This window comes from Choloepus didactylus, chromosome 23 (genome assembly GCF_015220235.1).
Source record: "Choloepus didactylus isolate mChoDid1 chromosome 23, mChoDid1.pri, whole genome shotgun sequence".
Taxonomy (NCBI): Eukaryota; Metazoa; Chordata; class Mammalia; order Pilosa; family Megalonychidae; genus Choloepus; species Choloepus didactylus.
The window spans coordinates 6,699,998-6,842,655 of record NC_051329.1 but is presented as its reverse complement, the minus strand read 5'-3'; the positions used below and the strand labels follow the sequence as shown (position 1 = coordinate 6,842,655).

Below are 142,658 nucleotides of genomic sequence, written 5' to 3'. Positions count from 1 at the left end.
GAGGGTATGGGGTTTTATTTTGGAGTGATGGAAATGTTTGAAACTAGATAGAGGTGGTGGTTGCACAGCATTGCGAATGTAGTAGACGCCACTTTAAAATGGTTGAAGTTATGCCATGTGAATTTCACTTTAATAATTTTTTTTAATAACAGCAACTTTTTAAAAATATTAAGCGAGCCCAACTAAACTCACGAGTGGGCCACCTCTGGGTTAGCCTGATGGCAGAGGTTCTGCCGGGCCTCAGCCCCGGAAGGCGCCCAGCCTGGCGCGTATCTTTGCCCAAACGAGGGACGACTGTGATGCACCAACCCAAGAGGAAAACAAGGGAAGCCCCTCGAGGTGACACTGGACCACACCGAGGGATCCCCAGTGAGTGAGGGCTAATCGGGCTGCCCAGAACTCCCACCCCCAGCCCCTGCAGACTGGCTGGAAGTTGGGTTTGGGGACCCTCCCTCGGGGCCTGACATCATCCCACCCAGCGTGGCTCCCACGCCCTGCCCCAACCCACTCTTTCCTGAAGGAGGGAACCTGGAAAGGCACTGCAGATTCCTCTGCGATTATGTGCTGTTTGGGGTGAGGCATGGCACATTCCAGACCAAGGGTAGTTAGCAGGCGGGAGCCCTGGCCTCTGGAGGGAGGAGGGAGGGGAAGAGCCTGTAGGGGTTTGGGCGAGTCTGGGTCTGGCTCTGGTCCTCATCCTTCCTCTCGTCTCCTCCTCCTGCTCTCGCCCCTCGCCTGTCCAGCTCGCCGAGGGGTATCCCGGAGGTGCAGTTTGTCAGCGGGAAATTCTTCTGGCTAAAGCTCAAGGTCAAACTGTTTTGCACGGTGCTGTGTCTGTCCCTGGGTTTACGTGAACAAGACAACAAAGGCTCCTTTGCAATGGGAGGTGAGGCCACTTTGAGGCAGAGCTTAAGGTGACCCTGGGTGTCGACAAACACCCCCTCCCACAGTGTCTGAGAAGCGCCCAGTCCCCCCCTGCTTATGGCTCCCCAGCAGAAGACAAGCTGACCCTCACTGCCACTGCCACTCTCCACTGTCATTCTACCCGGTTTGCCTAAACTTTGGCCTAAGGCAAGTTTGCGGTGTTTGCAGAACATTCCCGTCCAAGAAGCGCAAAGGAAAGAAGGTTGCGAGTGCTCCTTAGGAGGACGGAGCGGAGTGGAAAGGGAGTTGAGGTCATGAAGTCAATGAGAAGCGGGGAGACGTGGGGGCATTGCTCCTGGATGTCACTTTGGGCTCACCGACAGCGAACTTTCCCATAACAAGAAACTCCGGGAGGCCCCAGGCCTTAGTGCCAGAGACATGGACTCGCAGTGACGGGGTCTGCAGACCCCACAGGGGCCACTGAGTGAGGACACCGGGTGCTGGGCGCCTAGCCTGGGCCGGACCCAGACAACGGAGACAGAAGGCACAACTCCTCCCTGTGCTTCCAAGACATGCGCAAAGGACACCTCCTCCAGGAAGACCTCAGGATTGGGAGTGCCCACCCACACGCCCAGGGACACTCGCTCTTTCTGCACACTCTGCTGGTTTTCTCTGCCAGCCCCTGTGACTTTCTTTGACTGAAGGAGTGGGGGAAGTTGACCCTCCCTGGGAGCTCAAGAGTAGCAGATGGGAGTTGGTGGAGAAATACCCAGTTTGCCCGTCCCTTGGCTGGGACAGCAGTGGCCGGCTTACTAAACACACCTTGTGCTGTCTTCCTCCCTGTCTCATCCCCCCTCTCCCTCCCACAGAAATTTCTTGCAGTCTCACCCTTCTTTCAGGGTCTGCTCCCAGGGCACCCAACCAAAGCACCCCACTCAACCACACGGTAGCTATCAGTAGATGTTTCATTTCCCCACTAGACCCCGAGTTTCGTGACGGCAGCACACATGTCTGATTCATCAAGTGTCCCCAGGGACACAGAGCTGGGCAAACATTCGGTGCTCAATAAATGCACACCAGAAGGAGGATCTGAGGAGGGACAGTGAATCTGCCTTCTGCACTCACACTCCTAACCCCTCACAGCCTGTGGAAACTGCAAAGACAACCAGGAAGGAAAAATATTAATATGTTCAACCCTAATCAAATCTGGATAATTTCACTAGAAACCTTTCCATAATTTCATCAGCATTAAAGGATTACAATAGCAACAAATTAAACCAACAGGCATGAATTTAGGTGCTCAAGAGGAAAATGTAGCTTGATTTAGAAACGGATGTTACAGTTTATTAACCAATCTAAATTAATTCGATTTTGAGCCACTGTTAAATATACATTAGGATATATCACCCAATAGCATAACTGGCAAGGGAAGAGAGGAGAGGAAGGAAAGCAAGTGAGGCAGACCTGAGCTCAGTGCCCACACACAAAATGCTGTTAATTCTGCAGTATCAAGGCTGGGTGTTCAGAAGTAGAGAGGAGAGTGCCAGTCAAGACCCCTAGCAGCAATAATTACAAACTCAATTCAAGCTGGCTGAAGCCAGAGCGGGGTTTATCACTCAGTATCTGGAATGTCCAGGGTGACAGCTTCAGGTACAGCTGGATCCAGGTGTTCAAGGTCATTGGGATTTGGTCTCCATCTCTTAGTCTGTTTTCTTCTGTGCAGATTTCACTCTCAAGCAGGGTCTTCCAAACAGGATGACCACCAGCAGCTCCAGATTTTCATTCCAGTGGCTTAGGCACCTTGCAGAAGACAGCCCCTCATTACCACTGGCCCTTCCCCAAATCCCAGGCAAAGCTCTCTTTGGCTGGGCACAGGTGATGAACCATCCTGATGCGGCCATATGGCCACGGCCCCTATGCCCAGCCTTGAGCTGAAGAGGAGGGGACGATGGTCAGCTTCACTTGAAGCACATGGACTGAGAGTTTGGGGGGGGGGTGCCCCCAGAACCTGGGGAGCTGTCACAAGTAAAGGGAGATTGGATGCTATTCACACAGAGCAGGAGTTGTTGACCTCCAGAGTCCAGGCCTGGAGGGACAAAGCCCCAAGAGGCAAAGGGACGTACCTATATCACACAGTCAGACTGGGCCATTCCCCTCCAGCCGGGACTTTTCCATGCACCCCACCTCCCACTAGCTTATTTGCTATGGTTGGCTGAACAATGCTCCCCACCCCCACCCCCAAATGCCCAGGACCTGTGACTGGGTGACCTTCCATGGCAAAGGGACTTTGCAGATGTGAGTTCAGGACCTTGAGACGGGGAGACTGTCCTAGGTTATCTGGGTGGTCCCCAGTTAATCACAAGGGATTTCATAAGTGAAAGAAGGAGACAGGAAGTCAGAGAGGAGAGAAGGTGCTACACGGCTGGCTCTGAAGATGAGTGAAAGGGCCACAGGTCAAGCCCTGCAGGAGGCCGCTAGCAGCTGGAAAAGGCAAGAAACGCATCCTCACCTAGAGCCACCCGAGGAGACCAGCTCTCCCAACACCTTGATTTTGGCCCACAAAGACCCATTTCAGACTTCTGACCTCCTGAACTGTACAATAATAAATGTGTCTTGTTTTAAACCACTAAGTGCACAGGGCAACACGTCATGGCATAGGGGAACCCACAAAGGTGAAAGAGAAAAAAATGTTTTTAGCTTGCAACAATTTCAGATCTATTATGCTACAAGGTGCAAAATTTGCTTGAATGGGTACCCTAAAAGGGAAGGTGCCACCCAGACTGTTTTCCTCCCAGCCCAGGCTCCTCTGGCCCCCAGGGTGCCTTGGAAGTGGCCTCTGGGCCCTCCTTCCGCGGGGGCGAGACAGACAGACAACCACAGCTGCTGCATTCTGATCCCCGCAGCGCCCCTGCCCAGCCGGTGGCTGAGCACAGAAGGGTGCAAAGGCAGGTCCTGTCCTGGCAAGATGCAGGGCCCCTCGGAAGGGCGACTTGGGCTCAAGGATGCCCCCTCGGCAAGAACAAAATGTTCTTAGAATTGGGCCGCAGCCCCTTCCTTGGGCGGCACTGCGGCCTGAGGGCTCTCCCGGCCTCCGGTCCCTTCCCTTCTCCCCCCGTTCAAGCTTTGGCATCACTTTGGCTTCTTGGAGGACCCAACACACTCAGCACCACTGTGGGAACCAGACAAAGGAGCCCCATCTGGGTGGAGGCATTACAAAGCTCGGATGCCTCTTCCAGCATAAGCCATGCTCGGGGTGAAACTGTGTCCCCTAAAAAGAGATGTTGAAGTGCCCGTTCCCAGCAGCTGGGAATGTGGCCTTATCTGGAAACAGGGTCCTCGCAGATGGGATCAGCTGAATTAAGATGCAGGCATGCTGGAGTGGGGCAGTCCCTTAGAAGGGCCACCGCCAGAGGCCAGGGGAGAGGCAGGGAACAGATCCTCTCCTGCCTGTTTCACATGGAGCGTGACCTGCCGACACCTCGATTTCGTACATCTGGCCTCCAGAACCGTGAAAGCAACACATTTCTGTTATTTTAAGCCATCTAGTTTGTGGTACTTTGTTTCAGCAGCTCCACAGAACTACGAAAGCAGCCAGGCAAGCAGGCTGAGCATGGGCTGGGATATCCCCTACTACCTCTCCGGCGGGTGCCTTTGTGCAGTGCACAACCTGTGCACTGGGCATGGCAGGGCTGCTGCAGAGCCCTCGGCTGCGGGGGTGTTGGAGGGAATGCCAGAGTTAAGCAGGCCGGGAAGTTTCCACGTGGCTTCTCAGGGGACCAAGAAAGGCCCAGGATCTCTATGAGGTCATCCACGGGCACCACAATATCCCAGCACAGACCACTGCGTTTGTCCTCATTGGATTTCCTAGAACTGTGAATGAGTAGGTGGCCTCATCCCTTACAAATGTGGATTTTCGCTTCTCTTGAAAACTCAGCTGACCTGGTCACACAGGGCCTGTGTCCCCCACATGGTGGCACTTCACGGTGGCCGCTCTCTGGCTAAACCCTGACCATTGACACTGGCCTCAGCCCCTCCCCTACCAGGCACCAGTGTTGGCCCCGCCCTGTCCCTGCCCTCCCACCAGCTCGCTCTGTGACCTTGGCCCAGCCCCTGGCCCTCTCTGAGCTCCGTCCTCCTGTTCTTGTTACCAGGGGGGAGGGACAGACCGCTCTCATCTTCAAGGGCCCTCCAGGCTTTTAGGCTCTGACAGCGCTTAGGGAAGATGGAAAGGGAGATAAAGAGAAAATGGTTCTGCTTAATTGCCTCATTAAGCCCTCCTTGTTGGAAAGCCAGAATTGGAGCAAGCTTCCTCTGCATTATTGCTTGCCTGCACCCTGCCCAGATTTCCGCAGCTGAATGCGCAGGGTGGGGGGAAGGATGGAGCCTGGGTGGCGGAGATGGAGGGAGGGGCTGGAGAAGGCTCCTCGGGAAGGGGCAAGACTCATGCACAGCGAGGTCACGTCCATGTTGTAGCTTCCTAAGTCAGGGTTTAATGTGGTCTCGTGAAGCAGAAACTCCTAAACTGCAGTTTAGAGAGGGATTTTTCTCTCTCTCAGGCAATACCGATGGTGACAAATGCTCCCGCAGTGCTTGTCAGGTGCCCGGGACTCTTCTAGCATGTTCCATCCATGAACTCATATGAACCCCAGGAGGGAGGTAATGCCACCACCCCCATTTTACAGATGGGGAAACTGAGGCACAGAAAGGCTAACCAGCTACCACAGTACGTTAGCACTTAGCCGGAAATGTCAGAGTTAGGATTTGAACCCAGGCCGTTTGGCTGCACCTGAAGGTGCACGCGTGCAATTGAAAAGGACCAGGTGCAGGACGCGGCCACAGCCTTCACACAGTCACACGGGCATGTGCAGGAGCCGCCACACTAAGAGCAATTGACAGCATCCCCAATCACCGGTAAGGAGTGCCAAGAGTGGAGGCACCCTGAGCTCAGCCCCAATTGAGCCTCTGCGGGGAGCAGGGGCTTCTCAGCCTGCAGGGCCCTCTGGGGCACTGCCGCCGCCTTGCTGGGCCTGGCACAGCCTTTGTGCCTTCCTCGGGGCGGCGGGCCTCACACTCTGCTCCCCTGATCACAGGGTACTTGCGGTGGCCCGGCCATGTGGTGGTTTTGGTTTGGTTTTTTAACAGCTTTATTGAGATATAATTCACATACCATACGATTCACCCAAAGTATACAATTCAATGCCTTTTGGTATATTCACAGATCCGTGCAACCATCACTGCTGTCAATTTTAGGACATTTAAATCACCCCTAAAAGAAAACCTGTACCCTTTAGCTGTCACTCCCTCACCCCCACTACCCACCCCCCAGCCCTCAGCAACAACTGATGGACTTTCTGTCTCTATAGAACCACCTATTCCGGATTTCCTTGGGGATGGGATCATGTTGGATGTGCGTTTTGTGTCTGGCTTCTTTCATTCAGCATGATGTCTTCAAGGTTCCCCAAGTAGTCGCAGGTATCAGAGCTTCGTTCCTTTTCACGGCGGAGTAATATTCCTCCAACCGGGTAGAGCACGTTTGGTTTATCCATTCACCGCTGACGCGCATCTGGGTTGTCTCCACCTTTTGGCTCATGTGCATAATTCTGCTATGACCATTTGTGTGCATGTTTTTGCGTGAGTTCAGGTTTTCAGTCCTCTTGGGGACACACCTAGGAGTGGAATCTCTGGGTTAAATGGTAGCTCTGTGTTTACAGTCAGAGGAACTGTCAGACTGTCTTCCAGAGCAGCCGCACCACTTCACATTCCCACCAGCAGCGCACGAGGCTTCCGATTTCCGCATGTCCTCGCCAACACTTACTATACCTGATGTCTTGTTTATACCCATCCTAGAGGGTGTGAAGTGGCGTCTCATTGTGGTTTTGACTTGCATGGACACGTGGTTTCAAATTCTTAACTGTCCTGTCGTGCTCAGCACTGGTGCCGGACACTTTCTGTTTGCCCCCCACACCTCTTCCCGCCAGGCTCTGTGTGCCAGGAGGCTGGCCCCGCAAACTGCCTCTCCCTGGCACCCTCTGCCTTCTGCTTCTGGCTGGCTTCAGCCAGTGGGAGGCACCGGCAGGACCGGAGGGTGGGAGGAGAGAGCAATCATTCATTCCTCCAGCTCCTTCGCACCTCAGTTCCAGCCACGGCTCTTCATTCTGTGGTTACAGCTTCCGCGGAGACCCCTCCTCTGTGGCTGCGTCTCTCACCGGGCCCTGGTAAGGCTGTTCCCGCCCTCTGCCCTTCCACCCTGGGGGTGGGCTCTGCTCCTGTGCTGCCAGCCCCTGGAAGAGCACCCCCACCCTGCTCCACCTCCGTGGAGAGTGCCTTTGTTAAACACTTCACCAGAACCAGCCGGGGGAAATTCTGCTTCCTGCTGGCCTGGAATGACCCAGACTCTATTTTACAGAGGAGGAAACTGAAGCACAGAAAGATTAATTGCCCAAAGTCATACAACTAGTAAATCATTTGGAACAAAAGCTGTCTGATTCCAGAATCCAGACACTCTAAATTGGGGTTGCCAAAGAACGGCCCTCAGGCCAAATCCAGCCCACTGCCTGTTTTTGTAATAAAGTTTTATTGGCACACAGCCACATCCATTCATTTACATACTCACCATGGCTGCTTTTGTGCTACCATGGTAAAAGTAAATTTGAGCAGTGGTTAGACAGACACTGTGACCTGCAAATCCAAATATATTTACTATCAGGCCTTTTACAAAAAGAGTTTTAGCTGAGCTCATGGCTGCCAAGAATAAAGACATTTCCCAGTCTCTCTTGTAGCGAGATGTAGCCAAGACACTCAGTACCAGCCACTGAGATATAAGTGGAAGTGATGTGTGCAATGTCTGGGAAGCATCGTTAAGGGGAGAATGCAGAGTCATCCCCTGTTCTTTCTCCTTCCTGCTGGCTGGAATTCAGATGTGATAGCTGGAGATGGAGCAGCCATTTTGGGTCATGATATGAAAGCCACAACCCTCTCTCTGGATTTTGTTTTCCTGTGAGAAGTAGACTCCTACCTTGTTTAAATCCCCAATTATTTTGGGTCTTCTGTTACGGCTAAACATTTTCCTAACTCATAATGGCAGCAGAGTGTCTGAGCAGTCATAGGTTTCCAAGGGATGTGGGGTTGCCTCCTAGTGACCTTGTTTTGGTTGTGAGGATTTTTGGGGGGTATTACCAAAGCCTTCACATTGATCACAGAGGTGGTGCTTGTATATTCTGAATGCCTGTGTGTACAATCAACGTGGCTTAAATCCTTCTAACATTTGAAGTGTTCCCCTCCTTAGGAAAAAAACACTTCAGATAGCAAACAGATTCCAGCAATTATTACATCATCACTGTTCCAAACCCACTTTCTCAATGTCTTTTAATTTAGAAACCATTTCAAACATACAAAGGGTGCAAATAGCAATATAGCAGATTGCATAAATATAAACAGCCAGATGAGACAGATATTAACATTTTGCAGCTTCAGCCTGGCTATTTGAATAGGTGGTTCATCAGTGGCCTATCCGCAGGCCACCAAAAGTCCTTCCGAAGCTGATGGAAAATCCAGTTTGAGAGCTAGTGGCCAGGAACCAGCAACCCCGGGAGACATTCCTGCCCCTTGTCCCTGCCCCACAGGCCTCACTGCCTGAAGCGAACCGTGTCTTATTAAATCCATAGATCACTCACGCCTGACTGGGGAGACCCTGGCCTCCAGAGCACGGCCACACCTACCTCGCCTGGTGCTCGGCCAGGGCTTACTGCATGGAAGGGCCACCCAGAAGGAAGACGAATGGGAATTAAAGGGCTGGCTTGGGTGGGGTGGAGAAGGGCACTTCTCAGGGTGGCTGGAGAGTGAGCAGAGGTGTCAGAGACACGCGTGTCTGCAGCTTTAACTGCCCACCCTCTTTGCCAAAATAACCCGTGTGCAAACATAAACTACTGGATCCCCAGCCAGTGCTGACCAAACCTCCTTTTCAAGGGCTTGGTGACAGGGACCCTGCACACTGAAATAATTATGGCTTTTGCATGTGAAGAGGGGTCGGGGGGAAGGAGCAAATCTTATTTATTTATAGTAAATAGCAGGAGCTGAGTTGGATAAAGAGGAAAGTCTGGTGTCTTGCAGAGACGAAAGGCGGCCACCCCTGTTGGGGTGTGGCGGCTCCCCTGTGAGCCCTGGTTTACCTCCCGACCTGAGAACAAGTCTCTGCAGAGCACGGGGGGAGGAAGGCGTGTGGCCCCTTTTGACCGAGCTGGTGGATGGGAGTCATCGTGTCCTAATAGTAAAGTGTGGGCAGGGTAAAGGTTACCAAGAAGTCCCAAACGCTGACCTCTGACCCACAGCTGCAGCCCTGGAGAGGAGGCAGTGGGCGGAGGGGCTTGTGAACATTGAGCACCGGCTGTATGCCAAAGCACTGCTGGGTGCTGTATTTGGATGCCTTTCATGGACCTCTGGTTGCATGCGCAAACATTCAACAAATACTTATTGGACACCCACTATGTGCTGCGTCACAACCAACCTCAGCATCTCAGTGGTGTAAAACAGTGAGGATTAATTTAGCTGATGCGTCTATGGGTTGGCTGGGGACGGGCTGGTCTGGGCTGGCCTGCCTGGTGGATGCTGCTGCCCTCTGCTGGACTTGGAGCGTCACTGCAGGTCAGCAGGGCCAGGCGGGGGAAGTGGGAACAGCTTCTGAGCGGGGCTCAGTTCCGGGGGTCTTGCCCTCCCTCTGGGACCAGCAGCCCAGCTCAGCTTATTCTTCTCGGGGTGATGGCAGAGGAGCAAACGGGCAGGCAGAGGCGAGCAAGGGCTCTCAAAGCCTTAGCTCAGGACTGGCACATGGTCACTCACGCCTCACGCTATTGGTTAACTCAAATGTCAGGGCAGGGAAGTGGAGTCTGCCTCTGTAACAGAAGGAACAGAACAGAGCAAAGAAAAAAGGAAGGGTACGGAAATCACGAGAGAGAGAAGAGGGGAGAGAGATGTGAAAGGCCACAAGCACATGGATGTCAACGTGAAGAGCGCTCTGAACAGCTGGTGCTCGTGCTGCACACCTGCAGTGGGGGCTCCGAGCTGGCCTCGGGGTGCAGAAGGGCGTCCCCAGAGGGACGATGTTGGAGGTGAAACGTGAAAGATGTGCGTTAACACTCATGTGACCAGTGGAGGGCAGGGAGTTCTGGGCAGAGGCTTGGCAGGTGCAAAGGCCCTGAACAGATAGGTGTGCAGAGATGAGGGGGGCTGGATGCTGGGAGCAGGGGTGGGGGCGCTGGTGTACACCAGACCTGTGAGCATCAGCCCCCCATCATCACAGCTGCTGGGCCTGTGGGCTCAGGCATCAGAGCCCTTCAGCTTGACGGGCCTGGGAGAAGGTCTGAGACGTCAAACCGAGAAGCTATCGCCCCCACAATAGAAAAGTCCAGCAGATTCCAAACGAGTAGGTGCTGACTTGATAGTGAAAGAACCTAACATCTTGTCAACAAGTCCACTGCAATCCAAAGCAACCCTTGGATGTTTCTGCTTTTACAAAACAATGACGGCGGACTTCTGCTTCCACCAGACAGAGTAGATGTGCACTTCCCTTTTCCCCTGCTAAGTGCAGTGGGAAAACCTCCCCATGAAGGTTTAGCCTCTACCACGTGTAGACACTGCCCGAATGCTCTACAGAGGTCCATCCTGTGAGTCCTCAGACCAACCCCACGAGACCACCACAGCCACCCCCATTCTGCAGTCAAAGACACCAAGGCTTGGAGAGGTCGGGCAACAGGCCCAGCGTCACCCAGGTCTGTCACCGTTGTGGAGGCAGGATTTGAGCCCAGGGTTGTCTCGGCCTGAGCCTATGCCCTGAACCCCTCTGCAGCACCCAGCCCCCTGCTCCTTCAACCCCAGCCCTGGCTGCCTTCTCCTGACCCCATCATTAGATCTGGCATTGGGCTGACGTGTTGCTGTGACCCCAAGGACTCCACAGTGCCTGGCATGCAGCAGGTGCATAACTCACATATGAATGGTGCATTCAGCAAACATTTAATGAGCACCCACTAAGTGCCAGGCACTGTCCTAGGTACTAGGGGCACAGCGCTGAGCAAGACAGAATCCCTGCCCCCAGGGAGCTTGCACTTAAGCAGCAGGGGAGGCACACAACAACATACATTATCTGTATACCACGTCGGATACTGACCATTGCTCCGGACACACAATAAAGCCGAGAAGGTCAGGGAATAGCAGCGGGCACAGTGCTGAGTGGAGCGGGAAGGCAGGCTCCGCTGAGAAGGGGTCGCTTCCCCAGGAGAGGACAGGGAATGAGCCGGGCAGTATCCGGGCACACGGAGCAGCTGGGGCAAAGGTCTGCAGATGGAATGTGCCAGGCCAGTCAGGACCAGCAAGGAGGCCGACGTGGAGGGAGCGAAGGGGTCGACGGTGGGAGAGGAGCACAGGGAAGGAGCTGGGGCCAGAGCAGAGGGGCCTTCGAGGCCACAGTAAGGACTCTGGCTTTTGCTCCGAGTGAAGTGGGAGCCGTGGGGGGCTTGTGAGCAAAGGAGGGGTGTGAGCTGACTTGGGTTCTAACAGGCTCCACCTGGCTGCTGTGGGGGAAGAGAGGGGCCGGGGCGGAGGCCGGGGGACTGGGGAGGGGGCCACTGCAGCAGTCCAGGGGGGCGATGATGCAGGCTGGAACCCGGGCGGGGGCAGCGGAGACGGAGACTAGAAACAACATGGTCCCCTAATGAACTGCCTATGGGGCATGATGGTTGCGCAGGAGCCAGGGATAACCCCCAAGGTTTTAGGCCAGCGACCAGATGAAATTGCCATTCTCGGATTTGGGGGGACAGCGGGAGGAGAGGGTCGGAGGCCGGTTTGAAACACGGTCCGTTTGAGGGCCTGGAAGCCGTCCGTAGCCCAGCCAGGTCTTTCTCCAAGGACACGGCAGCAGAAAATGTACTGCACGGTCTGGGTTAAGCTTCTGAAAATCTTCACTCCTCGGGTTGGCTCTCCTCTGGGGAGAAAACAAACCAACCGGATCTTTCTCTGCTGCCTCTCCTGAGCCAGGCGAGCCTCCAACTGGGTCGGCCTCCAGCCGCAGGGAAACTGGCGCCATAAATCACCCGGTGATGATCCGGGGGCTTGCCGAGGACGCGCTGTCTGGTGTGGGGCTCAGACAATAGAGGCATTCGGGTGAGCTCATGTGGCGGCAGGCACATTAGATTTGCCATAAATTATCACAAGGTAACAGGAAGTCTCAGTGATCTCAGCAGAGCCGCAGAAGGAACAGGGAGGTGTCAGGGGCCCCCAGAGCCCCACACGCTCTGAAGCACCGCCCCACTGGGCGCGTGTGTGTGTCTGTGTCCCACAGAAGACGACAGAGCAGACATGGCATGAATGAGAACTGTGACCATTTCCTTGAGGACATCAGATGATGTCCTCGGCTACCTGCTTCGGAGATGTATGTGCTAGAGCAAATTACCCAACCTCTCTGGGCCTTGGTGTTTTCATCTGAGAAATGGGGAATGCAACTGTGTCTACCCCACAGCACACTGGGTGAGGAAGGGGGGCGGGTACTGGAGATGCTCCCTAAAGCCCCTGCTCGCTTTCCGGGTCTCTGCCCCAGTGCACAGTAGCACTGCACTCCCCCACCCCGTGGATTTCAGTGTGGTCACGTGGCTTGCTTCGGCCAATGATACGCAAGTGGGAGTGCTGTGTGCAGCTTTACCAGCTGGAGATTCACTTCAGCCACTTCACTCCAAATGCTGACAGCTCCGTTTGTGAGGAAGAGAACCCCCTGTGCTGGCTCACCATGGACAAGAAATAAACTTTTCTTTTAGTTAGGCTGGGATTTGGGGATCATTTGTTACTGCAGCAGAACGTAACTTCTCCTGACTGATACAGGATTAAATGAGTTAACAATACAATGCCCTCAGAATGCTGTCCGGTTCACAGTAAGCGCCAGAGAAGTCTTACTTTTGTTGTTGCTTGAACGATCCCTAAGAGTAAAAAAGCCCTGCGGCACATCGCTGTGGCAGACAAACTCTGAGGTGGCCCCGGGACCCACCTCCCAGTGCACAGGCCCTTGGGTGACCCCCTCCCGTCAGGCATGGGCGGGAACCTGTGACATGCTTCTGTCCAATAGCAAAAGGGACAAGATGTCACTCACATCACATAAGACTGTAATGTCTGTCCTGCTGGGAGATTCTCTCCTTTGCTGGCTTTGATAAAGCAAGTGAACCTGTTGGGAAGGCCACGTGGCTGAGACTCGAGGTGGCTGGTGTGCAAAGCACAGCACAATAGTTTCTCATTCACTCTGACAAGGACCCTGTGAAGTAGGGGCCATAAACGTCTCTTTGCAGATCAGGAAATGGGGGCACTTAGAGGTTAAGAAACTTGTGCAATGCCACAGAGCACAGGAGTGACAGGGAAAACAAATGGTGTCCTCTTGCAGAAAGCCACTCTTCTACAGACATGTAGGCCCCATTCTAGAGGGACTGGGAGGCATGGGAAAACCAGCCGATACGTTCAAAAGCTCTATAAGTAAAACCCCACAGTCCCTTGGAACAAAAAGAGCAAAGGGTCCATCCCACCTGCCTGCCCTGATGGCTGAGCAGGGGCTGCCCAGGGTGCCACGATGAAGCTTACGGGCTCTGCAGAAAAACACACAGAGCTCGATTATTGATGTCTGGCCCTGACACAGGAAGAAGGTGTGGTGGCAGCTTGCTGTGCGTTTGCTCATCTGCCCTGCCTGGCTGGGGAGTGGGCTGAAGGGTCTCAGTCTGCAAAGGCTGGTTGCCAAAGGGTGATGGGAAAGAGGCGGCATAGCAGTGTCTGGTTAGTCCTGCAGATTCTGAAGCCAGGCAGTCCTAGGTTCAAATCCCAGCTCTTCCACTGCCTACCCAGGTGATCTTGAGCAAGCAGCACACCTCTCCATGCCTCAGGAAAACGAGGATGTTATTGCATGTTATAGTAGACAAGGGAAGGCAGGAAAAAAAAAAGACCCAAGAGGAAAATCCAGATCTGGCAAGAGGCCCAGATCCAGCTGGATCTAGTCGAGGCTGGCCCCTCCAGTTTGCCGCAGGCCCCACCACTGCCACAGAACATTCCCTGCAGCCGCTTCACTCACTTCCTGACCTGCCTGGCCCCTGCAGGCCCTGGAGCTGGTACCATGTAGGTGAAATCACGAAGAACCTGTCAGGTGGGCACCCTAAGGACCTGTCACAGCAAGAGAAAAGGCGACACAGGGCTGTTGAGGCAGCAGTGACCCTGTCCCGGGTCTGCATTTAAGAACTTGCCCCTCCCAACAGCCCAAGAAGTGAGCCCGATCGTTATTCCCAACTTACACGTGGAAACTGCGGCCCAGAGAGGCTAGGTTACTCAGGAAAGGTCACACAGCAAATGCTTACCGTGCACTTACTACAGTGAGCATTTTCTCATCAAATCCTCACAATCCAGCCATGTTGCAGAGGGCTGTCAAAATGTTCACTTTATAGAGGAGAACAAAGCAACCCAGTCGAGGGCCCACCACTGAGGGAGCGGATGCAGGCTTTGAAGCATGCACCAACCTTGAGGAACAGGGGGCAGTTGGGCCTGCGTCTCGGTGCACCCTCCTATTCCATTTGAGGAGCTGGGGAGATCCCTGGGAAGAAGACAGAAGAGGCTCCCCTGCGGCACCTGACACCAGGCCAGAGGTGGGGGGGGTGTGGTCACAGGGACCCAGGTGTGTGACGGCCCCGCCCTTTCCAGGCTCATTGCGGCACAGTCCACCCTGGCTCTGTGCAGAGATAATGCTGACCCCAAAGACCAAAGAAGGTGGTTTAGTGCTCTCCACATCTGCCACTTGCTCAGCATTCTTGCTGAATTAAAAAAAAAAAAAAAAAAAAAAAAATCCCTGAGAATGCCAGAACCAGAGCTACAGCTTGCTTAAAATGAAAATAAAACAAACAAAACAAAAAACAGATAACGTCAGGAATCTTTCTTGCAAGCCAGTGCAAATCAAACGGGCTTAAGCAAAAAAAGGGGGGATTTACTGGCTCAAGTAGCTAAAATTCCAGGAATACGTTCATCTTCAGGCATAGCTGGGTCCCAGGATTTAGCTAACACATCAGGCCTGGGTTTCTCTCTCCCCCTCTGGCCTCACCTCTCCTCCATGTTAGCTTCATCCACAGATGCCACATGGTGGCAAAATGGCTGCCAGGAGTGATATGCCCCATCTCCCAGGTCCAGGTCCAGGTCCAGGTCCAGCAGGAGAGATGCCTCTCTGGGGCCCCGCAGGATCAGGCCTGCCTGGCTATCGTGAGCCAACCACAGAGGACAGGGGAACACAGTCTGCTGACTGCGTAGGCCAATCGCTGTGCCTGGTGTCGGGGGTACCACTTTTGGACAGAGAGTGGAGGAGGGCTGCATCCCCCGGTGACAATCAGGGCTGTGGCCCGAAGAAGGGGGGTGGATGCTGTGAAGGCGAGCAGTGTTCACTATACCAACAAACCATCAGAACCCCCATGTGCCAGGATCTCGTGTGTGCCTCCTCCCCCACTACACCCCAACGCCAGATCACTCTCCTCCTTCCACCTGCAGAGGAGAGTGAGGTCAGCTCTCAGTGTGGCCCTCACTCTCCCGTCCTCCTGGGTTTCTGGAGCTGCCCCTTCCCTCCTCACTCCAGCCCAGGGGTGGGAGCAGCTGCTTCTTCTCCAGCTCCAGTTCCGCCACCGCTGCCCACACCTTGTAAACAGCCCCTTTGTTAACCCCTCCTGGAATTCTCTGTACTTGACTGTGCCTCCATTTCCCCAGAGTGACCCGTGGCTGCTCCCACCACCCTCCAGCCCCGCCCCTTCCCTGCCAGGGGCACCCCCTGCCCTTCAGCAAGGCTTAAAAGCCAGTGAGCACCCATCTTCCTCCAGGCGTGGCCCACTTCTGATTACTCTGAGATTCCCGTTCGGAGGCATTTGCTGAGGAAGACATCCTCATTTAAATCAATGTCGCATTGATTCATTTTTCTTGTGGGAGAACAAGGACACAGGCTAATTTCTTTCCAGTGGGTCTGAACTTCAGATGGCCCCGGGGGCCTCGGGTCCAGAAATGACGCAAGCCATTTCCGCCGAGAACAGGGGGCCGGTTCAGCCACCCGGCCAGGGCGGGCAGGGGCAGAGGCGCTTGGCAAGCCCGATCTGGGGAAGAGCCACCCGGGGGCGGAGATGATGGACAAGGCCCAAGTTCCTCTTTCCAACACAGGAACTGAGTCATGCTGCCCGTGCCCTCCCAACGACAGCGGTTCCTCCTGCAGGCTGCAAACGCCGTGGTTTAGGCAAGTCAAGGTCGGCCCCTGGTGCAGGGAGACACTGGTTTGGAGTGTCCAGGCCCAGCCAGGGTCTAGGTGCTGAGGACAAAGAGGCGAGCCTGTCCTCCCCCAGCTGTCCTTCCAGAACGGCGCTGCCCAGGGGGCCTGCAACAAGCCACACGTGGAACGTCAAATTTCCTCGTGGCTGTGTTAAAAAAAAAAAAAAAGAAAGGAAACAAATTAATTTTAATAATATATTTCATTTAAACCAATCGATCCAAAATGTAATCAACATAAAAAATTACCAATGAGCCACTTACATTCTTTTTTTTCATTCTAAGACGTTGAAATCCATTGTGTATTTTAGACTCACAGCCCATCTCGATTCAGAGGCTGTATTTTCATCGGAAATACTTGATCCGTATTTAGAGCTCATAAAATGTACAGTTGAAAGGTAGATTCACCTACTCAAGCCGTTCCACAGACTTCGAAGTGTTCCAGTATCCGAACTGAGTACTAAAAACTCATGTTCCTTTAATATTCACCTCCACGTTGTGAAAACTGCTTCCGTTTTTAAGTTCAAATTTAAAATAGAGTGAAATTTAAAATCCAGTCCCCTGGTCTCACCAGCCATATTTCAATTGCTGGAGGCTGCGTGGGGCTGGCAGCTCCTGCCCTGGGCAGTGCAGTTCATAGACTTACGGAATCATGCAGTGGGTGCTCTTTTCTTTGGCTGGCTTCTTTCATTTGGCACGATTATTTTGAGATTCACCCTTGCTGTTGTGCATATCAACAGTTCATTCCTTTTGACTGCTGAGCAGAAGCAGCTCATTGTGTGGCTGTCCCACCATTTCTTCATGCATTCACCTGTTGCTGGACAGTTGCGTTTTTCCAGTTCGGGGCCATTACAAAGAAAGCTGCTCTGTACATTTATGTGCATGTTTTGGTGTGGTTACATGCTCTCATTTCTCATGGGTAAATACTGAGGAGCAGGATGCAGGGTCATCTGGTGGGGTACTGATTCGCATCTTAAACTCTCAAACTGTGTTGCAAAGTGGCTGCACCACTTGACATCCCCACCAGCAACGTATGGGGGTTCAGCACCTCCGTATCCTCCCCACACCTGGTGCTGTCAGCCTTTTTCCTTTGAGTTATTCCTGCAGGTGGACAGTGCAGCTCGTTGGGATTGTGGGCTATCAGATCCCTGTGGTCCGGAATGTTCATTCATGCATTCAACAAATATTTGCTGAATACCCATAAAGCCCCAACTCTGCACGAGGCACAGCCAGGAGCAAAAACTATAACAGGTGCTGCTCTTGCAAACATTTGGCTTTGTGTGTAAGGCTGACATTTATCAACCGGTGAATGAGAGGGGAAGGCAAGTGACGCCAGGGGACTGTCATGCATGGAAGCATGATCTGGTCTTTGTGGGAAGAATCAAGGCAGGCTTCTTTGAGGAAGTGACATTTGAGGTGAGCTCCACTTAATGGTGAGAACTACTGAGGTCAGGGGGGAGGAGGCAGGTGCAAAGGACTTCAAATAAGTTGGAATGCTTTGGGTTGCAAGTAACAGCTATGCAGAAATTTAATTATCTGATGTCTGTCATACTAAGTCTGGAGAGGGGCAGTTTGAGGGTGATTCTAGCTCTACACTATAATAAAAAACCTAGGAGTGGCTCAGCTTTCTGCTCTGGCATCCTCAGTGGGTCAGTCATGCTTCGCCTCATAGTCATAAGGCAGCTGCTGTGGCTCCAGGCAACATACCCTCACGTACCAGTGAACCCAGCAGGAAGGAAGGGTGAGACAGCAAAAGGAGCTTTCTTCTCATGTGCTTCTCTTTTAATATGGGGAAAATCTGCTCCCAGCAGAGTTCCCCTAACACTTCATTGGCTAGAGCTGGGTCTCATGCCCACCCCAAACCAACAAAAACAGAATTTCCTAATATCTACCATGATTAATACTCTGGGACAGGGCAACTCACCCCCTCCCCCAGTAAAAGCTAGGTTCTGTTAGGAAGAAGCAGAGGGAATGGTTGCCGGCCAGGTGAGCTCCAGAACCCACCTGGCTGTCCACTGATGACTGTGGGACCGAGATGGTGGCCCCTTCAGAAGGTCTGGGTGGCTGGTCTGCAAGAATTTGCTTGAGGTGACGTGGCAAAAGCGCAGGGGCTGTCCAGGTGGCCTCATCTCAAACACCAAGACTTAGATCTCTACTGTCCCTCCAGGCCCCAGGAGAGCCCAGTGGGGGCCGCAGCTGGGAGCAGAGGGCGAGTTCTATGAGAGCTTCCCCAGAGGCTTTCTGAGTGAGGGTCCCAGGCCTGCCCTGCCCACCCCCACTGGGTCACGTGGACTGCAGGGGAAGCTGGAGGCTGGCGGCGGCTCAAATCCTCCTTGGCACAGGCTGGGCCACTGCCCCAGGGAGCCTCTGGCCTTCACTCAATTCTCTCTCTCTCTCTCTTGCAAAACTCTTTGTTTTTTCACTTCCCTGTGGGAAACATCTCAGCAATTCCAGAAGGCAGCTCTGCAGAGAAAGGTCAGCTTGGAGCAGGAATAATTGAATGTTGGCCCCATCCCCACCCCACCCCGTTCTCCGCTCCTGGGGGTGGGGGGCACAGATGGGCTGGCGATAGAGCGGCCTGTGGGAGAGTGGATGAAGTGTGTACTGGTGAGTGTGCGTCAGGTGCGGGCAAGGACAGCGCGCGAGAGGTAGCGGGTGAGAGGCCCATGTTGTGTAATGACCCTCGTTCAATGGGCCAAGACCGACTAAGGACCAGTGCTGCACCTGAGAGTCGCTGAGTTCCAAGAACACAGCGGGGAACACGCTCCCTGCACCGGGGCTCACCTCCTCCTGGGAAGAGACAGACAATATATAAGAAAGCAGATGGAGTAATTCTAGATACCCACAATGCTACGATGAAAATCAAGCCCGGGCATGGGTCTGATTCCTTTACCCAAGAGATCAGAGAAAGCCTGAGTAGCTGATACTTGGGCTGAAAACGGGATGACAAGTTGCCGTCTAGGCAAAGATCTTAGGGAAGATGGCTCCAGGTAGAAGGAACAGTGAGTGCAAAGGTCCTGAGGTGGGAACAAACCAGGCAGAGTCAAGGAACAGAAAGAAAAGCCCCACACATGGGGGAGTGGGCCGAGTGTGCCCCCACCAAGGGTGTGTGTGAACACCAGAGGCGTTCCTGCATGTGCTCAGCTATCTGTAAGTGTGGCCCTACAGCTCACATAGGAAGAGAATTTGGTTACAGAATTCTGACTTTATCTGAAGGGCAAGGGAGAGCCATGGCAGGGTCTGGAGCAGGGAGAGGGGCATGACCAGGTTTTCATTTGAGAAGCACCCCACTGGCTACTGTGTGGAGAATGGATTTTTCTGGGAAGCCCAGAGGCAGGGACAGCAGTTGAGAGTTTGTCTTTAGCTCTGGGGGCTGGAAGAAGTATAAGAACCCCATGGTTTGGTGGCGGTGGGGGTGGGGGAGTGGGCAGCAATGTGTGCAGCTGAAGAGCTCCATATCTCAGCCTCCCCTGCAGACAGACGGTTAATGAGTCACAAGCAAACACTGCTAGGCAGGGCTCCTTGGAAAGCATTCTTTTTAAAAAATAGGTTTTATTGAGATCTAATTTAACTGCAGTATTCAGTAACATTCCCATTGACTGAAATTTTCAGGAATTTTACACCTTGGAAATTGGTGAACACTACATACATATCAGGGTTTCCCCATGCCCCCAAATCAGTTTAAAAGCCTGCAGTTGACACATTCTACCCTTTATAATGAACACTGCATGAGTGTCAACAAATACACAGTCGTATACCAACCACAATCAAGGTAGAGAACAGTTCCATTGCCCCAAAAAAATGCTCCGTGCCCCTCTGCGTTCAACCCCTCCCCCTCCCCCACTGACTTCTTTCCTGTCCCTCAAGTTTACCTTTTACAGAATGTCATATGTATGAAAACCTATAGCACAGCCTTTTCAGTCTGGCTTCTTCCAATTAGCAAAATGCATTTGAAATTTATCCAGGCTGTTGCATGTATTACTAACCAATTCCTATTTAGTGCTGTACAGATATACCACAGTTTATTTATCCATTCACCTATTGAAGAATATTTGGATTCTTTCACCCTGGGGAAGCTTTTAAAGGAGCCAGTCTCAGCTGGAAGATGCCCTTCTGCTCTTACACCTTTCCCCTCCTTCTTGCCTGCATGAAGATATGATGGCTGGAGCTATAGCAGCCATATTGCAACCTAGAGACAAACTCACAAGCCACACTAAGGATGGGAGCGCAAAATGATAGGAGAGGCCTGAGTCCCTGAAAATGGCAGCCTTCAACTGCCTACCTGCCTCCAGACTCCTTAAAGCAACAGAAAAGTAACTGCTCTTTTATTCAATCAACTCTTAAATGAGCTTTCTATTACAACCAAATCTTATCCTAACTGATACACTGAACAGAGTCTGAATTTCTTTCCTGTCTCTCTCCCTACAGACTCCCCCAGAAGGAGAAGAGAAGGGTGTTGGGTGGGTGGGGGGCTATAACCTGCACTGGGGGGACAAGGCAATTATATGAGACAGATACAAGGGTCAGAGTACACAAGACCCTCCAAGCTAAGTGCCCTTTCCTCCTCCCTCACTCTGAGCTGGAAATCACTCAATGCCCCGACAAAGCAAAACCACTGAGAAAACAAACTGCAGAGGCTGCCCCACCCCGAGCAGGTCCACCGTGCCGGGATCTCGGGGCTGGGCTGGACGGTAAACGAGGGGTGTTGCACACGAGTCCCTGAGTGAGTCACTTGAGGGAGCCAATCGGAGTGACTGCTAGGACCTGTGCAGGAGGGTCCCGAACAAAACAATCCATCTTTCCACTAGACTTGAACCACAGGACATGTGAGTTAAAATAACACACATCTATTGTCTAACAGCTCTGGAGGTCAGGAGTCCAACAGGAGTCTCCCTGGGCTGGGTCCCTTCCTGGAGGCTCTAGGGGAGGACCCATTTCCTGGCTCTTTGCAGCTTCTGGAAGCTGCCACATTCCTCGGCTCTGGCCCATTCCAGAGATGACATCACTCCAACCCCCACTTCCATTGCCACGTCCTCTGACTCTGCTCTCAGGCCTCCCTCTTTCACCTATAAGGACCCCTATGATCACATTGCCCCAGAGAACCTCCCCATCTCAAGATCCTTCATTTACTCACATCTGCAAAGTCCCTTTGGCCATGGAACCTAACATAGCCACAGATTCCCCGGGATCAGGACACGGACATTTTGGGGACGGGGGCATTCTGCCCACCACACCAATTAAACCATGGATGAAAACTAAATCCCAGCAAACGTTTGGAGTCCCTGGATCAAACTGCACCTGAAGCTATGCATTCAACTTGCCAATTACATGATGATCGTAAAATTTCCTTTTTTTGCCTGTGCTAGTTTGAGGGTTTCTTGTTTGTTTGTTTATTTTACCACTTACAAAGAGCCTGGCCAATACAACTCCTAACCCACAAGAACTTCACAGTGAGCAATCACCAGCTTGCCTGTCTCTCTCAGATGGGGCTGAAATTCTTTGAAGGTTGGGACAACCATTTAACATGGTATCATCAGCATCTAGCATGGTATCTGGCACATAGGAGGCGCTGAGCAAATGTTTGCTGATTGACTAACAATTTGCTGGTTGAATAATTGAACAAGCACCCTCCCACCTACCTTCCTCCTCAGCCATCACTAGAACAAGAGAGCGGAGAAAAGCCTCAGCAGAATTTTCCAGGGGCGAATTGCAGGACCATCATTTCCCCTCTGGGGATGGCAGCTTCCTCAGAGTAACGCCCCAAGAGCGACCCTGCCCAAAAGTGCAGAGAAGGCCTGACCTTCGTGGCCAGCAGCTCCGCCGTCCTGAGCCAGCACTTTCAGATTAACCCAGGATGGCAGCTGCAGCCTCCACTGACAAATTTATCTGAGCCATTTCTTTGCTCCTAAATGAGAGTCGCTGCAGGCCCCTCTGCTCACCCAGTAAGGCAGACTCTTCATTTTCTACAGCCGTGGGGGTCGGGCCAGTCAAGGAGAGGAGCTGGTAGAAGAAAAATCACCCGGGGAAATCTATGTGCCTGAGTCTTGGTCCCCAGGCCTGAGCTATCATTTTCATCAAGGTCCCTGCAATTTTTGTTCTGACAACACATCTGAGAAATGGGATCTGAGAGAAGATTCCCTCTTCCTCTTCTGCACCCTACCCTCCCGGACATGCCAGCCAATTCCTTTCCTTGAACAGTTGTATTTATCCTCTGTGAACCCCAAAGGGCAGCTCAGCCTTTGCCAGATCTGTCCTGTGCTCTGCATTTAGCTCTTTGTGCATTCAGGTGCAATAATAACACAGGCATTTGCACATGCTGTTCCTTCTACCTGGAACACTGTTCCCCACACTATCTTAACTTTGCCTGGCTACTCTCTCCCCCTGATGATCAAATCCTGGGCAGAAATGTCACTTTCCATTCATTTATTCAAGTAGTGTTAATTAAAATAATTAATGACACTCATCTGGCACTTAGGAAGTACCAGGCGCCGCCCTTTCGTAACAGAGTTTACCTAATCTTTGCCAAAAGCCTGGGAGGTGGGGAAACAGAGGCAGAGCTCTTAAGTGGCAGAACAAGGAACTGGCTCCAGACAGAGCTGTCCATAAAGGTCAGGTGCCGCCCTTTCGTAACAGAGTTTACCTAATCTTTGCCAAAAGCCTGGGAGGTGGGGAAACAGAGGCAGAGCTCTTAAGTGGCAGAACAAGGAACTGGCTCCAGACAGCTGTCCATAAAGGTCAGGTGCTTAACCACCAAGCTGCACCGAGCTAGGCGCTGGGAACAGACATCCCTGCCCTCCCAGGGTGCACAGTCCTCAGGGAAGCCCCCCCGGACTCTGGGACTTTAGCCAAGTCACCCGTGCTCCATGAGGATGGGGGCTTCTTGTCCACTTCCGACCCCCAAGTTGGCCCAGAGTGCAACGCATCATTGAATGGAAACATAAATGTGTAAATAAATGAATGTGCAGCCCAGCCCTGTGACCTTGGGCATGGAACATTTTTGTGCCTCAGTTTCCTATTTGTGAATCGGTGACAGTAATGGTCCCTACCTCGGCAAGGGAACATCTGAGCCTCTTCTCCAGAGGGGGCTCCAACAAGGAAGGTAAGAGCTGGGTGGGGAGACTCAAAACATGACCAGTGATTGAGGTCATGCAGCCCCAAAAGGGCCCAGGCCGGAGAGGTGGTTAGCAGTACTTAACCACCTCGGGGGCCCAGGCACCGCCCGTCCCAAGGAAACTGACATAAACACCGGGACAGAGGTCTTGCTGTGGAACCAGGTGAGCGTAGACCCTGGGCACCCCTCTGCCAGCTGGGCTCTGAGGGCCTCTGACAAGCCCACACCTGCCACTGGGGGCAGCTGGGGTGACCTCGCAGGAGCAAAAAGGACACCCAGCCCAGGTGAGTCACCAGGACCATGTGCAGATGACAGGGAAGGGAGCCAAACTGGCAGGAAACAGCAGGGGAGCACCCTCTACTCTCCCTCAGGCCGGGCGGTTAGGGGAGGCTGATGGGTTATTTGTAAGTCCGGGCCAAGGGGACACTGCAAGCCCAGGGTTGCCCGGGGAGCTGGGCTCGTGAAGAACTTCAGCACCCATGTCTCTGTCTCTGCTCGACAAGGGGAACAAGAACACAGGGCCACCCCTGGCTGCTCCCCTAATGCTAAAGCAGCCAGATCTGGATCCCAGCAAATTACAGCCGGGTGTTCTCAAGCAGGCCACGGAGCCCTGTGCTTCCTCTGGCTGAGGAAGCATCTGCCTTTGGGGGCAGAACCACATCTCAAGCTGGCCCCAGTGGCAACCAGCTTCTGCTCACACACCTCCAGGGACGGTTTGTTTACTCCCTCTCTTTAGTAAAGTGGCTCAGGGTCTTAGACGGGGCTTGCCCATGCAGGGGCCCCCAGCTGGCTGCCTGCCCCTCCCTCCAGCTCTGCTCACACAAGCCAGCATCCCTGCAGCTGCTGACATCAGCCCCAAATTGCCAGGAGACCCATACACTCCCCACCCCTGAGTGCATAGCTCTCCTTCTCCAGGGAGCACATCATCAAATAAATAAATGTGTAACTACATCTTGTGGTAAGTGCCAAGGAGAGACACGACAGGCAAAGGAGACGGAGGCCACTTTTCTGTATTTTGACACACATGCATGACTAGGATTTCTAGGATTTTTCCTGTGTTTGGGGGAACAAGGGTTTTGTTCTAGGAAAGCAAGAATGGAAGGAGGGAGGGAGGGAAGGTGATCAAGGGAGAGAGATGGAGAGAGGGAGAGAGAGGGAAGGAGGGAGGGGAAAACAAGAAAAGGAAAGAGAGGGGGAAGGAAGGAAGGAAGGAGGAAGGGAAGGAGGGAGGGAGGGAGGAAGGATGGAGGGAGGAAAAAAGAGAGAGAAAGAGAAAAAAAGACAGGAAGAAAGGAATAAAGAGAGAGAAGACATTAATTCCCCATAACTATGACCTAATCCAGGGTCCTCAAACCAAGGCTAAATCCAGCCTTCAGCCTGCCCTTGTACAGCCTGCGAGCTCAGAATGGTTTTTGCGTCGTTAAAGGACTGTTAAAAAAAACAAAGAAAACACAAAAGAGCCCTCACGTCCCACAGGCCCCACAACAGCTCAAGTATTTATTATTTTGCCGGTTACAAAGCACATGAGCTGCCTCTGGCTCCCACCAGCTTTTTTAGCTCAGCAGCCCCTTCCCTGTACGGGCCAGCTGTGAAATGCAGAAAGGACAGACCCAACAGCCGAGAATTTTCCATTTCTGCCCCCGAGGCCAGGCTCTCTCTGTCATAAATCTTTAAAAGCAGAGGCCCAGAAGGTTAAGTGATTTCTGCTCCAGCTCAGTGAGCCGAGGTCAGGGGCAGGCGAGAGAATGGATGTCCTCCCACTCCAAAGAGGAAGGAGTCATTGGGCAACCTCTCCAGTTATCCATTTCTCACCAGCTTTTTAGAAAGCCAGGGAATTAATTTTCCCTGTACCATGTGTGACACAGTGGGATTTCTGTTTTATGAAATGAGGGGAGAGGAAAGGCCTATTTATCAGTCAGGGCTCTTGGTTGCAAGTTATAAAAATCCCAATTCAAAGTGGCTGGAGCTACAGGGAGAGTGCACTGGCTCTTGTTACTGAAAAGTCTAGGAGTTGTGTTACCTTCAGACATGGCTGGATCCAGGGGCTCCAAATGGCAGCCTTTCTTCTGGGTTAATTTCATTCTCAGGCAGGCTCTTGGCTCTTGAGGCAATGGCCCCGGCAGCGTCAAGCCTACTCCCCATCTGCCTGCCAACCCCGGCAGAAACAGGTTCTCCTCCAGGGTTTCAAGAAACTGGCAGAGCTGAATCTCATTGAACGCCACCTGGAGCACGTGCCCCTGAACGGACCATGTGGTCAGGGCCTGGGATTATCTGATTGGCCAGCCTTGGTCATGTGCTCCTCCAGGAGTGAGTGGGAGGGGTCAGCCCCACCTGAGCTGCGTGTGCTGAACGGAAAGGAGAGAAGGCCCCAAACAAGTCCCAGGTGCTGCTGTCAAACGCCACAGCTGTCCCCTGTAAGCTCCTTTTCTAAGTCTTGCTACCACCCATTTTACAGAGGAGTAAACGGAGGATACTGGAGGTGAAATTCCCAACTCAATCAATCCGTGATGGAGGCAGCATTCCAATCCTGACTTGGGTCTGATTCATCATCCTGCGTCCCACACTGACCATCAGCTGTCTCTAATCCCACACTCCTAAAGTCGGAGGACCCTGCACACAGTCAGTGTGCAATAAACATCTATCAAATTGAATTGTTGTTAAGTGTCTGCTCCCCCGGGACCATCTGTTGCGTGAGGGCAGAAACTACGTCTGCCTTGTTCACCGTGGCATCCCCGGCCCCTGGCGCACAGTAGGTGCTCCACAGATACTTGGCAAAGGCATGAATGTAGTCATAGCCCAAGGTAGGTGCTCTGCAAATATATGATAAACAAACATGTATCCCTGTAGATGCTCCACAAATAGTTGGCAAATGAATGAACATATCCTTTGTGCCTACACATAGTAGGTGCTCAAGAAAAATTTGGTGAATAAAAATGAATGAATAAATCTCAGTGGCAGTCAAGCTGCCTGGCTTTTCAAACATTTCCAGATCATTACAAGATGACTGATTGAGAGATCGTAGACAGATGATGGATGGATGGATGGACGGACGGATGGATGGATGGACGGACGGACAGATGGAAGGAGACAGAGAGAAACAGAGAGATAAATAACAACCCTTTCCCAGAATTTGGAGCGCTCAGAAGAGGAAGTATAGTTCTTGGGGAATGTCCAAGACAGTGAGAGCTTCCAGGCTACTTGGAGACCAAACCCCAGGTTTACAAGGAGGCGCTGGGTCAGTGTGAGCCAGGAGCGGGTGGCGCTCGGGGCCTGGCAGCAGGGGCAGGAGGAAGTCAGGCCACCCGGACCCGGCCGCCCCGCTGTGCCAGGGACACTGTGCTCCGCCTGCCCCTGACCTTGCCTCCATCCCACGATAGAGCAGCCATTGTAAGTGGGTAATTGGGTTCCGGCGCATCCCCTTCCCGGCTGGGGGTGGAAGCAGAGGGAAACACAATCTGTTTTCTATTTGTCATGGCTGCCAAGAACGCCACTCCCTCCCCCACCCCCACCTCCGGCCCCGCTGTGCCACAGCCGCTGTGACATTCCTCGGCCTGGGCGAGTTTAAATGAGCACTGCCTGCCCAAGCAGGCTAACCCAGGAGAAACGACATCACAAAAATCTAAAAGCAACCTAGCGGGCCTCCTGGCTCCTGCAGGAGCCATAAATACAGCCCTAACTGGAGTCTCTCGGCCCAAAGGAAGGGTTCTCATCCTGGCTCCTTTTTGCTGTGTGACCTTGGGGCAGTCACTCAACCTCTCTGTGCCTCGGTTTTCCCATATGTAAAATAGGACGCTGTGCTGGTTTGGATGACTTATGGCCCCCAAAACGCCATGTCCTTTAATGCAATCTTGTGGGGGCCAATGTATTAGTGTTGATTAGGTTGGAATCTTTGGATTAGGCTGTTTCCATGGAGATGTGACCCATCCAACTATGGGTAGTAACTTTGATTAGATTATTTCCACGAAGGTGTGGCCCCACCCATTCAGCGTGGGTCTTTATTAGTTCACTGGAGCCCTATAAAAGCTCACAAACAGAAGGACCTCAGAGCAGCTAAGAGTGACATTTTGGAGAGCAGCTGAAGCTGAGACATTTTGGGGACAGCAGTTGAAAGTAGACTTTTGCCAGTCCCGAGTTTGCCTGGGAGAAACTAAGAGAACACCCCCAGATGCCCAGACAGGAATGTCCTGGGAGAAAGCCATTTTGAAACCAGAACTCCAGAGCAGACACCAGCCACGTGCCTTCCCAGCTGACAGGTTTTCCAGATGCCATTGGCCATCCTCCAGTGAAGGTACCCAATTGTTGATGCCTTACCTTGGACACATTATGGCCTTAAGATCATAACTTTGTAACCAAACAAACCCCTTTTATAAAAGCCAATCCATTTCGGTATTTTGCAAAACGGACGGCAGCATTAGCAAACCGGAACAGACGGCCATGCCCCCAGGGTGACTATAAGGGGTTAGGTTTCCCTTTGGCTGAGCATGCAGTAACTGCTCAACAAACTGTAGCACCTACTCCTAATTTCTGGAGCTGGGGGGAAAACTGGACATTTCCAGGAGCCTGAGGGGGAGGCATGGCCAACGGGCAGCAGAGACCAGGGCTTATTTGTGGGGGCCAGCGGGAGCCCCATACCACTTTCAATGACTAAACCTGGACGCGCAGGAATGGCCAGCGTTAGCTCTGTAACAGCCTCATGCACGAAGCTGCATGCAGCGTCATCTTGGGACTCGCCGTGTTTCTTTTATATGTTCATGTATTCGTTCACATCTCTTTAAATTAATTAATTGTTTAATAACATAATGGTCACTTGTGAAGCGACTCCTCAACGTGAGAAGAAGAAGCTGGCTTGTGAGGTTCCCGCTTGGCCCCCCGCCTCCTCCCTCGACTCGGCAGCCCTATTTTGACTGCAGCAAGGGTGAGGCCAGACTCTGGCCTGCTAAGCTGTTTTGGGGTGAGTGTGCCTGGGGGTGACCGAGCCAGGGGTTCTCTGGCCTGTGTGTGCTCAGAATGCCCGAGAGGGCTCAGGACAGCTTGGGAGGCTGCCCCCCCCAGGGCGTCTAGACTGGGGTCTGGGAAAATGCTTTTCTCCCTAGTTCCCCAAGGCTGCTGCTGCTGCTGGCGGAGGCCCCACTTTGAGAACCGCGGCTCTAAACAGTGTATTATTCAGTGGTATTTGATTTCAAACTTCATAACAAAGTGTCATGTTCTGTGCGGTTTTCTGTGACTAGATTTGTTTCACTCTATACCAGTGATTCTCAACCAGAGGTGATTTTGATCCCCAGTCTCTTCGCTTATAAAATGGAGCTATCAGTGTAGCAGGTGTAAATCTCAGGCCACAATCCCAGGCCTACAAGAAATTACATATTTTTATTTTTTTCCGATTAATTTAGAGCTGTTATCAAGCTTGCACCCCACCGGGATGAAGGAAAATTCAGCCTCAGTCTCGAGACTGGGCTCCTCCATGCTGGGCCAGATCAAACACCCAAGTCCCAGGCGTCCCCCTGGTCAGCGGTTCCCCTGGGGGCCCTCGAGGTGCTGGGGATCCAGACACTGTGGCTCCTCCTGGTGGGAAATTGTCCGGCGTCTATGCCGGGTATGCGAGTTGGGGGTGCGAGCTCCTTGTCTGCGCTGGATCCTCTTTGCTTGGGGCACCCCTTCCTGGTGCCGGACGTCGCTTCTGGATCCAGTCCTTCCCCAGGCCAGGCCACAGAACGGGGTCTCCAGGCCTGCCCCCACCACCACCTCCACCTCCCGGTATGTGAAAATCTCGCTCCTTCTCTTGCTCCCCCTCCAGAACCAATAACAAATTCTCACTGAGTTCAGGCACAGCCAATGTGTAGATGCCCCTAAAATATACGTGGCTCTTGTACCACAGTAGTAGCGTTTAAGCTGGGCACGTGGTTGCGGACTTGGGGGTGCCATTTCCCACCTCCCTTACTCCAGCGCAGAGGGAGTGGAATTGGTTTCTGCAGCTTCCACATCACCCGCCTAACAGGAAACTTACTGCCTTCTCCCTTCTTTCTTTCCTCCTTTCTAAGAGCTGGAATGGAGACCCGGTTTGACCCTGCCTCAACCATGCAGTGAAGGCCCATATCCCAGGGGTGATGGAGCAATAGGATGGGGGACCCTGAGTCCCCAAACAACTGCAGAGCAGAGCCAGGGCCTCCCTTGGCACACACACCTACTAAGCACCCTCACGCTCGAAAAAAACAAACGTCTATCTTATTTTCACCACATGCTTTGGGGCTTCCTCATTACAGCAGCTGTAACAACGACATCCTGACTAATACAGCAGGTTTTCACAACAGGCACACACATAGAGGGACTATCTTCCAGAAGCTTCTACATTTTGCCTGACAAAAACAAAAATCAAGAAAATATGAAGGGTTGGATACTGTCTCGGAATTGGTGGGAGGGAAAAGTATAGGGTGAATAAACACAAGCTGCTATCTCTGCAAAGAACCCTGTCACCCTAATGTGTACCTTGGGGGGTCGTTCGAAGGACCAAGGGGTTGGTGCATGGAATGCATGGTAAACGGCAAACAATCCTATTGTGGGGGTGGGGCACTGAGCACTGTCAAGGGCAAGCACTGTGGGTGAGCCCGGAAAGGCACAGGGTCCTGCCTTGGCTGTTTTTCAGGGGGTGTGACATTGGGCAAGCCGTTTCACAATTGCAACAAGCAATTAGTGAGCACTTACTCTGTGCCCAGCGTGGCTCTAGATACTAGAGATGCAGTGGGGGGTAGAAGATACCTGGTCCCCACCCTCTCTGAGCAGATCTGGCTCTCTGGAGTGGGGCCAGCCTAGGGCTTCTTTGAATACCAGGCTCACCAGCTTTAATGCTCAGCAGCCGGCCTGGAGGCTCACAGCAGATGGAGAGACGTGGCAAAGGCGGAGGGGAGGATGGTGGATCTGGCAGGGAAATCCAGAATGGATTAGAATCAGATGATTAGCATCCCCAGGAGAGAGGAGGAAAAAACCCTGACTCCCACGATGGCTCAGCAGAATTGCTCTCTCTGATAAATAAGAATACTTCAAGCTTTCCTGCTAACAATTACATGGCAGCCTTTCTCTTTTCTACCCTCCCCCCACCCCTACCCCCCACATGGCCGTGTGACATGCCTGGACCAGTGAAATGTGAGCAGCAGTGATGTAAGTTGCTTCTGGAGAGAAGCTTTAAGAACCAGCACATGATTTGCCCTACACCAGATGATTCCCCATGTAGCAGATCCCCTCAGCAGGGATCTGAGAGGAAGGAGACGTGGAGCAGAAGCCCCAGCTGAGCCACTGTGGGCATGCAGCAGAGTGAGAAACGAACTTGGATTCTTTCAGACCACTGAGATTTGGGGGCTGTTTGTTACTGCAACATAACTGAGCCTACTCTGACTGATCCATCTCCATTTCACAGATGAAGACACAAAGTCTCAGAGAGGTCACCTAGGTTTCCCAAAGTCAAACAAGGAGTAGAGGAACAGACAAGACTCCAACCCAGGCCTGTCCATTGCCACGACCTTCCCAGAGGTGGGGCATCTTCCATTCCGAGCAAACCCAGCCAAGCCCCCCACCGCTAACCCCTTCAATTAAAGCCAATTTCAAGGTCTCCTGGTTTCTAAATGAACAGCCCTGATCATGTTCGTTATAGGCCCTGTCTGCTCTGGCTGCTCATTTTTATCAGAAGCCGCCAACAAGATAAATGGCCCTGTAACTTACTGTTTCGCTGCAAAGCACCTCATGGCGAGTGGCAGCACAGATGCCAGGAATAAATCACATCTGATCTCCGAGAGCCAGGCAGAGCTCCCCCTAGGAGCATCAGGGGTGGGGAGAGGCCGGGGGCAGCCGTGGGCCCTGGGGGACTTCACGGAGCTTCCGGGGGGGGGGGGGGTGTCTTCTTTACGGTTCCAGTGGCCTGGAGTGATCACTGGTGGTTTTGTCTGCCCAGCATCTGTTTCCCCTTCTTAGCTTTCAGCAGCACCCCATTTTTCCTTGGGAAAACCATCTCCCTCCACTCTCCATGGCAAAAGACACATGATCTGGCCAATCCGGGCCCCCATCCAATCACAACAGCAAGGGCTTTGGGGTGGGGACGTGATCCTCACCAGGCCAACGGGACCCAATTCTGTGACTTCTGTTGAAAGGACCCTTAGAAGAAGGGTTCTCTTTTAACTGGGGTGGCTCGCAGAAGGAATGTTGCATTCTTTGTGCTAGCTCTTGCTTCTAGCACAATTATAGGCACATAGTAGGTGCGCAATAAAAATTTTCTGGATGACTGCATAGGCTAGCTGGAGTCAAGAGGTGGGATCGCATCTTGGCTCAACAGCATTATTCTGTAACTTCAGATTAATTCTGAATATTCTGTAAGTTCACCTCTTTGGGCCTCAGTTTTTGCATCTATAGAATGGGGTTAGTAATAGCCATTGTCACTAGCTGACTGTATCAGTTAGTTGCTGCTACCAACATGCTGTGTAACAAGGCAGCCCCCAAACTCAGTGGCTGAAAACATCTATCACTATTATTGTTTACGCATCTGACAGTTGGCTGGGGGAGCGCTGAGTCCACCTGGCCTGGCTGGTCAGCTGCGTCCCAGGCAGGTCCATGGGTCCGGCTCTGCCCATTGAGGTCCCGTCCTCCTAGGACCAGCAGGCTGAGCCAGGGCCCACTTTCCCCACGCAGTGCAGAGGCAGAAAGTACGAGGCCTCTTAAGGCCTAGGGTGGGAACTGGCACAGAATCTCCGCCTCCTCATCCTATTGGCCAAAGTCAGTCACAAGGTCAGGAGGGGGGGAAATGCATTCCACCCCTTGGGGGAGAAGCCACAGGGCAGAGGGCAGATGGCATGGATGCAGGGAGGGCTGAAAAGTTGAGGCAGCTGGCGCCCGCTCCCACACAGACTCAACTGTCTCTGTCTGTGTGTTTGTTTAGTGTCTGGAATGCCCCTGAGCGCAGGGATCTGTATCTGTTCTGGTCACTGCTGTTATCCCCAGCACTAGGACAGGCCGGGACAGAAGAGACACTCATCAAACATTTGTGAACCCACTGAGCAGCTGCCCCCAACCTCCCTACATGGCCAGGCACGAACCACGCCTTGGGAGTTACAAAAGCCCCCAAGAGTCATGGCTCTCCGCCCCAACCCTGGTCCTTGAATCTCCAGAACGAGTGATGCCCCTCCTCTGTCCCCTAGAAAACAGTGAGCCAGGGCTCTGACCTGGGGGCGGGGATGACCTCCTGACCTTGGCCATGCTGGGGCCAGGTGGCCCTGCAGAGACCCCATCACGGCTGCTCTCCCATCCTCTGGGACCGGGGAGTGGCAGGGTTGACCCTGCGGCTTCAGTGTGAAGGAAGTGGCCTGGGGGCCCTGGGGGGAGGGACAGCCTGCCCCGGCCATGCAGTTGCAAAGCCCACTGCCTCCCAGCCCTGTCTGCATGGTTTCTCCGGGTGGCGCCCCTCCCAGCTCTTGAAAACACAGTCACAGAGCTCCTCCACCCCTGTACCCCTCCCTCTCTCCCCTTCCCTGGGGGGCTGACCCTGTGCACCCCACATCCATCTCAACCGAGTCCCTCCCTGCAGTGCAGGAAGCCGCCGGGCCTGCCCCCGCACCCAGCACCACAGCACAAAAGCCTTCCCGCCACCAGCCCAGCCCGAGAGAACCGAGTGTTCCTCTATTATGCAATTCATTTCTCTCCTACTGTGGTGGCCGGAATTGCTATCTGTGCAGGAGGAGGGCAGAGCAGGCTGTGCAGGGCCGGGGGGATGGGCCCTGAGTTGGGAGCAGGGCATCCATCCACGGAGGGATGCACGCCTGGGGCCAGCTAGACGCTCCTCCAGAGGGGCTCTGCGAACCCCGTGTAACACATGCCTATTATTTATACGACCCTTTCCCAGTGCCAGGCACTGTTCTACGCACCTTCCTCATTTGGTACTCAGACTTTAGGAATAGAGGCTCTTGTTATTCCCATTTTACAGAGGAGGAAACTGAGGCTCAGAGCGAGTGACTCGACTCAGAATACGCAATTACAAATCAGCAGAGTTGGGATTCAAACCAAGTGGTGTGACCCCCAGAGCTTGCCCAGTGAACTGCTGCTCTGCCCAAGTGTGGTTAAGTGTTTATGTTCCAAAGGGTCTCCCTGCTAGGCTGAAAACCACACCAACGTTGTAGTCGTCGCCATCATCATCATCAGAGGAACAGACATGTTACATTGCACTTTGTGGGTGGCAGGTGTGCTGCTGTCAGAACTGGACGTTTGTTGGTTCATTCAAACTCTCTGCCAGATGGCCCACCCCGTCGCCATGCCCTCTGCCCTGTGACTTTGCAATTCCTCTTACTAAGAAGGTGACATTTTTTTTCCCCACCCCTAGAATCTGAACTGGCTCTGTGACTGACTTTAGTCAATAAAACGTGCAGAAATAACAATGTGCCAGTTTGCAGCCTGGGTCCTGAGAGGCCTTGAGGGTTTCTGCTTGCCCTCTCACACCTGTGCCATCACCACAGGTCACGCCGCCCACCGGCTGGAGGACAGAGTGGGAGCAGACAGAGCTGGCCCTCCAGTCCCGGCCGGGCCTTCCCAGACCAGCCAGCAGCCAGCCGTCCCGACGCGTGAGGGGGCTTCACTGAGACGGGGGAACCACCCCACCACGCCCAACCTAACTCGCTGACCTTCAGCCTCATGAAAAAATAAAGGCTCAGAGGTTTATGTGTTTCGGTTTAACAGCTTTATTGACATGTAAGTCACATATCAGACAATTCAGCCATTTGAAGTGTACAATCCAACGGCCTATTGTTTTAGGTCACAGCTATTTGGGACGAATTGTTACGCAGCATTATTTTGCCAATAGATAACGGATAAAAACACATATCGAAGGCCTCCATCCATTCATTCACATATTCAGCTGTTCAAACACACACCTATTGAATATCCAGTGTGTGTCCAGAAAGAGAGCTACTGGGAAGGCCTCAGAGAGCCCACAGACCCAGGGTGGGGGACACACAAGAAACCGCACATTTACAACAATGTGGTCAACGTTGTGAAGAACCTAAGTACAGGGGCTGTGAGTGAAGCACCTGGCAAGGGCACATATCCAAGACTTAGGAAGGCAGGCAGGCTTCCTGGAGGAGGCATCTAAATGGAAGCCCGAAGAGCGCGTGAAAGGCAGCCAGACTGAGGGTTGTGTGTAGGCAGGAACCGAGGCGGGCGCTCCAGGCAGAAGGAAAGGTGAAGGCTGGTGTGAGGAACTGCAGGGAAGTTGGGAAAGTTCAGCTGGAGGTTTTCTCCTGAGGCCCTGGGAGGTTTCCACCTGCCTGAGAAAACGCGATCGGATTTGCACTTGAGAAAGGTCACGGCAGGCAGCAGGGCAGAAGGGAGGTCAGCCGAGCATGCAATGAAGCACGGCCACCAGAGGCAGAGGCGCCCGGGTTAAACTGCAGCGCGGCCGCCGAGGCTCGTCAGCAGCCGGTGTCTGGCTGTCTCCACTGCCCTTTCGGATGCCGGCTTCCTCGTGGGTAGCGATGCGGAAACGGAGGTTGTCCGAGTGTACGCCACTCCATCATTAGCCCAGCTCTCCGGGGATGGCAGCGGTGGCAGAAAGCAGGCGCTCAGCCAAATGTCCACCCTCTCCGCACCCGATCAGCCCGTTGCCACCAGCTGCAGAAAACTCTCTGCCCAGTGGGAAGGCAGGACACCCCACCGGCCATTTCAACGCGTCGTCGGTGCCAAACGCATTTGCTGATCTTGGGCAGCGGCCGAGGGCAGCCGGCACCCTCCTGCCAACCCCATCAAAGCGTCGCCACCTGGCCCGGCAGCCGGCGCCCCTGCCCCCGCCGGCCTTCCTCGCGCTGGTGAGACCCCACATCCATCAGAAAGGCGCACGCGCTGGCATCCATCACGCGGGAGAAGGGAAATAGAGACATGGCCATATCGTTGTCCCAGGATTAATGTCCCCGCTGTGAAAACAAACGTCGCGTCTTCCCGCCAACATTTATTTTTGATAAATGCTGTGACTTTGCCTTGACATTTTGGAAGCAGCGGGAGACCATTACCCAGTGACAATGTTCTATTCCACTGACATTATCTCTTAATTATAATATGCAAGTAATGCTGAAAAAAATGGCCCATAAATAGCTCATTTGGAGTTGCTGCATTCTGCCCTGTCGGGGAAACGCTGAACCATCTCATTCAGTGCTTGCAAATGAGGGGAGACAAATGGGTATGGGGTGGGGGGGGCCCTGTGTGAATCCTGGGTCCTCAGTGACAACGCTCGGTGCGGTGGCAAGGACTTCACGGCATCAGCTCGGCTTCTATAATTCCCCGGGCCCCCACCTTCGCCCCATCCCCCAGAGCAGAGGGCACTAACCCATCGCCAATTAATAGCCTGCCAACTCGAGTCCTGCAAAATGGTCTAATATTCAGTGCAGAGGGGACAGGCATTGATTTTCTTTTTCCAGGAACTTAATTCTGTTAAGGGGCAGGGAGGTGGAGCAAAGGGCTGTCTGGAGGAAATCCCATTTTGGAACTCCTCTGGGTCCTGAAGAGAGGAAGAGACATTTCCCAAAGCTCCGAGGGAGCAGGGTTCTGGGAGGGGTCCCTGGGCAAGGCAAACAGAGCCTTTGGGATGGTTCCAGAAGGAAATGCAGACACCCCCTTGGAACTTGCAGATAATGCAAACAGCTTTCAGAGAACCACAGAACAACCAAAATCAGCCTCGTGCGATTAACATTTCTGGAAACCTGACGCTGGTGGAGAGGGGCAGGAAGGGGGAGAGCAAGTGAGCTTATGCTTTGAAAAGCTCCACCGCTCCACACGCACACCAGTGAAAGCTCCAACTCCAACCTCAGCTCTCAGCCCGGGGCGATTTCCCTCCCAGGGGACATTAGGAGATGTCTGGAGACATTTTTGATTGCTAGAACTTGGGGTCTGTTAACTCTGGCATCCAGTGGGCTGAGGCCAAGGGGTGGCTCAACACCCTCCAGTGCACAGGACACCCCCCAACAGGGGATTATCCAGCCCCAAATGTCAGGAGTGCCAAGGTTGCAAAACCTGCGTCTAAAATTAGAGTTACAAGATGGGACGGGTGCTGAAGGGCAGTTGGAGAATGCTGGGAGCCTTGACATGGTCCAGAAAATTCTAGAAATCCTGCAGAGATGTTGACTACATGAAGAAAATGTCTTAAGTATGTAGTTTTAAAATATAAGGGCAACCACCCACGGAATTGAACACAAGTTATGGTTTCTAGATTGTGGGGGAAAGGGGAGTACAAGGACGAAAACCATCCCTGTATGAGTTGGTTTTCATGCCCACCAAAGGCCAGGAAGGAGAAAAATCTTCCCATCAACGCTTTGCAGGACTTACTATTTTTCTTCTTTGTTTTACAGACGGGGAAACTGAGGCTCTGGGGGCGGGAGGTGTATGTGCCCGGCTGCAGCCACAGTCAGGAGACGGGTGTGCCGAGGGGGCGAGGGCGGCCTTCGGGGTCGGAGGCTGGGTCGCCGTAGGCGAGCATCTCGACCTCTCTGGGCCTTTGTTTCCTCACCTGAAACGGAGCTCCTAAGCCCAAAGCACGAGGTGGTTGTAGGGACAAGTGTGCGCCGAGCAGGAAGCAGGACCCCAGCTTGGGGATTCAAGAGCCCTCAACGAAGGGAGTGGCTGGCAGGGCGTCGGCAGGGTCAAGGAGGGGTGCTGCAGGGCCCGGGGCAAGTGGCGGTGGGAGCTGTGAGCACCCACGCTGTCCCTGGAGGCTGCTGAGAGCAGAAGCCGTGGAGGCGGGAGCTGCAGTCCTAGGGCACCAGCCTCCCACACCCCCCAGGGGCAGGCAGGACTCAGGGAACTCCCTCCTCCCACCACCCCGCCAGGGCCGACAGCCCGAGGGTGAGGGCGGCCACAGGGTCAGCCTCCTGGGCCCAGGCCGGGGGACAGATCAGGGACACAGAGGGGCACCTGGACCTCAGCCAGCACGGAGTGAGCAGGGAGCACAGCCAGGCACCTGGGAGTGAAGAGCCTCTGAAAATGCGTCGGGGCAGCAGGAAGAAGCCCCGCTGCCCAGGTTCAGACCCATGCTGAACCCTTACTGACCAGGCCAGCGGCTCAGCCGTGCCTTCGCTGTCTCCTCTGTACAGCGGGGATGATGACAGTGACACTGCCTCCTCCTCGGGTCACCGAGACGAAGTTACTCCGCACACAGAGAGGCAGACGGGAGCAGAGGGCCCTGGCGCGGTGCGGCACTGCGGGTCAGCCCCCTTCCCCTCCTCGCCGTCATCGTGGGCAGTGGCACGACGCGCCTCCTGCTGCGGCCCTGACAAACCACCAAGATGGAGCAGCACACAGCGACACACGTGTATTCTCTCAGACACCTGGAGGCACGGCTGGCTCCTTCCAGAGGCTCAGGAAGAACCCGTGCCCTCGGCTTCTCCGGCTGCTGGAGGCCACCTGCATTCCACCCTCTGCTCCCGGAGCCTCCTCGTCGTCTCTGACCCTGACCCTCCCGCCTCTTAGGAGGACCCTGCTGATGACAACCTTCCCCCTTGGATCATTTATTTCCTTGCACCTTTTGCCACATATAGTCTCATATTCTCAGGTTCCAGGGAGTGGGAAGGGGGCCTCTTTGGGGCCTTATTCCGCCAGCCACCGTCCTCCTTGTTATCGTCACCAAGGCGTGGCTCTGGTTGCTCCCTGTGATGTTTCTCGAGATAAAAGTTTGAGACCCCCAAGGGACTGCTCTCAAGCTGAGTGGGCCTGGGGGGTCCTCCAGGCTGTGGGACAAGAGAGGGGCTCCACCGCACTGACGGCCTCTTCATGTTGAGAGTGCAAGCTCAGCTCAGCTCCAACGCAGCCAGGGCAGCCCAGTGGGGTGACAAGGAGCACATGCGACCCTTCTCAGGAGGCAGTCAGCTCCCCGGGCCAGTGAGGGCCCAATGCGGGCAGGGCTTCTAAAAGAAGCTGAAGGGCAAATTTTTATACAAAATCCCTTGATTTTTTAAATTCTGTCCACTAACTCAGATTTTTTTCTCCTTCAAACACTGTACAAGCCAAAGAAAACAGGTCCACAGGCCACTAGCTCGCAGCCTCTGCTCTGGTCCAAGGCCATGCCTGGAGCTGACCCCACACTCGCCCGCGGTTACTCCAGAACTCGCCCTGCCATGGGGCTCTGGCCAGGAACACTGGGCCTGGCAGCTTCCTGCCAACTGGCCCCCAGGGAAAGGGCATCCGCAGCTTGTGGACCCTTTACCTGCTTTGGACCCCTCTCGGTGCTGCATATTTTCACAAAGCCACCCCCCACCAGCTGTCCAACTAGCTAAGTCACTGCAGCTCTTGGGGCCTCAGTCGCTGCAACTGTAAAATGCAGGAACACAGACAGGTGGCACACGGTGGCTTCTCAGTAAACGGAGCAAAAACAATAAAAAACCAGTTAAGAAAAGAAGACTGCCTAAGCTGGGGCTCCAGGAGATTCAGAGAAGGAAAAGTGGTCTGGGACCTTTATCTGGTCTGTACTTTTCCTCTTGTTCACAAGGATATCATGAAACAACAGCACAGAGACACACTCAAGATGCGGTGGCAGAAGGCCTGGGTTTGAATCCCAGCCACCTCACTGCCTTGCTGTGCAGCCTGGAGCAGCTCACTTGACCTCTCTGAGCCTTGGCTGCCTCCCCTGTAACATAGGGCTCATTCCTCTTTGTAGGATTTTTGTAGAGACTGACAGGCTAAATGGAAGGCAAGCACAGAGAAAGGCCCTTGCAAAAGGTTAGCGTCCTTTTAGAAATTCTTGATGCATTCTTTCTACTGCAGTTCCTGCCTTGTGCATTAAAGAGGGTGGAGTCTGAACAGAAAGCTTGACACCTTCCAGGTGTTCCGAGCTGTGGGGTGATGTCCTCCCCCAGCCTCCACGCAGCATGTCTTGTACTGATGTCTACTGACAGGCTCCCCTGAAAAAGTCGATGCTGGTCTCTGCCCCAGGACTGGCTCAGTCACTGACGTTGCTGTGGGCAGCCTGGGTTGACCTGGCCTGGAAAGTTCATGGTCTCCGCGATCTGCCCACTGTGCCTTGAGAGGGAGGGCACCCCAGCTCCTACGTGCCCACCGCCGGTGGTGCCTGCAGACCTGCCTTATTGTCTGCCGCGGCCCCCAAACACAGGGAACGGCTCCATCTTCCTAGTGCACGCAGCTCAGGGAGAACCGCCACCACGTCGCTACAATGGAAGCTCTGAGGGCAAGGCTTTGGGTCTGTTTTGTTCACTGCTGTATCCCCAGTGCCTAGAACAGGGCCTGGCAAGGAGTAGGTGCCCAATAAATATTTGCTGAATGAACAAAGAAGAATCTATCAATTATGGGTGTTTTTTATGTGCTGGTTACTCAGCCTGTTCAGCATTATTTCACTGAATTCTCACTCCACTCCTGGGATGGGGGCTGTATCAGACAGGCTGGTCTATGTTATGCTGTGGTAACAAACAGCCCACTAAATTGAACAAAGGTTTATTTCTTGCTCATGCTACCTAAGTAAACTTGGGCCTCTGCTCTCCGCCATCCTCATTTGGGGACCCACGCTGATGGAGGAGCCACCATCTGAGATACTGCCTGTCACCACGACAGAGGGAAAAGTGCTCGGAAGGTTCTTGCAATCACGTGGCTCCAGCCTGGAGTGAGCCATGTTACTCCACGCGCAGCTCAACTGGCGAGATCGAGTCACATGACCCCAGCTAACCACCAGGGTCCAGGAAGTGCCATCCTCCCATGGGCCCAGAGGTGCGAGCCAGAAAAGTCAGATGCACTCGGGGCTAAGGGTCACGACAATGGCTTCTTTATTATCTCCATTTTTACAGATGAGGAGGGTGAGGCTCAGAGAGGTTAAATGACTTACAAAGGTCAAACAGCTAGTAAATAGCAGAGGTGAGATTCCAACCCAGCTCCATTGGACTCTAGAAGCTGGGGTCTGAGCTACTCCCTCGTATAGACCCCAAAGTTGAACGCTGTTCATGCACAAGATAAACACGTCCAGTGAATTAGCCCAATGAAGGGCACCCAACCACACACAGAGAAGGAGAGGGCTGGGGAGACACTGATGCTGTTTTAACTTATGCAACCAACAAGCAAAGGCAAATACTGCTCCAATGGTCAGACTGAGTCCCGTCCAAGACATGTTCCATTTGGCCCACGAAATATTTTTTTAATTGGAGTTTGTTGCCAATAATTAAAACTCAGGAGACTTCACATTTTAAAAGCCCAATTTCCATTTTCTCTTGAAAAAAAGGAAAAAGGAAGCTCTGGCCACCCTCAGTGGTGCTCCTGCAGGGCAGCAGCCGGCCGGGCCTGAAGGCAGAGCCTGGTTCCAGGATCACCGAGAGGCAGCCCCAGGAGGAAAGAGGGGGCGTCACTAGCCCAGAACCCAACACACAAAACGCCGCTGTCTCTAGCCATGGGCCTAACAGCCTCACTTTCACACCCAAACGGGTTTTCATCACAGTCCCAACAATAATAGTGTAACAGTGTACCTTTAAAAGGGTTGAAAAGGTGCCCCTTCAAGAGGCAAAGCATCAGCCCCCCTCCCCACCCCTACCTGCGCTCATGCTTTGGAGCAGGGTGTACGGCTTCAACCTCCAGCCACTCGGAGAACAGACGCCCCGTCTGCTGGGCGTCTCTCCGCTGCCTGCCTGGCTCTGCAGGCCTGTGAACCTGCCTCCGCTGATGGACACGTACCTCCCCTTTGAAGAAGCTGGTCTGACACGCCAGGCCAGCCGCACAATGACGCATGTGTGCAAGGACGCCCACCAAGTGTCTGACAGCACCACCTCCTGGTGATGTGTGGTACTACAGCTCAGCTCAACTACACCTCGTTGACCTCACTGACCGAATCCTGATGTTAGGGTTTGCTCCCAGAGTATTTTGTGACATGTGAAAGTTTTTTTAAACTATTCTTAGCCTGAAGTGTATAAAATGTCTTTCTTTACGGTCCTCGTCAAGATTCTTGAGGTGGACGGGGCAGGAATTGGGAGGCTGTTGGACAGCGGTGGATACGGGCACAGCAGGAGTGAGCAGCTTGCATGAGGGAACGCAGTGGACCCAGACCTCTATGGCACAGAGCTCTAGCTTCCAAGCCCTGCTGCCTGCCTCACTGCCAAGGCTGATATCATGAAGGAAACCATGTCCTTCCCTCCAACAGCCCGCAGGGCGAAGCACACCCTGAAGCAGAAGCCGAGATGCTGACGTCTAGTCTGGGAATCCCCACCCCCTGAAATGCTAGGAATTCCTGTGGCTCTGGGAAGAACAGATGGGGTGGGTCACGAAAGCAGAGTGAAGTTCCCGGAGACCAGAAGGGTGCCACACAGTTCCAAAAAAACACCACTGGCCTAGCCACTAGTTTAATGCCTTCCACACCACACTGCTCAAATCTGTCTGCTGAGATGTTTTCCTAGGCGAGTGGAAGTCGTGGAGGTAAATGAGAGCTCGTTTGCAGAAATGTGCATCATGGCCCACGCTGCTCAAACATCTGTTTCCTTGAAGCAGAAAACAAACAGCTCCTTCTTAAAGAGCTCCCTTTTGCCTCCGCTGAGGACTTCTGAATGCTGTCAGATTTGCTTCATGGCAAGTGTGATGGGAAATCTGGAAACACTCATAACTCCAGACTCCAAGGATGTTGCCATGTGGGCTAGAGTTTAGCCCTCAGGAAAGCCACCCTATACCTGCAGCCCTCAGCTCCTTCACCTTGACTCCCAAACCTCAGAGAGGAAAGTGTGAGAAACAGTGGGCCTCCTTCCCTTGGCCAAAACCCAGGACTGCCTCCTCTGGCTCGCCTGCCCTCTCTTTCGAGTCTTGTAAGGTTGGAGAGCCAAGCACTATTTTTAGAAATGTTTATTCTTCGCCTCTCCTTCCCCTCCCATCCTCAACTTCTCTGGAATGAGCCTGGCTGGGCCCCCTCCTGGGGGCCTCTCCGAGTGGTCAGGCACATGCCTGGTGTACAGGGCCTCTTTCGAGATGAAAACGATCTCTGGGATTTGGGTTTGGGAGAAATGAGCCTTGCAATCTCCCTTCCTCTGCCAGCCTGCTTGGATTCTCCAGAGTCAGGACCCATCTGGATTTACTGCCCTGGTAGGGAATGGTGCTCCTCGAAGCTGGGTTCCCTAGTGAATTTATTCAGAAGGGAGAAGAGAAGCCTGAGGTCTCTGGTCGCCAGGAACTGCAACATGTCCTTCCTAACTGGACAACAAGATGTGCAGGGCAGCAGTCCAGCGTGCATGCCCTGGCCAGGCTGCCAAGATTCCAACCAGACTCTGAAAGCTACCAGCCATAGCCTGTGGACACTCAGCTCACCATTCTGTGCCACAGTTTGCTCATCTGTAAAATGGGCAGGAGGATGAGAAGAGCACTTGCCTGGGTTATTGTGAGGACAAAATGAGCCAAGGGTTTAAAGCAGTGCCCAACACACTGTAAGTGCCTGATAAATGCCAGCACTGACCCGACAGGATGTTTTATAGGAGGAAGCTGAGACACCGGGGCCCGGCTCAGCCTGACTGGGCCAGGAGGGCCAGCATCTGAGATTTTAGATCCTCTAGGCATCCGGGTGGTGGCCAGGATCCTGTCCATCCTGAGGACCAAGGGGACCACCTGGCCTGGGCCACCAGTGCACCCAATTGGACCTGGAACCTGTTCCCCCGATGAGGCTGGCATGTGCCGTCCCGGACCCCAGGTCCAGCTGAATGAGGACGGCCGGTGCAATGGCTTCCCGTTGCCAAACCCGGTCCTCCCTGCACACTGATAGTTCGTATTTTTACAAACCCCGTAACTTCACACTTTATGGCATTTTTGTGTGTGGAAACAGATAACTTGTCAACTGTAAACATATAATTAGAAGGCATGGTTTTTGCAGCCCTGGTCTGTCAAATTTTTGTTTTTACTTTGAATATAGCAAAAGTCTCCAAACGTCGACGGCACTCAGCCCCCACCCCCACCCCATCCCGCCGGCGGTCCCCAGGCGCCCTGCAGTGGTGGACCTGCGGCGCCCCCTGGCGGCCGATGTCCCCACAGGGCCTCTGACAGCTGGGGCCAGGCTCCCACCCCTGCACCCAGGAAACCAGGAAACCGCGTTTGGAGGGTGCGGAGAAGGGCAGCCGGCCCTCTCTCCTCCACAAGCCACACTCCTAACCCCCTTCACTCCCCCGATCATCTGTTCATTTATTCAGCGACTACTGATTTGCATGCACACCCTCACCCCAGAGCGGGCCAGGCCCTGGACAAGAGGCCATGGACTCCACAGACCCTGTGCTTGCCCTCAGGGGCTTAGAGTCTAAAGAGGGAGAGGCTGACACACAAATAAATGCAAAGCCACAGAGGGCAAGAAGCCAGGAAACACCCCTCCTCTAAAGGGGCCACTTAGGAAGCGAGAGGGAGCAAGAGGCAAAGGACCAGCCTCAGTTTCTGCACCTGTAAAGTGGGCCTCGTCCTCCTGCCCCAGATACCTCGAGGGTTCTGAAGGGCCCGTGGCAAAAGCAGGGGCAAGTGCGGTTTTGCATGCTGTAGAGTGCAGTGCACGCCTCCACGGGAACAGGCCGAGGGGTGGGGAGCGAGGAGCACAGACACACTCAGCACAGTGTCTGGAGCACGTGATGGGGGGGCCCTCAGGAGCCACATCGCCCCCCTGGGCCTCCACCTTCCCCCCTGCAGAATGAGACCATCGAGAGCACCCACTGTGCACGGCTGTCGGGGGCCGGCTGAGATGACATGTGCAGCCCTCCCCAAGCATGAACCGCGGTGATAATTATCACTGCTTCTGCCAAATGGGGGTTCACAAGGTGGGGCTCCCTCTGGCTTCTCACATTCCAGCAGCCTGGGGAGGGGGCGCAGCTCCAGAACCCCGGGTCCAGCCAGGGGCTCTCACAGCCTCCTCTAAGGAGCCCTTCGACAAGCGCTCACTGAGAGGCTCCCCTCAGTGAGCCCGTCCTTCCCTGTGTGTCCCCTCCTCAGCCAAAGGGACCGTCTTCCACCCAGTGGTCACACCGGAGTCCTGGGAATCCCTCTTGTTCACTCCCCACATCCAGTTACACACCATGTTCCATCACTCCAGCCTCCAAAACATGCCTTGGACCTGCCCCCTCTCCTCACCCAGTGTTCCACCCTGGCCTGGGCCACGGTCATCTCTCACCTGGATGAGGCCACAGCCTCCAGCCAGACTCTCTGCACACTCCACAGCTGACCCCACCCAGCAGGAACATGGCAGTTTAAACAGCATAAATCAGATCGTGTTCAATCCCCAACTGAAAACCCTCCACAGGAAATAGCATGGGCTATTTCTTGTTTCTGGAACACTCTTTCCCTGACTCTTCAAATCCATCAGGAATCATCATAATTGGTACCTTCTCAAAGGAAAATTCTAGAAACACTCTCTTGTCTCTTGTCTAAGTATCAACACACACACACACACACACACACACACACACACACACACACACACACACACATGCATACACTTCCTCTCCATCATGCTTGCTCTGATTTCTTTCCTGACACCCATTGCTCTCTGGAGTTATGGACATTCATTCACAGAAAGTAAACCCATGGTGCCAGGAGCCTCTCCTGCTTTGCCTGCCACAGTATTTCTAAAGCCAGTCAGGTTGGTTCCCTGCCCCAAGTGATCCCTTTTTACTGTTTCTCTGCACCCCTGGGCTTCGACCTGCTTTCCTGTCCAAAACCCAGCACTGTGGCTCTTTCTTGGAGAACTGCCCTTGGGCTACTGAAGCCCAATTTGTCCTCTTGGGACACCCCTGCGCCGAGGACAGTTGGGTGGGGGTGGGGTATGAATGCCCAACTCCGTGCCTGGGAGGGGCAGGCTCACAGAGGCAGTGCTCACACTGCAGAGCCTGCATGGGAGGAAGCCGAGGCCACCCTCCTCGGGACTTGGCTGAGATGACCCCCTTGCTGGCCTCCTCCCCTTCCCCTTTCTGCTGCCACCCCGCTCCCAGGTTTCCCCTGCGACAAAGACCTCCATAAATCACTGGCACTGGAATCTCTGTCTCATTATCTCCTCCTGGGGAACCCGACCCAAGACAGCTCCCAACATGTCTAGAGCCCGACACATAGTAGACACCTAACATCACTTCTTGAATGAATGAATGAATGAATGCATCTACAGCCATGTCAGAGCCTGCAAGTACTTGGCATACAATAGGTATCTAATAAGTGCAAGCTGGAAACCCTTTCATAATAGTCCCAGACCCCATGGAGAACACTCACGCACCCATTTCTACCTCATCCTCCATGGGATCCCGGGACTGCACAGCAGGTATTTTCACTCCCGTTTCATGGGTGGGAAACCCAAGGCTCAAAAGGTTATGGATTTCCCAAGGCCACCCAGCAAGCTGAGCAGAATGGGGGTTGGCACACAGGTAGCCCACCTTCAAGGTCAGGGCCCCTTCCGCTGCATGCGAAGAGCAAACACTGAATGACCTTGGTTACACTTTGGGGCTGTCATTCCTCGGGGGTTTGGAAGGCTTACCAGCACCTTTGAAAATCTGAAGAATATTAAGGAAACACTTCCCAGGAAAAAAATGCCTAGAAACAGCAACACATAAAATACAATTTCTTGGGGTTTGGGGGTTCCCAAAGCCAGGCGGTGGACTACAGAAAACAACCCGCCGCTTAAAATCAATTCTCTTAAGAAAGAGTGGGGTGCTCCGGCAGCCCTCTTAGAACGCGGCCTGAGCGATCCGTGGGCGCAGCGCGCCACCCAGTGGCCGATCGCAGAATCGCCCCCGAGCCCCCACTGCAGCCAGATGAGGGGAGGGGTTTCCCAGCTCCCCTGGAGAGCGGCAACTTTATCCCGAGGATGGAGAAAAGCCTCCCACAGATTTAGGCAAGGGATGAACCCCGGAGACCTGTGCAGTTCACAAAGTGCCCTCGAGCCACTGCCCAAGGAATGGGCTGCACAGCAGCACGAGGCAGCCGGGAGACCCCGGGCCAGGTGAGAGCGCAGGCAGCGGGGCCCCGAGTCGCCCCAGGGCCCTGGAACCCTGGACACATCCTACGGGGCTCCCAACTCTCGAGCGCCTCGCTGCCCCCGCGAGGCAGGTATTCGTTTATTCCCACTTTTTCAGATAACGAAAACCACCCACTGACCCCATTCCCCACGCACTTCACAGACCCATCTCCCAGCTGACATTTACAACACCCCTGCAAGGCTGACTTCACTCGTTCCATTTCAAAGGGGAGAAAACGGGCTCAAGAGGCTGCGAGATTTGGTCCCAGTCCCACAGCTAGTAGGCGGCAGGACTGCACAGTGGCTTGAGGAGGGGCCATGACTGTCTTTCCCTCCACAGCGTGCCCAGCACAGGGAGCCCTTGACAAGTACTGTTGAAGGAATGAACACCAAGCAAGTGAAAGAATGCAGAGGAGTGTAAGTAACCATCTTAGCCAAGCTTATTATGGTTGCTGGCATGACACCAGGCTCCCGGGGTTACCTTACAGACCCTTAGCTGCTACATCAACTGGAATTAGGACTTCCCGAGATAAAAGACATTCTTGGATCAACTGGGATACAGACCCATTGCTACAGGAGTTCCAAGACAGGGAAAAGCTGAGTGATCAGGGAGGCTTCCTGGAGGAGGGGGCATGGCTGGAATTGAGCCTTTGATGATCACCAGGATGGAGCAAGACAAACAGAATCCTTCCCTGCAGGGGTCTTGGTTATTCCACAGGACACCTCAAGGGGGCAGTGCAGAGTCCAGGGAATAGGGTATCACTAATGGAGCCTGGATGAACATCTGTAAACTTTAATGGTTATGCATTCATTTTAATGGATAGAACCCATAATTTCACAGATACAAGTGTCTTCCTTTCAAACTAAAACTCTAAGTAAAAAAAAAAACGTGAATCAATTTAAAGAAGATATTACATAGTAGAATCACACGTAGGTGGGAGATTGGGTCTCAAGTGACAGCATGAGACGTTTCAAAGTCAAAGACACCCCTGAAAATCCTTAAGGCGACACCGCACTGAAGGCTGTCCCTAAGGTGTCCACACAGCCCGTCCTTCGATCAGGGTGGGTGGCAGTTTCCTCTCTGAGTCCCAGATGAAGTCCTTGGATGGGACCAAGTTAGGGACCAAGGTGGTACCAAAATCCAAATCAGTTAAAACCTTTGAAAGACACTCACAAGCAAGAGGTTCACACAGTAAGACACATGGAGGGCAGATTCGCCTCTCCTTCCCATGTTCCCTTGGGACACACACACACACACACACACACACACACACACACACACACACACAATGCTGTTTCAGTTCCCCAACAGCTAAAACAAATACCATACAAGGGGTGACTTAATAACAGGAATACATTGGCTCACGGTTTCAGAAGCTAGAAGGCTGGCTTCCTCCAGGGGTCAGTATCCTCTAGCTGGCTGGCAATCTGTGATTACCGGGCTTGCCACATGACAAGCATGTGGCAGCATCTTCTCCTTTGTCTTCTGGGTTCCATTGACTTCTAGTTTCTGGTTGCTTCCTGTGGCTTTTCTCTCTCTGGCCTTCTCTAAAAGGCCTCAGGATTAAGACCCATCCTGATTCAGGTGGGCCACACCTTAACTGAAGGAACCTCATCAAAGGGTACCATTGGCAATGGGTTCACACCCACAGGAATGGGTTAAGTTTAAGAAGATGTTTTTCTGGAGTATATAACTCCAAGCCACCACAAATGCTTTATGGAAATTCTTTTTTTTTTTTTAATGAGCTGGCAGAGCTAAATGCAAAAATTAAAAGTGCCTGTGATGTGGCTCAAATACAGATAAATAAAAAAACCTTACAGTGGTTGTCAAATAACTAAAACTCAGGGCACAGGGCTCGACTTTCCAAGAGAAGAGGCACAGGAAGTTTTAAATTGCCTTGACTCCTGCATTTGCTCTCGACCTTCAGGCTCCCAAGAGCAGCCCATGACCACTTTAAGTAGCCCCAGCCTCTTCAAGCAATAAATCTTTTGCAAGTCCAAAGGTTCCCATCTCACTGCTTTCTACAATTTCAAGAAAGGTCAAATGGAATTGTCAGGTGAGAGAGCATTAAAAATCTTTTTTGATGACAGATCACCATGTGCCATTTGCCCATTGCTCAATTTTCAAGAATTGAGTCCCAGCTACTTATTTATGTAAACAAGTCCTCTGCATTTATATCTACAAAATACAAATAGAATTGGTGACAAAAATCGGTCTCATTACAGCAATAATTGTCATAAAACATTTAAATGTTGTTCTGATCACTTGGGCACCTATAGTTGGATGACAATCCAGACCAAAAAAGTAACCTTTACAGTCACAAGAAATAATATAGACTTATGTTGCAGAGGATGGCCAATAAAATACTTAAAGGCATAAAATATCAAACAGATAAAATGATGAGGAAAAAAAGGGAAACAAATTCAAAGGGAGAAAAGACAAATTTTCTGACTATTAAAGAGCATATTCATGCATTATCTGAAATGTCTGATGATGGGAATCAACCTGCCATCGTATTTAGATCCCATCGGGCACACTCACAACAGTATGAAATGGCCTTATTTTAATAAGCCGGAAATTGCAACTATTTAGACTTAAAAAACAATTTTTAGCAGTCAACAACTTCGGTGCGTGAGCTAACAAGCAGTTTTACAAAATCCCTTTGGGAGAGGGAGGGCCTAAGCACACAAGCGGGAAGAACCAGCCAAGGACCGCCAAGTCGAAAGCCAAGTCCTGCAGGTAGAGACCCGAAATAAGCGGCGCGGCCTCCAGGGCCCAGCTCGCAAGAGACGGCACGTCTTCCGGCGCCAAGAGTTATGCGTCATCACGCGCCCCTTGCGTCATCGCGGCGCCTCTGTGCGTCAACGTGGCGCTTCTGAATGGGATTGCTACGGTCTTTGTGACCCCCTCTGAGAATCTGATCGAAAGCTTTGAGCTTTCTGTCCCGGAAATTCCGGACGACTGCTTGCGGCCGAGGTTAAGAGCGGCTGCTCAGGGCCACGGAAGTGGGCCCTGAGGATGGTGGAGGCGGTGGAGGCGCCGGGAAAGTTGGGGCACAAGCCTGTGCCGACACCTGCCCGCCCCAGCCCCTAGGCCAGGCTCTGGCAGGGCCCCTTCCTCCATAAAAAACGTTAAAAGTGTTATTTTGATATTTTACAACTGCATTGGTATAAAGACAAATATATTAATATATCAAAATGTTCCTTTTTTTTTCTTCTGATTTTGAGAGAAATTGGAACATTTTTCTGAAAGGATTGTGGGGCCTAGGTTCTGTGCCTGCGGTGCCTAGTGGAGCAGTGGAAATCCCATCTGTCAATGGGCAGCTGGGACACCCCCACACTCACCCTCCACTCACCCACCTGCCAGCACCACAAGCCACACAGGAGCACCCCAGGGGGCTGAGGCGGGCCTCAGGAGGGTCACTGGCAGTGCCCATCAAGGCTGAAAACTGCACAGCCAGTGACCCAGCGACTCCGCCTCCCATATTCACCCTGGAGAAACTCATCCAAGGAAGCGACTGCAGGCATGTTTCACTCACTACCACATCCCAACCCCTGGAGCCCTTATCAGGCACCAAAGCTGCTCAGTGTTCAGTGAATGCAGGAGACAACATAGCCTGGAGCTGTGTTTACAAAAGGGGAAAACTGGAAGCAGCTCAGATGTCCACCAATAGGGGGCAGGTTAAATCAAGTGTGATAAACAGTCCCTTGGAATCTTAACGCAGCTGCTAAAGAGGTGGCTCCACGTGTTCCAACCAATGACAATGTCCCAGAAAACATAGGTGGGAAAAAATTAAGTTGCAGGATGATACATCATAATACATAAGAACAGTAATAACGACAGCAAACTTATATGGCCCTTACCCTGTGGCCAGCCATGTTCTAAAAGCATTTCATGTATTAACCCATCAAATCCTCACAATCCCACTTTAAAAGGTCAAAACTATTATCCCCATTTTAGAGGTGGGGAAACCGAGGCACAGAGCAGCCAAGTGACTTGGCTGAGTTCACAGACCTAGTAAGCGGCAGACCCCAGATTCTGCCACTTATGTAACAAGAAAAAGCAGAATCCCAGAACAACACTACATATGTCCCACAGGCAGCTGGGTTTGTGTTACAAAGGCACAGAAAACGGTCCACAGGGTGGGGGTGGGGGGGGCAGGGACTGTGACTCATCAGAGGGACTGGTACCCTCCTCTTCTGCAACAAGGGCTCTCTGTTCATGCTGTGTTCATATAAATTCAAAGTTACACCAAGTGGAAACAGGAAAACAAAAGAATGGCGAGTCAGCAGCCCAGCCCTGTGAGAGAAGCTCTTGGCAGCCGCCAGAAAAGAGCTACTGACTAAGAGAAAGAAGAGTCCAGAACTCCTCAGGAAACCCCCTCCACCCACCCCAACAAACAGACTGTTATGGCCTCAAGCCTTTGCTTTTTAAGAAGGTTTATTACTTCGGTAGTGAATTGTTTTTAAAGACAATAAAATTCATTTCTCTTCTAGTCAAGAAGAGGCAGAGGCTTGCCAGCCACAAAGGCCTCTGCCTCCGCCCCAGTACCCAGAAGCTGAGGGTCCCCTAGCTCGGGACAGAGCCCACCGCTACCCCAACCAGGGTGTGGCTAGCTCAGTGTCCAGGATGATGTCAGTTAGGCTGGAGGAACACGGCCCAGACACCAGAAAACAGTCCATCCAGAGACAGATGCCCCTGCTTGGAAGTGAGGAGACGATCGGGGCAGTAGCACATCCAGCTTGTGCTCACGTCACTTTCTGAGGCCTGTCTGAAGGTGCTCCGCCCTCAGCCCAGGTGGGTGCACACATGGCTGAAGCTCTTGGCCCAGGCTCACCCGCCTCTGGCTCAGAAAGCTTGCACTTCCAGCCTGGTGTTTCAGTGGCCCGGCACTTGGAGCAAAACCCCTGTCCTGCTGGGCAAGTTACCAAGCAGGGGGTTGTAGCGTTTTCTGCCTGATGGGGAGGGACACTGGGGAAGGCTGGTGGGAGTCACCAAGAGCTCACCCAAGGCAAGAGGCACAGTGCCCACATCACCTGGTGGCCACAGGCAGGACACAGAGGCCCATTGGTCACTTAGAGAAAAGTTCCCAGAACTTTCCTTGTTGATGAGCCTCCCCTTTCCCCAAGTCCCCTCAGCAGTGGCTCCATCCCTGAGTATGTCTGCACACACCTGTGTACGTGTGTGTATACATGCTGGTACAGGTGTGCAGATGTGCAAACACGCGTGTGGAAACCAGGGTGCTCAGGCTTTGGGACTGGTGGGCTGTTGTCCACTGAGGGAGTCCTGGAGAAGCGGGGTACAAGGGCCGGGGTGCTGGTCTGGCGGAGCAGCCTGGCTTGGCTGGCTCTTGGCATCTTCGGGGCCCTGTGGGGAAAGGGGAAGCTGATCACCTGACCCAACCACCAAGCCCCCGCCCTGGCTCCTGTACCCACCCACATCCTCCCCACCCCAGCACAGAAACCACCCGTTCTCCTTTCCCAGCAAGCTCAAGATGACACAGAGAAGGCTGGAGTGACCTACAGACTCGTGGGCTGCAGCTGGCAAGGGCCTCAAGTCAGAGATGCCACCCTCCCCCCACCTGTATGAGACATGGGGAAACTGAGGCCCAAAGAGACTTGCCTAATAGAGCAAGACGGGCAAACAGGGAGTCTTATTTGAACTACTGTTAACACAGAAAAACTAGTAACAACCGGCCAGCCATCGGAAGGAGAACGGATCTTTAAAATATAGTCATGGGTTGGTATTTACATAAGCGGCTCCCAGAGACTGAGAAGACTGAGGGGGGAAGCCAGCTGCCAGCTGCCGAGCAGTTCACGGCATGTGACACTTGTTAGGTAAAACCTGAAGAAAGTACCTGTTGTTCAGGGGTACACATATACCGATTTAGAGGGAAAACCCCACACACGAATTCCTGCCAGTGGTTGCTTCTAGAAGCAGGGGGTGTGCAGTGGAACGGGAGAGGGACGAAGGGAGAAGTGAAAAGAAATGAGACAAAAGTTAACAAGCACTGTGGATTCCCGGTGACGGGCACTCAGATACCGTAACTTATCTAACTTTACACCTTAAATAAATTTCTCAACTGTAGAAAAATGGGGACATAAATTAAATGAATAATTCAGGGGCAGATGGGGGAGATGGGATGTTTTGGATGTTCTTTTTTACTTTAATTTTAATTTTAATTTTAATTTTTTTTTGAGTAATGAAAATGTTCAAACATTGATTCTGGTGATGAATGCACAACTATCTGATGGTACTGTGAACAACTGATTGTACCCTGTGGATGACTGTAGGGTATGTGACTATATCTCAATTTAAAAAATGGAAGAAAAAGATTTCTCAACTGAAAAAAACAGAAAAAATAAAGATACCAATGATAAGATCTGTCTCCCAAAGCCCCCTGCCTCCCTTTGCTCACAGGCTTCCTAGTCCCAGCAGCTGTGGCTGGAAAACCCCCAGATGCAAACCCCAGGCGGGCGGGAAATGAAGCCTCCCCACCCTGGGCCGGACAGAGGAGCCAGGGTCTCCCCCCATCGGGGACAGAGGTGAGGCTTCCCAGATGGAGCCACATTCAAGCCAGGGACCAGGCCAGAGCAAGGCCAGCCCCACCCCCAAGACCTCACAGAGGCAGCCGTAGACACCCAGGGGTAGCCAGGGCCTTAGTAATCTGGGGCTAAAGAGCCTTGACTTGAGAAAGTCTCACTCAAAAGTAAAAAGGGGAAATGACCCCCAGGCTGTGAAAGGGCTCCTTGTCTTTTCAAAGAACAAAACATTTAACAACCCCTCAAAGATCCAGGTGGTAAAGCAAACTCCTCCTCTTCCTCCTTCCACTTTCATTTAACTGAGAGCAGAGGACTGGAATGGGAGGAAGCAAAGGAGCAGCAGGTAAAAAGGGCTCAGGGATATTTCACTGAAGGGCAGCTCGGTACAGTTGTCCTGGTTGTTCACTACACAAGGTGGCTCAGCCAAGGGGGCCCAAAGCAACTCACACCTTCTGCTTGCCAAACCCTCCACCCTGGAGTGGGCATATCTGCCCTGAGGAGCCGTCTTTTTCTTATTCATGTAAAAATCCCCTGTAGGCTACTCGGTGTCCTGTTTCCGGCCTTCCTCCAGCAAGGCAGTCCTTCCCAGCCACCCCCAGGGGCCTCTGGGCCATGCCCAGGTGCAGAGCAAGTTGTGAGGCCTCCCCAGGGGCCGAGGCCTGAGACTCAGCACGTGACTCAGCACAGGCTGGAGGCCGCCCTGCAGAGTCCTGGGAGACCACTTCCCAGGTGCCCGCCGCCCACCAAAGCCTCCCGCAATAGGGCACCGCATTCATTCGAGGCGGTGGGATGGAGCCGCCTTATACAAGGCAGGGAGGTAGGATTCCTTAAGTTGAATACCTCCCTAATAACTTGAAAATTGGACTCTGGTGATGAAATGAGGAGACCCCATCTTGGTTGACATTTGGCGGGGGGTGGGGGTGGGGGTACAGAGCACCCCCAGGAAATCCAGAGAGGTGCACCTCAGGGCTGCTGGCTTGGACCCCACAACCACCAGCTGGATCTGTGCTCAGAACAAGTCTGGGCTTTTCCCAGACCCAGCCACCCTGCCAGCCCCACATAACAGCTGGACAGAGGAGTAATTCTCTTCTCTATGCCCAGGACCCCGTACCCCTGCACCCTGACAGTGCCAAGCACCTTTCCGTAGAGGTGACTCTTGGCTGGAAGGGGACAGGGGGTTCTCCTGGAGCCCAACTGTGGACAACAAGGCATCCCAGAGGAATTCTGGGGGGAGAGGAAGGAAAGGAGATCACGTCTCCGGCCAGGACACCCTGCCCCCAAGCCTGGGACGGGGTCCTTGGGAGAACGCCCCCTCAATACTCAAAGTATTAATCCCAAAGTGACCAGGCCCTGTCCTTCTACTCCCAGACGGGAGCGGCCTGTCTGGAGGCCCAACTGCCCCGTCCTACTCCTTGCGGGGTTGGGCCTGCAAGCCAGAGCACCACCTCCCACCACTGTCATTTCCTATTTTATTCCCTCCTCCAGGCTGGCAGTGGAAGCAAAGTGGAAACAGCCAACTGGCCTAGGAGAAGGGCTCCGGCCTCACACCCCCGTTCTGCAGCTCCCAAGAACTGTTTCATCCCACGGCAGGCCCAGCTGCAAATGGCACATTTTCAGAAACTAAAATAACAGCTACTATCAGAAGCACATCGGCACAATGGCTCTCCCCTGCCTTAAACAACCCCAAATTGTAGGGCCTGCAGCTCTGTTGTCACCCCCACTGGGAGGACACCACCACCCCTGGACTTGGCTTTCCTAAGAGCTCAGAACCTGAAGACACGTGACTGAGGAAATGAGCAACCCCATGGCCTCCAGCCCTGGCACTGAGTCTTTCTCAGGCTCCGATGCCAGACAAAATCAGGACACCCAGTTAAATCTGAATTTCAGGTCAACAACAAATAAGTTTTTAGTATCAGCATGCCACATGCAACATTTGAGACATACTTATACTAAAAATATTGCATGGGACTAACATATTAAAAACTTACTTCTTGTTATCTGAAATACAACTTCAACAGGGCACTCCTTTTCATTGCTGTTTGTTTGGTTTGTTATTGCTAAAGGTGGCAGCCCGACTCCTGGGTCGAGTACTGAGTATGCGGTCAGTGCTCAGTTGATGCCTGAATTCTTTTTTCTTGGCCAGGCATTCCAGATTTAGATAGATAAGTGTTTCTCCAACGGGGCCCCTGGCTCATCTATATCAGAATCTCCTGAGGGACCCATTACAATACAGATCTCTGGGCCCCACCCACGATTTTCCTCCAGGAGGTCTAGAAGGGCGCCCAGGGATCAGCCTTTTTAACAAACATCCCCAGGAAAGTCCACTGTTGCCAAGGCTGGTCCAACCCTGCCTTGCAAATAAGCCACCAGCCCACAGGCCACCAGCCCTGGTGCCCACTCTCACTCCGGTTAGGCTGCCAGGCAGAATCGGGGCACCCCGTTACACACGCATTTAACCCTTTAGCTTCAGGATAAAAAGAAACTGCTGTTCACTCAATGTAATAAGGGCAGTTTCTTCAAAAGCAAAGTATACAAATAGGTATTTTAAGTCTGTAGACACTCCAGGTAAAGTTGAGGCTGAAGAGATGGGTAGAATCCAAAGTGGGTCAAGCTGCAGGGTCCTACTCACTACAGGAGGGGGGCGGGGAGGCGCCGCATGTTAGCTGGTACCCACCTACAGTCTTGCTTCGTGCAGCACTGTGCCCTTGGGAGCTGAGGTCATCAGGGATTCTGAATAGGCCTGAATGGCCTCCTTATCCTTTGAGCCCTTTTTACTACTACTCCAAAATAAATAGCATTTCTCCTAGAAGATAATCAAGCTAATTTATAGTCAACGTAGCAGCCAAGCACCAAGGGTTTACACGGTTCTTCAATTTTCAAAAAGCAAAGAGGAGACCGGGAGGATTCAGAAATTTTAGAGCCCAACAAACAAGAATGATTGAAGTTGCCTGTGATTTGGGGGGATGCCACCCTTCACCAGAGACAGAAATAAAAGCATCTTAGGGAAACAGGTTTCAAAGGCTGTGTCCCCTGATAGTGCAGGCTGTGGGGAGGAAGCCACTAGAGCAATGGGCCCCACCGGGCAGGGCTGGCTGTCGGGAATCAGTACACTGAGGGGGCAGTATTTTAAATCAACCAGAAACAGATATTTCTGTAAAATTTTTTTTTTTTAGAATAGTTTGAACTGAAGACAAATTAAAATATGTGGAGTTTACCAATATGCAATTCTTTTGTTTAGTTTTTGTTTTTTTAGTCAGGACAAATACACACAAACGTGTGAGGCCTAACCCTGCAAAGCCAAAGAATACAGGATGGGACAAACCACAGTCATTTGGCTCCAAACTCAGTGTGCAGGGAGGGGAGCCCTGGCCGCATCGTCGGCAGAAATAGTAATGTTCTTGTTGGATCCAAGGGTGTCTTACTGATTTGGGGTTCAGACAGGGGAAGGAGATCCTGGAGGTATTTTCACAGTTTGGGTTTCCCCCTCCTTCCCTCTCCCAGTGGGGATCCTCTCTCTCTCTCTCAGGAGCAAGACAGAAGGGGACAGAGAGCAGGGGCTATCCTGGCCTCTCCCTACTCTGCCTCCAAGCCCCTGCATGTCTTCACTGGTGGGAGCCCAAGATAATGCTTTGCCTGGTGCTTCTGGTCCCTTCCACCCTCTCCTAATAATCCTCCAGCTGGCTGGAGGTCCAGCCCAGCCCTGCCCAGTTCTAACTGGGGAGCAGCAGAGAAGGGGGCTGCCCCACAAGGCTGCTTACACCAACCATTCGTGGGGGGCCCAAGCGCTGGGGAGGGTGGACCCTGACAACCAACCAGGGGACATCGTCTCTCCCCAGGGTGAGGGGAATTTGGAAGAGAAATTTGGAATAAAAATCTGGTTGGGGTTCTGAAAGCTGAACTTAGCGCAGAAAGGTTTATTACTGCTCCAGCAAGCAAGCAAGTGTGCAAAGCTCCCTCGGAGAAAGAGGAGAAAGAGGAAGACCATTGACCAAAGATGAAGCAGGAAAGGCAGCTCCAAAGATGGCCCAGAGACCACCATGGGAGGGGCCCGTGCTGATGCTGCCCGGGAGACCTTGGCCCTGGGCCATTCAGATGGGAGCCCCTGGAAGGGCTTCCTGGGTCAGGCCAGCCCACCCCTACCAGTGTCCTGCAAAAAATAAGCTACCTGGTGAACGTTTGTTAATGAATGTCATGAATGAATGAATGAATGACTCCAAACAAGAAGAGGGATTTATTGTTGCCTCTCTTCTTCCAGCTTCAGAGACTTTCTCCAGCTATGCTTCCCCCACCCCTAAAATAAAGCTGCCTACATGGTCACGAGTCCAAGTTCCACTCCCCAGCCCCCTCGCTACCCTGAACTCCAATCAAACCTCCATATGCCTGCTCCTTAGCTCTACCTGGAGCCCATCCCTTGCCACTACCCCCACCCCAGCGCCTCAGCAGCCTCCGCCAGGGAGCAGGGAGGGCCCTTTTAACTGGGTATGTCATCTCTGGTTTCCCAGGGTCCACGATGAGCACATGGCCTGTTCATATCTGGAAACAACTTTAAAATCGCCAAAGTCGAAGGCTCCATGTGAGAAGTGTATGTCCCAGATGTTGACTTGGCATCTGTGTCAGGCTGAGCCTTCCTGGGGACCCCCAAGGGGCCTGACTGCTACATGTAGGACCCAGACCCCCAAATCTGCTGATGCAGCCTACACCCACTCTAGCAGCAGTGGGAGCCAGGTCCATCCCTGCCTGAGGAGACTTGGAAGGGGGGGGGGAGCCAGGTGCTGTCCCAGCCTGGGGGGAGCCTGGGGGTAGGGGCACTGCTCCCCTGGGTGACTGGGGAGAGCAAGGAGCCAAGAGCTCGGAAACAAGCCTCCCAGGGGCTCCAAGGTTGGCCGTCAGGGCTGGAATCTATTGGCACTGGATTTGTTTCTGGGAAGGGCATGGGCAGGGAGGGGCAGCGTATACCTGGGTCCTAGCAGAAGAACTACTGTGAAAGGAACATGCAGGCCCCAGGCAGGAAAAGATGGTGCCACCCAGGCTCCCGGGATCCCCTGCGCCACCCATCCCCAGCTGCTACCATCTCAGCTAATGGGCTCACACAGTCTACTTAGATGATGAAGCCACGGGCCCGGGGGTGACCTCTGAGTCTCCCTCTCCCCACAATATCCAAGCCATCAGCAAGGCCTCTGGAATAGACTCCTCAGGTAGACCCCAAAGTACTTGCCACCCCCTGGTCCGAATTGCCATCCTCACTCACCTGGGCCTCCGCAATGGTCTCCCCGCTTCTGCCTCTCCCAGCCAAGGAGCTGACCCTGTCGCTCCTCTCCTTAAAAGCCTTCCATGACTTCTGGCGCTCCAGGAAACACCTCCAAGCTCCGCACCGTGTATTCCAGGGCCCTGAGCAGCCCTCCCCTGCTGCCCTCTCAGCCGCCACATCTCCCCACACCACCCCCCACGCTCACTACATCACGGCCACCCTGGCCCTGTCTGATCCTCCAATGCGCCACACCCAGGCCTGCCCCAGGGCCTCTGCACATTCCCACTACTTGGAGCCCGCTCTCTGTGGCTTACAGCTCTGTGCCTCCTTAGCATTCACAAATAAGTTTAAATTTTACTTCTTCAGAGAAGCCTTTCCTGACAGTCTACCTAGAGTCTCCCCCAAACCCCCAGGCCCTCACTGTCCAATCTGGCAGTTATGAGGCAAAAGGGGATCCAAATGGAGGTGTACTGTAAGTGCAAAAAGCACACCAGATTTCAAAGACTCAATACAAAAAGAAGAGTGCAACATATCTCACTTATACTTTTTCTATTGGTTACATGTTGAAATTATATTTTGGATACGTGAGGTTAAATAAAATTTATTTCACCCATTTCTTTTTACTTTTCTAAAGCAGCTATTGGAAAATTTTAAATCATGCATGTGGCTCTTGCTGTGTTTCTAATGGGCAGCACTGCTCTAGCCCATCATATATCCTGTAATTTCTATTATCTTTATCATTGGTGAAATTATCCTTTCTATCTATTTAACTTGTTCGTCATCAGTCTCCCTGGTTGGAATGCCAGCCTTGGCCTCCCCTTCTCGGAGGAGGGCCTGCATCTGTCTTACTCACTGCTGTACCTGGCACCTGGGCGGAGCCTGGCACCCAGCAAGTGCTGACTCAATGAACAAAGGATACAAGTACCAGGTCTCATCAGCCAAGACCCACCTGCTAACCCCCAAAAGGCAAGGGGAAGGGGTGTCCCCAGGCCATCCAGAACAAGCACAGAAGTTCAATGCAGGCTGCAGGAGAAGGCAGTTTTGGCTCCTACAGACAGCAGTGGCATGAGCTCCCCGGCCCAGGCAGAGACCCCAGGAGGCAAAGCAGCAAGGAGGCGCTGACCTGCAGGGAGCCCGCCCGGACCACCTCCAGAGGTGGGGGCTCCAGGCTGAGCGCGCGTGAGGAGACAGCAGAAGGGGCGGCTGGGGGATGGGACCTGAACCCCCTCCCCCGGGGACAAGCAAAGGGCGCTCAGTCCCGGCCATGCCTGGCCACCACCTACTTGGCTCCGGAGTTGGTGGACGATGGGGATGAGCAGCAGGGCACAGCCCAGGGCAAGGAGGACGTACTGGGAGTACTGAAGCACTTTGGGCATCAGCACCAGCTGAATGTAGAACGACCGAAGTGTATCACCCTCCATCGTCCCGCTCTAGGGAAGCAGAATGACAAGAGGCTACAGGCTGCTGCGATATCCCCCACACCACCTCTTTTGGCCCTCCGTCACACTTTCCCCATCTCAAGTTCACAGGTCAAAGCCTGTGACGAGACGGCCTGTGCCTCCGTTTCCTCCGGGACACACAGCAAAACTACATTTCCCAGACTCCCTAGCGGCTAGGCGTGGCCGCGCATTCTCGTTCTGGCCAATGGGAATTTGGCGATTTCCAAGCGTGTCTTTTCCCACCCACAGGAGGGAGGAGCCTGGCGTCCGGACCGCCTCTGAGCCCGCCTTCCCCCAAGCCCCTGCTGACGGTGACGTGAGCGGGAAGGAAACTTGACTCTTCCAGCCCGTTTCAGCCTTTAGCTCACCCTGATTTAAAACGACTGGGCGCGAACGAACCCCAAAACACTGGAAAAGGAAGTTCAAGTGAAAAGTTGGCACCTGAACACCAAGTCCGCCTCTTCTCAGCAGAAGTGGTCACACACTAACAGAATTCTAACACGCTAGGCCGGGAAGGGGGTGGGGGTGGGGACCTTTTCACACAGCCTCTGTCTTCTCCCTTCTCGAATGATTCTTTCGCCTCAGGGGGATAATTGACAATAAAGTGCTTGGGCGTTGTGAAAAGGTCCTAAATGTTGTTCAACATGACAGCCCGGGTACCCGGGCTCTACCGTGCCGTCTGCTGCCAATCACCCAGGGTCCTCCAGTGCAATACCTGACACCACTCCCGAGGATACCCTGGAAAAGGGAGAGGGACACAACCTCACCTCTTGAAACCACAGCAGGGGCAGGATCACAGGCTTGATTTCCCCAGTTTGTCTGGAAGGAAGTGAGACAAAGCAGCACAGGGTCACAGGGAAGGAGTTTTGTCACCCTGTTCTGCATTAGGCAATTTGGGACGCGTGGTCGTAAGCTCTAGGATCAGGAGGGATTTGATTTTGCAGCCATTTAATTGGTGAGACTTGGGAAACAGGTATGTATGGATGTGTCACCAAGAGGTGTTAAAAGGCAGATGCCAGCTCCTTTGGAATAATGAACAGCTGTGGCCAACCCGGGCCTGTGCTCCCACATGGTATCAGCTGGCCAGCGCTGGGCAGGGCCCCAGACTGCCCAGTTCCTTTTGCAGTTCCCTGCCTCGTCCTGGTGGTATCTGAGTGTGCAGAGCAGTGCCAGACAACAGTGAGCACCAGAGTTAGCACCTGGGCTGCAAACCCCAGTCCTTCTGGTGCAGTTTTACCACCCACTAAAAGTGCTCCCTAGAGCAACCTCAAATACAACAATAGAAGATCAGGGTGGGAATGAGGGAAATGAGTTTAGAGTTTTTATTCGCTACCGTTCTCTGACAAAATGTTATCCTCTCCAGCTGACTCAGGAATCTTTCTAAGGGATTTTTTTTTTTAGTGAAACTATTTCAAATATGCTAAGAAGTACAGGCACTAACATAACTAGCCGGTGGGCCCCTCACACAGCTCTATCGAAAGGGAAGGCTAATGATAAATGTTGGTGACGATGTGGAGAAACTGGAATCCTTGTATGTTTTGCTGGGAATGTCAACTGGTTCAGCCACTTAGGAAAACCGTGTGGCAGTTCCTCAAAAAGATAAACCTAGAGTTACCCTGTGGCCAGCAATTCCTCTCCAAGAGAAATGAAAACATGAACATGCAAAAACTTGTAAACGCATGTTTGTAGCAGTACTGTTCACAATAACCAAAAGGTAGAAAGAACCCAAATATCCATCAGCTGATGAATGGATAAACACAATGTGGTCCATCCACAGTATGGATTCTTATTCAGCCATATAAAGGAATGAGGCCTTTGGCTGCCATCTTTGCCATGTCTTCTCATAAGACTTTTAGAATCAAGTGATTCCTGGCCAAGAAACAAAAACAGAATCGTCCCATTCCTCAATGGATTCAAATGAACACTGGCAGTAAAATCAGGTACAACTCCAAGAGACACTGGAGAAGAACCAAGCTGGGTCTGTAAGGAGTGGCACATGAGGGCACACATGTTTCTGTATCAAGTTCACTAGCACCTTCAAGTTGAAAACATCCCCCTTTTTGAACAGCTGGGACTTATTTTATTGGGGAAAAACCTGGTTTATCTTTGTTTTTATGCTTCTGTATAAATAAACTGGTTCAGTAATAAGTATGTGAGGCCTTTTGTTTGGGAGAAAAAAAAAGGAATGAAGTTCTGAGATCTGCTACAACATGGAGGAACGATGAAGACGTCGGGTTGAGTGAAAGACACAGATCACATATCCCATGATTCCATTTACATGAAATTCCCAGGTGGGTGGGAAACAGCTGGGATTGGAGATTTTTGCTAATTGGAAGGGAGAGGCAGTTATACAAAGAGAGAAGAAAGGATTCTGGGGCAGGGATGGTAGGAGAGGAGTCAGGCCACAGCCCTGCAGCCTGGCAGCCTGGTCTGGACCCCGCATGCACTGTACCCAACTCCTTTCCTGGCACCCCCACTCCTGGGGGTGGGGTGCAGGGTAGGGTCACTGGAGTCTTGGACCACGAGAAATCCCAAGCTCTGGCTGCCCAGTGAGCGACGCAGCCCCAGCTCAAAGTCCCCGCTCACTCACCCAATGCCTCTGATAGACTTGATGTAGAGGCTCAGCTGCAGTTTCACGGAGCAGTTCATGGGGATCCCTGTGACCTGCAGCCACAAACACACAGTGAGGGGACTGGCCTCCCTCGTGCTCCAGGGATCCCTTCAGACCCCCTCCCACATCTCCTCTCCAGAGGGCAGGCTTCCCAGCTTTACAGGCCCAATGGGGCTGGCTTTTATCTGCCCTAAGACAAAGCAAGGGGTTGTCTTAGAAATGGTACGCACACAGCAACTGGGATCCCCACTATTGATTCTATGCCTTGACAGGTAAACACACACAGCCCCAGCAGCTCTAGTGCCCACAGCCTTGCCGGAGCCTTCTAGAAATGGGAATGGAAAAACCCAACTCTTTTCATCTGTCCTGTTAAGGCAACCTTTCCCAAAGAGTGGAATGATATTTTTAGGTGACCTCGCCCACCTCCACATTAAATAATATGGGATTTCATACTGAGAAAGCCACGCCCTTCTCAGTTCATTTCCTACTTTTCCTGATCATCCCGAAGGGAAAGTCTCTGTCAGGAGCTTGGCCTCACCTTGAACACTGCTCTAAGGCACCTACACCCAAGCTCCATTTTTAGCTGAACGGACAGGCCTTGGGCTCAGCACCAATGGGGGACCACAGCATTTTAAGTAGAGCCTAACAACATTTTTCCCCTTATGTTTATTTTTATTGTTGCTTTCCTTTTTTCTTTCCTCTTTTTTTTGGAAAATTTTTAAATAGCCTATTTAGGGTAATGATATAAAGCTTCCTTGATGCAGAAATTTATTTAAGAAAAAGCAATAAGTAAGTAACAGGAGTTACTTACTTATGAGTAAAGGCAGGGAGACGGCACTGGAATAAGGTCTGGAGGTCAGAGTGGAAAGGCCCCTGGCCCCTAGGTTGGAGGTCTGAAGACCATGATGGCTGCTGATTAGCTGAGCCCTGTTTGCTCACCTACAAAATGGCCAGCACGGCCGGCCCTTCAGGTCCCTGTGCCCAGGGGAGTTGGCCAAAGGCTGGGCTCCCATGGCCGGAAGGAGAGTTTGGACTTGAGACCTCTGGTTGGATGAGAGTGAGGTCACTGAGGGCAGGAGAGAGCTCACCTGGCAGGCCCAAGGCTGCACTCCTTGGAAAGGCCTCGGCTGGCCCCTGGGAACCTGGGTTTCGGGAGGGTCCCACCACTCCCTGACTGGGAAGAGTGGCTGGCTCCCTGTGCACCACTGCTTGTGACACAGTGTGCTCTATGCTGAGCACCTGCTTCCCCTCCGGGCCTGGAACTCTGGTACACGCCAGGCAGAGGGGGCAACATGAGCAGCTCCCAATGCCAACCCTGGGCACGGAGTCTCTCGTGGCTTCCCTGGGAGCCAGCGTTTCCATGTGCTGACCTAGCTCATTGCGGGAGGCATCGAGCACATCCTGTGTGACTCCCCTGGGAGAGACTCTGGGGGGCTAAGCCTGGGCTCCTGGGATGCCCTCCACGTGCCTTCTCCCTTGCTGACTCCTTTCTGGCAGAAGTCAGAGCCGTGGGTGCGACTACATGCTGAGTCCTGGGAGTCCTGATAGGCTGCCGTCATATTGGGGGTGAGGTTGGGGACCCCGACACAACCCACCAGCCTTTTCCCTTCTCCAGAACAGCGCTCCACATTCTGGGGTGTCCCCTCAGGCCACTCACTCCCTTTCCCAATCCCTCTTGGCCGGTCCTTCCAGCTCTCATCAGGCCTCACCTGTTCCACACTCCCAGAGGGCAAAAATGTGGGCCTACAAGCCCACTCCTAACCTCCGCTCCCAGTTTCAGGAGCAGAAAAGTGGCCACCACAAAGAGGTGGCTTCCGAGAGGCACTGGGTGTTCGGGGCTAATGCCAGATAGGTAGCACACAGCTCTCATAAAATAAAATAAAATTCAAAGCCTCTTCCTCTCCGTGTCTGCAGAGAAGCAGAAGGAGCCAACTTAACTCCCTGTTTCCCGATGTGGGGGAATAAAGAAAATCCACGCCCGAAAGTAACAGCGAGAGCAGGGAAGGTTCACAGTGGAACCTCCTGAAAGCCAGCAGAGAGTGGCGGTAAAGTAAATTAGCCCAAAAGAGAGAAGGTGGAGTGCCGAGGGGGTGGGGGTGGTTCCTGTCAGTAGCCAGGAGAGTCGGGGGACAGCAGGGCAAAGGAAAACGCAGTTGAACAGCGTCACGCAGAACTCTGAAAAAGCCCGTGGCAGGAGGAGGCAGGCGTCCACTGAGGAGACAGGAACCCATGGACTTTTTTAATCAATAGTGGAAGTTACTGACTTGAACCGATGACATTTTACAGACAGGACACAGAGGAACAAAGAAGACATAACACGGGGAGGGCCACACATGGGGTCTGACACGCTCCTGGCCGCCGCCTGCAGACTGAATGTCACGGGACAAACTCCCTCAAACCTACTTATCTACAAGATTGTCCCAGCTCAGACTATCTACAAGAGGTACCCGGGCACAGAGAGCTGCCTCTGGCTCATTTGCAGGAGACCTACCAGGCAGATAACTCTTAATTAATTTACTGTCTTATGGCCCTTTTATAGAGTCAATTCCCTTATAAAGAGATAATAGAAATCCTTGAACTATGGAGTCAGGGTAAAGTCGGGACCTTTGATGGCTTCATGTTCTAGAAGCTATCGATGCCAAGGAAACCAGGCCTCCCTCCAGCCCAGCCCTGGAACAGCGCTGCCCTGGGGGAGATGAAGGAGTCTCATGTGTGCTAGTCCACCTCCCCCGCAGGGACTCACCGGGTGCAGGTCCAGGAACAAGGCATGTTTTTCTGGGTCGGGCTGGAGGCCGAGCACCGCCTCTGCCAGAACTGGGTCCGCGTTGTAGAAGTGAGGATGAGACAGAAACAAGGGCGCATCTGGGAGGAGAGAGGCAGAGAGGGGGCATCAGGCCAGGGCAGCCCGTTAGCCCGCCTGGGTACGGCATGGAGCCACTGCCTGCAGTGTGCCACCATGGTGGAGCTGGGATGCAAGACGGGGAGGACTGTGCAATTACACCCTCACTCATCCTGTAAAAACTTCTCGGGCGTCCAAGAGGTGTCAGGCACTGGGGACACAGCATGCGACAAGCTCTGAGGTGGAGGAATGGTGAAGTGGGAGCCGTTGATTCTGGTGGGAGAGCTCAAAGGAGAGAAGAGAAGACAGTCCGAAAGATGGCAGGCAGTGTCAAGAAACGGCATTCTAGGTGGGAGGGCTGGCAGGAGCTGCGGTTGGAAGACGCCTGGTGCACTGGGTGGGTGAAGAGGAATTAAAGGAGTTGAGGACAGAAAGGTAAGTCGAGGCCAGCTGTGAGCCTGGGGAGGTGGGGAGTGGGCTCTCCAGTGCCAGGCCAAGCAGCCAGGCCGTCTTCCGCAAGCAACGAGCCCAGATGCTCAGGTGTGCACACCTGCTGGCAGGCCTCCCTAATGTCCAGGAGAGAGGAAGACACACATCCTGGGCTCCTTCTCTCCCAGAAGCCACTGTGCAGGACTGACACCGAAGTGGGTGAGCCGGGGCAGGCTGCGACCCCTTTGAAGGAGAAAGGTGCTCAGATGTGGAGGATGAACCTCCCATCACCTGCCCAAGCAAAGTCAGTGCCAAACTCACCCCCACATGCTCAGGGCCAAGCACAACAAAGAAAAGAATGAGCTCCCTCCTCAGAAGTCCACGAGGACTCAAAACAGGCAACGGCACAGACATGGAAAGCAGACTGGTGGCTGCCAGGGGGTGGGGTGAGGGTGGGGAGGGGTGGCTTAGTGGGTCTGGGGTCTCTTTCTGGGTGATGAAAATCTTCTGGAACTAGATAATGGTGGTGATTGTATAACTCTGTGAAGTTCCTAAATGCCAGTGAATTGTTCACTTTAAAATGGTTGGTTTTATGTTTGATGAATTTCATCTTAATAAAAAACAAATCAAAAAAAACAAAACACAAAAAACACAAAAACTTAGGAGGTCTCCCTCCCTCAATCACCAGCCCCTCCTTTGCCCCCAGCCAGGCAGTGGGGTTCATGCTTATGTGTATCTGGCTACTTCCAGTTTCTGGAATATTTCTGCTTTTCTTAGCAAAGCCAAGCATTGATTTGAAGTGAAAGCTGGGTGTTTATCACTGTCTGATTTCATTTTTCCCGGAGTCTTTTTCTGTCCTTTGCCTTAACATTTCTCGAGCATCGATCACTGATGCCAGGACCTCTTCAAGTCTGGCACATCCGGAGACTCCCTGCGCTGTTCCATGAGGTGCTTCTTGGAGCCACGTACCATCACTTTACTTCTGTAACTATGTTTTTAAAAAGAGCTTTTTAGCTTTCCTGTAATTGCCACAATTAGACAGTAAATAGGCGAATAAACACAACGGAAACCACAAAAATGTTGTAAATTCTAACTAGAGGCTGTCACCTGCCCAAGGTTGTCCCTGAGAGCCGTTCTTTCTCCTTCTGGACCTAGATGAAAGTGTTACAAAGGTGGCCAGGAGCCCTTGGCACCCACAGAGACGTTCTCCCAAAAGAAACCAGAAGGAGGGAAAGAAAATGGAACGGGGAAGCCCCCTCACCCTGAAAGTCAGTGTTATTCAAAGCCACACTCTTGGACCCTTTAAATTCGTCTTGAGCACCCCCCAGGGACAGTGTCCCACACTTTGGAAAACCCTGTTCCCCACTGTCCCATCTCAATGGCAGAAGGATACCGTTTTTACAGGTGACAAAGTTCTGCAGATGTGGGCAGCCCCCAAGCCAGATCCCTGTAGGTGAGACACTCAAACAAGCCCCATCACCTCCGACAGGAGGAGAAGGTAGAATGGACCAATTTGCCAACCCCTGCCCCTGCCACAGCACTTCAGTGGGCCTGGGTTTTGAACTGCGTGCATGCACGCACAAGCTTCTTTCCATTTTATTTCGAAACTGACAGAGACCTGCCCGGGCAATAAGTGGTAATTAATTTATAGCTTTATGGTGTATCTAACCACCCTTAACTGCCCAGGATCATCACATGTTATGATTAAAGGCCCTATCAGGCAAATCTGAGGTCTTTACACAGCAGGGAACTTTTATGCAACAGAGTTCTCTGCTTCCAAGAAACATGCAGAGCCCAGAAAGGGGCATGTGTGGACACTTCTTATCTTCAGACAAGATGTCGCAGAAATACAGACACATGTGCACCAAAAGACACGAACAGGGAGGTTCCTAGCAGCACGACAGTAATGGCCAAACAATGGAAGCTCAGAGGGCGATGAACAGCAGAAGGGAGAAGTAAATCAAGGTGTGTTGTCACCGCGAAAGACTGTACAGCAAGGAAGAAGATGCACAACCACCATCCATGACAACACGGAAAAATCTCATAAATGTGATGATGGGTGAAAGGAGCCACAAGAAGGAAAGGCAGTATGTACTCGGATTCTATCCATATACTGACCCCAAACCGGCAAAGCCTCACCCACAGACTTAGAGCCCAGGACAGTGACTGGGAAGGGGACATGGGGGTTTGGGGGGCTGGTGCTGTGCTGTTTCTTGATCTGGGAGTGGTCATATGGGTATGCTCAGTTTGTGAAAATTCAAACTGCACAACTGATACAGGCACTTCTCTGTATGTATGTTTATATGGAGGGCTTATATGTGTGTGTATACACACATATATGTATATAATCAGTCAAATTTGAAAACTTTAATTAAATACATATTTTTAAAAGCCCTAGCAGACTTTTGAAATTCTTTTGGCAGATATGCTCAGCTAAGGCAATTCAAACCTTGCCCCAAGTCCTCTCTTGAGGATGGATCTGTGTTGCTTCTGCCAGCTCAGCACCCACTCCCCCTTCTCCTAGCTCATGCACCCCGATTTGGGCGCTCCCCCTACTCTCAGCCATGTGCTGCAAGTGGTACTGGCCCCACCTACAGGTCCAGGAGCAGGTGACACAAGCCTGGCCAATCAGCAAGTTCTGTCCTTGGCTGTGGTGACTGGTTCACAGCTGGGCATGTGATGCAAGGCAGACCAATCAGAGTGAATCCTGGGACTTTTGCTGGAATGAGGTGGATGGGGGGAGGCCCTTCGTGCAGGGCTCAGAGGTGTGAGGACTCGAGCATGGAGCCTTCACGGCCAGTTACGAGGGGAGAGCCCCTGGCAGGGAAGCCAGCCCAGAGGAAAACCAAGCTGGGACATGGAGGAAGACAGCTGCCGGACAGCACCTGAGCTCTGGCCCCTGCCTAAAACAAGGATCTGCCCTGGACGTTTTAGGGAATGAACTAGGAAGTGCCCTTTTTAGGCCTAAGTCAAGTTGTGTATGGCATCTGTCCTAACACGCTGGCTACAAGGTCTGGGTATCTACCCCCAACCCCCACCCTACAAGCAGAAATCCCTGTGGATGCCAGGGAAGAAATAATGAAACGAACAGAGAACAAGGGTAGGGTGGGCCAAACAAGGCCATGATGGGAGGTGGGCATTTCCAGGCCCTGTCCTCAAACACCCTCTGCCTCCAGAGGGCTCTGTTCTGCCTGACACTGAGGAAACCATCCAATCTGCTGACAGTCCTTCCTCCCACCCCCTGCTGCAAACCAGAGCTGCCCTCTGCCACTGGAAGATGTGATTTCCACCCAAGAGGTTCCCAAGGCAAACAAAGAGGGTTTGAATCCTCGGTGAGTATCCAGTAAGATAGTGTGTTGGCTTCCAGTTCTCCAGCCCTGCGACCTCGCTCACACCACAGCCTAGGGCCTCAATTCCCTAAACGCTTGCGCAGCCATATGTTCAATTATTTGATGAGTACACCGATGTGCTGGGCACGGTTCTGCAAGCCAAGGATATAGCAAAGAAAAAGACAAGGTAGCCCAGCCCAGCCATACGGAGTCACCATCCAGTGCAGAATGAAGACAATAAACAAGTAAAATGAAGTTCACAGTCAGCTATTTCAGGTCACAAGTGCCAAGAAAACCATGAAAAGATGATGCCAGGAAATCAGAGCCAGCTTCTTGAGGGAGGTGACATTCAAGCCGAGAATAAAAGAGGGTGAGAGAATGATCTGCCTGCACATCTGGGGAAAGGGCTCTCCAGGCAGGGGGAACAGCCAATCTACAGGCTCTGAGGTGGAACTGAACTTGACATGCTCTAGAATCAGGGAGAAGGCAGATGAGCTGAAGAGGAGTGGGTGGGGAGCATAGGAAGAAATGATGTCAGAGTGACCAGCAGCTCAAGGCCACAGTAGGCAGTTTGGGCTTCACTATACATGCAAAGGGGGCCTTTACGCATTTTAAGCAAAGGCTGGGGTGATGATCTGTGCTTTGCAAGATCCTTTGGGCTACTGTCTGGAGGAGCCCTGACCAACAAAACTTTCTAGAAGATGCAAAGAGTCCTCTGCACTGCCCAGTAAGCTAGCCACCGAACACACATGGCTACTGAGCATTTGAAATAGGTCTGATGCAGCTGAGGAAGTGCATTTCTCATTGCACTTAATTCAAATCAGCTTCATTTAAATCACCACATGAGCCCAGAAATGACCATACCAAATAGTCTGGGGAAGAACTGTGTGGCAGCAATCAGGCAACAGGGAGATGGATGGACAGGCTGGGGACTGGAGTCACCAGGTACCAGAGGATGGAGGCCTGGCCCACGAGGTGGCAGTGGGGATGGGAGGGAGGAAGGATGCAAGATTGTTGAAGGAAGTTGAGCCGTGGGGCCTGCCGATTGCTGGCCATGGGGGTGAGGAAGGGGATCAGTTAACACCCAAGTGTCTGAGTTGAGCAACAAGCAAAGATATCTCGGGGACTGACATGCAACCAAAAGACACAGGTGGCAGAGGCAACCTTGCCAGTACCGACTGTCACTCCCCACCAGGGAGCCCCACCCCCTGCCAACCAAGAGGATTTTATGTAACCATCGGCCCATCACCACTGTCTTTCCCAGGATGGGGTGAAGGGCAATCCCCCCAAGCCTCACTCCAACTTGGAATGGGCAGAATAATGCCCCCACCCACCAAAAACGGCCAGGTCCTAATCCCAGAATCTGTGAATATGTTAGTTTACATGGCAAGAGGGAATCACGTTGCAAATCATTAAAAGAGTGAGTCTCCTCAATTATCTGGGTGAGCCCAATGTAATAACAAGTGTCCTTAAAAGGGGAGGAGGGAGTCAGAAAAGGAGACATGAGAACAGAAGGGGCATCAGAGAGATGCAGAGGTGCTGGCTTTGGAGATGGAGGAAGGGGCCACAAGCCAAGAGATGTGGGCATCCCCAAGAAGCTGAAAAGGTAAGGAAGCGGATTCTCTATTAGAGCCTCCAGACGGAGTGTGGCCCGCCAACACCGAGATGGTAGCCCAGTGAGCCCTGAGAGATCACCCATCTGTGTTGTTTTAAACTACTAAATCAGTGGTAATTAATTATGGCAGCAATTAACACACCGGGCTTTTTTTTTTTTTTTTCCAAATTATCTTTCTGCTGCCCTCATTATCTCGAGCCTTATGGGATTATCAAGAGTTCAGAGGCTACAGATTAAGCAGACAGGGTGGGGCAAATGAGCCCCTCCTCACGCCCCACCCTCTCGCTGTCGGGTGGGGGAGGGGCAGCACATACTGACCCGACAGGTGGGGTGGGGGAGGGCGGCACGTACTGAACCGGCAGGTGCTGACATTCTGGATTCCCGACTCCCGGCACGGGCAGAAGCCTTCGTTAGGTGGGTAGACAGACCCGTTGGCAAACAAGGTGCTGGGGGCCACAAAGCGGTAGGTGGGGATGCCTTCAAACATCCCCGACTCCTTGTAGATCAGCTTCATGGACCTGCAGGGGAGAGTGGAGGTGAGGGACACCACCCAGAACCAGGTTCCACCGAGTGTTGCCCAAATTGGCCCACCTGTGCAGCCACGTCCCAGCTACAAGCCGCCATCATCTCTCACCCACCCAAACTACAACAGTCTCCTAACTGGGCTCCCTGCCTCTACCCTGCCTCCCCAGAATAGAATCCAGCACCCTGCAGTCAGCACTATTCACAACAGCTGGGATGACTGGATAAACAAGATGTGGTCTTGCCATGCAGTGGAGTATGACTCTGCCATGAAAAGGAATAAACACTGACTCATGTTACAAGGTGGGTGTTGAAAACATAATGCTGAGCAAGAGAAGCCAGACACAAAAGAACTGACATTGTACAATTCCACTTACACTGGAATTGTAACAAAACCTACTCCACCCACCTCCAGCTGAGCCCAAGTAAGAGCCAACATCCTCACCATGGCCCACAGGGGCCTACAGGGTCCAGCCCCTCCTCTGCTCGCCCCGTCACCCAGTTTGCATCCCAAGGGCCTCCGTGCTGCTCCTCAAATAAGCTCCTTCCTGCCTGCCCCAGGCCTGTGCATCTGCTGCCGGAATGTTCCTCTCCCCAGCCTTGCACATCAGACTTCAGTTCTTCCCTCAGGTCTTCGTGCAGCAGTCATCTCCTCAGGCAGCAGCAGGGCCACACGCACCCCTCACCTGATGCACCTCTGTTGTGGGCGGAACTGTGTCCCCCAAAAAGACCTCCTTTCCCCCAGTCCCTCAGCATGTGGCCTCATTTGGAAATAGGGTCTCGGCAGATGGAATTACTTAAATTAAGGTGAGGTCATTCTGGAGCAGGGCTGGCCCTTAGTCCAATACAAGGATGTTCTCATAAGACAGAAGAGACAGACAGACACGCCGGTGAGACGGCCACGAGAAGACGGAGCAGAGAGACCAGAGGGAGGCCGCCGCCAGCCAAGAAGCGCGACGAAGGCCGCCGACGCCCGAAGCCGGAAGGCGGGGGGACTCGCCACACGGGCTGGAGGGAACGGCCCGCTGACGCCTCGGGCTCAGACTTCCTGCCTCCAGAGCCGGGACACCGTCAGTTGTGCTGCTGTGAGCCAGGCTGCGGTACTTGGTTACAGCAGCCCTGGGAAACCAAGACTTCGTCCACCCTGCCACCCCGCTGTACTCCACAAACAGGGTTTCTAAATTTGAATGAGGATCGCGGATCAGCACAGCGCAGGCCAACAGAGCAGCCACCAGACACTAGTGGAATTGAGCCCTTGAAAGGGGCTGGTGCAAATCGAGATGTGTTGTAGGAAGTACACTCCGGAGTTCCAAGACTTAACAAGGAAAAAACAATGGAAAATATCTCTTTAACAATGCTTTATATTGATTACATATATTTTGGGCATACTGGGTCAAATAAAATGTATTATGAAAATTTATTTCACCAGTTTCTTTTTACTTTTTAATGTGACAGCTAGAAAATTTTAACTTTACACATGTGGCTTGCATTCTATTTTTATTGGACAACACTGGATTAGACTATCGTATTACAACATTAAATTTCCTGATTTTGATAACTGTAATGTGGTTATATAATAAAATGTCCTTGGTTTTAGAAAACAGGTAAAGGTATATAAAGCACAGTATCTGAAACTTAGTCTCAAACGGTTCAGGAGAAAAGACACAAAGAGAGAGGTGGCGGGTAATGATAGAGCAAACGGGGCAAAACAGAACCAATGAGTACTTTTCTCTAAAGTTTAAAACTATATTCTAAAAATCTAAACACATGTAAAGCAAAAGCTCTTTCCTCTCTCTGACATTTCCTTTTACTTCTTTGCCTGACTCCCCACAACAGGACATAAGCTCCCCCAAAATAGGGACTGCCATGTCCCCCAGCATCTGAACACAGTAGGAGCTCCATAAAGGTTTGTTGAGGGAAAGCAGATGAAGTCAAGGTTCACATTAGTTCATCCCCATGTAAAGGATATTTCCAAGGTGACTGAAATGAAACCGAAGACACAGCCACATCCAGAGAAGTGGCTGGGCATCCCCCCATTACTCTCAGCCCACAGGCAGGGGCCACTGGAATTGCTGACCCCCAAGGAGCCCTGCAGCCCCAGAGAGCTGGAGAGCGAAGAGGCCACAGGTCAGTGATCTCGGTGTCTTGCCAACTGTGGGGGTTGAATGATGCCCCCATTCAACGTCTTAATCCTCTCTGTGGGTGGGAGCCCATTCTAGACAGGACCTCTTGAAGGTGTGAATTTTAGTTAAGATGTTGCCCAACCGATTGAGGTGAATCTTAATTTGGATTATTGGATGCCTTTAGAGCAGAAGAAATTCAGACATTGTCAGGGAAAGCCACAGGGCGGAGCTGGAAGCTGGAAGATGGAAGATAAAGGAGAGGACACCGCCACACGATGTGAAGCAGGGACACGAACCAAGGAACCCCAGGATTGCCGGCAGCTCACAACAGAATGTTATAGGCTTTGAGGGAGAGCACCGCCTTGCTGACACCTCGATTTCAGACTTCTTCTAGCTTCAAAGCCATGAGCCAAAAAATTCCCATTGTTTAAGCCAACCCATTGGGTGGTAATTTTCACATCAGCCTGGCAGACTAAGACTCCAGCCAAAATGCCAACCAGGGCAGCCAGCCAGCAGGCATAGGAAGGGAGCCCACAATCTGCCTTCATGTCACACCTCGGTCCTTTCCTGCCCACCAACACAACTGTCATGCCCCAAAACACTGCCAGCAGCCACTCTTTGGGTCTCTCAAAAGCATCAGCAGTTGGAGTTTGGCTCTTCATGACGTAACCAAAGAGAATTCAAGATGGCACTAGAAGGGCCAGGGAATCAACGACAAGCCAGCCCATTTTCCAGGTGCCACAAGCCATCGGGGAAGCAGGCCCCCGCTGCACAGGAGGCCCAGAACACCCCATGGGAGCCATTACCGGCAGGCCTCAGGGCTGTAGAATTCCAGCGAGGATCCAGGAGTCATAAATGGCGCCCACATTTGCCCGGCAGTTCCGTTAATCATGTTGCACTGGTCGGAATGCCAGTAGTTGACCTGCAGGGAAGCATTCAGACATGGCCAGTTAGGGAAGCCAAGTTCCCTGCAAAATGCTCTCAGGCATTTTGGCATTCCCCATGTCCAATGTGGAGCCTGAAATGGGCTTTGCCATTTAATCCCCAATACTCTTCCTCAACAGAAGCCAGACCGCTCGGGGAGATGATCCCGCAGAGCGGGCAGAGAGCAGGCTGGGAGCCAGATGTACAGAGTGGCGACCGCACCTTCCCGCACCCTAACTATTGATACTTGAGCATGTAACTTTGCTAAGAGTTCAGTTGCTTCATCTGTAAAATGGGTGTATAACCTGTAGCTCCCGACTGAACAGAGCAAGAGGTGCAGTGAGCAGGTGAGTGGGAAGTAGGATGTGGGTATCCTTGTCCTTCACCACTGAAGTCTATGGACACTTCCTAAATGCAGATAAAGTTAGGAAATGGCATGGGAAGTAAAATATTTAAAATTGTGACAGTGGCCCCAGGAGGCCTCAAGACGGAAACTCTCAGAGTAGCTGCCTCTGGGGAGTGAGACCTGGAGGAGACACAGCCCACTTTCCCCTTCTGCTCTTCTGTCCACTGGACTTTTTAAAAACCACGTGCACGTGTATGCTTCCATATTTTTACAACCAGCCCAAAGGAATGGACAGACGAATGATAAGGAAGATGCAGTACATCCAGCTGCTGCCGACTGTGGGGAGAGACGCTCTGCTGGCCACGGAGCAGAGCTCCCCTCTCACAGCTGCCCCGGAGCCTCTCATTTGCACCTTCGGAGGGGAGTGCGGTTCTGTGCGGAGGGCAGCCCTCACCAGGGAGGCACGGTCACAAGTCCCAAGAGCCACGGAGCAAAGGTGATATTCGCTTGCCAGCCCTGAGTCAGAAGGGGAAGGGAAGCCAGGGTGCCGGGGCTTCTCATGCAGGTGGATGATTCTGCAGGAGGCCAGGGTTTGCGGGGGCTTGGAGCCTAAGACAGAGACGGGACCACCCGGGGTGAACCTGGAGGGCCCTGGAGCCCTCTGCTAATATCCAGCATGTTATCCAGGACATTTTTAATCTACTGACGAAAATCAACTCCTGAGAAGTTATTTGCATCAACAAAAGGAATGAGCAGCTTCATTAAAATTAAGCTAGACACGTCCTCAAAAAGTCAAACAGAATTTCAGCATATGACCCGGCAATCCCACTTCTAGGTATATACCCCAAAGAAGTGAAAACACAGACTTGAACAGATGCTGTACGGCAATGTTCATAGCAGAGTTATTCACAACAGCCAAAGGCTACACAACCCAAGTGTCCATTAACAGATGAACTAATAAACAAAGTGTACACACACACAAAATAGAACATTACTCAGTTGTAAAAGAAATGAAATTCTGGTACACATCACCACATTGATGAATCTTGAAGACATTATGCTGAGTGAAAGAAGCCAGTCACAAAAGGACAAATACCGTGTAACTCCACTTTACATGAAACAGCCAGACCAGGCAAATCCACAGACACAGAGAGGAGATGAGGGCTTCCCAGGCGCTGGGGGAGGGGGGCGGGGAGGGACTGCTTACGGGGACAGAGCTCCTGGTGGGGCGATGAAAGAGGGCTGGTCACGGATGCTGGTGATGGTGACACAACACTGTGAACTGTGAATGTAATTCAGCCACTGAACTGGACATTGAAAAATGGTTACAATAAAAAATTTGGAGTCATTTGTTAAATTTCTTATTGTGGCTAACATATAACAAGATATTTTACATTGTATGTTACCACGATAAAAATAATAATAATAAACAAACACCTAACCACACAGGATTTTAATAGTATCCCCCAGAATGGTTATTAACGGCTCCAGAGAGTGATCTCACCACCCCAGGCGCTGACCCCGGCCCTCCAGGTCCCCGCAGATGTGGGAGCAGTTTCCTCGGGGTGAGTGACACCACTGCATGGTCTTTTTCATGCAGATTGAAAAAACGCCACTGTGGTGAAAAAAGCAAATTGCAAAACCAGACACATAGCATAACTTCATTATGTTCAATGAAGCAAAAACAAATTTTTTTTAAAGTCATATTTCTAGTGTGTAATGGCTAAAAATAGACAGGAAGAATACACCCCAAAAGCTAAGTGTGGGTTTCCTCTGTGGCTGGAGCTGAGAGTGGTATGAAGAGGGACTTGCTCTTCATATTCAAATGACTCTTTTCGTTTATTCTTTAATGTCAGCATCTTTGTGCATTTCAGAACGTTGTAAACCGAGAACCAAAGGAAGGAAGCCCTTGGCTCCCAGCACCCACCAGGAGCTCACCCAAGAGGCTTGCCAAGCCCCCACGCACCGCAGGTCGGCATCCAGAGAGCCTCCAGAACCAAGAGCTCCCTGGGCCTCTACCACAGGCAGAGCCCCAACTCTGACAGCGTCTCTCCCCGCAGGCCCAGTGTTGGGACAGATGCGACTTTGCCTTCCTGAGTTTGGTGAGAAAGAAGCCCCTGGCCCTCACCTTGCTGAGGCCGTTCCACTTGTCCACCAGGTGGATCCTGCTGAAGTCTCTGACCCCCGTGAACACGGTGAAGAGCCCGGAATGGGAGTTGTTAAGCTGCAGACAACCGCAGAGAACATCGTCACTAAAGGCTCGGGACGGGGACCAGGGACCCTCAACCTGGCTGTGCGCCCCTCCACCAGGAGGCAGGGAGCTCCTCTGTCTCACTCACTGCTGCACCCCCGTGTCTGAGGACAAGAAGAGAAGGTTTTGGGGGCCTCCTTGTCAGGACACTGCTGATTACAGCGGGCTGGATGGAGCATCCTGCCTTCCCTTCCCAACGCAAGGAGGGTCTGTTTCTCCTCTCAGTTATAGCAGAGGCTCCCACCCCCACCCCAACAACATAAATAAAGCATGGCCATGCGACCTCATCGGTCAGTAAGAAAGCAGCAGCAGTGGCATGTCACTTTCAGCGGAAGCATCAGGAGGCAGTAATTCATCGTGCTCTTTGCCGCTGCTGCAGATGAGCACAGCCCAAAGAGAGGGTTATGTTGGAGCAACCCACAGGGCTCATTAAAACCTGTGGTTGAAGGAGCCTAGGTCAGGAGTCAGAGGTCATGGATCTAACCTTATATGGACCAGTTCTTGGCTCAGGAGCTCAATAAATGACCTACGTGGTTACCCAGGATCGGGATTAAGAAAGAGGTGGCAGCTCAGAGCAATACTGTAGCTGACATTTGTGATCTGTCTCCCCAGCATCCATTCCCCCTTCTTCTAGAAGCAGCCTCTGATTTTCTAAGCCAAGCCCCAGTCATATCATTTGGGCCCTGATCAAGCTGCACCTGAATCCATCCCTATTTTGCTTAGGATGGTATATGTTCAGTTTCCTGACATTTCCAACCCAGAGCCCCTGGACCCCCACCCATTGCCAGCCCCAAACAAGCTGGTGATCAGGCCACCAGGCTGTGTCAAAGGAGGACAAGACACAGGCCTTGAATTCTGGCTTCTCATGGGGCCACACTTACCTCGGCAAACAACCCGAACTTGCTGCTGAAGGGGAGCGTGCCTGGGAGGTACTTATTGATGAGGTTCACAAGGGGGTCCTCGTAGCCCCACATGATCTCGCCAACGGTGCGGTTCATGAAGGCGCGTTCGCCAAGGGAGCTTAACGTCATGGTCAAGAGCAGCTTCAGGGCAAAGGGCTTATTCTCCATCATCATCGCCGCGCCCTGCAGAGAGGGGTGGATGCTGCACTGGGGGGCCGGGCACAGTGGACCCATGCCCCAAACCGCAAGCCAGGCCTTACAGCGGGGAGCATGTTCAAGCGAGCATTCAACATCGGGGTGAGGTGCCCAGGATGGACATGGGGGGTCTGGGTCTCCAGAACTATCCCCTGGTCCTTTGGTAACAGATCACCATTGGCTCTTGAGAACAACCTGCCCTCACCCCCGAGATTCAGGGTAAGTTACTCCCACCCCCAGTTCCAGAGGAGGGTAGAGGGGATGGGAGAGTGCAAAGCTATAGCCACCCCGAGGGGCAGGCCTGCCAGAGAACGGACCCAACACAGATCTAGGCAACCCCATCTGCATCCTGGATTAAGCCATACCTGAAACCAGCTCATCTGCTGCCCTTTCAGCAACGTGAGCCCATAGATTCCCTTTTTGTTTAAGCCAATTTGGAGCAGGTTTTAGTGTCACTTGTAACCAAGAGTCTTAATGGAGACTTGATTCTACTTCCTTATTGCCTCTTCCCAAACACCAAGAGTTCCAAACATAGGTCCATTCTACCCAATATCTGGGTATTGGGAATGGAAATTTTTTTTTTTTCAATTTTTGCTTTCCTTTGGAGACAATGTTTGACTCCTGCTTTGTTTTGTTTTGTTTTGTTTTGTTGAGTCAACTCATCCAGAAGTCAATTGCTACCACCAAGGAGCACCACCAGGGTTTCCTAAAAAAAACAGGCTATGAAGGCTTGGTTCCATGGGGATATAACAGAGTGTCCTTAACTCATAATTTCTTAAAAGGTAATATAAAATTTTGTGCCTTTTTAAAAAAGGCACAAAAGGACATAAAATAAACCATCAGCCCCTCTCCAACCTCTGCCCTCCTCTCCTCGTTCTCCTCCCCAGAAGGAGCAACTGCTACTGGTTCCTCGGGTCTTCCAGAGATATCTACACCAGGAGATCGCAAACTCTGGCCCACAGGCCACAGCTGGCCTATAAGAGGCATGACTACACGCTGGGCCTTGGGAGTCCTCCTAGCAAGTCATCAAACCTGGGATGGCCCTGGGGACCCCCGACGCCCGCAGGAAACCGTCAGTAAATGCCGGCTGCTCAGAACAGGCTTGTCCGCACCCTCTCCACCACATGGGGCAGCGATGACGTGGCCCGTGGTGCCCAGTCCAGTCCCTCACTTTGGGCCTTGCTTTTTGGAGATGTCCGATTGGGAAACAAACGACAATGACTTTAGCCAATATTTCCAAGCCATGCACAGGCAAGCACGCCTGAGAAACTCAAAATTCACCAGGGGCAGTAGAGAGAGCACTGGACTGAGAGTCCAGACCTGCAGAGCTGCTGCTGGGCCCGAAGGTCACCGCAGGGGGCTGCCCCAAGGGAGGATCAGGTAGGAAGGAGACAAGGTGTGAGGACAGCAGGGGGACCACAGAGGCAACCTCACCAAGACCAGGATGTTGGGCATGATGATGTAGTCGCTCTCCAAGCCACGGGATCTGGCGGGGTCGAACTGGAAGCTGCGGTACTCGAGGAAGGACACGGTGTCGTTGTCGTTGAAGGTGATATTGCTCTTGTGCCTGAACTCTCTGTGGGAAGGGAAACTGGCGGGAGTCCCCAGCATCATGCCGCAACGGCAGCCTGGAAGCCGCGGGGCCACCCCCAGACTACCTGGAGGGGCCCTGGAATGCCCATGGGCATCTCCCACCCAAAGGCAGGAAGCTGAGCTCAGCCACCTCTACCAAGCCTGTCCCTCCTGCTGTCTGCCCATCACTGGACCTGGCGCCACAGTCCAGCCAGCGTTGCTCCTGCCCTCCTCGCCAACCACGACCAATCTCTCCACAAGTTTCAGAGCCACCCCCCTCCTCCTTGACCCTAGTCAAGCCACCACCATCCCTGGCCAAGATGGGGTGAGCCCACCAGGTTCCTCCGATGTGTCCCCGCTCTTTTATGGGGAGGCAGTATAGCACAGTGGTTAGGAACATGACCTCTGGAGCCAGGTGGCTGCAGTGCAAAGCCTGCCTCCCATCCCACAGTTTTACTACCTGTGCCTCAGTGTCCCCATCCATGAAATGGGAATAACACTAACATGCCGTTAGCAAGCAGCATGTACAGAGCGCTTACCACATGCCAGAGGGCTTCACCCCAACTCTCTCATTCAACCCTCAGAGCCACCCCATGGTGAGTACTGTTATCCCCATTTTACAGATGGGGAAACTGAGGCCCACAATCAGAGAGCTAGTGAGTGGCAAAGCCACATTTCCAACCCAGGTGGTCACTCTCCAGAGTCCATGGTCCCAACCACAGAGCACTGGACAGGGAGAAGTAGTGTGACCTTAGACAAGCCCTTCTACCTCTCCAGGACTCAGTTTCCCCATCTGTAAAATGGGGGAATAATGCTCCCTACCTCACTAGGTTGTTGCATCCAAAAAGAGGAGCAAGGTGAGGGTGCCTAGGAAACCCGAAGACTGGCGGTGATGCCACCAGCCCCTGGGCTTTGTGCCCAAGGGGGATCCTTAGTCTAGGCTCCTGCCTCAGGGCCTTTGCACAGCTGTCCCCTGCCTGCAACAGCTTTCCCGAGGTCCCTGAATGGCTTCCTCCCTCCCCACTCAGGTCTCCTTATCAGAGAGGCCCACTCTGGTCATCTCCTCTAAAAGCCTACATGCTCCCCACCCTCCCTCACCCCTGCCTCTCCTTTACTGCTCTCTTACTAGCACTGAATGCTAACCTATGATTCTACTGATTCATCTTCATCCAAATCCCCCAACTCGACCGCAAGCACCCCAGGGTAGGCTTTTGCCCATTTTGTCCACTGTTGGGTCCTCTGTGCCTAGAACAGTAGCCAGCACCTAGCAGGTGTTTAATATTCATTTGTCGAATGAATGAGTGAACAAGTGAATGAGTGAGTGAGTGAATGAATGAATGAATGTGTGAATGCATGCTATCGACTCTGACCAAACTTTCTGCCCCCAAGCCTCAAATACATATATTGAGTTTTCATCCCAGTTCCCCAGAACCCACCTGAGCCTCTCAAACAGCTGGAACATTCCCCAACCGTCCCATTCCCAGGAAAGCCAGGGCGGGCTCAGTCACCCCTCAGGATGCTCCTGGCTCCACCAACCACAGCTAAAGGTCTGGAGGCTGGGCTCCAGCCCGCACCTACAAATCATGCCCAAGTGCTGGAGGGCAAGCCGGAGGGCCTCCCTGAGCCTGGATTCCTTCGCCTATAAAACAGGAGTGATAATGTGGGGGGCTGTGTGAGGACTCCATGAGGAAGGAACATAATAAAAAGGGATAACCCATTGTATTGGCATCCATCACATCCCAGAACACCATCTTCATTACTTGAGTATATCATTAGCTCACGTGAAGGAGCTGTTATGTGGTTGTTGTCAACCCCACTCGGCAGCGCAGAGGGGTAAAGTCACTTCCCAAGGCCACAGCCAAGTACATGACAAGGCCAGAAGGCAAAGTGACCTTGGGCACCCAGTCAGCACATTCCACAGACAGTGGGTCCTCCCTGTGCCAGCCCTTCCATGGTCCCCCCACCCAGGCCAGTCCCTGTCGAAAAACTTCCAGTGGCTTGGGCTGCCCTGCCGTGGCCCACCAGACCCATCTGTACAAGCTCCCCTCCCCGCAGCCCAGCTGTGCCCCCGCCTTGGTTCCTAAACACCCCTGCTCCTTCCCGCCTCCGAGCCTTGCCCGAGCAGTGCCCTCCACCCACATGCCCTGCCCTTGTGCCCAGCAATGTTTCATCATCTCGAGTCTGCATCTCATCTACACTTACTCGTCCTTTGGTCCTGTGCCCTCAGGAGGCAGACGGCATCTGTCTGTTCACCATTGTGTCCCCAGTGCCTGGCACTCAGTGAACACCCAGGAAATACTGGCTCAGAATAAAACTGTTCCTCCAAGACCTTTCACCACCACCTTCTGGGCTCCATGCCATCCCTCTCCGGCTCTTGTCCTCCAGAGTGCTGCCTAGGCCTGCAGCCTTGCCCTCTGGCCTCATCTCTTATCCTCACCCCAGCTCACTCTGCCCCAATCACACCGGTCTCCATGCTGCTCCTCAAACACACCACGCTCTTTCCAGCCCCAGGGCCTTGGCACACGCTGTCCTCATGGCCAGGACACTTCATCCCATGGCTCACTCTCTTGCACAGAAGGCCAGAAGGCCTTGCCAGGTCACTGTTCCTAAGATAGACATACACGCAGGTACACACAGGTATACACACACACAGACCATCCCCTTACCCTGTTGGATTTTTCTTTACAGCACTTAATACTCACCATCTGCCATCACATTCTACATTTATTTACTTATCATCTGTATCCCTCCAGCCCAAAATCTAAGTTCTGAGGCTGGAACATTTTCCATCTTGCTTCCTGTTAGGTACACAGCTTAGGCCAGCAGCTGGCATCCGGTAAGTGCACAATAAATATATGCTGAGTGAATAAATGACTGCAAGATGGATAATCAGGGTGGAAGCGTTAGACCCTGCAAGGGCTTGGGCTTGGAGAGCAGCTCCCGGCCTCCCTAGAGATCAGCCCTGGGTGTGCGTGCATGCATGTCCGTCTGTCTGCCTCACATACACACTCCCTGCACCCACATCCAAGCCTCCGTTGCCCCACCACTCCATAAAGAGCCTCTCAGGCACCACCACTTTCCCCGCCTCTGCCCCACCTCTGTGGGAACAGCCTCTGGGACTCGGCCCAGCAGCCCCGCCTCGTCTCCGCAGGCCCTGAGATCCAGCCCTCATCCTCACCTGTACACATAGGGCCCACGCTCCCGCACCTGCGGCTTCTCGCCCTTCAGGATCTCATTGGGGTTGATCACATCGAAGAAGTAGGCGGAGAGGTAGAACGGAACGGGGATCTCCTTCCACATGCTGAAGGACAGGCTGCTGGGGTCGATGCGCACGTTCTGCAGGGACAGGATGGGCATGCCTGGAAGGGGCACGTGGGGCGCCTGCCCACCATGCCCCGTGGCCCCCAGCAGCACTGCAGGGAGAAAGCCCTGGGCATAGGCTGCTCTAGAGCCTAAAGTCCACAGAATCAAAGGTAACACTAAAAGGTGTGACGGTCAGGCTGGGGTCACCTTGGCAGGGCCACGGCACCCCGTCCTTTAACCTATCGTTGCCCAGGGCTGCCATGAAGGTGTTCGGTCCACTGGTGAACATCTGCACTCACTCGGCTTTGACTAAAGGAGAGCACCTTGGAAGATGTGAGCAGCCTCATCCCAGCACCCGAACGGCCCTCTGAGCCAATGCTGAGGTTTCCCAGGTAAGAAGAAATCCTGCCTGTACACTGCAGTACCCACCCGGCCTGAGATCCCCGCCTGCCAGCGCCCTGCACACCCCAGGCCTGCCGGCCCCACAGCTGCACGGGCCAAGGCCTTAAAATAAAACACTTATCAGGGAACCACGGCAAACAGGGGCAGGGAGGAGGACACCCCATCTGTGCCAGTTTGAATGTATTATGTCCCCCAAAATGCCATTATCTTTGATGCAATCTTGTGTGGGCAGACATATTAGTGTTGATTAGATGGTAATTCTTTGGTTGAGTGTTTCCATGCAGATGCGACCCACCCAACTGTAGGTGTACTGGTTTGTATATATTATGTCCCCCAGAAAAAACCATGTTCTTTGATGCAATCTTGTGGGGGCAGACATAGTGGGGATTAAGTTGGAACATTTGGATTAGGTTGTTTCCATGGAAATGTGCCCCACCCAACTGTGGGTGATAACTCTGATTGGATAGTTTCCATGGAGGTGTGGCCCCGCACATTCAGCATGGGCCTTCATTAGTTTACTGGAACACTATATAAGCTCAGACAGAAGGAGCAAGCTTGCTACAGCCAAGAGGGACACTTTGAAGAATGCACAGAAGCTGAGAGAGTAGCTGCAGATGAGAGACAGTTTGAAGACAGCTGTTGAAAGCAGACTCTTGCTCCAGAGAAGCTAACAGAGGACAAACACCCCAAGAGCAACTAAGAGTGACATTTTTGAGGAACCGCCACCTAGAGAGGAACATCCTGGTTAAAACCCATTTTGAAACAAGAACTTTGGAGCAGACGCCAGCCATGAGCCTTCCCAGCTAACAGGTTTTCCGTACGCCGTTGGCCATCTTCCAGTGAAGGTACCCGATTGCTGATGTGTTTACCTTAGACACTTTATGGCCTTAAGACTGTAACTTTGTAACCAAATAAACCCCTTTTTATAAAAGCCAATCCATCTCAGGTGTTTTGCATTCCGGCAGCATTGGCAAACTAGAACAGGAGGTGATGACTCTAATTGGATAGCTACCATGGAGGTGCAGCTCTGCCCATTCAGCGTGGCCTTGATTAGTTCACTGGAGCTCCATAAAAGCTCAAACAGAAGGAGCGAGCTTGCTACAGCCAAGAGGGACACTCTGAAGAATGCACAGCAACTGAGAGAGGAGCTGCAGTTTACAGAGACATTTTGGAGACGGTCTTTGAAAGCAGACTTTTGCTCCGGAGAAGCTAAGAGAGGACAAACGCCCCAAGAGCAATGAGAGTGACATTTCGGAGAGAAGCTGCAGCCTAGAGAGGAACGTCCTGGGAGAAAGCCATTTTGAAACCAGAACTTGGAGCAGACGCCAGCCACGTGCCTTCCCAGCTAACAGAGGTTTTCCGTACGCCATTGGGCATCCTCCAGCAAAGGTACCCAATTGTTGATGCGTTATCTTAGACATTTTATGGCCTTAAGACTGTAACTGTGTAACCAAATAAACCCCCTTTATAAAAGCCAATATATTTCTGGTGTTTTGCATCCCCAAAGCATTAGCAAACTAGAACACCATCTGACAGAGGGCTGCTGTGCATTCCTGTAAGGGAATGCGGACTCCGCACAGCCAGATGAAGTCATTCATTCATTCACCCATTCACCCATTCACCCATTCATTCATTCATTCAACAAGCACTTACCACGTCAGGCTCTGTTCTAAGAACTGTGAATGGGACAGTGAACAAGACAGACCCAAATCCTCACCTTGCGGGGCTTATTTTCTAGTGGGGAAAAGTCAGATGTTCGACAATTAAGGTGAGATCTGTGCTAGATGACAGAGAGCGGAGAAAACAAAGCAGGGGTGGGGAAGAGGATTGCAAGTTTAAACAGGAAAGTCAGAAAGGTGAAATGTAAAAAAAAATAAACAAAAACCCAAAGCCAAAACAAACCAAAATAAAAACTAAAGGCAGAAAGGGAGGGAACCACATGGCTTCCAGGAGAGACGACTTCCTCATTAAAGAACAGCCAGTGCCAAGGCCCTGGGGCAATGCCCATAGGGCAGGGTTAGCTCTAAAAAGGAACCAGGCCCTGAGACGTGGCACCACCTGAATGGGCCTTGAAGGCATCTGTTGTGTAAAACAAGCCAGACATAAGAGGACAGATCCCATGTGATTCCACTTAACATGAAATATCTACAATAGGCAAAGTCATAGTGACAGGAAGTTGGTTAGAGGCTAACAGGGGCCAGGAGGAGGGGACATGGGGATCACAGCTTAATGGGGACAAAGTTTCTGTCTGGAGTGATGACAAAGTCTGGGTGATGGATGGTGGCGATGGCAGCACAACACTGTGAAGGTAATTAATGTCACTGAACTGTACACTTGGAAGTGGTTAGAGTGGGAAACTCTGTGTTGGAAACAGATTACCAGAATAAAAATTAAAAGCAAAAAAGGCCACGAGCCAGAGAGACGCTTAAAGGGATGCTGAGGCATGGCGGGGCAGCCGGTGGGGCCAGAGCAGAGCTCTGAGGGGCAGCAGTTCTGTATGAAAAGCCAGAAATGCAGACCTTTGTGTGAACTCTCCCCACTCATAAAGGTTGGCAATAACTTCATTTTCCTAAAAGGCCCAAGGAAAGGGGCCAGAAGCCAACTCCCCGGGTTTGCCTGCAACCCCTGCCTCCTCCTCCAGCTCTGCAGTCCTGTGTTGCAGGGAGGACCCCAATCTCACTGCAAACCCCACCCCACCCATCCCCACAGCACTCACAACCCTCACAGCTCAGGCCCAGTGGAGCAGCCGAGCCTGCCAGACAAATGCACGCAGCCAGACATCGCCAGGTGAGCGGGCCAGGGTGGCCCACGTCACCTTCCCCCTTCTTTTGAACGTGGCCTTCAGGACAAGGCCGGCCACGCCCACTGTTCCCAGAACAGTGAATCCACGGGCAGGAGCACTGGAGGAGGTAGAAGACCAGAGCTTGGTCTAGTCGGACCCACACAGCATTTAAATGAAGCAAAATTGAACTCACTGCCAAGAATTAAAAATTGTGGGATTTAATATAAAATCCAGATTTGTGGGTTCTCCTGAACAAAATCAGGAATCAGACTTGCCTTTGGTAAGCACGTCTTCCTACATGCTGGGAACAGCCGCCAGGGTCGGTTCATCTTTACAACCCAGACATCCAATAGGGGCAAATAAACATGACCAATAAACATAACATTGACAACAAAGTAACCAAATGGGCATTTCCCCAGCACGCAGTGTGCCAGGAATGGTCCACACGCTGTCTGCATCAGCACTGCACCAACTTCTTTGAAACTACCAATATTATTTTTGTTAACCCCACATAACAGATTAGGAAACTGAGGCACAAAGTTCCACGATGGAGGGAGATGCTGCCAATAAGCATTTAAGGGCATCAAGAGGGTCTGGGAAGATTTCCTGGAGGAGGGGGTGCGTGAGCTGGATCCAGAACGGCCCTGCCGTCTCTGCTAGATAAACACTGCATGAGTCCACTTACATGAAATATCTGGAATAAGCAAATTAGTAGAGTCAGAAAGCGGATTAGAGGTCACTGGGGATGTGGGGAGGGTGGAAGGAAGAATTGTTGTGGGGTGAATACGGGGTCTCTGAGTGATGAAAAGGTGGACAATAGCACAACATTGTAAATGTAACAAATGCCACTGAAGTGCACATTTAAAAATGGTTACGATGGCTATATGCTATGCAGCAAAATTAAAAAAAACAAACAAACAGAACTTTCCCTTCACAGCCTCCCTCCCCAGCCTCAAAGGTAGCAGGGCCCGGAGAAGCCTTCGGAATCCCCTTGAGCTTTCCACACCCACAGCCTGCTCATCGTCGTTTTGGGGATGAACTGAGGCCAAGCCTGAGAGTCGGCAGATAGAGCCATGTGTCTGTCTGTCCTTCCCACAGAAGGGTCTTCGGGACTATGGGTAGCACTGGAGCCCACCCCATTCATTCAGCACCCAACTGTGGGGGTCCTCAGTGGTCCCAGCCCTGCCCCTCCCAGCTGGGTAACCATGGATAAGTCACTGATCCTCCCTGGGCGTCAGTCTCCTCATCTGTTTAAAATGGGAATAACGATTGTGCCCACCATGTAGGGTGGTCATGAGGGTAAATCAAGCACACACAGGGAGAGCCTGGTGGGCCCGGGGGGTCTACAAGAGCAGTCTAGCAGCTGCCTGGCATGAAACAGCCCTTCCTCCTCTCCACCGACTTCCCTCCCCCGCCCCCTGCCCCAGTGGATGCTGGACTTTGCCCTGCTTTTGATCGGCAGGATAACTGTTTTTCAGTCACATCAGACCAGAGGCATCTGGGCCAAGCAGCTGATTAGATATCGGCACTGGAGAAGCTCACGGCCTTTCGCCTCACATTACCAAATCTGTACCCTACCCCTCCGCCTACCCCAAGGTCAGAGATCCAAAGGTCGAGGCCCTGGAACACAGAGACTGAGAGAGAGTGCCACAGGGGTACCTCCTGGACGCCACTCCCTCTCATCTGCCCAAACAGACCCCAGGAGGCCGTGCCTGGACAGTCAGGAAGGCTGCCTGGGGGAGGGATCTGACCTCCGAGAGGAGGTCTGCCAGGAAAAGAAGGGGAGGGCATTCCTTGCAGAGGACACAGTCTGGGCAAAGGCTGGGGGACCTTTAAGGGCACAACCTGCCTAAATGTCCATCAATAACAAATATGTGTTAAAAACAATGAAACACAAAAACAAACCAAACTGCTGTATAGCCATACAGTGGAAGGCCACTCAACAAGAAAAAGGAGCAACTACTTTTACATGCCCTCAAAAGCAGTATGCCAAGAGGCAAAAGCTAGACAACAAAAGGTATGTAGCTTCTATTTGGTCCCATTTATAGGACATTCTAGAAAAGGCAAAATGATAGGGACAGAAGTCAGGGCAGTGATTGCCAGGGGCTGGGGGTGGAAGGAGGCGACTGACTGCAAAGGGTCCTCAGGGGGCTGTCTGGGGGTGAAAGTGTTCCCTGTACTGACAGGAGCTGTCAGGCACGTGAGACGCAGCCACCTGACAAGACCTATCACCCTGCACACTTAGGTAAAAAGGACGAACATGGGGCTGAGTGAGCGAGAGACTCAAGCACAAAAGGCCACAGATTATCTGATTCCACTTCTATGAAATGTCCCACGAGGCAAAGCCAGAGAGACAGAGCAGGACGGGGGCTGGGGGGTGCGGGGGACTGCCGAGGGGTACGGGTTGCTTTACGGTGACGAAAATCAGGTGGTGCCAATGGCTCCATGACTCTGGTCCATGACTCTGGTTAACCTACCAACATGACTGAATTGTTTAAATGTGTGAAGTCTATGGCATATGAATTTCAAATTAATAAAAGCTTTTTTAAGAGGATGAAAGTCACTGTGTGTAAATTATTGTCTGTAAACAGACCTGGGTATGTCAGAAACAAGCACTATTCCTAAAAAAGGAATAAATGCTCACCCAATTGTGGAGAAGAAAAGAATTTATTCACGGTCTTGCAAGAACGGGCGCCCAACCAAAATGTGGAGGTTGGCGCACAGAACAATAGACCCAGCAGTATTTATTCCCTACACCTAACCGCAAGTCCCTCCCCTGTTTCTCCATTGGCTGGATACTCCAGAGGTTACATTCTATTCGACAAGCCTAACTAGCGCAGCAAATTTGAAACATGCAGCCTGCCCAAACTGGAAACATTTGAAATACATTTCCCTTGCAAATTTGCAACATTAGGAACCCTTGGGACAAATCTCCACCCCTGACTATAATGGTTATGCCCAGGCCTCTTTAGAGCCAGTCTGGGCTAGTTTGGTAACAAGTTATAAGGCTATTTTGGGAACCTCTACCCTGCGTCTCCACCTTGTAAGGATAGTAGATAGTGGGCGGATAAGCAGGGGGACTGACTGTGGATTACAGTTTGTCTTTTTAACCTTCTGCCAATTTCTTAACTGCCCCACCCTGCAAGGCACACCTATTCTGTGTGAAAGCAAAACTTAATTTCATTCTCACAGGTATAGAATATTTTTCCATTGCCTCAGAAAGTCCCCTCAGGCCCTCTGCAGCTGGTCTGGTTCCTATGTGGCTTCTTTTGCGCAAATTACTGTTTCTAAGAGTCATCTTTTTTTTTTTTTGCTGACAAGTTTCCCTTGTATTAATGGGCCAAATCAGTTGATGGACACTTGTGTAGCTTCCAGTTTGCGGCTATTCTGAACAAAGTTGCCAAGAACTCATAAAATCGCACACTTAAGATATATGCATTTTATTGTAAATTTTATTATTACTTAGTGGAGCTGATTTAAAACAAATACACAAAACTGTAAAGCACACACACATTCACACTTACAACTACAAAACACCCATGCATCAACGAGCTATATTTACTACTATGAAACAACCTCTAGAATATTTTGGATTAAAAAAAGCCAAGGGCATGTATTATTACCTTTAAAACACAATGCAGTGATCTTAGCTCAGGAGGGAGACACACAAGAATTCACCCTGCAGGGTCCCATTTGCCGGCAGTTCTAGAACAGGCACCGTCAGAGTACAGCAAAGGAAGTTAGAGGGGGAGGGGAAGGGGGCATGGCTGCGGGCTCCTGGGGAGGCCAGGAAGGTTCTGTTTGCTGACCAGGGAGCGGGCTGCACGGGGCTCCGTGCACCCCGTTCACCAAGGTGTTCCTGTTCAACAAGTGTGCTTTTCTATATGTACATTACACTTGTGAGAATTAGATTGAGTTTAGCTTTCACACAGGGTGGGGGCAGCTCAGGGGAATGGCAGAGGGTCAAGAAACCAAGCTATAATCAGCGGCTGGTCCTCCTGTTTATCTGCCCACTGTCCTTGCAAGGTGGAGATTGGGGGGGTGTAGAGGTTCCTTAAACAGCTTCATAAGTTGTTACCAAACTAGCTCAGACTGGCTCTGCAGCTCTCAAAGGAAAGAGGGGTGGAGACTTCTTTCAAATGTTCCAAGTTTGCACAGGAGACTTTTTTTCCAAATGTTTCCAATTTGGGCGGGCTGCATGTTTCAAATTTGCGCGGGCTAGTTAGGCTTGTTGAATAGAATGTAACCTGTGAAGTATCCAGCCAATGGAGAAACAGGGGAGGGACTTGGGGTTAGGTGTAGGGAACAAATACTGCTGGGTCTATTGTTCTGGGCGCCAATTCCCACATCTTGGGTGGGCGCCCCTTCTTCCAAGATCGTGAATAAATTCTTTTCTCCACAATCAGGTGAGCGTTTATTCCTTTTTAGGAATTGTGCTTGTTTCTCACACACTTCAATAGGAAGCTTTTGAAACTATAATGTAAAATTTTTAAAATGAGAGATTAACTGCAAATTAAAACAAAATACCTTTTCCCAATGACAGGCAAAAGCTAAGACACCTGGGAAAACCAAGGCATGGTGTGGAGCTGGGACCATGGGGTGCTGTGCCCGGCGGGGAGAGACCTGCTGCAGGATGAGGGGGTGCTCCCGTAAGAGGCTAAGGGCGTGGCACAGCCAGCCTTTGCAGGTCCTCTGCTCGCACCTGGCATGGAGCAGTGGCTTTCCAACACCAACTGTCATTATCGTGCTACCTGGGGTGACCAAGACAGAAGTTTCACAGAAGGACACCCACTGTTCCCTCCCGATGCGACTTCAACTCCACTGGCCAAACTCCTGCTCTGATATTCTCTTCTATTCCCCAATGGTTTCCAAATGCTGGTCCCCACCCACCCCAATGACTTCCCCCCCACTAACCAAGCACACTCCACAATTTGAAAATTCTGCCCTAGAGAAATTCCCAGGTGGGTGCAGGGAGCCTGCAAAAGAATTATCATTGGTCCCTCAAAGAGATAAACAGAATCACTACAGCAGTGAACAAAATAGACAAAAAGACCATCCTTTCTAAAGAAGCCCTTCCCCATCACAGTCTATCCATCACTCTCTTTTATTTTCCTGGATACCAATACTTGAAATTCTTACGTATTTGTTTCTAAGTCCCCCTCCCTGCTGCCAGGAATGTAGTCATGATAGACAGAGTTTGAGCAGCCACCTTGGGCCAGGAGGCAGCCTTGAGAACAGAAGTCATATGCAGAGGATGGTATGGGAAGAAAAATAGAAGAGAGGATTTCCCATGACTTCATGGAGCCACCCCACAGCCCCAGGTGGCTAGTCATCAGAGAAATGTCCGTTAAATCCACAACAAGATCCTACACCATAAACCAAAATGACTAAAATGAAAACAATCAACAATACAAAATGTTGGCAAGGACATGAACCAACCAGAATACCCACACACTGCTGGGGGAAGTGCAAGATGTTACAATCACTTTAGAAAACTGATTGGCTTATCTACTAAAGTTGAACACACTTTCCCTATAACGTAACAGCCCCATTCCTAACATTTATCCCAGAAAAATGAAAACACAGGGCCACACCAAGACTGTACACGAATGCTTTCAGCAGCTTTCCTCATAATAAGCCCAAGCTTCAGACAACACAAATGTCCATAAACAAGTGAAAGGAAAACACATGGCGGCATATTCACGCAACAGGATCTCCTGTTTCACACAGGGACACCAATGAACGGCAGGAGCATAAGGTTGTGCAGAAGCAGCACTACACTCAGCAGCACATGCCACGAATCCAGTTATGTGACATGCAAGAGAATGGGCAAAACGACTCAATGGTGACAGAACTGGGGGCAGTGGTGCCCTGGGGGGCTGCTGGGAGGGAGGGGCGCAGAGAGCCCTCTGTACCTCGCTCCAAGTGATCTTATGAGTGTGCACAGCTCTGCACAAATCCAACAGCCTGTGTGCTAAGCAGAGGCCCTCTCCTGCAGACACATTACAAAAATCCTCACGATGAGAGCTGAACACACCGTGGCCCATCAAATCCGCATTTCTGAAAGCTCTCTCCTGTCACCCGAGGGGCAGGGAAACTTTCCAGGAGGGTGCTGGGCAACCCGGGAGAGAGGAGGGGGCCGCTCCCAAAGGGGCTCTGACACTGTCATCACAACGAGCCCCTCCCGGCCACCTCAACGTCTGTCCCCCCACCCCTACCCCCATCTACTAGCAGTGGCCTGATTCAACTTCCTGTGCCTCGGTTTCCTCATCTGTAAAATGGGGATTAAAATGGGCTCTATCTCAACAGTGATAGCAGGACCCCCTGATCGTGATAAGTGGCACCTTACCTCTGGGGTCTTCCTCCCTGACCACATGACTTCGGGATAATCATGAAGGAAACAAGAGACAAACCCAAATGCGGGGCAGTCCCCACAATCCCTGCTCAGTCCTCCTCCAAACCATCCAGCTCACCAAAAGCGAGAAAAGCTGAGAAACTGCCCCTACCTATAGGAGCCTGTGGAGATGGGACAACCCAATGTAACGCGGGCTCCTGGATGGGATCTGGGATATTAGGGAAACACCAAGGAAATCTTCATAGACCGTACACTTCAGTCAATATTGGTTCATGAATTGTAATAAACGGAGCACAGCAACGCAAGATGGTACTTCCAGGGGACGCTAGGTGTGCGGTGTATGAGAACTCTCTGTACTAGCTTCACAATTTTTCTGTAAATCTAAAACTGTTCTAAAAAATAAAGTTCATTTAGAAAAAGTGGGACCAATCCGATAGGGCTTTGGTGAGGATCAAACCAGTGTTGAGCTGAGTCATATTAGAATTAGAGGGAAAAGAAAAAATGTGTACCCCACTTATAATTATTTCCAGAACATTAAGAGCCGAAAAAAATACTGAAAAATTAAAAAGGAGATGTATTAAAACTTAAGAAATGTTTAGGTTTAAATACTTTATTTACACCCAAAGCAGAATTTATTCCAATTTCACTCTCCTGGTTTTAATGGAAGCAAACTCACTGTGTGTGTTTCCTGTGGCTGTGTAACAAATACCACCAATGGAGAGGCTTAAAACAACACAAAGGTATCCCTTTACAGGTCTGGAAGTCAGAAGGCAAAAGGGGGACCTCACGGGGCTGAAACCAAGGTGTGGGCAGGGCTGCACTCCTTCCAGAAGCTCTGGGACAAACTGTTTCTTGCCTTTTCCATCTTCCAGGTCCTCCCACATTCCTGGGCTTGGGGCCCATGTCACCCCAACACTGGCTTCCTCCACCACGTCCCTCCCCTGCCTCTTCCCCCCTGCCCCACTTCCACAAGGGCCCCTGAGATCACACTGGCCCACGTGGGTCACCCACACCAATCTCCCCATCTAAGACCCCTGCATCTGAAAAGCCCCTTTGGTGGGTTGAGGGCTCATAGTCACAGGTTCCGGGAATTAGGCTGTAGGCATCTTTGAGGGGCTGTTATTCTGTATACCTCCCTGACTCAGAAACCCTGGGGTCCTCTTCCAACCAGACACATCCCGGCACTGGGCAGTGTGACATCTGCCCCCATGCCAACTCCCCATTCTTCCCCAGGCAGGGCCCCCTGGCCACCACACAAGCGTCCACCCTGCACAGACAGGGGGTCCCAGGTCCCCCACCCCCCGAAAGAGGCCCAGCTGTCCCCTTCAATGCCAAGCCCCACACACAGGATGGCATTGTCCACCCCACTTTTGTGAAACCTTTTATATTTGCAGCCTAAGCTGCCCAAAGAGAAACGCCTCACAGGGGCATCCCTGACGGGCAGGACCCACTCCAGGTGGCTTCTTTCAGGTGGCACAGTGGGGGGGGGGTGTCTTTGTTCTAGCAACTGGGACCTAGAGAGCAAGGGGCTGTGATGCTGGCCGCACCTCCAGACCTCCAAGAGCAAAGAAAACCCTGGCTTGGTGGGACAGAGGGTGGCAGAAGCACATCTGAGTCATCCATAAAGGAGGGAAAATCCAGGAGCCACCTGTGGATGGGCATGGCCCCGGGAAGACCCCATGGGCATCGGAAGAGCCCTGGAAGGCCAGCCTCCCCATCTCAGGGCAGCACTGGAACCCAGGGTCTCACCAAAAGCTTGCCTCAAGAGCCAGCACGAATCCCAGTCCCAGGCCACTAAATGCAGACACCCAAGATGTAAATATACCCAACAGAACCGACAGCAGGGCCTCCAACCAATCCTTGAGCACCAGATTTTGTCACAGCATTATTCACAAGAGCTGAAAGGTTTTGGAAGCAACTTAAGAATCCAGCAACTGACGAATGAATAAACACAGCGTGGTCTAGTCATGCAATGGAATATTATTCAGCCATTAAAAGGAATGAAGTTCGGATATATCTTCCAGCATGGCTGAACCTCAAAACGTTATGCTCAGTGAAAGACGCCAGGCATAAGAGGACAAATGTTGAATGATCCCACTTACATGAAATGTCCAGAACAAATTCACAGGTATACAAAGTAGACTAGAGGTTGCTGGGGGCTGGGGGAGGGGAATGGGGAGGGACTGCTCAGTGGCGGCAGTTTCTGTTCCAGGTGATAAAAGAAGTTCTGGAAATAAGGGTGATGGTCACACAATACTGTGAATGTACTTACTACCCTGACTTGTGCACTCAAAAAAAGGTTAAAATGGTGAATTCGGGTTATATGTATCTTACAATTAAAAAATGGAAAAAGATTTAAAAAAAAAAAAAAAAAGCCAGCAGGTTCCAACAGGACAGTCTCGGAGAGAGCAGAGGCAGCCAGGGGTTAGAGCAGGTCGAGGGCCTGGGGGCCCCAGGAAACTTCCTGGCTGGGCCAGGGCTAGGAAGCAGGTACGCTGGTGTCTATGCCTTGTGCTGACCACCAGGCCACACCCCTTCAGCCCCCCAAAAGGGACAGAGCAGCAAGGGGTTGCAGGCCTGGGAACTTCTGAACATCTGAGCAGCTTAGAAATGCATCACTACACTCTAGAATTATCTTGACAACAGCCACGTGGCCATGCTTGGGGCGCTGGATCTCCTCTGCACTGTTGTGTTATTGTCTGGTGTGCACCTGTTGGAGCCGTGGTTTGCAAAGTGGGACCCATGGGCTGGCAACATCAGCATCACCTGGAACTTGACAGGTATGGAAATTCCCAGGCACCACCTCAGACCTGCAGATCCAGACACTCAGGGGCTGGGGCCAGCAAGCTGTTTTAACCAACCCTCCACGTGCTCCGATGCATGGTAAAGTTTAAGCATTACTGTTGTAGAGGTGCTTACAGATGAAATGATGTCCAAATCACATGGGAAGAGGAATGCATGGGTTTCATGACTATGGGTGCAGCTGAGGGGCACACAGGAAATCATTACTCTCTTCTCTCTATTTTTATATATGTTTGAATGTTTCATAATAACAAGTTTTTAAAAATCACTTAAAACATCTACCCACCCCACCCCCAAATAAAACAATGAAAAAACACACAGACCAGATCTTCTGTCTTCCTGAGCAACTGCACAGTCAGCCCATGGGTCGGATCTGGCCAGCAGATGCATTTTGGACCACATAGTATTTTCAAAATAATGCAATGTGTTTTCAAGATGGTAAAATCAGTAGATCAATGACAGATTCCTGACTTCTTTTCAAAAACTGGGAGATGTACCAGCACTGAGCCTGCAACCCACAGGGGTGAGCCGCAGCTGCCACAGACCCCACCACCCCCTATTGCCTCACACTGGGCTTCTCCACTCGTTTAAGTGGCCTGCATGTCCCTTTCAGGCAGGCAAACAGGCAGCGTGTGATCCCTGTCCTATAGTAACACAGAATGCGAACACAGCAGTCATTCATTCTTTCATTCATTCCAACCCTACCCGAGCATCTAATCTGCTTAAAGTTGGTGCTTAGTGCCATGAGGGGCAAAATCAGTCAGACAGTGTTCCTGCCCTCGGGAAGCTGAACATGAAGCTAAGAGAGGACACGATATTCATAAATGACTCGGACACAGAGTAGGAAGAGTTCAGGGGCATCAGATGTACGTACTGACACACGTTGGCAAGCAACCAGAACACTCATGCTGCTGGGGGAGGCTCAATGGGTGCAACCACTCTGGAAGAGGCCATGCAGCATCTACTAAAGCAGCACACACCCTGCCCCAGTACCCCGTAAGCCCCTTCCTAAGACTACCCAACAGAAAGGAAAGCATATGTCTACACCAAGAGGCGGGCACGAATGTCCCAGCAGCTTTATTCCTAAGGGCCCCAAACTGGAAACGACCTAAACAGTACTCAACACACACTGGGTTATGGTCACCTAGGAACCTTCTTACAGCAACGAGAAAGGTCCACATACACCAAGGGTGGCTCGCACAAACCTAACGTCAAGCAAAAGAAGCCAGATGCAAGAGTGTCGACTGCGTGGTTTCCGCTGGCAGAGGTCAGGGTGGTGGTTACCCTTGGTGGTAGAGCAGCTGGAGAGGGATACAAAGGAGCTCAGGGAGCTGCTATTTCTTGACCTGGGTGCTGGTTGCTTCAGTGCATCAGCTGTGAACTTCCAGCACGTCCAATCCATGTCAGGCTCATGGAGGGGATGGCTGGCTTTACTGCGTACTCAACGTGGCCAAGCCAAGCACTAAACAAGTGTATGAAGCACATGTGGCAGACGCTGTCCACTGCCTACCCAAAGGTTATCTCTACCCTCTCTCACCCTATGACCCCTGCTACAGAACCCTGAGTTTCTAGTATTGGGAAGAAAGCCCTAAATCTCAGGGAACGTGGGCCCAGACTCCAGTCCAGGGGAGACCCTGCTCTGGCCAAAGAGAAGGGAGGGTAGGTCTATTGGGGGCTTCTGGGAAAAATTATTCTTACAACAAAAGAAACCTGGGTGGATCCCCTCCTATGCGCCATCCCTCTCTTCTGGCTTTGACTGATGTGTGAAAACATGATGCCCAGTGCTGTGGCAGCCATCTTGAGGCCATGAGGGCAAGGCCAAGTGAGTCACGAAACACTGACATTTAGAGCTCTTGAACAAGTCTGGAAACACCTACTACCTCCAGTCTCTTATTAAGTGTGATCATAAATGTCTATTATAGAAGCCACTTAGAGGCAAGTTTTATGTTACTTGCAGACCAAAGCATCCCATCCCATTCTTTGACTTAACCCTAACAATCACTCTTTGAGATAAGTAATGCTATTAGCATCATTTTACAGACGAGGAGACTAAGGCACAGAGAGATTAAACCACTCATCCAGATTAAACCCAGCAGTGGCAGAGGGCCTTGAACTTAGCCTGCAGCCTGTGCTCCACCCACTGGGTTCTACTGCCTCGTGAAGGCTTGCTGCTTGGGTGAACAGGTGAGCATCCCAGGGAGGTGAGGAGAATGCTGAAGGCACGTGCAGGTCTGCTTCCACGCCCCCAAGACCAATCAAGCACAATCTCACCCTCCACCTCCCAAATCAGGGCTTTCTGACCCCCAATTACGCCTCCACAATGGGATCTCCAGGCATCCCAAGTATATGTGCTCTTTTGCAAATGCAGTCTCCACCATGGCGGAGTCAAACCCTGCTTTCCCACAAAAGTGAGGTGGAATATGACTCTCCCTTCAAACTCCTTAACACCATCTCTACAAATAATAAAGTCAGTTGTTCTCCACCAGAACATTATTCCTCTCTACTCTTAGAATAGGGTTCAGCAAACTATGGCCATGGGCCAAATCCAGCCTGACGCCTGCTTCTATCAGCACACAGCCATTCTTAAACGGTTGGAAAAATGAAAAGAATACTACATCATGACACATAAAAATTGCATGAAATTCAAATTTCAATGACCATAAATGAGGTTTTCCTGGCACACAGGTGTGCATTTACGCATTGTCTGTGGCTGCTTTGATGCTGTGGCCACAGAGCTGAGCAGCTGAGGCAGAACTTGAGTGGCCTGCAAGGACGAAAAGGTTTACTCTCTTTCGCTTTACAGAGGAAGTTTGCTGATCCCAGGCCCAGACCATTCAGAAAGGGCCATCCCCCGCCATGGCAGCCCAGGGGGATCAGGAGGTAGGCTCCGAGGGTAGGGGACAGTGGAGACTCAGGTCCTGCTCTCCGCTGGCTGGCTCCACCTCAGTCTCCCCACCTGCCCCCTGGAGACCTGAAAGCCCTTCCTCCTACCCCAGGAGCACAGACAGAATCGATGCCCCAGGACACGGGTTGCTCTGAAGAAGGTACCCAGGTGTCAACACCACAGAGGGCTGTTGCTAAACGAGCATTCCTTGGCTGCCCGCTGGCCCAAGTTCAAGAACATGTCCCGAGGCTTGCCAAGGTCTTGTAAAGTGGGGCAGCGGCAGTCCAGTCATGTAGGAATCAGCAGCTCTGGGCTGCCTCCTGCAGCTTTTGCAAGAGGCTCAGGGTGTCGTCATTTCAATGTGGCCAGACTCCAATGGGCCCGCACCCTCATCTCTCACCTACAAAGCCACCAGAAGGGGCCGGCACCCACCCTCCTTCTAGATTAACCCGGCCGGGACGTTAAGACCAGGTTGACACCCCACACTCCCCGCCTGCTCCTGCTGTCCAGCCTTCCCTGTTCCGCTCTGACCCTTCTACCTTGGAGAAGGGCTCGCTCACCACGGCGCTCCTCACACAGGAAACCTAACAGCCAGCTTCGGTTTCTCTCCTGCCCTTGCCCCCCAGGCCAGCCCCCTGCTGCTTCTCCCCCAAAAAGAGATCTCAAGTCTCTTTATGTTTCTACTGCTCCATGCTGGGCCAAGCCACCACCCTCATTCCTGGACAGGCCGCCTCCCTGCTGGTCTCTCCCCTTCCACCCTGGCCCCCCAAAAATCCTTCCTCCCCACAGCAACCAGAAGGCTCTTCAGGCCTGAGTCAGATCCGGGCTCGCCCCTGCCCGTGACCCTCCAACGGCCTCCTTCCAAGGCCCCTGCCCGCCTCTCGCCTAGGATCCCCAAGCCCACTGGCCTGCTTCCTCTTCTCCAGTGCCGTAGCCCCTGCCCGCCCCTGCCCACCGCTGTCGGCAGTGCCACTCCCACTCTCCCTCCTCCTCAGCTCCAATGGCCCCTCCTCGGCGAAGCCCTTCCAGAGCACCCAGCAGCTGCTAGATGTCAAATGGCCTTCCTTGTTCCCGTCGAAGCCCTGACCGTCCTGTGCACGTGTTTGGTGGCTTGTTCACGGGCTGTCCCTCCCACTAGAACGACAGCCGCTGTGCACAGGACTTCACCGTGCTGTCCCCAGCAGCGGCCCTGGGGCCTGGCACACAGGACGTGCTCAGCCAATGCAGGCTGAAGGCTCAGTTCCCCAGGAGAGGCCCAGCCCCTCCCCTCCTGTCTGCACCACGCGGGGTGCATAAGCCCGCTGCCCTGAGCCCCTCTGGCTGATTCTCCCCTGGGGTGGGTCCCATGCATCAAATGGGGGTGGCCATCACGTCTGCCCCCAGGCAGCGAGGAGGAACCCAGGGCCAGGGATGCGAAGGGCTCGCTCTCAGGTCTGCAGCGAGTGGATGCTGCCAACACTGCCCAGTCCCACCGAGACCTTCACCTGGCCAGGTGATGCAGACCCCGCTTGCCTCAATGGTCCCACCTGCGGGGCTCAACCAGCCCACGAGCTGAGGGCATCAGACAAGGCGGAGATGTGGCAGAAAGCAAGGCTGGCTGCTAATGAAGTCCACCCTATTAGAGGGATCACGGATCCCCCCACACCCCCCGCGGAGCTGAAGGAAACACACATCGGAAGCCGACCAGGCCCTGGCCCCGTCATCACGGGCCTGGTCTTTCCTCCCTCCCCCAGCAAGGACAGAAGACGGTCCTGACTTCTATGCTCCCCACACTTATCTGCACCCCAAGCGCATACCAGGGCTAGTGACGGAGTGCAGAGGTCAGAGACGTCAGTCCCGGAGGCAGCTGCCAGCCCCCGCCTCCCGGGTCATGCTGGGTTTGTCCCCTCCTGTCCCAGGCTCCCCGGACAAGCAGAGCCTGGCACAGAAGATGCCAAGGGAGGCTCCTTCTGGGCACTTTCCTCACCGAGTCCCCAGCGCGGCCCTGAGAAGCCGATGCTAACGTCATCCCGCCTGATGGGAAGGTCACTGCCTGAGGTCACGACAATCTCCAAAGTGGACGCCAACGTCATCTGCCTTACGGATGGGGAAACCGGGGCTAGAGAGGTCACTTCCCAAGGTCATGACAATCTCAAAGTGGACACTGACATCATCCACCTTACGGATGGGGAAAACGAGGCTAGGGAGGTCACTGCTCAAGGTCACAACAGCCTGCAAAGTGGATGTGGACATCATCTGCCTTACAGAGGGGAAAACTGAGGCTGAGAGAGGAGATGGATCATCTGCTAGAATTTGGTCCCATTAGCTTAACCCCTACCCTTTGCTGAAATACTAAACCACATATACGGAAATAAACACAGTAACAAATGATATTTTTCCATCCTTTTCATTATTACCTCCTTCGATAAGGTAGAAAGAGCAGGTGCGAGGAAACTGAAGCAAGAGGTTTTCCGTGTGTGTACCTCAGGGCTCTGATGGCTGGGACCCCAGGCCTCCATGGCCTGTCTGAATTAACAGCCACAACCGCCTTGACCCAGACCACCTCTGGTCCTGAAGGCAACTGAGCGTGCTCCAGGCCACACCCACACACTTCACATCCACCAACCCTCTCACCCTCAACACAGCAGCTCTGGGAGGAGGGGGTTAGTCTTATTTCCATATTCCAGATGAGGAAACCAAGGCTCACAGCATCCCAGAAGCATCGTCACAGGGAGGAGAGACCGGCTGAAGAATGGGCTCCTGTAACAGGGCAGCCACACCGATCTTCCAAAAGGGAAAGAGGGCCTAGAAATCCAGATGCAGATGCAAAATCTGCCAATCTTTATATGCTGGAAGCTTCCTCAAATTTGTTTTTTTTTTTAAATTGCAGCATGAGCCAAGTGAAACACATCTCCAGCCAGGCCTGGGCCCCCATGGGTGGCCAGGAGCAAAGGTTCTGCCCCAGGCTCTGCTCCCACCAGCAGCTGTGTGACCTTAGGTTGGCACCCTAACCTCTCTGAGCTTCTGTGCCTCCACCGGGAAACAAGGAGCACTGCACCTCGGGGGGTGGCCGTGAGCATCGAGTGAGCTAAGGCCTGTGCCACACTCAAAGCATGTGCTCAGGCAATGCTGGCTACTGCTACCAACATCATCCCTCCTGTAGTGGCTGAGCTGTGGCCCCTAAGGATATGTCCTCCCAGAATCTGTGAAGACCTTATTTAGAAAAAGGCCTTTGCAGATGGAATTAGTTAAGAGTCTCTAGATGAGGGCTTCCTGGATTGGGGGTGGGCCCTGAATCCAATGACTTGTGTCCTTTGAAGAGGAGAGGACATGGAGACACAGGGCATGGCCGTGGAGACGAGGCAGAGTCTGGAGGCACGCAGACACCAAAGAACGCCAGGGCCACCGGAAGCCGGTGGGGGGCAAACAAAGATTCTCTCCTGGGGACACCTTAACTTTAGAACTCTGGCCTCGCAGATGGAGAGAACACTTTCTGTTGTTTCAAACCCCCCAGTTGGTGGGTATTTGTTACAGCAGCCCTAGGAAACGGGTACACCTCCCAAGAAAATTCCAGAAGACACATGGGTATTTCCCATTTCCAGGGGCAGTTTTTCTGGAACGGACCCAACCTGTGGCACACATGTTAGGAAATGCAGCCCCAAGAAAGGGGGTCCTGATGTCCGTCTGTAGATGAGTTATGCTCTGGAACAGAGATCTCCAAGAGGCAGCCCTGGGTGCCAAACCCAAGGAGCGGAGAGCAGGTGCCCACAGGGGCCAGAAAAGGGCATGGCTCTCCCCATGCACACACACACAGATTTTTTCCAGGAAAAATGACAAGACGCTATTAACCAAAATGACCTTCGGGGAGAGGACCAGGTGGGACTCAGGGGAGCAATTACTTTCCCCACTGTGCCTTCCTGAACCTCCTCTTGTGTACACTTTCCATTTCTGTAATCAAACCCCATCTTCTTTCCCTTGCCATTTTTTCATGCCAGCAGGAGTTGTCTGGGCAAGAGCTGACCCTGCTGAGCTCACCCCATCCTGCTCTTGTGAGAGAACATGTGAGAATGCCGTCTTGCCCTTTAGTTGCTGAGAGAGGAGAAAATCTGGCTCACTTTGCAGATGAGGAAATTGGCTCTCAGAAGAAAATCGGGTTCCCACGGAACCGAAATACTGGGGCCTGGATCTGAAGTTGAGTTCCATGGGTCCGAGAGTCAGGCAGGCACAGTGCACACGGACACGCTGCCGTGCACTCAAGGGTATCCCCATAAACTCATGTCCCCCTGGAACTTCAGACATGACCTTGTTTGGAAAGAAGGTCTTTGCAGAGGTAAGTAGGTAAGGATCTGAGACCATCTAGATTAGGGCGGGCCCTCATTCCGATGACCAGCATCCTAGGAAAAGGAAAGGACACACAGACACAGGGAGGAAGGCCATGTGAAGACAAGGCACCGAGGAGGGGTGCCGCTGTAAGTCCAGGAATGCTGGGGATGGCTTCCAGAAGGAACCAACCCTGCCCACACCTTCATTTCAGACTTCTAGTCTCCGGAACTGTGGAAGCCTAAATAGCTGTTAAGTCACCCAGTCTGTGGTCGTGTGTTACAGCAGCCACTGGAAACTAATACACGCGTGTGCAGTTCCCACCAGGGCGCCCGCAAGCACCTTAGGGACCCCTAAGCCCGTTCCCAGGCAGTGGGGGTGGGATGGCGAGTCATCCACTCTCCCCTGTCCTCGACCAGAGCAGAACCTCATCTCAGGGTGGTCGGCCAAAGGATGGGGTACCCCAACCTCCCCACATCAAACCCTCATTCATCAGGGGCCAAAGATTTCTTTCCCCCACTGTTTAAATGTGGAATTTCTTTTTAAAATCATATTCACACAGCTGTAAGAGCTAAATCATTATACAATCCTTATTTAAAGAACAGCACCTTCCAGTGTCCATAGCAGGATTATTCACAGCTGCCAAAAGGTGGAAACAACCCAAGTGGCCATCAACAGATGAAGGGACAACTCTCCACACGGTGGAATACTATTCAGTGGGAAAGGAGAATGAAGTGCTGAAACGTGCTACAACACGGATAAACTTGGAAAACATTAGGCTCAGAGACAAGCCAGACCCCAAAGTGACACAAGCCAACCCAAATATTGTACAATCCCACTTACATGAAATATCTGGAAATAGCTGGAAATAGCAAATACCTAGAGATGGGGGGGGGGGGGGCGGGCGGGAATGGGAAGTTATTGCCTAACAGGTACAGAGTTTCTGTTTGGGGCGATGAAAAAGTTCTGGCAGTAGATGGTGGTGACGGTGGCACGACCCTGTAAATGGAATCAATGCCACTAAATGATATACTTAAATGTGGTTAAAATGGCAAATTTTGTTATATATATATATTACCACTGTAAAATTACAAAAGTAAATAAACAGCTCCTATATACTCTTCATCATGTTTCTTTTTCCCACAGAAAATTCTTTCCACAGTCTGCCGCTCCTTTTTCATTTTCCTCCCTGGGCGTCTCCCGGTGTCTCCGCACCCCCGTGGACCTCTGCGCTGGCCCTGGAGCCCATACCTGACTCAGGTTTGTGGCGGCAACGGCTTCCTCTAGTTCAATAACCTGGTGCCAAAGTTTGATCATCGTTTTCATTCTTTGTGATGTACTGTTCCCTTGGGAGTGTTGTTAGGTACATTTTGTTTTACCTTTTCCTTTGCTTCATTTTTAATCGTGGTAAAGCATATAATATAAAGTCTGCCTTTAACCATTTTTAAGTGGACAATTCACTGGCATTAACCACACTGGCCAGGTTGTGCCACCTTCACCACTCTCAAGTTCCAAAGCTTGGGCCTGAGAGTTTTTTGTTTGTTTTTATTGTGGTAACACATGTACAACCAAAATTTCCCATTTTGACCACTTTCGTGTGTATAATTCAGCATTATAATTACATTCACAGTATTGTGCCAACTTCACCACCATCCATTACCGCTGGTCCTACTTTCTGAATTTGCTTACATTAAGCATTTCATGTAAATGGAATTATACAATATCTGCTCTTTTGTCTCTGACTTCTCTCATTTAGTGTAATATTTTCAGGTTTCAGGGATCAGCACTCCATTTCTTTTGATGGTGGAATAATATTCCATCGTATGGACAGACCCCATTTCATTTATATCCATCACGCACACTTGGGTTGTTTCCATGACCAGAGATTTTGATGAAACCAAACCCTAGGCCTGGAGTCCAGCCCCAACTTGCTGTGTGAACCTCCACCAAGTCACTTGAGCTTTCTGAGCCTCAGATTTCCACCACACGAACACCCTGTCCCACCAACATTACAAAAGGAAGAAGGCTCAAACCCACGACTAGGAGATGCAGATCAAAACAGTGACATGGCCCACACCCTTTGGAGCCACAGACCTTCTAAAAGGCCCAATCACACCAAGTGCTGGAGAGGATGTGGGGCGACGGGGACTGTAAACAGCAGCAACCCTTCTGGAAAGCCAATTTAATGAAGTTAGGTTCCCCCAGTGCCCTCCGACCCCAGCACATCCTGAGGAAATTCCTGAGAATTACAAGGCGGCAGTTTCCAGGATACTCCCCGTGGAGGCAGGCAGAGGCCACAATCTAGGCATCCGCCACAAAGGAGAAAAATAAAATGTGATGAACACACAGGAGGAACTCCAGGTGGCAGCCAGACGCACTGGTAACACTTGGGGAGAAAAACGGGCCACTGGGCCAGACACGTGAGTGCAGCATCCAAGACAACAAGGTCTGCTCCAAAACGTGAACAGCCAGGCCCAGTTCTATGCCCTTGGCCCCTTACACTCACCACGACCCCAAGGGGAAGGTGTGGTTCTACCTGTTCTACAGGTAGCAGGACTCGAATCCAGGCCCACTCCATCCTCACCCCCTGCTGTGTGTGCACACTCCCAGAATGACGTGTGGTGCAGTGACCCACTCATGTTCACGGACGCGGTGCAGCCAGAGGGTGGAGGCCGGGGTGAGGAGGGCTGGGGTCTAGGGGTGACGAGGGGATGACAGGGACAGATGGGAAACCAGCCTCCGTGACACCTGGCTGCAAAGTCCATGAACTCAACCTCTGACCTGAGGCCTGTCCACGACGCCTGCTGAGTGAGCACTTACACATACCAGGCACCATGCCGGGCCTTGGGGACTCTGCTGTGACCAACTCAGAGGTCCCTGCCGGTGGGGGCTTGTTTACACAGGGGGGAGATGGCCTACAGACAGCAGGGAGGAGGATGAGACATTTCAGATGGCAATGTTTGCTCTAAATATGGAAATAAAACAGGAGACATGCAGACACTGGAGCTACAAGCCTAATGACAGAAGTAAGTCAGGCATTTTCCCCTGTGAGGATGTTCCAGGCAGAGGGAACAGCCAATGCGAAGGCTTGGAGGTGTGGTGGAGCTTGGTTTGCTCAAGGGGCACAGAGAAGGCCTGTGTGGCTGGAGCATAGAGAGGGGAGGGGAAGGCTGGACTCAAGCTACTACAACCACTTCTGTGGGAAATGTGGGTGGACTGGAGCGGACGCTGGCAAGGAGGGAGTGTGACATCAACTCTCAAAAATGAATGGTGGGTGTGAAAACCGCCATGATGACATGGAAAACAGTCTGGCACTTGCTGGTGAAGTTAAAACACTGACATGCCAGGACACAGCAGCTCCTACTTATAAACTAGAAGAATTCAGGCACAGGGACTTGAGGGCAGAGAGAGAAGAATATTTGAATCCAGGACTGGACACACTCACTGCCTTCCTGAGTAAGATGGATGAACTGTGATAGCCTAGTGGAATATTACACAGCTGTGAAAATGACGGATAGCTTACTGCACCAAAGTGGATAAATCTCACAAACAATGTGATGCAAAAGCAGCAAGACAAAAAAAAAAAAAAAAAAATCACAAAACATTAAAGTCCAGAAGCAGACAGAACTAACGCTCGTACTAGGAATGTACACAAAGATGGCAAAACTACAAAAGCAAAGCAAGCCGGGAGCATGGTTTCCCCAGCAGGGGCTCCTGGCGAATGGACAAGGCTCTGTATTTTTATCTGGTTGGTGATTAATGGATGCTCTTTTTGGTTATTCATTTAACTACACGTGTTTTATGCACTTTCCTCAAAGTGTGCTATATTTCACAATAAATAGAAATCAAAGACTCAGAGTTAAAAACAATAAGCGTGAGATTGCAGCGGGGAAAGCGGGGAGCCTGGGACTACAGGGAAAGGAAACACCCAGGTGTGAGCAGAGTTTCAGAGGCACCAGGGAATGGGGAGAAAGCCGTCGGGAACCACGGCCCTCGGCCAGGCCAGATGAAGCCAGCGCTGACCCTGTGCAGCCTTAATGCCAGGCTACGAGGGACGGGCTCAGGAGAGGAAGAGGGGGAGAAAAGCCCCTGCTGGACTTTCAGCACCCCACCTCCTCCAGGCTGGCCCGGGCACCCAGGGGGCCCCAGAATCTCTGCAGCCCAGAGGTCAAGGCAGACATGAGGCACAGCCCCCAGTCCCACCTCTGTGCTCGGTCCCCCCTCACTGGTGTCAATTCCAGAGTGGGGATCGGGGTGGGGGGGGTGGACTCGGGCTGCCGAGGGCCGGCTGGAAGGTTCTGCACACCCTGGACGCTGGGTAGAGCCTGGCCGGGAGAGTCAGGGAGCAGGGGGAGGAACGGCCGGGGCTGGAGGGCAAAAGGGGCACTGGCTGCCTCCCGTCCAAGGGTCCCAAGCCGGCCCCGGGGTCCCAGCCCACCAGGCCATGGGGAAAGGCTTGACAGCCGACCTGGTTCGGCCAGGGGAGCGTGCCCTCACCTGAGTCCCACCAGGAGGTTGTTGTGTAAGAAGCTGTCGGTAATAAGCGTTCAGTCTTGAGGATACAATCGGACAAATCCAAAGTAAGGGACATCCTGCCAAACAACAGCGCCTGACCCCACTTCACAAATACCAAAGTCTGAAAGACCCGGTTGGAAAACCAGGACGGGGTGACTGGTCTAGAGTAAAGGAGGCAGAAGGAACGAGAAGACCAGTGGCGGTACGCCACCCTGGATTTAAAAAACCCAAAGTGAAGGGCTGCTATAGCGGGTGCTACTCGGCCAGGAAGGGTGTTGGGGCAAAGACCTGAGGGTTGGGAACCTCCCTGAGCGTGACTCCGGTCTGAGGTCCTGGTTCTCGCGGGGCGACGTCGAAGGCTTCCGGGGCGAGCTGCCGTGGAATCTGCATGAAACTGGACAGTTCCGCAGCCAGAAAGAGAGACGGCGCCACGGCCGCGCCGCAGGGGCACCGGGAGCTCACTGTACCGTTCTCGAAATTTTTCCAGAATAAAAGCTCCCGTCTCAGGGGTTGAGGGGTGCGTGTGAAGGCTTGACCTGAGGGGAGACTCGGGTCTCAGAGCGAGAGACAGGCCCGGCGACAAGAGAAGAAGCGAGGGGTCCACCCACCCGGAACTGAGGAATCCCCAGAATCCACTTCCGCCCCTGTTGTCAGCCCTGGGAAACCCCGGGCATGCGGACCGGAAGTGCGTCTCCTGACTTCCGTCTGGGGCTTTTCTCCCGGAGCTGAGAGCCGCCATGTGAAGGCGTTAGACGCTCAGCACCCGGCAGAGTCCCGCGCCGTGCCCAGAGTCACGGTTCTTCAGGGACAAACACGCCGGGAGGAGTGGAGAGCTGGAGGCCCGCAAGCGCACACACCATAAAGAGACCTGCTTCTGGGCCCCGATCTCACCCCCGGCTCACACTCTTGCCTGCTGAGTCCACTCCCAACGAGAGTCGTCCTACCACGGAGCCAGAAATATCTGCCTGCAAGCTTCAGGAAGGCCTTCAGGCCCAAGGCAAGACACAGGGCCTGGATGTTTCTGCAGCTGCGGCACCGGCTACTCTCCGGGGTCCTCAGAGAGCCCGCTCCTCCTCGGCTCCACGGGGCCCACCAGATGAGGCTCCTAACCACGTGGAAGAGGAGGATCCAGGCACCTCGTGGTCCCCACTAAACGCCGAATCCCGCTGGGCGAGAAGGTGGCAGTTTTGGTGGATTTCCTGCTCTGCGAGTATCGAACCAAGGAGCCCATCAGCAGGGCTGAAGTGCTGCAGAGGTCTCAGAAAGGACCAGGACCACTTCCTCATCACCTTCAGGGAAGCCCGTAAATGCCTGCAGCTGATCTTTGAAATTGATGTGAAGGAAGAGGGCCCCACTGGCCACACTTAGGCCCCTGTCAGCACACTGGGGCTCATCTACAACCGGATGACGAGTGAGGGTCAAAGCATGGCCAAGGCCGGGCTCCTGGTGATGAGCCTGGGCATGATCTTCATGGAGGGAGGAGATCTGGGAAGCCCTGAATGTGATGGGGGGGTATGTGGGGAGGGAGCATTTCATCTTCAGGGAGCTCAGGAAGACCCTCACCAGAGACTGGGTGTGGGCAAAGTACCTGGAGTACCGGAGGGTGCCCACCAGTGATCCCGTCCATGAGAACTCCTGTGGGGTTCCAGGGCCCACACCGAAACCAGCAAGATGAAGGTCCTAGAGTTTGGGGCCATGGTCAGTGGGAGTGACCTTCCCACCCCGATATGCAGAGGTACTGAGAGGCAAGAAAGAAAGAACCTGGGCCAGGCTTGGCACCACCAGAGATGGCACTGCTACCAGGGCCTCGTCCAGCAGTTTTCCGCGCCCCTAGTGCAGCCTCAGGCCTAGTCGTCACTCCGTGGTTGAAGAGGGCAGTCAGCGATCGAAGTTGTGGAGGGCCAGGCTCGGGCTAGGGCTCACGGTGTGAAACGTCTTCACGTTCCTGTTCCCTCAGGGCAACTTGGAGCTTCACCTTTCATTTTCTTACTGGCGTTCTTCAAATGTTCCATTTAAGACAAAGTTTAATTAGCTTCAAAAGCTAAGTTTACAACTGACATTGATCCCTCATTTATTGCTGATTATCCAGTGTAAGAGCAAGAGTTTTGATATTTTAGAAAACAAATTGGGACTCCTTCCACCTTATTTGTGATCTGCAACAAGATAGCAAACATTGGAATAGGACTTTCCTTGGAAAGGTGAAGGAACCCACCAGTAAGCTAGACGAGATGAGGAAATAGAGGTAAGATGGTTAATTCTTGGCTTCTCTTATCCTTTTTATTCCGTTCTGTAAAATTAAAAGACACAGCTTTGTTTGGATTATTCTAGAATGTTGTGGACATTAAACCTTTATAAATAAGGGAAAAAAAAAAAAAAAAAAAACTCAGGGAGGAAAAAGAACACGTTTGGCTGCTTTACGGATTGTTTTCCAAGACTGAAAGCTCCCTCGTGGGAATGGCTAAAGAAACTATGATAGGATCACACCGGGGCACACCCACGGCCGTTCTGATGGTCAGTCAGAGCTGTTCAGGTGACAGGAAGGTTTACACAAGAGTGGGCCAAGTGAGGAAGGCAATATGCAGGAGAACATGCATAATACCGCCTGATTTTGGTATGACAAAATGATGCGTCTCTAAGGTTATGACAACAGCAAACTGTTTGGTAATAGTCCACACAGCTATTCTGAGTGCTCTAATGTACCATCTCCCCTGCCTTCACAGCAGCCCATCCCAGGAGATAACTTTTATTTAATCCTGTTTTACAGATGAGGAAATTAGCACAGAGAGGTTACATAACTTGTCCAAAGCCACACAGTTGGTAAGTGGCAGAGTCAGGATTCGAACTTGAGGTGTCAGGCTCCCAAGTCCACAGGCTTGGCCACCCATACTCCCGGAGGTTGAGATTCTGATGCTGGAAGGAGAGAAGCCTGGGGATTTGAGAATGCAGACCTGTTGTTTGACAGTGACACCAAGAGCCACCCTTTGCAGTGCCACCTTCCAGCTGCCTGTGCTCCAGGCTGCCCCATGCCCCTCACCCAGGTGTGGGCACCAGGGCACCTTGTCAGCTCAGCTAGGGGATTCCTTGAGGTCTTGGAGCCTGGCTGGCCTGGGGACACCACCCCACACACCCGAAGTGGGAGCTACGACTTCCACATTGTTCCAGGTAAAGAAGGATTTGCCCCAGGGTTTGTGGCAGGGGCCAGCAGGCTGGCAGCGTTGTGTCAGAGACGGTGGCTGAGATGTGTGCCGGAGCACATTGGGGGCTTTACCTTCAGGATGTGATACCAGATCAACTCCTCCACTTCTGTACCCGGGAAGATTCTGACTAAGGCCACGGAGCCCCCATGGGCCCCACCCTGTGCTCACCCCCGAAGCCTCCCCAACCTGGAAGGGACGGAGCCTGAACTTTGACATGCCACAGTCCTGACATCTCTCCTAGTTTATTAAAAAACAACTCCTCCAGGTCGGCTGTCAGGATGTGGGCAGACTGAGGTGCAGGCAGGACCCCAGGGACTTTCAGCCTGAAGAATGCTCGTTAATGGCTTCTTCCTGCACCTGCCACGGCCCCTTCCACTTCTGCTGCCCTGGCCCTTCCGGCCTCCACCCTGCATCCCACTTCCCCCATTAGCCTGACACAGGCTACCCTGCCATTTCTTACTGCTAACTAGCTGGGTGACCTCGAGTAAACTCCCACCTCCTCTGGGTTACTGTTTCCCCAAAGGGAAAATAAAAGATGGAGCCGAGTGATATCCAAGTCACAGAGCTAACAATCTGATAAAAACAATTAGCTTAAAAGGAACAACCTCAAGAAGTCCCGGACACACATCCGAACAAAACAATCTCTAATACTGTACCAGAGACAGGGAGAGACAGTAAGGGCCACCCTGGAGAGGAAGTGGGGAAGTCATTTCAGGGCAGAAGGGCCCATCACCATTTTGCTAACCGTCAGCCTTTCTTCCCCCTCTGATTTCCTTTAGGGAACCATCTCAACGCCACCTCAGTCCTGGTGGTCTGGGGGAGAACTTCCCTCTTCAGCTCTAAGGATGAGCATGGGGTGACCAAGCCTGGCCAATCAGAGCAGTCTATTTCTTGAATCACAGTGATTGGCTCAAGGCTGAACATATGACCCAGGCCCAGCCAATCAGAGCCAAGGCACATATCTGCCATAGCCTTTTTTTCTAATTACCCTTAAACCTGCCTTGGAAGGTTCCTTTTGTAACTCTCGTGGGAAACCAAAGCAGCCAGTCTCTCCCCGGCATGGTGCAGATGGCCATTCATTTTCTGCACCCAGATGAAACTATTGGCAAATGAGGCAGGAAAGCATTCAGCTTGGTGCAGTTCTCCATCACGAGACCCACAGGAGTCACGAGAAAAGCTCTCCCTGTGCCCTTCCCAGGCTCTGCGCTGACACGGGCGAAGTGTGGGTGTCTAGACTTGCAGTGTCATCATTTTGCTTTTTTTTTTTTTTTAATTGTGTGCATATGGATGATTTTGCATGATTTAAATGCACGTATGCTACACCTACACAATCCCACATGGAGTAAAGTCACAAACAGAATGGCCCTTGGTCACACAACTACAGCTCACATAGTTTCTGCCGGTGAGGCCAAGAAAATGAAGCAAATGGTTTCACTTTAAATGCTGAACTTAAGCTTAACTGCAGCAGGGAGGGAAGCCCCTCCCCAGTCCAGGACAGCCGGCTGGGACCCAGAGGCTGGCTAAGGTGCCCTGCTCCGTCCCACGGAGAGGGAAATGGAGCCAGAGCCTGCCTCCACGCCCTCCCCTGGCCCCTGCACCAGGATAGGCGCGGCTTTCTTTACCCACCACCCAGAGACAGCCCTGATGACATCGTCCTAAACCCGTGTCCCCCTCCCAGCTGCTCCATCTTCGTACTGGGACAGGGAGGGGGTCAATCAGAAGACACTGACACTCAACTAGGGGAAACACCTGGAGAGGAGTCAGTGGAATCCAGAATCGGGCTCATTGAGGACTCTGGCCCTGAATCCATGACCCTGAGAAGTTTTGTGCTCCTGTCACACCCCAGAGGCAAGAGATGGTGACAGCTCAGTCTGGGTCAGAAGCCGTGCGGACAGAGGGAGGCAGGCTCTGCGTCCCAGTGTCAGGGCCCCAACCTGTCACCGGTCACAAAATACCCTGTGAAGCAACCCTTGTCTTTTAAACAGCCAGCAATAAATATTTGAGAACCTACGATTATGTGCTAGGCATTGTTCCAGAGGCTTGGGACACAGCAGTGGACAAAACAAAGATCCCTGCCCTCACGAGTCTCACATCTTCCTGGGGAGGAACAGACAAAAAACAACAAACATGAAACATACAGCCACACTAACTTGTGCATGAATGTGCATAGCTGCGTTAGTTGCAATAACTGAAAGATGGAAACAACCCAAATAACCATCAACTGAGGAACGAATAAACAAAAGGTGTCTCTCTGTACAATGGAAAAACCTGTAAAAAGGAAGGAAGTTCCGATAGGTGTGACAACAATGATGAAAACATGATGCCAAATGAAAGAAGTCAGACACATAAGGACAAATATTGTAATGATTCCACTTCTAGGAAATAGTTAGAATAGGCAAATTCATATAGTCAGAAAGTAGATTAAAGGTTGCAGAGGCTGGGAGGAGAGGAGAACGGGGAGTTATTGTGTGAGACGTGCCAAGTTCCTGTTTGCGGTGATGGAAAAGTCTTGGGAAGTGGCGAGGGGGCCCAGCTGGTGAAGGTGCAAATGCCCTGAACTGGACACTTAAAATGGTTAAAATGGGAAATGTATGTTCTATGGATGTCACCACACAAAATGGAATTCAAAAAGGGAATTACATTCTGATGCATGCTGCCCCATGAACGGGCCTTGAAAACATGATGCCGAGTGAAAGAAGCCAGTCGCAAAGGACCACATGTGCTGTGGTTCTGTTTGTATGAACTGTCAGAACAGGTAAATCCACAGAAACGAGAGCGGGTTAGGGATTGTCCGGGGTGGGGATGTGCGTCCGGGGTGGGGGGGGACATACAGGAATTGATGGTTAAAGGGTACAGGGTTTCTTTGGGGGGTGATGGAAGTATTCTAAAATTGATTGTGGTGATGAGTGCACAACTCTGAATATACTGAAAACTACTGAACTGTCCATCTCAAATGGTTGAATCCTGTGGTATGTGAATTCTGCCTCAAAAAAGCTGTTAGGAAAAAAAAACAATGACCGTGAGTCACAAGTAAATTACACGGTATCTTCGAGGGTGATAAGGGCTACAGAAAAACTACAGCAGGGTAAGGAGGCTCGGGAGTGCAGGAGGGTGGTCTCCCTTTATCCAGTGTATAGATGGATGAGTAGAAAAATGGGAACAAAACTAAATGAAAAATAGGGTGGGGGGATGATTTGGGTGTTCTATTTTACTTTAATTTTTTTATTCTTATTTTTACTTTTTCTGGTATAAGGAAAACGTTCAAAAAATAGACAGTGGTGATGAATGCAAAACTATATGATGGTACTGTGAACAGTTGATTGTACACCACAGACGACTGTATGATATGCAAATATATCTCAATAAAACTGAATTTTTTTAAAAAAAAGGGTGGTCAGGTGGGCCTCCGTGTGCAGGTGAGGTTTGAACAGAGCCCTGGGCGGGTGGGAGCCCTCAGGGGGGTGGGAGTCGCTGGCATAGCCAGGGACAAGGGTTCCACGCAGAGAGAAGAGCCGCGCTGGAGGGTGCTCCTGGGTCTGAGGGCTGGAGCCCCGGGGAGCACAAGCAGGGGAAGGGGCCAAGGCCAGAGGGCAGCAGGGCGCTGGAGCAGGTCCAGCCACCCCCAGGGGGTGCTTTGAGCGGAGGAGGCCTTGATCTGGCTGCTGCGTTGGGGAAACCCTCCTGGGGAGCCGGGGTGCATAGGGGGCCAGTGAACCCAGGTGAGCGCGAGGGTGCCTGAACCGGGATGGTGGCACTGGACGTGGCGAGCAGGGGATGGATTCTGGACCCATTTTCAAGTCGGAGCTGGTCAGCACCAGGTGTGCGGCACAGGAGAGCGGCTCCGAGGTGGGGGGCCTGGGGAGCCGGCGAATGGAGGGGCCGCAGCTTGAGAGACCACTGTGGGCCGGGCGCAGCGTGAGCCACCTGGGGGCCACCCAAGCCCGAGGCTGGAGTCCAGGGGAAAGGGTTCGGCCGGGACCCAAGTTTGGGAGTGGCCAGGACAAAGATGGCATGGGATGAGACCATCCGGAGGAGGTCCAAGGCCCGAGCCTGGAACACTCCAAGAGGTCAGGGAGATGAGGAGGCACCGCAAAGACCGAGGGCAGGCAGCCGGTGCGTAACAGGAAACCTAAGAGAAAGGGCATCTCGGTCATCCCGAGACCCTCCTGGAAGCTCCCAGAGGAGGTGGAAGGAACTTCACCCCAAATGCCAGGAAGTGCGCAAAGGGGGGCCCCTCCTGTTCCTTCCCCCTCCCCAGGCAAGCGGCGCGCAGGGAGCCCACGGTGGGGCGGGGGAGGGAGCAGGAGGGGAGAAACAAAGGCGGCCTTGCCCGGGCAGGCGAGGTGGCCCGCGAGGGTCCCGCCCTCTGGTCAGTGGGGCTCAAACCTTACCCAAGGGGCTGAGGATCAAACCCACCCCTACACAGCCGTAAATTACCAGCTGCTGGGCCCTTTAGGGCTCCAAGCCAAGAGTGAATCTCTCTGCACTATGGTTGCTCCTCTTTGTATTTCGGCTCCAGCCTGCCATTCCCCGGGTCAGGGAGGCCAGGGTCGGAGGGCTGGGACACAGGTAAACAGAGGCCCCTCGCTCTCTCCCTCTGGGCCAAGCCTGTGGCTGAGTTCTCTGCACAGTGACCGTGTCTGTGGCGCTGAAACAGTCTGATGCTCATGAACTTGAAGCCTTGGGCCAAACGCTCCTGAACTGGATTCTCTATCACATTAGGAACCGGAAAACCCTCTGGCATCATGCCCTGGGGCTGAAACCTTCTGGCAACATCCCAGCTGTCCCCTAGCCTTGGGAGGCAGTGGCTTATGGCCCCAGGGTCCTCTCTTTTGCTGACCAAGAACATGAGATCGTCCATCTGGGCACTGATGGTTCCCAAAGGGAACTCCCAGAATGAGCAGAGACCAAGGCCTGGGGCAAATCTCCCATGAAACAGAGTCATGGCCAAGAAAAAAAAAAAGTCTGTATTTAGCAAGTTCTCAACACTGGCTCACTTCCCTGTCATTTGGCTGGAAACTGAAGATCAACCACGGGAATTCCAGGAGCACGTGTTTCTGCTTGCCTCTGTTCTAGCTTATCCTAGCTGGATCTCCGAGCGGAAACCCAGGAAGAGTCCATCGTTCCTGGAAGGGGAGCACTTCATGGAATGCGGGCAAGGAACACAGGCCCCATCGTGTGTGTGACTTGGGAAAGTCAAAAGGCAGTGGGACAGATCAGCACACATGCACACACATACACACATCCATGTGTGCACGCACACGAGGCCAGAGAGAAGCAAACCCATCAAGAGCAAAGAGGGAAATAAAAATAAACTAGCCTCAGGGAAACTAAAAATAAACCTGTATTTTTCAGCTGTCACCATGGAGTGGTTGAAGTGAGCCTTCCGTGGCGGGAGGGATAAGAAGTTAGAGGGCAGGGAAGAGGAAGAAAAACAAAACAGAATCAGAACCCCAGTGCCGACTGAGAAGGGGGCCCCACATGCCCACCACCATCCATGGCCACTGATGATGCTACAGCCTTGTCCGACAGACCTGGAGGTTCTGGAAGAAATGGCCAGGATGCCAGCAAGGGCTCCATCTGGGAAGCTGTGATGTCCTCTGAGATTCGACCAGGGGGGCTTTCTCGAGCCCGAGAGTTGGGGACGGGTTGGGAAAAGGAAAAAGGCCCAGGAGAGTCCCCACTGGCTGCTGAAGGTGCAGGGGAAAGGAAAGGCAGGCCCAAGAAGAGAATTTGGGGAAGCCCCTGCCCTGCCTCCAAAGATCAATTAGAGATGCTCAGAAATAGGAGAGCAGGATGGGCATGGGGGAGAGAGCAGCCCAGCATGGCCGTTAGGTGGAGCTTTGGAGTCTGGGTACCACTTCTGAGCTGTGTGACCTGGGACAAGTCACTTAACATCTCTGTGCTTCCATTTCCCTCAGTTAACAAAAAAAAAAAAAACCAAGGCAACAGTTGCTATTTAGATTCTCAATTAAATGAGTTAATGCATGTAAAACAGAGCAGTGTCCTGCATCGTAAGTGCTCTCTAACTGTCAGCTATCATCAGTCCCCACCTTTTAACTGACCAGCATGTTTGCCGAAGGACATTAAGCAACTTGCAGACAGGGTGCGGTTCAGCCGCTCCTGAGGCCCCACTGTGTGGCTATCGCCAGGTAGGAGGGGCGACCAGACTCTGAGGCTGAGGTTCGGGGTGGGGGAGGCCCAGAGAGGGTAAAGAAACGGCCCTATCTCAAAGCACTCACCATCTAGTTCATTCTGCCATCCTACTAGCATCTGAGGGTCCTCCAGGAGCCCCGGCACTACCCCAGCCCTTGGGGACACCGCAGTGACCAGGACGAATAAAGCCCCTGCCCCAAAGGGTTCATCTTGTGAGAGAGACAGAGAGTGCACAAAGAAGCATATGGCACCGTGGGGCGGCTTCAGGCCAGACCCTGAGGTGGGCCCAGGCTTGGCGAGCTCAGGGAGCATAAGGAGATGAGCATGGCCAAGACGGAGTGAGCAGGGGAACTCAGAGGGGTGCGGAGAGACAGGAACAAGGACCAGCTCATGGGGGGCTTCAGGCCACCGAGAGGACTCTGGCATTCACTCGGAACAAGAGGGGGAACCCCAAAAGGTTTGGAGCAGGGGATCAGACTAGTGTTCCCAAAGAATGCCTCCAGCTGTCCATGGAGAGCAGACCACAGGCGGCCGAGTAGATGTGGACGAGCCAGAAGAGGCTACTGCAATGGTCCGAGTAGGAGCTGGGTGTGTCTGTAGCAGCGGAGATGTTGAGAAGGGGTCAGATCCAGGATGGGCTGTGAAGGAGGAGCCAGCAAGACTGGCTGACGGATGGAGCAGCCATGGGGGGATCAGGTAAAGCAGGCAGACAAGGATGGCGCAACGTTTTCACCTCTACACCTGGGTCAACAAACAGAGCTGGGGAGCACAGGTGGGAGGGGGCCTTCAGAAGCTAGAAAAATTAGTGGAGAAAGCCCCTGAGGCTGACTCCAACTAGAACATCAAGTTCTAGACCTCAGAGGGGATTGGGCCTCCCTCCTGGACACGGGAAGAGGCCCAGGTGAACCCCTCGTGGTGCATGGCGGCCAGCAGACGAGCCCCTGCCCCTGTGGCCCCATGCAGGGAGGGCCCTCAGCCACTATGCATGGCCCGGCCTTCCCCTGATGGGCCAGAGGCACACTGAACCTCAAGGTGTCCACCAGGGCCTGGGCCACACCTTCTGCTATTCATTCAAACCCTCGAGGGCCTCTGCAGGCCAGGCTCAGTGCTAGCCAGAGACCCCAGCACACCCGTCCTCGTGGGGCTGGCCTCTGGGACAGCTTCACACACACCCTCACCAGCAGGGTCCCTTCGGGTTCCTCAGCTGTCAGTGAGGACAAGGGGACAAGGAGACGTGTCACAGAACCCTCCCAGGACCAAAAGACATGACCCTCAAGAGGGGTTTGGTGCCCTGCCTAGCACGCAGCGACCCCACGAACAGACACCAGGAAGTTCACGGTCACGCCCCTTAGCTCATTCGGCCTGCATGCCTCTCACCCAATCCGACCCATTGGGAGAAAGGAGAAGAAAGGAGTTTCTTTGCTTCTTCCCCAAGACCTGAAACCCAGGGGCACCTTCCTGTGTGCCTGGCACCTGTGTGTGTCCAATTCAGTGCAGGTCTTTGGGGGACACTCTGTGTCTTTTCATTATTAATTTTTAATTAAATACATGCTGGTGGGTTGAACTGTTTCCCCCAAAAAGATATGCTGAATCTGGCCTGCAGGACTGAGAGAGAATGCATTTCTGTGGTTTTAAACCACCTAATTTGTAGTACTTTGTCACAGCAGTCCCAGGTAACTGATACACAGGGAATACAAGAATCTAGTCTCTTTGTTTTAAAAAAAAAAAAAAATAGAGCATAACAGATAAAGTGTTAAGTCTCCTCTGGCCACAACCCCAGTCTGCCCTCTCCTCTCAGATTAACCACTTTTGTCAGTCTGGTGTGTATCCTTCCACATCTTTTTCTGCACTTTTGTATACACTAATATTAACCCACTGAAAATACCTATGTTATTTTGTGGGTCTTTTTTTTTTTTTAAATAAGTAGCACTATAGCTTTTTTCAATTAGTAATGTGTTTTTTTGCAACCTATCCATGATAAAACATATATGTATCTAGTTCCTTCTTTCCAACGTTTGTCTAGAAGTCAGTCGGATGAAGCGTGCCCACTTTACTTCCTGATCCCCTCTTGATGGGTACTTAGGTTTGTCCCACCATCTGCCTATCACGAAAAACACTGCCAGGGAGACCTCAGGGCCTGCCTGCAAGCTTTCTCTTGGGCAGGGCTTGTCAAACCCCAGAAGCCAACCTCCAGTAGGTCAGGAAATCAATTTAGAGGGTCTGTGTGCTACTCAAACAGAAATTCCCCCAAAGAGGGATTGTTGATGCCAGAGAGAAAGAAGAAGGAGGGAACCCCCCTAAATATTCAGCGACCAACTTTAAGTTATGCCTCCCCTGGTACACTCTTCCTGGCCTAGCCCGAGAGCGGGGGACAGAAGGACGAGGAAGGAGAGGGCCCCACGGAGGTCAAACCAAAAGCTGGAAAACTCACGCACACACTGCAAGCAGACCCCACGCGCCCCTCAGCTTCTCAGTGCTGTAGGAATGCCAACTCCTGCGCCGCCCACAGCCGCGCCATCTCCGCCTCCCTGCACCCCGACAGAGTGCCCTGGAAAACGGGGAGAACGAGTTTAGCAGCAAACTCCGAAGGTCAGGGGGCGTCGAGTGAGATCATCACGTAAGGTGCCAGGAAACCCACTCGGTCAATGCCAGCTGCCGTCGGAGTTGTTACTCTCAAGCTGCTGTGCAGTGAGAGGAAGCTGAGACCCGGATCTGGCGAGCGGGATCCCCACCGGCACTGCCACAAGCTGCGTAAACCTGGGCGAGGAACCGACTTTTGATGTGCCTCAGTTTCTTTCTCTGTAGGAAACACAACACCAAGGCAGACCCAAGGCTTTTCCACCCCCGGGGAAGCTCTTTGTCTCTCCTCATCTCACCAGAGGAAACCAGATCTGACCCGTTTTAGAATTGAAGAAAGAAACCACAGCTCAGCGAGGGGTGACAACTGCCCCGAGATCCCCAGCGAGCCAATGTCCCAGCCAGGCCTGGAACTCCGTCTCCCGAAATGAACACAGTTTTCAAAATGTACCACATCCTCCTTGACCTGGTCAGCAGCCCCAGAAATGTATATCAAACCCATCAGGTTAACAAAAAAACAGGATCATAATAAGTCAGTGATCCCCAGGGATGGTCAAGACGTGCGGGAAGTGGACATTTTCATATACTCTTGGTGGAAGTGTAAATGGTAGACAGCCAGGATGGGTGATTTGGCCGTATCTGTCCAAATTCAAACCCAGCAGACCTTCTGATCCCGAAGTTCCACTTCTAGAACTCTGCCCTATAGAAGTGGTCACACGTGCACACAAAGAGGCAAGTGTCAGGATATTCACTGCACTGTTACTGGTGAAGAGAAAACATCAGTCAGTAGAGAAATAGCAAAATAAATAAGGGTGTATCTATTCTGAGGAATACTATGCAGCAGTGGGGGGGGTGTAGATTTATGTGCTCTACCATTCAAAAATCATTCAAGCTATAACACTGAGTTGAAACACAAGCTGCAGGATACTTATATATAGTATACTTCAATGTATGCAGAAAATACATGTTAATGCATTCACACATACATGCTCGTGATGTATTAAAATGATCTAGAAAAATGCACACCAATGGTGGTTGTGACATCTGAGGAGAGAAATAAAGTGCGAAGGAACAGTCTCTTTTTCCTCTATTTAATTCTTTTTTACAAGCCAGAATTCATGTGTTTTATATATGAAACTTCCAATGAAAAAAAAGCATACAAAAACGCAAATAAAATCACAAGGCCTCCTATTCAAGTTCAGATGGAGACATGCAGCCAAAGAAAACACCGACAGGCGGTCCTCATCCACCCTTCCTATCCTGGAGTCCCACCAGCTCCATCCCCTGAACACAGGCAGAATTCTTCAGAAAGGCACTTGGCCCAAGACTCAGCAGAAATGGTGGGTTTGGGCAGGGCTGTCTTCCTGCTTTCGTGCCACCCAGCCCAAAACCTACCACATTTGAGATATTAAAGAAGGATACACAGGAGGCTCTCCTTCAACTTTAAACTCAGAGAGCCTAGCTCCAGGACAACAAAGGACAACATGGCTTTCCTCTTTGGAAGCCCAAGGGAGTGGGAAATTAGGGGGCACACACATGCACACATGAATATGCATGTATACACACAGGCACACAGCAGACACGCAAATACCACCGACATCCTTAAAGGATCAACACCCTGAAATCAGCCCAAGAATTACTAGGCTACCAAGATTCTTCATCTGGTGCAAATCCCATCCGCTCCCACACCCCCCAAAGCAAGAAACGAGCCAGTCCTGCTGACACCTGCTGCTTCTCTGCGGTGCGGTGAAAGAGCCAGCCTGCATGCTGTGTGCACACGGTGAGGTCAGTAGCATTAAGGAAACCACAAAATCGGCAGACGTTATCGGAAGACTTTCATTGAGATAAAGTTGTCCCAGTTGACTGTGAGAAGCAGAACAGAGAAACATCCTCTAGCCTCCCTGGAAGAGAAAGACCAGGTCTGTTGTTCTGAGGTTTTCCCCCCACATGCTTCTCTGCCACAGGAACGTGCGGTCACCCTCAGCCAGGACCTCCTTGCAGTCAGATTACAGGATTTAACAGGACAAGATGTGAAAAACCAAAAGTCTAGGAAAGACATGGTCAAGATGACTCGGAAAACTGGTCACCCAGAGACCTTGAGAAAAGCCAAACATTGCCTCATCTTTAAAGCCGACCAGGTCCCAAAAAGTCGGGACTAAGCAGATGCTTCCTTCATTTGTTTCGTTCACTCACTCATTCATTCATTCATTCCTCGAGCACCACTTTGTGTCAAGCTCTGTGTTGGGCATGGGAGCAGGGACAGGAAATGTGGACACGTCCCTGTTCTTAAGAAACTCAGTCTAAAGAAGCAGAGCTATGGGACAAAAGAAAAATCAATGAGTGTGACAAGTTCCACACCCCCATTCCAGCTCTTATGATACAATCTTGAGCAAAGGCAAGCCTCAGTTTCCCCACCAGGACACTGCAGGGTGCTGGCTCAATGGCTTCAAAGCTCGGAACCACTTTCAGCTGGAGGGTGATAACTTTGCAACCTCCAGGTCCTTAATCACCTCAAGCTTCATCCAAATGGCCACCCAGCCACCCGGGGCAGTCTGGTGGTCTGAAGGCCACGTGATGGCCTTCACTTGTTCCCCTGGTGAAAAGGGCAAACGTGTAAGGTCGGGAACAGAAGAAAGACCTCGGACTGGAAGGACTCAAAGGAGCCTGGCACGTGGCCTTCAGCTCGTGCTAGCCTCTGAGGGAATCTGGGGAGAAAAGCAGCTTAGCAATTCCCATCTAACGTGTGGGGGAGGATGGATCGGTGCATTCTGCTCTGCTCTACGGGGAGATTCCAGCACCCATGGGAGCCTCACAGAAGCACGTGAGTGAAAAGTTCGGTCCTCGCAGGACCCACAGGAAACAGGCAAACGGTGCCACAGGCTGCCGTAGAAAGGAGCCTAGCGAGCTGCCCCTGGGCCCCTCAGGCTGCACCGCGGGCCAAGTGTCGGCGCTGCTGGCCCGAGCTGCGCCCCAGGCACCTCAGAGGGTCTGGATGGGGTCAGGCTCCGGGTGGTCTCTCCCTGCGCCAACAACCAAGCCCCTCCGGAGGCGCCCGGTTCTCCCCGGTGCCCGCCAGCTGCGGCCCGCCCCGCGGCCGGCGCCCCTACCCACCTTGAGGACCTGCTGCCGGATGACCGTGGGCACCATCACGATCATGACTGCGCCCAGCACGGCGCACAGCAGCCCGATGAGGCCCAGCGCCGCGGCCACCCGGCGCGCTCTGGCGCGGCTGCCCATGTCTGCGCGGCCGGGCGCCCGTCCGGCGCTCGCGGGGTTCTGTGGCTGGGGCCGGGGAGGACAGCGGCGGCGACAGAGGCGGTGGCGGTGACTCCAGGGACGCGGGCAGCAGCGCCGCAGCAGCGCACGGAGGAGCGGCCCGACGAGCGACCAGCGGTTTTATGCGCCATCGCCCGCGCGGCCGCACCGCCCCCGGGACGCCCAGAGCAGCGGGATTCGGGTGGGCGCGGGCAGGCGGGGGCGGGGCGCGGATCGGACGGGCCGGGGCGGGGCGCCGGCGGGGGTGGAGCGCAGATAGCGGAGCGCGGATCGGACGGGCGGAAACAGGTGGGGGCGGGGCGCGGATCGGACGGGCCGGGGGCGGGGCGCCGACAGGGGGCGGAGCGCAGAGCACGGAGCACGAATCGGATGGGCCAGGGGCGGGGCACCGACAGGGGGCGGGGCGCAGAGCACGGAGCACGAATCGGATGGGTCGGGGGCGGGGCACCGACAGGGGGCGGAGCGCAGAGCACGGAGCACGAATCGGACGGGCCGGGGGCGGGGCGGGTCAGGTGGGGGCGGGGCCTCTGTCGGCTGGACACGCCCCTCCGGGCTGGCCCCGGCCCCGCCGCCTCGCTTCTTTTTCTGTGCCTGGCTCTGGACTGCCGCTCCTGGTCCCGCTGCCCCTCCCTTCTTTCTGTTCCCCCTCTATCCCCTCTTTCCCTTCCTTTTACCCTCCTCCTCTCTTCCTCCCCCCGTGCCCTCCTCCTTTACCTCCCTCCTACTCCCTCCTTTTCCCCTCCTTCCAACCCTCCTTCCCTCCCATTTCCCCTCCACCCTTGCTCCCCCTTTGCCCCCTTCTCCCCTCTTCTATCACTGTTCGCATTTCGTAGGCGTTTCCCAGCCCACTCAGGAAAGCCAAAGCCCTTAGGATGGTCTACAGCCCCCCCTCCGACCGCATCTTCCCCCACTGCCCCCACCCCCCACGATTCCAGCCTCACTCCCTGGAACGTGCCTCTTGTAGTGGGTCCTTTGTGCACCCCGACTTGGAATTCCGTTTCCCTGGATATCTGGCTCATGGCTTCGTGGCCCCGCTCCCGTGTCCGCTTATCAGAAAGGCCTTTCCCAGCCACCCATGGCCGTCCCATGCTCCCGTACACGCTGCCCCTTATCACTGAGCACCACCTGTCACATCACATATCCATCTGTCCCCCGAGTACAACGACCCCAGCGAGGTCCCTGCATTGGAACATTGCCTGGCAGGAAGTGTTCACTTCACAGTAAATGTTTTAGAATGAACGACTGAGGAGCCCCTAGGTGCTGGGCTAAGTGCTTTGGACACAATAGTTCCAGTTCACAAATAAGGAAACTGAGGCACAGAGGGGTAAAGTCAACCAAACAATATCCCTGCCCTCTAATGAAGAGGGAGAGGTGATGAACAAGTCAGCAAATCCACAATGGGATAACTGTAGTTAATAAGTACTCCAAGAAAACAAGGTGGGGGCGGAGCCAAGAGCTGGCACTGACTGGCAGCTGGCTTCCAGGGGCACTTGCCCACCTGCAGTCCTCCACGGCCCCCGCTGCCCACCCCCAAAGCTGCCCCCCTCCCCACACCTGAGTTTAGTTTTCAGCCCATGACAAGGGACAATGTTCTCATTTTCTACATGGGGTTACTGAGGGAGCAAGAGACACATCCTGGATCCCACAGAACCGGGAGGTCAGTATTGGGACCAGAACTCGGGCATCCTGGCTTTGCCCCCCCAAACCTGAGTAAGCCAGGCCAATCCACGAGGGTTGAGAATGAGGCCTTTTAAAACTTGTTCAACCCTAGAAGGAAGCGACATTCTCCCAGGCCCATCTTTAAGGTACAGGTTGTGACCCAAATTGCTATTTGAGCACCTACTATGTGTGGCCTGCCTTGCCTGGCACAGTTTTGCCTCAGGAGACCTGACACTTTTCAGTGCCCCTCAGGGGTGGAGGCCCCGATATCTGGCCTGGATCAGGTGCTTGGAGCAATGGGGTGGTGTCGGAGGAATCCATACTCTGATGGTTTCTATTCCAGAGTCCGGAGCAAGTGACTTGGTCCTCTCTGGACCTCAGTGTCCTCATCTCTAAAATGAGAATAATGAGAACGTCTCTCCAAGAGCTGTTGCGACGATTAAACAAGTTAGCACTTAGCATGATGTTTGGAATGTGTAGGCACTACTAGGTACTAGGTATTATTCGTGATGATGGGATTATTATCGCCCCACGGTACTACGTGACTGGCTCCTACCCACCTCGCTCCCAGCCTTCTAGGCCTTCTTTCTGTTCTTTGAACACCCCCCAACTTTTTCCCACCTCAGGGCCTTTGCACTTGCCGTTCCCTCTGCCTGGAATGATTTTCCCCAGATCCTTCCGTTGCCGGCTCCTCCCTTTCAGATTTCAGCTCACAGCCCCTCCTCAGAAAAGAGGCACTCTCTATCAAGCCATCCCGTTTTATCTGAAATCCTCTTATTCGTTTACCTGTTTACATGTTTGTCTCCCCCAGCATCTGAGAGAGAGAAGCTGGTCTGTTTTTGCTGATTGATGTATCCCCAGCACCTGGAACAATGCCTAGCACATAGTAGGTCTTCCGTAAATACTTTAAGTACCCAATTAGCTAATTAATTCATTAATCAATGGATCCATTAATATTAGTCAATTGATCGGTATAATTTCACTGACCTCCCTTAGCTATGGAGATTGTTTTATTTTAATTAGATTTTATGGTGTTTGAACATCAACCAATTAATGAAACCCTGAAGTCAGCCCCGGCCTGGCATCTCCTTCCTTGACCCCTGTCCCCCACCCCCTCCAAGGACCAACTTGCCCTGACCATCACCCAGTCCAGCTTTTATTTATTACCCATCTTCAAGGTCCAAATGTGCGTGGCGTTTACCCAAGAGAGCCCCAAGTCCTTGGCTGGAGCGTCCTTGTGCCAGCCCATGCAGCCACCTCGCAAGACAGAAGGGCAGAGATGAAAGGACGTTTGGCTCACAGGGCCGGCCACGACCTCGCCAAGGAGAGTCACTTCCGGTTGCAGGCAGGGCGACCTCGGGGGGAGAAAAGGACTGTGTCACGTTTCAGAGGGAGGCCTTGTTGGAATGAGGCAAGGCAAAGCAGAGGAAAATGCAAGATGATTCATAAGGAACAAAACATTATCAACACAGGTGTCCCAGGGATCCCGCGAAAACCAGGCCACGTCACGTCCCTCCTATGACCCCAACCCTACCCTGACCGAAAAGACCATCACGAGAGTTGGCCAAGAGGGGAGACATTAGAACCCCGGTGTCCTGTGGGTGGAAATGTTAATGAGGCACCTGCTGTGGGAAAGTCTGGCGGGTCCTCGAAAGGCTCAACACGCAGGTACCCCGTAGCCTGGCACTCCCTCTCCCGGGTGCACGTCCAAGAGAAACGAGAATGTGTGCCCGTGGAAACTGGGGCCTGAAGGGTCACGGCAGCCACATGTCCAAAAACGGGTGAAGGGATGACAAAGTGGGGTCTAGCCACCCACAGAACACTGTTCAGCCATAAGAAGGAATGATGTGCTGATACAGGCTACGCAAGGGCGAACCTTGAAAATATGCTAAATGAAATGAACTGGACACAGGGATCACTTATTGCTTGATTCCATTTATATAGAATGCCCAGAACAGGCAAAATCTATAATGAGTGGTTGCCAGGAGCTGGGGATGAGAGGCCAATGAAATGTTCTGAGATCGATTATAATGTTCATGGCACTAAAAGCCACTGAATTGCACTTTTAGCAGGTGAAGCATGTGGAAGGCATGAGTTCTGTCTCAGTGAAGTTGTTTAGAATCAACGACAACAAAACCTCCAATGGCTCCCACCTCACTTGAAGGACGAGTCAAAGCCATCACCACGGCCCACAAGGCCGCTTTCCCCTCCCTGACTTGGCCTCCCTTCTGCTCCTACACCTCCACGTGGTCCTTCCTTCCTTTCTCCAAGTCCCTACTCTGAGGTCCTTATCTCAGCGAAGACTTCCTTCCCGTCCACTCTTTTAAAAACGACAAGCCCCACCCCTGACCCCCTGCCTCCTTCCCTGCTTTATTTTCCCCCTAGCACCGCCACCATCCAATGCGCTACATGATATCTTTGCTTGTTTGTTTGATTCCCTCCCTTCCCCTCTAGAACAATACAAGCTCCAGGAGCTCAGGAATCATGGTCAGTTTTGCTGTTGCTGTATCCCCAGCACCTAGAACAGGGCCCAGCACATAGTAGGCCCTCAGTCAATACGTGCTGATGATCTTGTGAACCATAGCAACCCGAACCCTGGGATTAAGAGCCTGACTCTGTGGCTGCCTGGCTGTGTGGTGTTGGGCAAGTTGCTTAACCTCTCTGTGCCTTGTCTTTCTTCTCTGTGGAATGGAGATGATATGAAGAGTGCCTACCTCAGAGTCTCCATGAGGATTCAGTTCCACGAGCCCAGCACGAGGTTAAGTGCTCAGTGGATGTTGCATGGGACCATCTCCACGTGCAGGCACCACCAGGGAGGTCGGAATTGTTCCCACCTGGAGCAACTGAGATGCATCACGGAGGCTGGCAGATTTGATTACAGGCAGAAAGGGGAGAGCAGAGACCCGAATCAATGCCAGCCAGCTCCAGAGCCTGAACACGAACCACAGATCTCCTTGCTGGGGAAGAGGAAAAAGTGGAGGAAGGGAAAAGAGGAAGGAAGCGGAGAAAAGTCAAGAGAGGGGTGAGAGAGGGGACACGGAGAAAAGAGGAAATCTGAGCATTTTTGCCGGTCTGTTCCCTAGATCAGCTGTGGGAAGAGGAATCAGAGCTCGTGTTTGCGGTTCTGTTCATTCCACCAATGTTGATTGAGCCCCTACTAGGTGCCAGGCGCCATGCGGGGTGCTGGGGACACATCTGGGGACGTGCATGCGTGTGGAAACAGCACAGGCATGGCTTGGCATGTCGGAAGAGCCCCAGGAGCGCGGCAGAGGCCGGAGCGAGGGGAACGGGAAGGTGGGTGCTGGGCTGGGGGAGGGGGCAGCTTCTGCATGGCCATGGAGGTTGCGCTCGGGAGTTTGGATTCGATTCCGGGGGATCTGGAAGGCCATTGGAGGGTTTTGAGCAAAGAAATGCAGTGATCCCCTCCTATGCTGGTAAGCCCAGATTGCAGCTGGAGCCAGGAGACCTCACTAATGCCTAATTCAACCCAGTGCCGTGACTTATTGGTAACTGCCCTGTGCCAGGCCCGGTGCTGGCACTGGAAAGCCAGCAGGGCATGCCACAAAGACCCCACCCTTGTGGATCAAACAACAACAAATCACATACATAGTCATTGGCCTGCACTGCCCAGTGCGGCAGCCCCAAGTCACATGTGATTATTGAGCCCCTGAAACGGGGCATGCCCTGATTGCCACGTGCTGTGAACGCCAAATACACACTAGGTCTCGAAGACTTCACATGAGAAAAGGGACACGAAATATGTCGTCAATCGTTTTTTATATTGATGACATGTCGAAATGATAATTTTGTGGATCTATGGGTTGAGTAAATCTATAATATTAAAATTAATTTCACCTGTTTCTCTTTACTTTGGGGGGAGCTACCAGAAAATTTTACATCACATTTGTGGCTTCCATGCATTTCTGTTGGGTAACATAGTGTTGGAGGAAGATACAGGCTCTATTTAGGGTAAAAACAGAACGCAGTCATGTCATCAGCGGGGCATTCAGGGAAGGCCTCTCCGAGAAGCAGACATGTAAGCAAGGGCTAGCGGATGTGCAGGTACCAGGCCGAGAGAAGAGCCAGGCCAGAGTGCACCTAACTTAACATTTTTTAATCGTATCATGGTAAAATATATATAACTTAAAACTGCTTAAAATGGCAAATTTTATGTTATATATTTTTTAACACAATAAAACTTTTCAATAGAATATATCTCTGGGTGCTGGCAGGTTGGGGGCAAGAGTAAAAGTGAGGCACATTTGGGATGAGCTGTGGTTGTGCCAGGCTTATACTGACATGAGCTAGGGAGAGCTAGGGAGAATGGGAAGGATTCGAGATCTCTTTGGGCAGACGAATCGGACGCAAAGAGTAAAGAGGAGAAGAGATCCAAGGTGGATCACATCAGGAAGCATTCCTCCAGTTGAGAGACACTTATGGAGCACCTACCCCAAGTGGGGTGCTGGGCTGGGGATCCAACGGAGAGCAAAGCAGATGTGGTCCCACCCCTCTTGTAGTTCACAGTCTAGAAGAAAAGACAATAAATAAATCACGGAAGTCTATAATCACAAACCGTGCAGTAGAGGGAACATAGAGATTCTAGAAGAGCTTGAGAGCAGGAGGTGCTGTGCCCTGCGATCTCCCCAAGAACTATCCTCTGCTTCTTCATCCACTCACCCCTTCCGCAGGAAGGGGATCCTCAGGCTCCCATGCCCTCTGGTTTCTGGTTGTATTTAGCCAATGGGAGATTCAAAGAAGGTAAAAGAGGGGAAGATGAGATGTTTATCCTCCAGTTTCCGCGCAGTGGTCCATGAAAGATGGCTACGACTGCTTAGCTATTCCTCCCATGGAATTTTCCCTCCGTGTGAATCTGGGGTGACCTCATGACCTGTTTCAGCCAATAGAAGGTCGCAGAAGTGGCCCTGTGCAACTTCTGAGAGGGGCCTTAGGAGATCAGCAGCTCTGCCCTCTCCTCCCAGACCTGCTTCAACTCGGCCGCCATGTTGGGAGGCAGCGCAAGCAGCCATGTGCAGAAGCCGTGGAAGAAAAAGCCGTCAGCTGACAGCCACGCGGGAGGCCCCCTGGGACCTGCCAGCCGTCCCAGCACCCTGCAAAATTCTGAGCAATACAGAAGTGGAGGGGTTTGGAGTGACTAAGTTTTGGGGTGGTGTGTTACAAAGCGTCAGATTACTGAGACGCCCGGGCTACTGGCCAGGCAGCCCTCTCCTCACCCCCTCCCCTTCCAGATCCCCGTCCTCACGCTCTTCCTTCCTCCCTGAGTCCCAGCCGTGGGAACAGCTCCACTGTCCTTTTGTTTTCCCTACAGCTTTGTAAACAGTCTAGTAAATCCTCTTCAAATTCTCGTATTTTGAGTGTGCCAGCCACTTCCTGCCAGAACACTGATGGATTCAGGAGCTGGCTCTGGGGAGGGGTGGAGTGCAGGCTTCCCTAAAGGTAGAGGAGGCATTTATTATGGGAAGGAAGGGAGACTTAGAGGAGGGGTCCAGGCAGGGGGAACAGCCCGGCAAATGCCTGGAGGGGGAAAGCTTGGCAGTTAAAACACAAAGGCTGGGGCAGACCTTCAGGGTTCAAATCCCTGCTCTCCCTTGAGCACGGGGCCTAACCTCTTGCGCCTCAACTTCCCCATCTGTGAAATGGTGCTATTAATTTCTATACCCGAGGGTTGTGGTGTGGACAGTGAGTCCGCCTCTGTGATGCCTTCAGATGCCCTTGTTAAGTAGAACCAGCAACCCAGGAGACGCTGGGCTGGTGGAGGCTGGGAGGGGTGCCGAGGACAGTGGGGTACCAGGTTGAAGGTGAGCTAAGGCTGGGGGTGGGATGGGGGTGGGATGGGGGTGGGGGCCCTGGGTGACTCATGAAACTGAAAACTCCCTGAGCGGATGGGGCTCTTAGGATCTGCAGTACTGAGTGAGCGCTTACCACAGAGCCAGGCACCATCGGAGGCCCTTTAAGTCTGTTAACTACTTAGTGCTCTTGGTGCCCGGGAGATGCGCGATTATCACGGTCCCATTTCACAGACGGGAACGCGGGCACCCAAGGCATGGGCTGTGGAGGGAGAGGGAGGGGTGTGTGTGCAAGGGTCCCCTGGGGGCAGGACTTCAAAAGGCTGAGCCAGACAGAGGATCGAAGGGGGTCCCCAGCAGAGCGCAGCCGGCCAGAACTTCCAGAAGCCTCTCGGGGAGACGGAGGGAAATTGAACCCTAGGAAGCAAGCCTCTGGATTGGTCTTTGATCAGGTGCTCAGGAGCCCACAGGTAAGAAGTGGGTGGGGAGGGCCAAGGGAGGAAAAGCAGGCCTCTTCCCCACGGCCTCCCGAGAGGGCTCTGCACACACTGCAGGCAAGTCCACCCCTGGGGGCTGCCTCCCTCCCCGGCCCCTGCTGGCAAGTGTGAGTAGAGTTGCAGCACAGGCTCAGTCTGTCCTGGAGAAAGGACCCCACTGTGCAGGAAGGCAGGAGAGGAGCCAGAAGCCAGGGTGGGGGCGTGGGGCGGGGAGGGCGCCCAGGGCACCCACAAATGGGCCACGGAGCAGGATTTCTTCACTAATAGCACAATTCCTCCAAATCCCAGGACCCCCCTGAGCCCCAGGTCCTAGGTCCCCCCCTGAGCCCCAGGTGCCCCTCTCTAAAATGGGATTCAGAGGTGTGCCAAGGGAGGGCCAGTGGGAGCCGTGCCCACTGAAGCAGGCAATGAGGGGTGCACCATCTGTGGATAATTTAAAAACAAAAATAAAACCAACTAGAAGTCAGTCTTTTCATTACCACCATGCACCAGTGACCCTAAAAAGTCTAAAAACTTCTCCTGAAAAAAAAAATTTTAATTTTTGGGGTTCTAAACCAGGAATTGATGAACTATAGCCTGCAGACCACATCTGGCCCCCAGCCTGCTTTGTAAATAAAGTTTTATTGGCACACAACCATACCTCTTCGTTTACATATTGCTTGTGGCTGCTTTCACGCTACAAAGGCAGAATTGAGTTCTTCAGCCTCCAAAGCCTGAAATATTTACTATTTAATACCTGTTATCTGGCTCTTTACAGGAAAAGTGCCCCTCTCCTACTGAAAATTATTGGGTTACTGCTGAGTTTTAATAACATTACTGTGAGGTTTTAGTAATATATATGTAAGCCTCACATTAGCACATTTTGTCACTTATCTTTTAATAAATATTGTATTCTATATGGAATTTAGTTCAGAGAACTCCAGATGCCACCCCTACACACACACGCACGCACACACAGGAAGACTCAGTTGAATGCACGAACGATTTCTTTGAATCTGAGTATCTTTAAATAGAAATTTATTCTTTTTTGTTTGTTTAAAAACAGAAGTAGGAATCAAGAAAATAATGACTATGGCTGATGATCACAATGATTATTGAAAATAACTGTTTAAATGCAGTGCTAAAAAATGACCAACTCTGCCGTGAAATAGTAGGCGTGCGGCTGATGGGAACGGATAAGGGTTTTTGAGGATGAATTTAAATAATGTGTGTAATGATGGACTCCACTGGTTGCTTTTCCCAAATTCATTCTCTCCCGTCCCCTTCTTCCTGGATGGCGAATGTCCACTTTCCTCCAGACGGCCATAGGTGCTTACAAAAAAGAACCCTGTTCCGTGGCAGTAAATCAGGAGTAAATCCTGATTAAAGCAATATTGATAATACCATTCCCCTCAACGTGATTGGTTTAGGTATGGACGTGTGACCAAATTCTGGCCAATAAGACTGGGCAGTGGTGCTCTCAGGGACTTCTGGGAAAGGTTCTTCATTGATAAAAAGGGCCACAGGGAACTCACTGCCCTCCCCTCTACGTGGGACCCGACTCCCAGGGGTGTACATCTCCTTGGCAATGCAGGATATGACTCCCAGGGATGAATCTGGACCCGGCATCATGGGATTGAGAACATCTTCTTGACCAAAAGGGGGATGCAGAATGAGATGAAATAGTTTCAGTGGCTGAGAGATTCCAAATGGAGTCAAGAGGTCACTCTGGTGGACATTCTTATGCACTATATAGATAACCCCTTTTAGGTTTTAATGTATTGGAATAGCTAGAAGTAAATACCTGAAACTACCAAACTCCAACCTAGTAGTCTGGGCTCCTGAAGACGATTATATAATAATGTAGCTTACAAGGGGTGACAGTGTGATTGTGAAAGCCTTGTGGATCACACTCCCTTTATCCAGTGTATGGATGGATGAGTAGACAAAAGGGGACAAAAGCTAAATGAAAAATAGGGTGGAATGGGGGGGGGTGATCTGGGTGTTCTTTTTTTAATTTTTTATTCTTATTCTGATTCTTTCTGGTGTAAGAAAAATGTTCAAAAATAGATTGGAGTGATGAATGCATAACTATATGATGGTCTGTGAACAGCTGATTGTACACCATGGACGATTGTATGGTATGTGAATATATCTCAATAAAACTGAATTTAATTTAAAAAATTGAAAAAAAAAGACAGATAGAAAACAAAACACATTAAAAGGAAAAATAAAGGGGCAGGAGACTACAGGAAAGCAGACTTTCCGCCTGTCTGTGAGCCCAGGTCCCGCAGGGAGGAGACATTGCAATGGCGGCGGGTATCTTGTGATGAAAACCCGGGAGCAGAAAGATGGAGAGAACGGGGCCCTCAGTGAGGCCCTTGGCCACGGAAACTGAGATCCCAGAATGTACCCCACCCCAGGACTTCCCCTTAGGTGGAAATAAGTGTCTTCATTGTTAAACCTCTTAGGTCGGTGCCTTCTAGAACTTTCAGCCAAAAGCATCTCTATAGATACAGAGGTGGAAAAAAACCTGGCAAGTAGCCAGCAGCCACAAGCCATAATTTTACTGATTCATTCAGTCAATGAGTATTGACAGAGCTGACTGTGTACCAGGACAGTTCCAGGCACTGCGGAGCACACGAAAAGCCCCTTCTCTGAGAAGCACATTCCAGCGGGTGGAGATGGGCCAAGAAATAAAATGATTTCAGATGTTAAATGTTGAGAAAGAAATAAAACCCAGGGACTTGATGGAGAGTGAGTGAGGGGGTGGGCTTCTCTGGGAAAGTGGGTTTGGAGAGAGAACGGAAGGAAGAAGGGTCTGCACCTGACAGTCCTGGAGAGCGCAGCGAGTGCAGAGGCCCTGAGGTTGGGGTGAACCCGGTGTGCTTGAGGAACTGAAGTCTGGAGCGTGAGGATGGGACGCTATGAAAGCAACATTCCAGAAAGTACGTCAAAGCACACAGAAAGCCCATGGTCCGAGTCTTTCTCCTCCCTTCCTCTTGCTTGCTTCCGGGCTTTTGTTACCCGGCCCCGGGTTTATGGGCTCTGGCACGTTGGAATCTGAGCTGTGTCTTCAGGCCTCTCTTCCTAACTCGGGAGAAGTTTCACATCTGATCATGTGTGTGCCTGAAACAAGCTGTTTTGTTTTGGTTTAAATTAAAGCCAAGTTTTCCCACTACAGGCTAACTGAGCATCTCTGTTCCCTGTGAGCACCCCCTTGTGTTTTGCCATTTTCCCCACCACAGTAGCATTTTCCATCCTGCCTGGAAAACTGCTGCTCTTGTCATCGACGCCTACCCTCAGCACCCCTTCCTCTATCTGAGACCAACACTGGCACAAGGAATCCTTTAGATTACTGTTCCACTTTGCTAATGCTGCCGGAATGCAAAATACCAGTAAGAGATCGGCTTTTATAAAGGGGGTTTATTTGGTTACACAGTTACAGTCTTAAGGCCATAAAGTGTCCAAGGTAACACATCAGCGATCAGGTACTTTCACTGGAGGATGCCCAATGGCGTCTGGAAAACCTCTGTTAGCTGGGAAGGCACGTGGCTGGCGTCTGCTCCAGAGTTCTGGTTTCAAAATGGCTTTCTCCCAGGACGTTCCTCTCTAGGCTTCAGCTTCTCTCCAAAATATCACCCTCAGTTGCTCTTGGGGCATTTGTCCTCTCTTAGCTTCTCCAGAGCAAAACTCTGCTTTCAAAGGCCGTCTCCAAAATGTCTCTGTAAGCTGAAGTTCCTCTCTCAGTTCCTGTGTGTGCGTGCTTCAAAGTGTCCCTCTTGGCTGTAGCAAGCTCGCTCCTTCTGTCTGAGCTTATATAGGGCTCCAGTAATTTAATTCAGAACCACCCTGAATGGGTGGGGCAACACCTCCATGGAAATTATCCAACCAAAGGTCTCGTCCACAGTTGACTGAATCACATCTCCACTGAAACACCCAAAGGACTCCAAAATCTAATGAACACTAATATGTCTGCCCACACAAGACTGCATCAAAGATAATGGTGTTTTGGGGGACATCATACATACAAACTGGCACAATTACAAAATGCTCCAGCCCTTCTTTTTTACATGTCACTCAATGGAAGGACACCAAGCTGAGGTGTGTGCAGGGGAGGCTGGAACACAAGTAAACCAGGTCCCCAAACCATTCTTTGGGAAGCCACTGATGGCAACATCTTTCTGGACACAGTCACGGGCAGCAGAAGCTCCTGTGTGGCCAGCAATGGGGCGGGGCCCAGGGGACCAATGGACATCCACGTGACAAGAATCATTTATTCGCTATGCCACTGATGACCCTTGAAAACATTATGCAAGTGAGAGAAGCCAGGCCCAAAAGGACAAACAGTGCATGAATCCACTGATATGAAATATCTAGAATAGACAAGCTCATTGAAACAGAGAGTAGATAGGTTAGCAGGGGCGGGGGAGGGGCCGTGGTGAGTGATTGCTTAATGGGGACAGAGTTCTGTTTGAGGCGATGAAAAAGTTCTGGTAGCAGATGACAGCGACGGTAGCACAATATCGAGAATGTGATTAAAGCACTGAATTATACACATGAAGCTGGTTAAAATGTGCAGTTTTCATATCAGGAGACAAAAAGAGTCATTTGTTCAATAGAAGTTAACTGAGGGGGACACTGAGGAGCATTGGACAAGGCCCCTCACAGATCACAAAAACACTGTCACGCTGAGTGTACAATTACACCCGAGCAAAATGCCCTCAAGAGGAAGAAAGCACTTGTACAAAAGGATCGTGTTACTTCCTACTTAAAGCCTCTTCCCTGTTGCAAGGGCATAAGCCCCAGGCCCCTCCCTGCGCCCACAAGGCCCTGCGGCCCTCCCCCTCGCCCCCTGAGATCCAGCCCCGCTGGCCTCTTGCTGACCTTCCAATGCACGCCTTCCCACCGCAGGGCCTTGGCACATGGGGTGCTCGCTGCCTCGAACAGGCATCCCCAGGTCTCCACGGTGATGCCTTTGAGGTGTGGCTCCAACCACACCTCCTTGGGGAGGTCTTCCCTGACCAGTCCGTGGAAAGGAACATTCTCTGTTCATTATGCCCTGACATTTTCCTGCGTGGTTGTTGACCGTCTGTCTCCTCCACTGGGATCAAAGGACCATGAGGACAAAGTCCTTGCCCGGCCTCACGGCTGTATCCCCAGCCCCAGCCGGGGCCTGATGCATGCCAGTGGCAGGATTGTTGAATGAGTGAATGAGGGATCTGGCCACATGGTGGGGAGGGGGTCAGGGAAGGCTTTCTGAAGAAGTGACATTCGGATCCATGTCTGAAGGATGGGCAGGAATGAAGCTGCTGCCCTCAACCCTGTTGACCATTAGAAACCCCTGGGGTTGGGGACAGTAAAAGCAGGCCAGCACCTGTGCCCCATCCTTGACTCCTGATTAAATTGTGCTGTTTTTAGCCACCCCTTGAGAGTCCAGCCTGCAGCTGGGGCTGAAAGCTACGACCTATCGCCTGGATTCTCCAGGTGGTCCTGGAACAGCAGCCCCTGGCGTTATCAGGGAACTTGCCAGAAATGCTTCACTCAGACCCAGTGAATCAGACGCTCCTGGGGTGGGAAGTGGATTCTGATGCACCTTCAAGCCTGAGAGCCCCTGGGCAATGGAGGGGAGGGGAGGAGAAGAACCTTCTGGACAGGCCAGATGCTTTGGCCCAGGCCTTGTGGGTGGGGGGAGCTCCCCCCTGACGGGTCCTCCGGCTCCTGTTCACAAAGGCAGGCCCCAGGTGGCCTCCAAAATGTCCTTTCCCTTGAGGCTGCTGAGATCTGGAGCAGCTTCAGAAGCCCCGGGGTCCCGGGAACTTTGAACTTGATTTAGGCTCTAAAGTGTCTCCCTGAACTGCAATTGGTGCAATCTTTTGCACGGCTCCATGGGGAGGGGTCTGCCCTGCCCCCCGGGAAGGGAGAAAGGCTGTCCAGTGGGAAGGGGGGCCGTTCAGCCTTGTGTTTACCGGCCCCAAGGTATTGGAATAAAGTTCCTGAAATGCTACCCTAAGGAACTCATTCAGAGAGGAAAGAGACACCGACTTTACTCCGAGCTTTGGTATTATGTAATGGCAGGGCATTTGAGCTATTTTTCTCTTCGTTCCTCTTGCATTCATCCTCTCCTCCCCCATAGACTCCCGAAGGTTTCTCTTGCTGTGATGCCTTCCTGAATCCCTTCACTTCTCTCATGTGTACCCCCTTGCTTTATACAAGTGGGGCTGTCACTCTAGGGGGCTTATGGAATCACATGGAAGGCCAGTGAGAACCAGATTGCTGAGCTCCACACCCGGAGGGTCTGATTCAGGAAGTCTGGGGCAGGGCCTGGGAATCTGCATTTCTAATGCGTTCCCAAGGGACACTGTCGCTGCTTGTCGGGGGACCCCACTTTGAGAACCATAGATCCATCTCTTGCCTGCATGACAGCTCCAACCCCCTAACTGATTTTCTGGCCGGAATCCTCTTCCCCTCACGCACCCTCCACCCGGCAGGTGGCACTTTCCAAAACTCACCTCAAAAGCGCCGCTCCCCAGCTTAAGGGCCCCAGCCACCTCTCACTGCCGCGGGATCAAGTCCAAGCACCTTTGCCAGTCGTCGCTTACTGCCTGATCTCCGTGGGGACACTGGATACCAGCACCTTCCGCCCTGCCCCGGGGCATGGGAAAAAAGGAAGAAAGAGAGAAGAAACGGCTTTCAAGAATTGCTTTTGATTAACTATATCAAATAATTTTGAACAGATAATAATAATTACAACAACAGTTAATATTTACTGATCCTTAGGTGCCACGCACCATTCTAAATGATTTACATCTTAGCTCTTTGATCCCTACTTTTCAGATGAGGAAACCGAGGCATGGAGCTGGGAAGTGATGTGTCCAAGGTTCCACAGCTAGGGAGAGACTGAGTCCAAATTTGAACCTGGGCCGCCAGCTTCCAGAGCCTGAGCTCTACAAAATTCCAGAGAAACAGAAAGGCATATCTGATGAAAAGTACATTCCCTCCCTCACCTGTCCCCCAGCCACCTGTATCACTCCGATGAAATCTGGAATTTGTATCTAACGTTTGTAAAATGGACCCCAGAAGACGGTGGGAGAAAATCGCTTTACCTGCTCTATGTCTATGTCTTTGGCGGAGGGCACCAACATTCTTTCAGAGCTTAAAAAAGTTCCACTTCAGACTTACTGAGACTGCAGAGGCGAACCCAAAAGACAATCCTCCACACAGCCTCCCTGGTTCTCAGAACCCTGATTTTGTCTGGCTCTTTAGTGGCATTTCTGGAGAAGCCAGGCCCCAAGGTCTAGCATCTAGTATCGTTATATACTATATTACCTTATAATATACTGCCATTACAATGGAAAGCGAAAAGCAACTCAAGTAAAAAAATATACATTATTATGAATGTATAGAGATGTCACCAAATTATGTACATATTTTTTAAAAAGCAAGGGAATGCTGAACACAGATGTAGGAGGACGGTGTCCTCGGGTGGGAGAAAACGGGTTAAGGAGGTGGGGGGGTGGGCGCCACATGACCCAATACAGGTCATTGTCAAGGTTGGGGTGACGGATTATTAAAAAATAGAAGAAATGACCACCGTAAGATCCACCCCTTTACAATTCAATGGTGCTTAGTATATTCAGAAAATTGTGCAACCATCACTACCATCTAATTCCAAATCATTTTTGTCACTTCAAAAAGAACCCCCATAACCACTAGCAGTCTCCCCCCAGCCCCTGGCAACCACTTAAGCTGCTTTCTCCTCTGTGGATTTGCCCATTGTGGACATGTCATGTAAATGGAATCCAGTTAACTCCTAAAGAAGTAAATATGAGTGAGCCAGTGGTCCAAGTGATGCCATTGTGGTGTGACCTGAGTAAGGCTGATTCAATTCAGTATTCCTGAGGCTGACATAAAAAACCAGAACCAGCATCCATGTGGTGACTGGCTGCTAAATGAACCCCCGCTGGATAGCCAATTTCTGACTCCTTGGAAGGCAGAATAATTAAGGTCTCTACTGATAAAGTCACTTTTGACTGGGGCTTTTGCTTTCTTGACACCCCCTGCTCGTTCCACTACTCTCCCTGCCAGCCAGGAGTCCGCCGATGCATTCTCTCCGCCCGGAGGAACTTTCTCTGACCACTTGTTGCTTCCGCCTTCTTCTGCCTGGTGCCTGCCCATCCTGTGCAATGTTTGGAAGAAAGCCACGTTTTAGGGCTTACTGGAGGCCCCTCCTCCATCTTGCCTTATGGGCTCCTATGGACACTTCGGATGGGGCATCAGAACTGCCTGCTTGCTTGGCTGTCTCCACTACAAGCTTCCTGAGGGCGGGAGGCAGGTCCACACCGCACTCCCCAGCGTTAGATGGTGCCTGGCTCGTGTTGGAGGAGATGAGGAGATGAAGGGAATGGATGATTGCGTTTATCCCAAAGAGGGAATGGCCACCCTGGCCGTGTCAACGTGGTAGAGTGCTAAAGCCGACTTTCTAAAAGGCGTACGTATGGACAGGGGAAGGAAACACTTAACATATTATGGTTAAGACAGTAAAACTCAAATTTACATGCACATGATTAACACTTATGTTAATTATGTGCACATGGGTGAAAATCCAAGGATGCTATATAAGGAAATCGAATTACGTCTTGCTTTAAGGTGAGCTTTCTTGGGTGTTTTTTCCGAGTTGTGCTTAAATACTTCATGAGGAAGGTATGACATGGGAGGGGTATGGGGTGGAGGGTACTTCTGGGTACTGGAAATTCTCCTTCTTAATCTTGTGGCTGTAATACATGGTATTCACTTTGTTAAATTGTTCATGTTTTATACATATATGTTATATTTCACAATAAAAAATTTTACAAATTTAATGGAGAAGGAGGTTTTGGTGGTTGTTTTAATAAAAGTATCCCAAAGCCTAAGTAAAAAATTCAAACAATGCGGAAAAGTGGAAGGCAATAAGTTAACATCTCGAGACATCCACCTGTCCCCAGTCCCACTCTCCAGAGGCAATAAATATTGACAAGGTCTCATGATCCCTCCTAGAAATAGCGTAAGACAAGATAAGCATATACGGCATTTTTCATTGAGATAAAACACAAATGGGATTCTATGCATATCGTCCTACAAAGATGCTTTCTCCACTTTCTCCACATAATACATCTTGCATATCTCTCTATAGTAATACAGATTCATCTGCCTCATTTTTTCTAACTACTGCAGAACATTAGAGAATCCAGAAAATGAATGTGTATGCCCTGATATATATTTCATCAGTAACCCCTGATTAGGTTGTTTCCATTATTTTGCCACTACTGACACGGCTGCTGTGTTTGTCCTTGCATGTAATCTTTGTATTCTTGAGCTATCATCTCTTGATCCAGTTAGGACGTTCGCAGTTGCCATTAGCAGGAAATCCAACTTGCGGTGGAGTAATGACGAACATGGGTACTGAGTCATGACGCGGTCAGGACACTGGTGTAAAACAGGCTCCCAGTTCCCCCTATTCTCCTCCTGGCTCTGTATCCCTTGCAGCCATGCCCTTCTCTGTTCTGGGCTTCGTCTTTAATTCTGCTTTCCTCATGGTGGCAAAGTGGCTATAACAGTTGCTGACTTCGCATCAGCTTCCTGGGATGCACAGGAGAGCGGAGGAAGTTTGCCTTTCCTGGCATGCTGAGCAGGGGTCCTGAGGTTCTCCCTCACTGGACCATTTGGGTTACACACCTGTTCCTGTGGGTGGAAAGTGCTGACAGCCGAAACCAGCAGGACCTGCTGTTGGAGCACCCTGTAGTGGGCACCAAAAGATATGTCTGAGTTCTAAACCACTGAACCTAAGAATATGACCTTCTTGGGGAAAAAAGCCTTTGGTGATGTAATTAAGTTAAGGATCTCAAGATAAGATCATACTGGGTTTAAGGAGGGCCCTAAATGCAAAACCCAAGGCTGTGGAGACACAGGAGAAGTCCAAGTGAAGACGAGGCTGAGATCACAGTGATGTGGCCACAAGGCAAGGAGAGCCTGGGGGCCACCAGCAGCTGGAAGAGGCCAGGAAGGGTCCATTCGAGAGCCTTCCGAGGGAACGTGGCCCTGCCCACGCTTTGTGTCCGACTTCTGGCTTCCAGGGCTGTGAGGAGACACCCTTCTGTTGTTTCAAGACACCAAGTCTGGGGTAATACGTTCTGGAAGCCCCAGGAAACCAATATGCACCCATATCGTAGAGGAGAGAGGGCTCTGCTGGGGAGGAGGATGGGGGAGGTGGGTGCTGGGTGCACCCCGCGATGGCCACTCCGTTTTCATCAGGTTCAATCTCCAGCTGTGGACCTGCTGGGTCCAAGTTATGTGAGCTTGACATCTTGATGGGCACTTCCAAGCTGCTCTCCAGAAGGAACACCCCACTCATAATCCAACAATGTATGTGAGTTCCTTTCCCCACAGCCTTGACAGGTGGGTATTATCAAACTCTGAGTTTCTGAAAACTGGATAGATGAAAAATTACTTACTTTGCTTTGAACTTCTTCTAATTTAGAGTGAGGCTGAACATTTTTCTCTTTTTATTTTTAAATTGTGGAAACAAACACAACACAAACGTTTCCTTCTCAACCCCTCCCAAGCACTCCGTTTGGTGGGATTCATCACATTCACAATCTCTCCCTACCCTCACCACCACCCATCACTAGAACTTTCCCGTCACCCTAAACAAAAGCCCTGCACCTGAGCATTAGTTCCCCATTCCCCCTTCCCCACCCTGTAACCTGTACTCTGTTTTCTGTCTCTATGAATTTACATATTCTAGCTATTCAAATTAGTGAAATCACACCCAACTGATTTATTTCACTCAACATGATGTCTTTGAGGTTCATCCATGTCATAGCATGTAGCAGAACTTCATTGCTTTTTTAGGCTGAGTCTTATTCCACTGTATGGATAGAACACCTTTTGCTTATCCGTTCATTGGTTGTGAACACCTGAGTTTCTTCCTCCTTTTGGCTATGGTGAATAATTGTGCTAGGGACATTGGTGTGCAAATGTCTGAGTCCCTGCTTTCAATTCCTTTGGTTACATACCTAAATGTGGGATTTCTCAGTCATATAGTAATTCTAAGTTTAACTTTTTGAGAAACTGCCAAACTGGTTTCCACAGAGGCTGCACCATTTTACATTCCCAAGGCTGAATGTTTTTTCATAAATATATTGACCATTTGTATTTCTTCTTCTGTGAACTTCCCATGTGTGTATCTGTTCTGCTGGTTTGTTTGTCAGTGCTCTTTGTATACGAAGAACATCGATTCTTTGCCTGACATATGAATTGCAAATACATTTTCCAATTTGACTTTGCTTTTGATATTTTGAAAAAGATAATTGTTTATTTCGTTATGGTCAAGTTTACTTTTTCTTTGACTCCTTGGTTTTGTTTGCTATTAAGAAAAGGCTCCCAGACCAAGAATTATTTTAACCTACTTTTGCTTCCAGTATTGTTTTCAGTGATTTTATTTTTAAATCATTGCTCTATTCAGAATTTGTCTATTTTCAGATGAGGAGTAAGATATGGACCCAGTTATCTGAACCCAGTGAATTGAATAGACCTTCCTTTCCACACTGAAAGGCACTGACCACCTTTCACAAACCAACTTCTCTACATACTTAGGTCTCTTTCTGGATTTTCCTCTCATGTGACACTGATCATCTGCTCATTCCTTCTTTAAAATCAAATCAGGAGGCAGGGCAAGATGGAGGACTGGTGAGCTGTAAGTTTTAGTTACTCCTCCAGGAAAGTAGGTAAAAAGCCAGGAACTGCGTGGACTGGACACCACAGAGCAATCTGACTTTGGGCATACTTCATACAACACTCATGAAAATGTCGAACTGCTGAGATCAGCGAAATCTGTAAGTTTTTGCGGCCAGGGGACCCGCGCCCCTCCCTACCAGGCTCAGTCCCGTGGGAGGAGGGGCTGTCAGCTCCGGGAAGGAGAAGGGAGAACTGCAGTGGTTGCTCTTATCGGAAACTCATTCTACTGATCCAGACTCCAACCATAGATAGACTGAGACCAGACACCAGAGAATCTGAGAGCTGCCAGCCCAGCAGAGAGGAGACAGGCATAGAAAAAAAAAAATAACACGAAAAACTCCAAAATAAAAGCGGAGGATTTTTGGAGTTCTGGTGAACACAGAAAGGGGAAGGGTGGAGCTCAGGCCTTGAGGCGCATATGCAAATCCCGAAGAAAAGCTGATCTCTCTGCCCTGTGGACCTTTCCTTAATGGCCCTGGTTGCTTTGTCTATTAGCATTTCAATAACCCATTAGATCTCTGAGGAGGGCCCTTTTTTTTTTTTTTTTTAATCCTTTTTTCTTTTTCTAAAACAATTACTCTAAGAAGCCCAATATAGAAAGCTTCAAAGAATTGCAATTTGGGCACGTCAAGTCAAGAGCAGAACTAAGAGAGCTCTGAGACAAAAGGCAATAATCCAGTGGCTGAGAAAATTCACTAAACACCACAACTTCCCAAGAAAAGGGGGGTGTCCGCTCACAGCCACCATCCTGGTGGACAGGAAACACTCCTGCCCATCGCCAGCCCCATAGCCCAGAGCTGCCCCAGACAACCCAGTGTGACGGAAGTGCTTCAAATAACAGGCACACACCACAAAACTGGGCGTGGACATTAGCCTTCCCTGCAACCTCAGCTGATTGTCCCAGAGCTGGGAAGGTGGAGCAGTGTGAATTAACAAAGCCCCATTCAGCCATCATTTCAGCAGACTGGGAGCCTCCCTACACAGCCCAGCAGCCCAGAACTGCCCTGGGGTGATGGCACTCACCTGTGACATAGCACAGTCATCCCTCAACAGAGGACCCGGGGTGCACAGCCTGGAAGAGGAGCCCACTTGCAAGTCTCAGGAGCCATACGCCAATACCAAAGACTTGTGGGTCAGTGACAGAGACAAACTGTGGCAGGACTGAACTGAAGGATTAGACTATTGCAGCAGCTTTAAAACTCTAGGATCATCAGGGAGATTTGATTGTTAGGGCCACCCCCCCTCCCCAACTGCCCAGAAACACGCCCCACATACAGGGCAGGCAACACCAACTACA

At 52.0% G+C, this 142,658-nt stretch overlaps 1 protein-coding gene, 1 long non-coding RNA gene and 1 pseudogene across 6 annotated transcripts; 1 reads left to right on the top strand and 2 right to left on the bottom strand.

The window, feature by feature from the left end:
- Positions 1-50,634: 50,634 nt before the first annotated feature.
- Positions 50,635-121,819, bottom strand: SCARB1 (scavenger receptor class B member 1). Of its 5 annotated transcripts, none has more exons than XM_037816785.1 (14): positions 118,433-119,271; positions 118,226-118,342; positions 82,278-82,435; positions 78,962-79,103; positions 77,312-77,515; positions 76,308-76,403; positions 73,716-73,831; positions 70,616-70,782; positions 64,796-64,914; positions 62,032-62,105; positions 60,209-60,260; positions 59,286-59,432; positions 55,429-55,557; positions 51,442-51,579 (listed from the first exon to the last, which is right to left on the bottom strand). In XM_037816785.1, the coding sequence occupies exons 3-13, from the start codon at positions 82,397-82,399 to the stop codon at positions 55,429-55,431; spliced, it is 1,368 nt and encodes a 455-aa protein (XP_037672713.1). In that variant the 5' UTR covers positions 82,400-82,435; positions 118,226-118,342; positions 118,433-119,271; the 3' UTR covers positions 51,442-51,579. The 5 variants fall into 5 exon arrangements, with proteins under 5 accessions (XP_037672712.1, XP_037672711.1, XP_037672713.1 ...); XM_037816786.1 differs by having other exon boundaries at positions 118,230-118,342; XM_037816782.1 differs by lacking the exons at positions 118,226-118,342; positions 118,433-119,271 and adding an exon at positions 121,483-121,819.
- Positions 61,275-61,427, top strand: LOC119519221 (annotated as a pseudogene).
- Positions 121,820-124,423: 2,604 nt separating the features above from the next.
- Positions 124,424-134,673, bottom strand: LOC119519454. Its single transcript, XR_005214024.1, has 4 exons — positions 134,474-134,673; positions 127,756-127,831; positions 126,021-126,168; positions 124,424-124,661 (listed from the first exon to the last, which is right to left on the bottom strand). It is a non-coding gene; the product is annotated as an uncharacterized LOC119519454 (long non-coding RNA).
- Between the last annotated feature and the right edge of the window lie 7,985 nt (positions 134,674-142,658).

What these genes read in the sequence shown, in the direction of transcription:
- SCARB1 (XM_037816782.1), bottom strand. Translation starts at nt 121,608, where the DNA reads ATGGGCAGCCGCGCCAGAGCGCGCCGGGTGGCCGCGGCGCTGGGCCTC. An exon ending in TACAGCCCTGAGGCCTGCCG is followed by an intron (nt 70,783 to 73,715) that starts GTAATGGCTCCC and finishes TCTCCCCTGCAG; the next exon opens with GTCCATGAAGCTGATCTACA. An exon ending in TGTTCCTGGACCTGCACCCG is followed by an intron (nt 62,106 to 64,795) that starts GTGAGTCCCTGC and finishes TTGTGGCTGCAG; the next exon opens with GTCACAGGGATCCCCATGAA.